This window comes from Protopterus annectens, chromosome 3.part0 (genome assembly GCF_019279795.1).
Source record: "Protopterus annectens isolate FY-2018-M chromosome 3.part0, PAN1.0, whole genome shotgun sequence".
In the NCBI taxonomy this organism is placed as follows: Eukaryota; Metazoa; Chordata; order Ceratodontiformes; family Protopteridae; genus Protopterus; species Protopterus annectens.
The window spans coordinates 1,041,393,567-1,041,537,745 of NC_056731.1; positions in this window are offsets into that span (position 1 = coordinate 1,041,393,567).

The window sequence follows — 144,179 nt, forward strand, 5'->3', positions numbered from 1 at the left end:
GCTATAGATAGTGGGTTTTACTGGTACAGGGGAGAGGAGATGCTGCCCTACAATGTCGCAGCTGGATATAGTTTATATCACAAGTTTTTTTTTCTCTTAGTACTGAAATTAGGGATTGCATATAGTTGTGAATCAAAACAAAACCTAAATAGCCACAGAGGATAAAATCCCAGTTATCACAAATATAGCAAGTCCATAGAACAAAATCATCATCTCAGGAATCTACAGACATGAAAAAGTATTAAAATTACACACAAGTGCAGTGACCTTTGTTACAGCTTCTACTGTTTTGTGTTAAAGTCTTTCCTTGCCTGTGGTTTTATGTGCTGATTTTGTTCCATGGATTGCAAGTGGCTGTAGGCTGGTGTACTGAGTAAAGACCTACCAATGGAAGTGGAGGCAGAGGTGATAGAAAAATATATCTAGTGTGAGGGTCAAACAATTTTTTAATAATAAGCAATCTTGTTAGTTACACCTCCTGCTTCAGCTAGTGGATATCCTGGGTTTCTATAGATAACAGTAGAGGTGTATTGGTGGTTAAGAAGGCTATGATTCGGGATAAACCTTATCACAGAAAAGGAAAACAATGTTGGTTTCTAGCTTGGTTACAGAGCAGGATCTTATGCCCTAACATATTTTACCAGAAAGAGGTGGAAATTAGTAGAAAATGGCATGTATACTTATTGTTATATTCTATATACTACTCAGGTATATTTTATTCTCTCCCTAGAACTGTAGCAGGTTGCTTTCCTGTATTCTCTTCCCAGCCTCTGATCTACAAATGTATTCCATCCATACTTCATGTGTTACACGTAACACTTAGGTGGCAGGCACACTTTACTACCATTTTTATTTATCCCTACCAGCTCCCTTCCTGGTCACTGTATACTTGAAATGGAATTTAGGTGTCATCTTTTTTTATTTTTTTGCCCCATTCTGTCGGATCCTTTCCTCCTGAACTCTGTTTTTCCTCTGAAATAAACTTCCCTCAGCTAGATTGTGCTAGCAGAAAACCTCAGCCTCCATTGTTGTTCACTTCATTTAATAACTCTCTCAGATAGATTTGTGGCCATAGCCCAATCTTGTCTGTCTCCTGAAATGAATTTATGGAATAACTGCATTTCCCTTTGTCGCATTGTATGATATCTCTCTTCTCATAACTAGCCCTATAAAAGGAATTTAGGTGGCAATTATATTTCCCCCTCTCTCTCTTTCTAACCTTACCAACTCACCCTCATTCTTTACCTCTTAAGAAACAGTTTTAATGGCAGGCGAAGTCTCTTTTTTCTCTCACCTTCTTCCCTTTTTTTTCTTCTATTTTCCCTGTGTCAATGCTATACTTATCATCTCATACCAGAACACTATCCTTCCATCCCATCCTCTTAACTAATAAAATTAAACTTACTACACACTTCTACATTGTAGTGAAGTAGCAGTCTAGTCCCTCACCACTCCGCTTTCTCTTCTTTCATCATTCCCTTCACAGACCTCCCCCAGCATATCTCAGCCTTCTTGCTTCCCTGCATAAACTTGTCTAAACAGTTTCCTAATTTCCCCAAGAAAACAAGAATGTCCAAGAAAAAGTCAAGACTTCAGAAATGCCCAAGTTTTATTGTGCAAAGCTTTCGGGTCAATACCCTTCTTCAGTGCATACACAAAATGGCCGTTCAACATACTCGGTTTATAACACAACCGTAAAATCATATGACACAACTCCCCTATCACACAATTCCATCTATTAAATAAGTAGTTAAAACAACCAAGCATTTTCTAAAGAAAAAATATCAGACATTTTAAAAACATTAAAAGCAAAAAAGACTATTTATACCTCATTTGTTTTCTTATCAAAACAGGATTTATTGTGACAGCAGTATTAATTCCAGGAAAATGAATCAGCTTGAAGACATAAAATCTAGTTATATTCCTTTTATCATAGCACATTTTCAGCAATGTGTTTAGCTAAAGCATTGGTAGAAATATTTCGACATATATCTGAGCAATTTTCCAATTTTTTTAAATTATTCTTTTAACATCATTCATCCTTCTAGTAAATGTAGTGACATATCATACATTATTATTTCTAGAACTACTTGTTGTTACAGGGGTGGCCAAACAAGGGCTTACCACTTTACCAGGAAAAAATGGTTTGGCAAAACCATTCCTATTTTCCAAAACTTGCATTGTTTCTGACAACATAGGGTCACCGTAGCCTCTTTCCCTAAACTCTCTAACTGTCTCATCCATTTGTGTTAAATACTTTGCTCAATCAATGTTGAGTCTACTAACTCTTGTAAATTCTCCTTTCACTATGCCTCTGAACACGTGAGGTGCATGCATACTTTGTGTGTATAATGAATAGCATGTACAAAATATACAAAAAATGTACATGCTAATAGTTACACACTCAATGTGTCTTTTATTTTGTTCCTGTTTCATATGTTCATGTGTGGGTGTAAGATATATATATATATGTGTGTGTGTGTGTGTGTGTGTGTGTGTGTGTGTGTGTGTGTGTGTGTGTGTGTGTATATATATATATATATATATATATATATATATATATATATATATATATATATATATATATATATATATATGGTTTCACTTCCGAATCCAGAAATATCACAATCCAGAATTTCAGAAAACTTCATAATCTGGAAGTTTAAAATCCTGAATACTCAAAATCCTGAATCCCAAAAGACTGAAAGCACACAGGATACATATACTGACCAAAGAGAACATAAATCAGATTACATGCCACCAAATATAAGCAGGGGGGCAAGCCTCCCCTGCACTCCCCCCTGCTACTTAAATATATCAACTCCAAGATTGCACTTCACTACACTATCATGAGTTATGTTGTAGAATAGCAAGTTAAAAGGGAATGTTACTAAGGTTGCAACAGGCAGTCATGAACACATGTGATGGTATGTTTGCCATTTTGTTCTGTGGAGTGCAGTCTTTGAATTTATATATTTAATTAGCAGGGGTTGTGGGGGTGCAGCCCCCCACATGGGGTGTGCAGGCTAGCTTGCCTCCCGGTCCATACTTGGTGAAAAGTGCTATCCTTTGTCTTTTATGTGTTTCTCTGTGTCTTTGTACTGGAATATTGTCATTCTTTGTGCCCTGTGTATTTTCAGTATTTTGTGATTCAGGATTTTGAGTTTTCAGGATTTTGAATTTTCAGGATTTTGGGTTCTGGATTATGAAGTTCAGGATTGTGATATTTCAGGATTCTGAAGTGAAACCATATATATATATGCATGTGTGTGTGTGTGTATGTGTGTGTATGTATCTATGTTGTCACTTTAGTTTTTAAAACTTGTGTTTATAGGTTGTGGTATCTCACAGTCCTACTGGGAGCAGGAGGGGTTATGAAATTCATTATGGAAATTTTTTACAAAGTAGCTGTCCATATCTTTGGCCAGATATACCTACTTTTTTATAAGCCTATGTCCAGATTTTCAATGCTTGCATGTTGAGAGGTATGCATCTGCCTTGCCACCCCTCCTTAAATATCTACTAATCTAGGTGGCATTATATAAGAGTTTTAGAAGCATAATATGTTGTCAATATGTATAAATGTGGATTACGAAGGGTTTACTAAACCTATATTTAAAAACAAATATATCTGCTACTCTATTAAAAGCCTTCTTCACTGCATCTACCTTTTTCCCATTAAGTTGAAACTCTTAACTTTTCTAGCACAGCTTTTATAACAGTCTATAGCCAACTTCCTGCCATCACCAGCAACATATTTCGTAACACACACACGCACACACACACACACACACACACACACACACACACACACACACACACACACACACACACACACACACACACACACACAGATCTGCCCACCTTTGGTTCCTTTATTTATTGATGTTGACAAGCTACACATTATAATCTCTCAGCTATTGTTACACACACAACCACATTTTTTAAAGGCTGAATCTCTGTTTTTACCCTGTTTCTTTCATAAAGAATATTGTCATCAGACGTGCATAATGTCAAAAATGGAAAAACTCTCACTATTGTTCCTTTCACTAAAAGTACTACAACTACCTCATACTGACTTTTTCTGTCCTATAAGATATCTAATCTTTTAGTCAAGTTCTCAAAAAAGATTAATAAATGATATTAGAGTACTCTCATCTGTTTCAGGCTCAATCAACCAGAAGGCTTTAAATCACATTTTAATAGCTGCACTGTTTACTGTCTTGCATCTGACCATATTTTTGATTGGTGCGCTAATTGTTGACTTAAGCAAAGCCTTTTGTATGAATATCACTCTCTATTCATGAACATAAAGAAAGCCTTTGATATGGAGAACCACTCCACCTTACTACACAACTTTTGCATGTAGGATTCTCCATTAGCCATCATTAGGTTAAGTCCTACCTATGCATCAAGCCAATTAAAGTATTATGCAGATTAACTAAATCCATTCCTATTACTGTTATTTCTGATGCAGTCAAGGCTCCTTAGTCATATAATTTATTATTTTTCCTTTACATTAACAATGGCCCCTTATACCTGCATCACAGAGAGTTCTGTAAGCTGATGAATTAAGATTTCTTAAATACATTATAAACATCTTTATAATACCATATAAACAGATTATGCATATGGCTTTATAGAAAGACAGTCCCCGGGATTCAGCAAGCTCTGCACGGCATGCAGGAATAGTGCAAGAGCTGCTGGAGGCAATATGGCCACCGTGAGATCCAGGAACAAGCTCCCGGGATGTGCACGAGCGATCCTGCACTATTCCAGAATGGACACAGCTCCTGTATGCTAATTACCCCATTTGCAGGTGAAAATCATGCAAATGAGGTGAATTAGTGATCCAGGAGGCTGGCAGCCATCAGTGTAGGATTAGTGTAACCTGCAGAAATGTACTCGGATAGTAACTGAGTACATTTCTAAAAACTACAAAACGGAGCCATGACAGCTCCAAATAAAGGGTGTATATAATGTGTAAAGCATGCCAATGGCCAATTATATGGCCATTGGCATGGAAAACAGTTGCAAAAAAAGTAAAAATAACTTTTTTTGGCCGATTCTGGCCATTTAAGCGTAGGGCAGCAGCGCACAAATGGGATCAGCCAGAAAATAAAAGTAAAACCCTGAAAAAAGCTTTTTCTGCAAAATCACAATTTTGCCATTATAATCAATGGCAGGCAAAAGACAACAATGTCAGTGAATAGTTGTTGCTAAGGGGGAAAGCTCAGTGTAGGACTTAAACTAGACATTAGCAGGCAATCCTATGCAAATGAGGGGAATGATACTGAATCACAGATTTCCCCTCATGGCTAGCCTGCACCCAACCGTGTAGGTGCAAGAAAACCATGGTGCAAGCCTAAGAGTTAGCTGACATCATAGAGGGGTGTGTCAGGCATGCTGTAAGCTTATTGGAGCTCTATGGCTCAGGTTTGCCCTTAGCTTAGCAGAGCTAAGGAAGGGTGTGTGTCTGAAGCTGCCTAGCACTCTTTACATTGACTAAATGGGTGTGTGTGCCATGCACCAGGGTTTAAACAAAAAAAAAAGTAAACCAGGAAATTGCAGCTGCATTTACATCTGAGCACTGTTTGTGCGGCACAGCCCTGGGCTTAAACAGGCAGGCATTGGGAAGGGAACAACAGTAGGAAGGTAATCAAGGAGAACTAGCATAGGTGGCAGGTGAAATGTATCAGAATCAGCCAATTACACAGGCAGCAGCCCAGCACACTATTATAAACTATGCAAACACCTTTCTCTCTGTTTTTTCCCACAAACACTACACCACCGGTGTACACAAATGGGTAAATTTTACCTAACAAAAGCAACAAAAAGATAGGGGCTGCATTCACTCTCATAAATCAACATGTGGAAGAGGCTGAGGGTGGTGATGATGAGAATGCTGATGACAAACCCACAGTGAGGAGAAGGAGAAGTGTGTACAGACCCAGGGTAACCTACCAGGGGCTACATGAGCTGGAGATAGTGGAGCACTATAGGGTGGACAGGGACATCCTGCAGGAAATTGTTGAGCTGTGCCAGCCACACCTCACACACAGAAGCAACAGAGGAGATCCCATCCCAGTGGATACCAAGACATGTGTAGACTTAAGAATACTAGCCACAGGTACCTTCCAAAGGCCAACTGGGGATATCTTGGAGATCTCACAGGCATCAGCATCCAGGGTACTCTACCAGTTCCTGAATGTCAACTTAGCACATGCCGATGAGTACATATATTTCCTCACCACCCGTGAGGCATTAACCAACAATAGGCTTCTCTTCCACCAAATAGCAGAAGAGTCTGAGGTAGTGGGAGCTATAGACTGCATGCATATACACATCAAAGCACCACCCAGTGAGTGGGGTAGAGTCTACATAAACTGCAAGAGCTTTCCCTCCATCAACTGCCAGGTCATGTGTGATGCCCAGGGCATTATAATGAATATGTGTGCTGGCAGCCCTGGAAGATATCATGACTCCCACATCTGGCATATGACGCAGCTGTACCAGAGATTTGCCAATGGGGACATCCCATATGGCCACCTAGTGGGAGATGCTAGTTACGCATTGGAACCATGGCTGATGACACCAATCAGAAATTCATACACCCCCGAATAAGAACTCCATAATGAGACACACGCACAGGCCAGAATCATAATAGAGCATGTGTTTCAGATGCTCAAGTCATGGTTCCAGTGCCTGTACATATCCGGTGGAGCCTTGCAGTACTCAAAAGCTACATGCACCCAACTTATCATCGTATGTGCCGTGCTGCACAATACGATCCTGCGGAAATAACTGGAGCAGGAACAGCATAGGGAAGGGCCACACAGCCCCCCACCATTGCCAAGGCCTGCACAGGCACAGGCACAGAGTGACTCTGATGAAGAACAGCCTGACTCTTCCCCAGTAGGCAGAAGGAGGTGTGCCCAGTATGCTCAAGCCTTGGCAAAGAGGCTATGCATACCACATACACTGACATGTTAGGAACCCAGGGAATGATACTTCTCTCTGACTCACACTTACAGTAAAAGGGATGCCAAACATGACACTACCTGTGCTTAACCATGTACAGGGAGTGTACTATGTGCATCTGACATAGTCAGCCCTCCAGCAGCATACTCAGTACTGGCACAGCCTCAAGGTAAGTCACTCTACCTATCAATTGCTGAATGAAATAGTATGTTCTGCTACTTGTATCTATGGTATGGATGTGAGCATGCAAGGGAGTCAGGTGGCTGAATGGGATGCCAGCAGATAGTAGACACCTATATCGGCAGCATGAAATCTGTAACAAACACTGGTGTCAACATAGTAGCCCGTACTAGACAAGGTGACAAAACCCACTGCAGGAAATGTGGTGGGCCAAATCTGTGTCCATAGGACACACACATGCAGTTCAGTGAGGCTCACATACCCAACAACAGTCTCAGCCAGCAGAACAGGCATAGACAAACACAAAGAAAGGCTGTGCTAAGGCCTCTGATTGATGGCTATGGAGAACAGCCCCCCTTCAGACCTACACAGACAGACTACAACAGGTCAGGCAGTGGGATGTTAGTTCTGAAGGGTAAGAAGTCTGAAACTGAAATGTAGGTCAATAAAACCTAAGAACTGTAGTACACTGATATGCCTCTACTCTGCATGATAGGTCAGAATACAGAATGAAATGGAGTACCTGCAATACCAGTACAGTCATAGAAAATGTGTACAGTTGTCAGGTGTGCCCCTCCAAAACAATCCTATGTAGAAATGCAGTACCATGTATGTGTAGGTATAATAATAGTTGAGCACAGATTACCTGAGACAGCCAAAGTAACAGGATAGATTTTAGCACATGTACAATATGTAGGGCTGTGTGTGTTAGGGTGTTGTGTGTTGTATAGTGTATGAGAGTGATCAGCATATAGGCATGGTGGGTTGTGTCCTGGTGGCCAATGGCCAGTACTGCCGATGACAGGGCCAAGTTCTCACAACTGCAGTGCCAAACGCAATGCATCCCAGCAAGACACATTCCAGCAGTAAGCCACACTAATTGTTCATACGTAATATGTCATCATCTGAAAGATGGAAATGGCATGAATGTGGGACCAGACGTACAAACAGTACACAGGCAGAAGTACCCTAGACAGAGAGTGTGTAAAATGTTACTGTCAAATGGACACACCTTTGGAATTGTACAAACAGGTTAACAGCACATTAGTTGAGTTTGTAGTATGGAATACTGATGTTGTCTGTCCAAACACTGGCAGACCACAAAAGTCACAGGTATGAAGTACTGAGAAACTGCTGATGTCTCTGCACAAGCCAGCATAAGTGGAATGCCCCACGTATATCTGTGAGTCAGCTGCATGTAGCTTCCATAGCACACATGCACCCAGCTCTCCCCACCATCAGCCATAGATACCTCACAGGTTTTATCCCTGCTGTTGGGAATGAGTACAATATAACCCCCAACTCTGTACAAGAATAGCCACAGAATGCAGCATGCTGAAGAGGTGTCCCATGCAGGTTTGTCCCTAGCTGTAAGCAGCACCCTGCCAGCATCCACACCGCTGGATCAATAAGGACAGACACTATTGACATTATCACCTTGCACACCTACTCTGTCACCCCAGGGCAAAATAGTGGCTTGCAGTCTGGGACTGTAGGAGTGACACAATGCAATGGCCTGCTACAGATGGCTAGGTAGGAGTTCTATTCCCAGACATAGCAACTGTGAGAGTGTGTGTGTGTGTAGGGATCAATGCTTTTGTGGCCCTTCACAGTCACTAGGCACTCCTCAAAATGGAGAACATCAATATCTGTGCAGTAACAAGAGACCCGGTTCAAGGATCCAGAGAGCACCCCTGCAATACAAGGCCTCAACTCTTACCACACCTGTCTGCAACCAAACCAGGACCAAAACACTAAAGGTGGATGAGTGATCATATTCACCAAGGATATTCACACCACCAAGCTAGTTGCCCAACACAATGTGTCTGAAATTCTCCAGGTGCAACAAACACTAGGTAAGACTGCAATCAAAATTATATAGCTTGCTACAGATCCCCCACTATGCCCCAAGATTCTCACTACACCTTTCTAAACATACTGGAAAATATTAAGATACAACCAAACACCCTAATATGGGTGATTTCAGCTACCCTGCCATTAACTGGGAAAACTTCTCATGTACCAACACCTTTTCCCAAAGGTTCTTGGAATTCATAATTCCCAATGCCCTGGATCAGCTAACCCATAGTCCCACCAGAGGCTCCAATATTCTAGACCTGGTCAATACCAACATGGGAAATCAGTGCTCCACACCTATGGTCACCCCCTCGGTGGTCAGGTCTGACCAAAAGCTAATCACCCTTGACATCCACATCCCTCCCCCACCTCCCCAGTAAGGAAACTTCTGGAAGAATATTCTCCAAAGCCAACATCATGCTACACAAGTCAGAAGTGGCAAACTTCATGACACCCATGCAGACGGGAACTCAATGTTTGAATGTTAAATCCTACACTAAGGCACTGTACGAGAACATCCACTCGTGCATGAATTGTGCCATCCTAAATAGAACCAAGATGTTGTCTTCCAAGAAAAGAAAGCCAGTCTGGTGGTCCCCAGCCATAAACAAACTTTACAACAAAAGTAAGAAACTGTTGCAGTAAAGAGGAAATGTCATTAAATATACTGCTCCCAAGGATATTGCCAATATCCTGGCAGATCGATTCAGTGCCAACTGTACCCCCTCTCACCCCCTAAAGGGCCATTCTCAATACCAAAAGATTGCCAGTTTCCAGTAATAATGGCCACACTGGTGAAAACCACACTCTCCAAAGCTAAGAATACAGCATCCATGGGACCAGACAACATACCGGGCTGTGTACTACATGAGCTACAAAATGAACTGGCACCTCACCTAATTGCCATGTTTAATCATAGCCTCACCTCAGGCTTCTTGTCCACTGAGTGGGGCACAGCTACAGTTATCCCATTCCACAAGGGGGGATCCACCTTGGATTCTGGGAACTACTGCCCTATCAGTCTGATGAGCCTGATCTGCAAGGCCATGGAATGTATTATCATGGAACGTATAAACAAAGACAATGGCAACATTCAAACACTGGACCCCACCCAGGTTGGGTTCGTGAAGGGCCAATCTTATCTCCTGAACCTGACTGTCATCTTGGAATCATTCTCTAGGGCTGTGGACAAGGGTAAGGTGGTACACACAACCTATCCAGACCTTGCCAAGGCCTTCGACACCATCCCCCAGTCTGGAATCATAGATAAACATACTAAGCTGGGCATTAATCCCTACATCACTCGATGGGTTGCCAACTGGCTTACTGACAGAACCCACACTGTAAAAGTAGCTGACTCCAAATCCAGCTCGAGACAAGTGACAATTGGAGTACCTCAGGGTTCAGTCCTGGGACCACTCTTATTTGGCATCTACTGCTCTGAAGTACAGGCCAACACAAAGGGACTCTGGCTAACAAAGGTGACAGATGACTGCAAACTGGGAGCCATTATTGAATCCCCAAATGATGTGGATATTCCAAATAGGGCCTTAAAGAAACAGATGCTTGGTGCCTGAGCCATGGGCGCAAGCTCAATGCCAAAAAAATGTATAGTTATGCCCTTTGGGAAGAAACATGTTTCCATGAATTACCGCATAGATGGCCATACACTAAACACAGAAAGTGTGATAAGAGACTTAGGGACATGGATGGACAGTGGTCTCACCTTTGATAACCACATTGCTACAACAGTCAGGAAATTCACCTATGTGGCACACTTCAATCACTAAGGGTTTTTCATCCAGAAAAAAGGAGGTCATTGTCCCACTGTAGTCATCTCTCAGTAGACCCATTATAGAATACAACACCCTGTTTGGTATGTACCTCTCAAGACATCTGCAACAACTAGAAAGGCTGCAAAAATACCTCACTAAAAGAATCACAGGCCTAAAGCAGATGCCCTATGTTGACCATCTAAAAATCATCCAGCTATATGCTGTCACATATCATCTACTCACAGGTGATCTCTGCTTAACACACAAGGCCATGTCAAACCCAGAGCTGTTGGACATGCTGCACTTAAAGAAATCCCAATCCCTCAGAGCCACACACTCCAGGGATATAAACCTTGTCATCACAATGAACAAAACATGCTGGAGGGATGGGTTACTGACCCAGAGACAGAGACTTCCCAGACTTTGGAATAGACTGCCCATACATGTCAAGCAGAGTGCCTCTTTGGTCCTCTTCAAAAGGAACCTTTATGATTTGATTGGAGATAGGAAATTCAGTCTGGGGATCACTTCAGTCGCCCTGATAGCAGGGGTCCAGGGAAGTAAATATTGTGGGAAGAAATAGCCAAGAAATTGTTATGACTAGGCTTGTAATGGCCCTAAGGTCGATAGCCTAGTACCAACCTATGAACCTATGAACTACACTTTCCATTGCCTTACTCTGGCAAGCCTGCTAATGCCATTCACCTTGAAATATACCTTTGGGGAAAAAGTAGCTCTATAATCTCCATGGCACATGCTATAACTGCATAATGCTATAGTATAATTTACTAGTTAGGTAGGAGTTCTAATCCCAGACATGGCAACTGTGAGGATCTGTGTGTGTTTGTCTGTCTGTGTAAGGATCAATGCTTTGTGGCCATCCACCATCACTATACTTTCCATTGCACTACTTTTGCAAGCCTGCTGATGTCATTCACCTTGAAATACACCTTTGGTGAAAGAATACTCCTATAAGCTCCATGGCATGTGCTGTAACTGCATAATGCTGTAATGTGAAGTACTAGTTAGGTAGAAGTTCTAATCCCAGACATGGCACCTGTGAATCTGTGTGTGTACAAGTGTTTGTCTCTGTAGGGATCATTGCTTTTGAGGCCATTCACAGTCAAATCACTTTCCATTGCCCTACTTTGGCAAGCCTGCTGATGTCATTCACTTTGAAATACACCTTTGGGGAAAAAGTAGCCCAGTAAGCTCCATGGCGTGTACAATAACTGCATAATGCTGTAGTGTGATGTACTAGTTGGGTAGGAGTTCTAATCCCAGAAATGGCACTTGTGAATCTCTGTGTGTGTGTGATTGTTTGTCTGTCTAGTGATCAATGCTTTTGAGGCCATTCACAGTCAAAACACTTTCCATTCCCTACTTCGGCAAACCTGCTGATGTCATTCACTTTGAAATACACCTTTGGGGAAGGAGTAGCCCAGTAAGCTCCGTGGCATGTGCTATAATTGTGTAATACTGTAGTGTGATGTACTAATTAGGTAGGAGTTCTAATCTCAGACATGACATCTGTGAAACTTTGCATGTGTGTGTGTGTGTGTGTGTGTGTTTGTTTGTCTGTGTAGGGATCAATGCTTTTGAGGCCATTCACAGTCATTACAATTTCCATTGTCCTACTTTGGCAAGCCTGTGGATATTATTCACCTTGAAATGCACCTTTGGTGAATGAGTATTCCTGTAAATTCCATAGCGCATGCTATAACTGAGTAATGCTGTAGTGTGATGTACTCATTAAGTAGTAATTCTAATCCCAGACATGGCAACTGTAAAACTCTGTGTATGTTTGTTTGCCTATGTAGGAATCAATGCTTTTGAGGCCATTCACAGTCAAATCACTTTCCATTGCCTTACTTTGGCAAGTCTACTGGTGTAATTCACTTTGAAATGCACCTTTCAGGGAGAAATAACCCAGTAATCTCCATGGTGTGTGCTATAACTGTGTACTGCTGTAGTGGGATGTACTAGTCAGGTAGGAGTTCTAATCCCAGACATGGCAACTGTGAAACTCTGTGTGATTGTCTGTGTCGGGATCAATGGTTTTGAGACCATTCACAGTCACTAAAATTTCCATTGCCCTACTTTGGCAAGCACGCTGATGTCAGTCACCTTTTAATACACTTCAAGATTCAAGCCCAAAGGCTAGAAAAAATAACAGGAATACCGGATAAACCACTGATCGCTTTTAGACACACCTTGGTTTAGCGCTTTCATCTAGATAACTAAATACTAAAAAAATCCCACCCCTTTAATCAATTAAACAATTAAATATATTTATCACCATTAAATTTAAAAGAAAAAAGTTTTTTCTCTCTCTAAAAAACAAAATGCAAAAAAAAATTTGTGTTGTGTAACCATATAACTAATTGATATCATTCCTTAAAACTGTATGTTTTTAAAAAACACATAACATGTGCATCTATTTCTATGTGTTAAGTACCATAATATATATATCTCTAAATTATTGACCTACCTAGTCCCTTATTAGGTGTACTGATAATATCACGGACTAATTATTCCTAACACATATATCACACTTTACTTTTACTACTCCCAGCTATTCATTTCTATCTCTATTATTATATAATAAACTTATATATATAATTTTGTATTGGATGTATGACACATTGTATGCTATATTAAATACTATTTCATTATATACATAAATCTATCTACACTTACAAAATTATGTTTTACTATGTTCTTACTAGTGGTTTTGTGGGGATAAAGTCGGGTGTGTTGCTGCATCTAATTTTAACTGCCATTTTATTTCTTTTTCACTAACCATGGATTTGGTGTTACCTCCTCTGGGGTTGGGTATAATCACATCTAGTATTCCAAATTTGAAGCCCACACATACTTTAATACACCTTTTAATACACCTTTGGTAAAAGATTAGCCCTGTAAGCTCCACGGCGTGTGCTAAAACTGTGTACTACTCCCTCAAGAACCAATGCACAGCACAGTCCAACCCCATCCACCACGTACGCATAACACAATAACCAAAAAGAGAGTATACTAGAACTATATGTCTAGAACTCTCCCTAATGATCTTAGTGATCACCTGACAAACTAAAGTTCCTTCCCCCTTGATGAGGCAGACTATACTTGACTCAGATGCCCCCTAAACGCCAAATAAGAATAAACTCAACTAGCACCCTGGCTAACAACAGACACCAAAACCAAAATAACAACTAGAGACAAAGCTGATAATAAATGCGACTACCAACTACCCCTAGATCGTATCAAATTCCAACAACTTAGAACAGGCATAAATAAACTTACAGAAACCATCCAGTCATTAGCTAACCAACTTTCTCCTCCCACACTCTATAAACACTATACCGACTCACCACTCTCTTTAACTTCCAGCCAGTGTCTACATCCTTTATCAGATCCCTTGAAAAACTGAAGCCAACCACCTTTTCAGATTCTCTGCCGGCTGAATACTGCTGCAAAATGGCTGCACAGATGTCGAGCCTACCCTATATCATCCTAATTAACATCACCACTTGCCAAAATTATGGAAAAGTGCATGCACAAACCAACTATGCTTTATCTAACCCAAAATAAACTACTCACAGACTCTCAACATGCACTGCCTCCTCTCTCTTTACTGAAAACATTAATCTTAAATAATAAAAAAATATCTCCATTTCTCTTCCTGACCTATCGAAAGCCTTTGATATAGGCTTACCTTGGGAGACAACAAGCAGTAATGTGGCAAAAACAAGCTCTCCTGCCTAATACCAAATATAGGAGAGTTCCTCTGTTCCATATTAGACTCTCCTCTTTTCAGTCTTCATAAACATCCAAACAGTGTGATCCCTGAAGCCACCTGCATTCAATATGCAGATGACTCATAATATATATGTTCCAATGCCCTCTCAAATCTACTAACTACCCACATATATAGTTTTCACCAAAGTCGAAAACTGGCTAGATCTCCGACTGAAAACTTCACTATAAAAGGCCAGCCACAGCCAGTTTCCACTCCTCACACCTCCCCCTCCCTACCTCCCTTCCCCTCTCCTCACAATCTGATTAACAAATGCTCATCTCTCAATCTCTCATCATAATCACATTGCCACAGGTTCATACTACCTAACACACAGAACACACCACTGTACTAACCTAAAAAAAATGGATGATGATGCTAATTCCTTCACACTTCCCCAGTCCCTCAGACTCCTTCAAAAAACAAAAAAAAACTGAGAATACCCCCCACTAAAAAACTTAATGACTCCCAACTCTCAACCTAGTGGTGGTGCCGCTATTTGCCAACACCACTGGTAAAATATGTAACTCTCTCTCCCAAATAACGCATCGCCAACCTTCTCTAAGCCAACTATGTCATTATTCTGCCTACCGTCCTTGCTAATATGTTATTAATGTTACATTTGTTATTTTGTGTGTTTGTTCTTCTTTCAGCATTACTGTTACCCTATTATCAATGTAACTGTGTTGAGCTTTTCTCCCCGGCCTCCGCTGAAAAAGGACAACTGTAGTATGGTGTACTAGTTAGGTAAGAGTTCTAATCCCAGACATGGCAACTGTTAAACTCTGTGTCTGTGTGCATTTTTTTGTCTGTGTAGGGATCAATGCTTTTGAGGCCATTCACAGTCAAATCCCTTTCCATTGCCCCACTTTGGCAAGTCTGTTGATGTCATTCACTTTACAATACACCTTTGGTTAAGATGTAGCCCAGTAAGCTCCACGGCGTGTGATGTAATTGTGTGATACAATAGTGTGATGTATTAGGTAGGTAGGAGTTCTAATCCCAGACATGGCAACTCTGAGAATCTGTATGTAGGTGTGTGTTTGTGTGTGTTTGTCATCAGTATCCTGGGTGGAGGTAGCTGTGCTTGTGTAATAACAAGAATCATGGTGGAGCGGGTTTTGCAAATTTCTAATATGGTGGGTGTATTATATGTCACAATCTCCACCTTACAAGGACAACAGATGTCAAACAGCAGAGAGGCTGATGTAGACAATCCATACCCCTACATGTGGCATTATGGATTGGGGACAAAATATAGGCAACCCTAGTATTACCCAGAGAACACTGTCCACTCATGTCTCATACACAAACACACTTGGCTAGGCAACAACCACTATGTTGGTAGTTCCCTGCATATTGCCCACAGATAGTAACCATGGTGTGATTGCAGTGGACTACAGAGGACATGGCACCCTATCCCATCCCTACAATAGGCAAATCAATGCATACAGTGGTCCTTAGTTATGTTCCCAACTGGACACCTGCAACAACTGTAGAGTCAGCAAATGTAACCCACAAAGCAAATACCATGCCTTATACACATGTCGTCTATGGGCAGATGCCACTAACACCAGTGAATACATGTATCATGCTGTCAATGTAGGTGCAGGGTCCACCTGAGTTCCATTTCCAGTTCTCACCACATGAGATCAGGAATGCCACATCAGATGATAACAATCTGTCCACACAACATGCCCCAGACACCCCAGGTACACTTCCACATGTCACAGAACATGCATGTGAGACGTGTGCACATCTTAGACACCCTCCATGTTATGGAATATAGAACACATACATGGCAAGCATTGCACAGCACTGGCTGCATACAATAATAACCCAGATGAGTGGATGGTGAATACAATACTCTCTTCTGTGGGCCAATCCAGAGAGTACACCCCTCAACCACACTGTAGACCATTGTCATGTGGCCTAATGCCAAGGTATACCCTTTGCCTAGCCTTGTACAGCCTTCTGGCCCAGTCAACCACTACACACCTCTGAAGCAATTAAGCCATGCATGTCAGTACTGGCAAAACTCTTTGTGTGTGTGTATGTGGGGGGGGACATTAATGATTTGGATGCCATTCACATTCACTACACCTCCCACTGCCCTACTGAAGCATGCCTTCTGATGTCAGTCACCTTGACATACCCTTTATCCATATATCAGCCTGATAACCTCTGTGGTGCATGTGATACCTGTGTAATACTGTAGTGCAGCAAATCAGTTAGTTAGGAATTCTAATCCTGACCCTACCAGCTGTTATAATGTGTGTGAGTCCCTGACAGAGTGTGGCTGTTTCGTGATTGACATCTGTTCTTGTGGACTGGCACATGTACTACACCTACCTTATCCCTCCTTTATCACTGTTGCTGATGTCACTCACCTTCAAATATACCTTTGGACAGCTCTCCAACATGTAAGCTCTGTGGTCCATGCAAGAACAGCATAGAATTGTAATAGCAATACATAGTCAGGCAAGAACTAAGTGTGCGACTCAAGTTTTTATTCTCCTATCCCCTCCCTTTCTTACTTTGTCTCTGTCAGTCTTGCTCACTCCCTCTCTGGTGGATGTGGAGAAGTACACCTGCTTTACTTAGGCAGCAGCTTCTGTTTTGTAAGTGATGCTCATGATCAGCTGATGACCTGTGCATGAATTGCAGTTCCCCACTAGCTGATTGCATGTGGAACAGCTGTGGTAACATTCCCATAGCCAATTGCATGGAAACACACTCTGATACATAGTAACATCATGTGGGTGTTGGCCCTTTTCATTCAATGTGAGCAGGACTTCATGTCGGTGTTTTGCAAACAGCTTCACAGGGGGTAGTGGGATATACCTCTTACAACATATACTAGACTGGCCAACAAACAGGAGGGAGATGTTCCAGACATGACTACAGAATGTAAGTCTTGCTCTTCTGCATTTGAAGTAATGTTGGTTTAACAAGGTTTGTGTGGATATGGCTGGTCTTCATGATTTAATACCTGTTATGACAGTGTTATGTGGTTGAGGAAACTCCCACCTGTAGGTCTATCTGGAGACTGGCCAGTGTTTGGAGTCTTATGTGTGTTGTGTTACTCACAGATTACCTATCTTTATTAATGCAGTAGCATAGTCTGAGGATTGCAGTCAGTACATGGTGACAGCCATGAGAGTTACTAATTTGTATCCATCATAAGACATATGTCACAACAAACTTTGTTACACCAGTAAATGTATGAGATTATCACAGCAACATGTCAATATTGGCCCTGTGTTTGTGCCTCCAGCCACAACTCCATCAACCTTTGTACATATGTCATGCAATAAAAGGTGCATATGTTCAGTACACCATTATTTATTGACATCATACCTGATAACAATCCAGTAAGATATCAGACTGGTAGACACGTTATGCATAGTAGGGATTATATTTGAGAACAAAACCTGGACATTCTGTCGTAGTGTGTACAGTAGTGAGGCCTGTGTACTTATGGTGATTGTCAACAGTGTGTGTATTGTGAATATGTACCTTGGCCTTTTTACAGACGGTGGTAGATGCCATTGTTTTTGGTCTTGTTCAATCTGATGTTGCATGCAGCTCCAGTGTATGGTACCCTATCAGCTTACATGTTTGTAGGGCCAAACACACACATGTCCCATACCACAGCCAGGCACCAGAATACACTGTGTATTGGCCTAGTATATGTAGGTGTGTGAGTGGCACATATTAGGGCAGTGTTGATCAGACAGTCCATATTCTGTAATATTAAGCACGCTTACAATATGTGGCTGTGGCTGTGTTCACATTGGTTGTGGGTATGCACTTTCACACAGGTGTCTGTTATTCTGTGCTGTTACATGCCTGTAGAGCCTGCTATATTTGCAAGTACATGTGTTTTCCCTCTTAAGAAATGTAGGCCAGTGTTGTGGCAGACTGCCTCTAGCTTGGAAAATGCTTTGTGACATGCCTAGCAGCTCAGTGCACTTACCCACCATAACTGTTGTGTATTTCTGACAAAGCAGTTGGATGCTGTACAGACGTATGTCATTAACTAGTGGGTAGTATGTGGGCTTGTTACTTCTGCTCTACTGGTTATTATATGTCAGAACAGACAGGAGTGTGTGAATGCATAAACTGTGTGAGCATATGTAATCCAGTATTTACGAGATATACCAATTTACATGCCTGTTAACATCCTCATTGTCAGGCTTGGTCCACACATCTTGCACTAAGGTGTTCTGTGTATACCTCTGGACTGACCAGAGTGTGTCAGAATGTCCACATTTATTGGTCATTTCTCTGCTGTATTCCACAGGACTATTACTGTGATATCTGTGGTACTGTACTATGATGATCTTAGGATGTCTGTCAGTAACTGATGGCGTACATGTCAATATCAGATATGACCTCCCACACACAATATTTCTGTTAAGAGAACCCCTGTTACAGTAGCAACGGTCTACATTTATACCTGCAATACTTACATGACATCCCCTTACACTATGAGCTTGCGACTATTGGTGCTGAGGTATGACTCCACTTCATGTTCTGGACATATGTTAAACATATATGTATATTTTTTTATATAAATATATATATATATATATATATATATATATATATATATATATATATATATATATATATATATATATATATATATATATATATATATATATATATATATATATATATATATATATACATACATATATATATATACACACACACACACACACACACACACACACACACACACACACACACACACACACACATATATATATATATATATATATATATATATATATATATACACACACACACATATATTTATAGATATCTACATATGTATAGACATAAATATATATATATATATATATATATATATATATATATATATATATATATATATATATATATATATATATATATATATATATATATATATATATATATATATATATATATATATATATATATATATATATATATATATATATATAAATATATATACAGAGAGATGTATATATGTATATATATATAATATATATATATATATATATATATATGAATGTATATGTATATATATATATACACACACATATATATATATATATATATATATATATATATATATATATATATACATACACACACACACACACACACACATATCCTTGTTATGTGTAAACATTACTGTTGTGTATACCTTCCCAGATGTATCACACCATATTTATCTGATATGTGTATATTTAGATATAACAACATACGTGATTCAACAGTATTACCACTAACAAGTACTACGCCATTGTAGAAGTCATAACAGTTGTTCAATACTATTCATTATGTGTACTGACAGATATATTAGAAAAACAACAACTGTATTCACAGCTGTGATGGCTTAATGGTTAACTGCTGTAACTATAGTGTACAGGGTCTTGGGTGTAAGGATTGTTTATTTTGTTGCTGGGCAGAGCAAGGTCTGTTGGATACAGACTGGTTAAGGCAGTTTTCAGCAGCTTTAAGTGGGTTTGCGTGGGTTTGCATGACGGTAAGCGCTGCTAACATATGGTTAAATGTACAGGCGCTTTCACCATGTAGGCCTCGCTTACCAGTGCATAAATCTGCTTAGCATTTATATTGTACCAATGCTGAAACCTACAAAGCATGGCTCAGCCCTGGTAACCAGTCCTCACATTCTTGTCTGATAAAATAGCAGGGTAATGACATCTTTAATAAGTGTATTTAATGCCATGTACATAACATGCTTCGATATGCTGTCATTACAGTAGAAAGGGGTGTGAGTCTACTGTCTGGGACACCTGAGCATATATGGCTTTTACAACACTTTTTTTTCCATTTGAATGTGTTACATACATGGGTAGTATCCCAGATTATATGCACTCAGACTGGCTTGTAGTGTATCATTATGTTACTACTGTTGACAGTGTTTTCCCAAGTAAGAGTAGATTGCAGATTGTAGTACTGGAACCAAACACCCCTGCATGCAAAGATGGAATCTGAGTCCTCACTGTCATGTTCCTGGTGTGTGAGCTGTGTCTCATTAAATATTTCCTAATGGATAATGATCTGACATGTTGAAAATAATTGTAGACTACTGTGTGTAAAGCACATGTTAGTGAGGGCTGCTGTCATATAGTAATGGCATACCTATTGGTATCAAACGTTTATCTGTCAACACATTCATCCTAATGCATAGCTAGCTGATGTTGTCTATCCTCTGTACAAATGTGCAGATGTCAGGTATCCATCTTGGCTACTTACAGACAATCTATGCTTGACTGACACTGACATGTCTGCCCAGCTGTGTTATGAATGCCACAGCTAGGAATCCACACCCTGTATGCACCACATCCCATGGATTCCTCAACTACACTACCACAGTCAACAGAACAGGCTTGGGTACAAGTCTCCAAGACAGACACTGACCATGCTATTTAATACATGTTGTATACATGTCAACTGGAGCACATCACTGGCCCTGTGCAAGAGGCAATCAGATGATTGGCTGATGTGTGTAACTCTCACCCTGAGGATCACCCCTGTGGTATCTGTTGATAGATGGCCTGCTGGCACATAGCAGGTGGCATGATACCACTGTACACACATCCCCTACACTGCCCATCCCTCCATGGACAATAGCTGGGTACACACCTATGAACACCTGCATCTATGGACCCCAGTACTACAAATGTGTACATGTGCATTACTGAGAATATCAGTGTCTATGTTTGTAGACCTGTAGTTGAGAATACCCTGAGGCCATTCACACCCACCACAACCCCATTGCCATAGTTAGATGTGGCTGCTGCTGTACTGGACATTACATGTACCTTGTTACACTCTTCTCCCTAAGGGCTACCTGGGCCTTGCAGTACCAGTACAACACTGTTGTACAAATGGGTTGATAGGCATGGGATACCCACTGAGTTCTGGCAAGTTTATGTATGTGTGCATGGGTGTATATTTGTAGGTACAGCATTCTGAGGCCACATTCTCCTAATACAATACACATTGTCACTCAGTATTAGGGATAGTAATGTTGCTGACCATAGGAGAGGCATGACAATGCATCACCCTACTATGCCTGTGGCATGTGCATTAGATGCATATCCCTGTAGTAGCACTCTTGGGATAGACAAGGGTTGTATTGCAGTCCTGGTCAGTGTGTGATGGTGGGTATGTCAGAGTGTTATCATGGGGTTCAGTGAGTAGAATATCCAGTGTGGGGTGTGGGTGCAGGGTATACTGTCTTTACACCATGGTACCTCCAGTACATTTCCCATGTTCCACTGAATGGCGACAACTGTCATCATCGACCATACAAGTAGATGATAACACTATCCAGCCCAGTTATGCTTGTGCTGTGTGTAACCTATCTGTAACACAGTGGACACACTGACAAAGTAGTTAGCACTGATACGCCCATGTCTCTCAGATGTGTGTTTGACTGTTATGTATTTCTCAATGTGTATATGACAGTATGGCGCACTATGTATTGTCCATAAACAACCAGTACTATCCCCCATTACCATACTGTACAGGCCTGGGGATGTTCTTTACATAACATGTAACCTGGAACACACCTCATCTTAAAAGTTGTGTGGTGTTTGACATTAAGGCGACTACATACCTAGGTAGGGGTCTAGTCCCAGTGTTGCCAAGTAAGAGTGGGTGTGTATGTGAAGGAGTCTACATCTGTTTGCAGAATATACATATCCCTGGAGGTTATCTGTCTGAGAACTGCCTGGCATATGCTAACATTTCACAGGTATCATCCTGTGGAAATATATTCCATCCCAACTAGTGGTAGATGTGTAACTGGCCTCTTTCCCACTGTATAGGTGTGCAGCGATACTGGGGTTGGTATATATAGCTGGGTGTGGCTGTTGTGGATGCAGCCACCATCATTGCAGTTACTGTTGAGTGTATCCCCCTGCTTAGCTGGCCATAATATTTTACAGTTCATGTTAACAGGTTAAGTAGTTGTCTATCAGACTATCTGTAGTTCTACAGCACCTCTCACACCCAAAGGGTAGGGCTGTGCCACCCACACCAGCACAACTATGTTTACCAAGTTGAGGATTGCATTACATTGGGGAAGGGGACATATACCCTGCCAGTACCATCATCAATTACATTATACTAGTGGACTGCTTATTTCCCAATGTGTTGTTGTGCCTATTCTGGCTTGGTAGAATTACATAGGCTACTATGTGTTCCTTGCACAGGTACATAAATCCATGTGTACAGCATTCTCTGTGTATTGCATCAACACTTAAGCCTCTGTGTGTTTTACACAAACATGTGATGTGTACCACCCAGTACACTTACCATTGTCCACTGTAGAAGGGCTGCTGACAGCAGCCACCTTGCACTCACCTGTATACACCATCCCCAGACCTATCAGCCATGTGGCACATGCAGTAACTGTTATACATACCTGTGACATGTGTTAACCTGTACCCAGGATATGGCACAGCCAAGGTGGCACCACTGTGCCATATTGCTTGTAGGATACAACAGCAGACTATCCTCCTGCTGACACATGGACACCTACAACACAAACTGATTACATTATGGAGACCACAATCACTCAGTGTTAATGACAGCTATAATGCATCATGGCTCGACAGCCACACTTCCTGACATGTAAGCATTAAACCTTACTGCTGACAACATGTTACACAGCAGTGCATTGTTACACCATAGTACAGTCACCATGTGCATCAGAGCCATATGTCCTTGCATAGATGTTATGGATGACAGGGATGTGGCACAGGTATCATCATATGCATAGAGTGTGTTGTTGGTTTGCCAGAGACCTAACCTGAGCCATACGTATGACACCATGTGTGTGAATGAGGGGGTATAATTATTGATATGGCCATGGTGATGTGGTGTGTGTAGGTATGGGTTTGCTCTAGCTGTGTTTGTATTGTGTGTGAGTATGCATGCACACAGTTCTGCAAGTGGCTGCCCTATACAGGTGTTTGTTGGACAGCTGTAGACCATACATGGCAGGGTGTGCAGTTCACCGTCTCCAGCCATGGACATGAGAACTGTGCCTGCCAGGGTTTCCACGGGCATGACCAGGTACAAGCCATGATATGGTACTCTCCCCTGATGATGACATATGTCCGCTGGATCCAAGTCCCTCCTGGGACTGACCAGGGCCACATGCACATGGCCTCCCATGGTGTGGTGTGGACAGCATCCCCCCTGTACTGCTGGGGATGGTACTGCCTCTACAGGAGCAGCTTGGTGTTTTTGCATCACCACATTGACCTCCAGCTGTTGGTATTTCTGGCCTACATCCACATGGCCGTTGCACCACTCCCACCACATGCTCGAGCACAGACATTCCATGGTAGATGATTCCCACCATCTCACCCAACCATCTATCCATGACCTCGGAAAAATAATGGAGGGCACCTGCAAGATCACAAATGTTGTCAGTAACAGCTGAATCAGTAGCCCTCTGCAACCTCAGAGCCTGTCTGGTGTACTGTGCCATGAATGCCTGTGCCTCCATGATAGCCTGAAACATGTGTCTGGTGGTACCAGATGTGCACTTCTGCCAGGGGCACGATGACCAGCAGCCCTCCAATGAGCACCCTTGTACATCTGCCTATGTGGTACCCCTCTGGACATACATCTATGGCAGCTGTGTCCAGACACATGTGCCATAGATACCACACTGTCCTGTCCCATGCCAAAAATCACCAACTGTCCCTCTGCTATGGCCACTGGTGATGGGGTATGTATAGGCATTGTTACTATGTGCGGGGATGGATTGGATAACAGCGGGATGTCAAACGATGTTGCAGCTTCAGCCCCTGGCAACCCCGTCTGTGCCTCAACACACTTGTCATCATTTTCAGTGTCTGTATGGACACCAACTTCAGATTGCCTGCAGGAGGGACCCTGCCCCATCTTTCCACTTGTGAGGGGAAAACAAGAAACACACTTTAAGACCTGTACGTCATTGCTTAACAACACACGCACACACACACACACACACACACACACACACACACACACACACACACACACACACACACACACACACACACACACAAAACCTGACATTCTACCATATTACTTACCTTTCCGAGTTTACAGACTGTACCTAATTTATTCTCTTAAGTTCCCTAGCCTGCATCAGTCTTGAATAATTATAGTCAATAATACCAATCATTAACGTATCTTTCTTCTAATTGCCTAGAAAAGTGGTCAGAAAACATGACCTGTTACTCCACTGCCTCTTTGACTTGATTGGAGTTGTTTTTTCAAAGGCTTCCTGATGTCATCCAGTGTTCACCCGGGGTTTGCCAAGACATCTTGAGTATGTCCCCCATATGTTATGGGCTACTACAGTCACTCAATAATGTCACACACTGGAGTGTCATACATAACTATTGTTCAGTAGATGCAAGATCTGTTGCTCTATTAACTTTTTATGTGGACTACAGTAATATTTGGAAACACTCTCTGGTGTTGTCTAGTAATTTCCCAATGCATCTGTAGTGCTGCATATGTGGGTATCCTTTCACCTTTCTGATGATTGCAATTAAAACAGTGCCCCTGGTGTCTAGTTTTCCCTCCCAATGCATATTTCATGCTACAGATGTTATTGTACTATCAGCTGTCCTGAAATTACATGTCAGAATAGTATTCCTGGTGTCTCATGTGTGTCCATGTCCATGTCCTGCACAATTTCAAAGTGAAGTTGAGAGGTATGAACAATCCCACACTCACACGTGCATACATGGAAACAAACACAAACACACACACATGTACACATACACACATCCTATATACATCAACCCCATCCACTCCACCAGATTGCACTGACAGACAAATTACCCCCCCCTACACACACACTTACAGGTGAGGTTGCACAAAGATATTACACACAGACCTCCCATTACCTGTCTGTCAACATGCATGGCATATGGCACTCAACAGCATGCAGTGCAGCTATAGTCAATCCTTGCTAGCAACATTATACATATCTGTGATGCATGAGTTATGTTAGTAGGTGATGCCCCTTCCCCTGGAACACACTACACCCATGTATACAGTATTGCTGTGCTCCTGATCGGCACACTGCATGTACTGTGCACCATACCTCACAGGTGTACACACCATTGCTGAATGTGTATATGTGTGTCAGTTATGTTTGCTCTGCTGCTCACAGCCCTTATGTGTTTGTCTGACACATACCTGGGATGATATGTGGACAGATGTCATTTGTGAATACCTGATGTCTGATTTACAGATCTCATCATCAATGGTGCATGTATGGCCAATAAAATACAATTACACTGACAATCTTCAAACCTTACCATGGCTATGGGAAGTGTACACACCCTTATGATGCCCTCTTCCTTGACATGCCATGGGACCACATTACTGCATATGTTAACATTACATGAACTTGATATGTGACATATGACCTGTGCAATCAAATGCAGCGTCAAACAAATGTGTTAGTTCTGCAGATGCTAACTGAGATGCATACAATTTGTGGGTGCATATGTGTGCATGCTCTTATCATGATGGTTTGTTGCACCTACTGTTATGTGTACTACAGCAGTCACTATTCCTGGCAGGGGTATACTAGCATGGTCCATCTGCATTTGCCAATATTTGGTCAGTCTGCCCTACAAATGTCCCCCAACACTGCATGATTGCAAGGTCAGCTGATGTGCACATTCCTTGGCGGTCACACAATGCCATCACTATTACTGTGGAGTCAGGGTTATGTCTGCCACCGTTCCTGACATTGACTGTGTGCAGATGCAGCCATTCATAGCATCCTTTACATCTCTGCTTCAGTGCACTGTTGTGTCATGATGACAGCCCCACCCCACCCTCAGCCTTTTTGCAGATGCTTGACAACTATGGCCTACACGTGTGTCATTTTGCAGTGTCCCAAACTCTGAACACCATGTGTACCAGCCTAGTCCCTGCTAATGAATGGCAAACATACTGGTGTACACTGTCACTGGCAAGGTATAGATGGGGATGGTGGGCCTGAGGTGGAGTGAGTTGTTGGTTGTCCAGCACATGTATTATAATTGATACTATCTGTAGGTTTTCAACTTGGTTGTGGTACACCAGTACACATCGCAACGCATTCCTTTTGGGGACCTTTGCTGATATGCATATGCTACCTGTAGCAATGCCTGGCTGATGCTTTCTTTGGTAAAACTGTCCCATCTGATTACCCTAACCCATGGGCCACACTTATGCAGAGTCTAGGCAATTGCTGACATGGGTACTGCAGAGCTAGTGCTTACTAGACATTCCAGCAACTCCCACAGTCTTGTGGCATGTTACTAGGCAGCCTGCATGACCTGTTTGCAACATGTGTCATCATCTGTCTTGGATGTCCATCTGTTTATTTTCTACATTAATCCTGTCCCATAATCCTCACCACATACATGACTGTCTGCACTGTTTGCCATGGTATATGCAATGGTGAGGTAAGGCTACTTGTCCAACTCCTGGGTGCTACCTGTTGGGTATGGGATCCATGTCATGGCTTGTAAAATGGGTGCAAGCCACAGCTGCCTCTGTTGCAGGTAAGTGGGCACATTTGAAGGTCAAATGTCTTGGACAGCAGACCATTTATTGGTGTGACATTGAGGACCTGTACTTGCTGGAAGGTCCATACTCATGATGAATGCATGCTGTCAGTACCTCAAAAGCTGCTTCCACATTATGTTATCTGGACTGTATCCACACATATGATTCCAGTGTTTGTGGAGCTATGTATTCCCCATATTTGCTGTCCTAACATAGGATTCCATATTACACATTCATTGCTCATGTTTGGACCACATTGCAGGCTGTAAGGGTTGTGGAATGCAGTATTGTGATATGCTGTAGTGTAGATCTGTAACAATTGCCATTGTAATCATGGCATATACACTGCTGTAGCACTGTATAAGGGTGATGTTTCAGACATGTCCCTACTGTAGGCCATTTGTCCCATCATTATGTTCATTTCTGTGCGCACATCTTGCAATGACAGGTTGCTAGTTATATTGCAGGAGTCTTACGTACCCTTCAGTTACATCATCATGGTGACCACTATGATGCAGTGCAGTTAACAGCAACAATACTTGAACATGTACAGCATGCATAATGGGTAGGTGTGTTAAATGTGGGCATGGAATATATCATGGTCATAACATGACCGATGTATTGGCAAACCTGAACAAATACCATACTCACTAGCTACAGGCTGCTGCCCCGGAGATATACCAGAGGGATCTACATAATTGTGTGAAATATGTGATGTCAGTAGCCATACCTGTGGCATTGGTACAGGGAGGGTGCAGCATTACAGTACATCAACAGTACAAACCCACAATAATACAGACTATGCACATCTTTCCAATGGTTCTTGGAATTCATAAATTCCAATGCCCTGGATCAACTAATCCATTGTCCCACCAGGGGCTCCAGTATCCTATACCTGGTCATTACCAACATGGGAGATAGATGCTCCACACCAGTGGTCAACACCTCATTGGTTAGGTCTGACCATAAGCAAATCACCCTTGACACCCACATCCCACCCCCACCCACCCCCGCCCCCCAATAAGGAAACCTCCTTAAAAAACTTCTCCAAAGCTAATTTCATGCTACTGAAGTCAGAAGTGACAAACTTCACAACACCCATGCAGACGGGATCTGGAAGTTCGACTGCAGAATCCTACACTAAGGCACTGTACGAGCACATCCACTCATGCATGAATCGTGCCATCCCAAATAGAACCAAGATGCCCTTCTCCAAAAAGGAAGCCAATCTGGTGGTCCCCTGCTATAAAGAAACTATACAACAGAAGGAAGAAAGTGTTGCAGAAAAGAGGAAAATCCCAGGATGCAAAAAACTCCCTCACCAGCCTCAGTAAGAAGCTGAGATCCCTCATAAAATCCTCAAAAGCTAGTTACGAAAATAAAATTGCCAAAGATTCCAAAGACAACCACAAGGCATTCTATAGTTATGTCAAGAATCTAAATGGCAATGCTCAGATCTGCTCTGAGCTACAACAGAATGGCATTAAATATACTGATCCCAAGGATATTGCCAATATCCTGGCAGATTGATTTAGTGCCAACTTCACTCCCTCTCACCCCTTAAAGGGCCCATCTCAATACCAAAAGATTGCCAAATTCTGATAATCACAGCCACACAGGTAGAAACAGCACTCTCCAAAGCTAAGAATATAGCATCCATGGGACCAGATGACATCCCAGGCTGTGTACTACATGAACTACAAAATGAATTGGCACCCCACCTAAGTGTCATGTTTAATCATAGCCTCACCTCAGGCTTCGTGCCCACTGAGTGGTGCACAGCTACAGTTATCCCAATCCACAAGGGAGGATCCACCTTGGATCCCGGAAACTACCATCCCATCAGTCTGACAAGCCTGATCTGCAAGGGCATGGAACGCATTATCATGGAACTTATAAACAAAGACATTGGCAACCTCCAGACACTGGATCCCACCCAGTTTGGGTTTGTGAAGGGTTAATCTTGTCTCCTGAATCTGATTGACTTCTTTGAATTGGTCTCCAGAGCTGTGGACGAGGGTAAGGAGGACCACACAGCCTATCTGGACCTCACCAAGGCCTTCAACACCATCCCCCACTCTGGAATCATAGATAAACTTACTAAGCTGGGCATAAATCCCTACATCACTTGATGGGTTGCCAACTGGCTTACTGACAGAACTCAGACTGTAAAAGTAGCCGACTCCAAATCCAGCTCCAGACAAGTGACAAGTGGGGTACCTCTTGTTTAGCATCTAGTTCTCTGAAGTACAGGCCAACACTAAGGGACTCTGGCTAACAAAGTTTGCAGCTGACTGCAAACAGGGAGCCATTATTGAATCACCAAATTATGTGGATATTCTACAAAAGGGCCTTACAGGAACAGATGCCTGGTGCCAGAGCCATGGGCTCAAGCTCAATGCCAAGAAATGTATAGTCATCCCCTTTGGAAAAAAAACATGTACCCATGAACTACCACATAGGTGGCAGGACACTAAACATCGAAAATGTGATGAGAGACTTAGGGACACAAGTGGACAGTGGTCTCACTTTCAATAACCACATCACCACAACATTCAGGAAATCCTTCTATGTGGCACATCTCATAAGTAAGGGCTTTTCATCCAGAAAAAAGGAGGTCATTGTCCCACTGTACTCATCCCTCATTAGACCCATTATAGAGTATAATGGCCCATTTGGTATGTACCTCACAAGACATCTGCAACAGCTGGAAAGGCCACAGAAATACCTCACTAAAAGAATCACAGGCCTAAAGCAGATGCCATATGCTGACCATCTAAAAAAACTCCAGCTATACTCTGTGGCATATCGTCTACTCAGAAGCGATCTTTGCTTAACATACAAGGCCATGTCAAACCCTAAGCTGTTGGACATGCTCCACTTAATGAAATCCCATTCCCTCAGAGTCACACGCTCCAGGGATCTAAACCTTATCATCACAATGAACAAAACATGCTGGAGGGATAGGTTCCTGACCCAGAGACTCCCCATACTCTGGAATAGACTGCCCATACATGTCAAGCAGAGCACCTCACTGGCCCTCTTCAAAAGGAACCTTGATGATTGGATGGGAGATAGGAAATTAACCCCGGGGATCATGTCTGTCACCCTGCTAGACAGGGGCCCAGAGAAGTAAATATTGTGGGAAAAAATTTCCAGGGAATTGTTATGGCTAGGCTTGCATAGGCCTTAGGACCGATAGCCTAGTACCAACCTATGAACCTATGAACCTATCTGTTTATTACTGCAATGCAGCAACAGACTATGTATATTTCATCTCCCATATGCATTATCTAACTCTACAGATGCAGATGGATACATAACAGTGGTCTACTGATGTGTCCTGCGGCCTTACCTGAACGACCCTCTGCCATTGTGTGAGTAGCATCCACCTCCACTATGCTCTCCATCAGGGTTTGTGTTTGCAGTTGGCAGGTGCCCCAAGACCATTGAGGAGCTCTTCAATATGTGTTGGGGGGGGGCTGGATGGCATGACACCCCCCTACATTGCAAAGTGGACCCCCCTAACCGCAGCAACATGTCAATGGGCATGGCAGAATAGAGCAGTGCATTGATGTCGGACCTGCTCATAACTGCAATTATGCAGGCCAACATAGTTTACCCTGTGGATTACATTTCCACAGGGTGGTCCTCTCCTGCAGATCATGGGCTGCATGGCCAAACAGGGTGTTGTACTGCTGCACAAGGTATGTGATGATGACATCATTCTCATCTGCTGTGTACATAGGCAGTCTGTCCAGTGATATATTGCCTGAAAGACATAAAGAGGGAAACAGGTCTGAGGACCTCATACTGCAAGTATATCATAGTTGTTAATACACATCTCTGTCTCCCCCCCACCATATCTGCAACAACAATCTGATCACACAATTCAATGGGTATGTCTACAGAAGACCTACCTTTGGGAAATATATCGTAGTGTACAATAATTTGTGCTATGCTTTTGTAGACAGGTTCCATATTGAAACACTATCATTGGTGGCCTGTTATGAACAATGTCACCTGCATGCCATTGTAAGGGCCACTATGGTTCCATATATGCATGTGTTCTGTTTGCTATGTGACTGCTGCACATCTGTTGTTTTGCTGCCCATCTGTTGTTTTGTGTTAATGGTAATATCTATGCATGCTGATAGACGTAATGCTGGAATGTGTGGACTATTACTACCCACATATGTTCTATAACAGTGACACAATAGCATATTTGGGAAACAATTGCCAGCTGAACCACCTCTCCCACTTCATCTGGTCATGTTACCAGGCCACATCACATGTGGGACCCACCCTGAGATCTCCTCATCTACTGGTCCTGCACTACCTTCAGGTGGAGCCAACTCAGGTGATGGTGTTTGTCCCCCCCTGGGAGCGCACACAGACAGGATCCTGTCACCTGAAGTCAGGTCCAGGATCTGGTGCATAAGAAGCTCCACGGACCCTTGGGGGGTGTGCTACAGCACCTTGAGGCCCTCAGTACACAGTCACAGCGTCCACATGCTCCTTCTGCTCAGCCTCCAGCCCAGGCACTTTCAGGGCCATGAAGATGTTGTGAATGACCATGGGTGGGGACCTTGGTCCCATTGTTTCCATATGGGGGCTCATGGGCTTCCACATCCCAGACAACACTCCCCATCCAAGGTGTTTACCCACCACATGTGTCATACATCACCCCTGTATGCTATCATGTCTGTCTTCCAATCCAACTTACCTCCCCAAATTTACCTACTATCCATTCCCCAAATTACCAATTCCACCTTCACAAACAAGGGCAATGTGTTCCCAACATAGGGTTCACACCTGACATAACTGTCCATTTTGCACCCATTTACTGCTGTATATATATATATATATATATATATATATATATATATATATATATATATATATATATATATATATATATATATATATATATATATATATATATATATATATATATATATACCTGTATTAATATGTGTGATGTTCCCACACACATATTGTGCAGCACTGTCAGTCAACAGTAGGGGACATGTATTTTTATAAATGTGTGTGTGTGTGTGTGTGTGTGTGTGTGTGTGTGTGTGTGTGTGTGTGTGTGTGTGTGTGTGTGTGTGTGTGTGCCTGTATATCTGTAGAAGTACATGTGTGTATATCTATCTATAAATATATATATATATATATATATATATATATATATATATAGATATATATATATATATATTTATTTATTTATTTTATTTTATTTTACATTTGTTGACCGGGAGAGTCCGACTGGATACATGTCCATTTTCAGCGGAGGCCCGGGGAGAAAAGCTCCAACATTAACAAATAGGTATACAATATGTTGATATAATACAGTTTGTTCTCTTAGTTAGTTTACACAAAAAAAGGAGACATTTTAGAATATTTCTACTCATTCCTCCAAGATATATAAAAAGATACAAAAATACAAAAAAAAACACATAGTATAACAGAATTTTTTCTCCTTTTATATAGACCCTTCGTATAGTAATAACGGGTATTAGAATAGTATGCAAAGACTAGAGATTTGCATTGAAAAGGGGATAAGAGGGAAACAGATGTGTGAAGAGGTAGTGGTTACATAGTTAGACCTGTAGGGAGGAGAAAAAAACTTGATTAGGTGGAGTCAGACTGGGCTTATGCATTGGCAGAGCCAGTGTATCTGGAGGTGGTGATGTAGCCTCTTTTTGAAGAGTTTTATGGAGGAAATGATGGTGAGGCTAGGTGGAAGGGAGTTCCATATTTTTCCTATTGCATTGGCAAAGAGAGCATCACCCCTGAGTTGTTGGATTTTACCGTTTGAGCTAGTAGTTTGTTTGAGGAGCGTAAGCTATTGAGATTGTTGTAAGGTTTGATTATGTTTTTCAGCACAGGGGTTTTGTCAGATTGTTTAAGAATTTTAAATGCTGCTATGAGTTGGCTCTGCTGGAGAAGGTTAGGGAATTCGATCCAACCCAGGTTTTGTAGGTTGGTACAATGATGGGTTCTATAGGGCATGCCAGCTGCAAATCTGGCAATATGATTATAACAACATGTAAGTTTGTTTAATTCAGTTATGTTAAGATTAGTAAGAATAGGGGAAGCATATAAGAGGGTAGAGAGGAGATGGGAGCGGGCAGTGGCCATTTTTGCTATTGGGGTAAGAAAGGATTTTATTCGATAGAGCGAACCAAGTTTTTTGTTAATGGTTTTAATAGTTTGATTGATATGGATATCATATTTAAGTTTATTGTCAATGGTAACTCCCAGAAGCTTAGTGTAGGAGTCTGGGGAGATGTTTGTCCCATTTTTGGATTGAATAGTAAAAGGTGTGGGTATGACGTTGTGAGTGGGGTAGAAGATTAACAGTTTGGTTTTGTTTGGATTAAGAATAAGTTGACGTCCCAGTAACCAGTTCTCTACTGCTGTAAAGCATGATTGTGTTTTTGATAATAAATTAACTGGGGATGAGTCGGAACAGACTTATGTCAAATCATCAGCATATTGAATACAGGTGGCATCTGGGATGGCTTTGTAGAGGTCATTTATGAAGACAGAAAAGAGGAGAGGTCCCAATATGGAACCTTGAGGTACCCCTATGGTATTCGATAGGAGGCTAGAGAGCCTGTTCTGCCAGAGTACAGCTTGCTGCCTCTCTGAGAGATAGGCTTGAAACCATTCTAGAGTTTTGTGGTCTAAATGGAGATTTTTTAGGGTATTGTGAAGTAGTTGATGGTTCACCATATCAAAGGCCTTTGATAGGTCCAGAAAGAGAGCTGACGATATTTTTTTGTTATTCCGGTTGTGGTTAATTGTTTCAGTAAATGAGAGAAGAGCAGTGGTTGTACTATGGTGTGGTCTAAAGCCATGTTGAGAACTGGAGAGTAGGTTGTTCTGGGTGAGATAGTAAAGGAGCTGTCTGTGCACACATTTCTCCATGATTTTGGCCAAAGGGGACAATATGGTTATGGGCCTGTAATTTGACAGTTCCCAGTCGCCTCCTTTATGGAGTGGAATTACATAGGATATTTTCCATATTGAGGATTTTGGCTTCAGTCAAGGTCACGATTGATGAGTATCGAGATGGGGTAAGCTATGACATCAGTAGCTTTTGTAAATATTCTGGGAGGAGGTCAGTGGAGAGTAGTATATTATATATACTGCTATATATACTATATATATATATATATATATATATATATATATATATATATATATATATATATATATATACTACTATATATATAGTACTATATATATATATATATATATATATATATATATATATATATATATATTTATGTATATATATACACACACATAGATATAGACACACACACAAACATATATATATATATATATATATATATATAGATATATATATATATATATATATATATATATATACATATATATATATATATATATATATATATATATATATATATACACATATATAGACACACACATATATATAGACACACATATATATACCTATATATATATATATATATATATATATATATATATATATATATATATATATATATATATATATATATATATCTGGGGTGCATTCAAACATCATGTGCACACTTTTTAACTCTTCTTTCTGCACAGCCGCATTGCTCTGCCTTTCTACAACACAGGCAGAAGTCACATGTGGACATAGCCTAACATTAGGGGTGGTATATATAGGGACAGATTGCAGGTAAGCCTATTGCACACCTATAGCATTTGTGCATGCTACATTACACTTTAAACATGACTGTCCTGCAAGTGGTGGGCTCTGAAACTCAAGTGTCCATCATAATGGCATTACTTCCACCACCAGCTATTGGGCACACTAATATGCATGTCTTGCAGTACACAATACACACTATGATGGCCTACATCTTGTCAGACAGTGCTGATATGCACATTTTACAGGTATGACCCACTGCCCACAGAGACAGACACTATTGTCCATAGCAGTTGTTCAGCTGGACATCATTACAACAAAAAAAACTGATGGCACATATAAATAATTCCACATCATCTAGCTCATTATTATGGACCAAGTACTACATTCAATTACATGCATATATGCTTCACATACCTGTTATGGGAATGATGTCTGGATACAGTTTGCTGTGTGGATGGATGGATGTGTGTTTGTTTGTTTTTGTTTTTTTGTTTTTTTTCTTTCTCTCTCTATCTCTATCTCTATCTCTCTCCACTAAATGGATTGAGCTGCTTTGAATAGATTGCAGCATGGATTTTGTAGGTGATGCATATGATCAGGTGATGGCCTCTGCTCCAATCAGTGTTCACCACTTGCTACCTGCATGCAGCCTGCTGTGTAGTACTTCCAATTACCACTGTCATGGCAACCCACAACTATAAAATCCTAAAGCATGTGGGTGAGGTCCCTTTACCTTTCATGTATGGGGGATATCTTTCCTGTGTGTGTGGCCAGCAGAGTTACAGACAGCAGGTAGTAATACCTCTTACAAGAGGAGTTGCAGACACAGGCCAACTATATATTAGTATAAGGTTCCAGACCTACAGACGGTGTGAGTAGTGTTGTTATATGCATTTTATACCACTAGTGTTACAGGGTTTGTGTGTACATGCTAGTTTAGCATGGAATGCAGTCTGTCTACATAGCTCTCAACTGTGGGCCTATCCACATGATGGCCAGCGGATTGCCTGTTATGTTTTGTCTGTCCACCACACAGGTCTTGTCTCAGATATAACACTGGCATTCGGTTGGTTGAGTGCTATCAGTACATGGCTACATCCATTTGTTTTTCTGACTTCATATTCCTGACTAAGGGTATGTTGCAAACAATCCTGTAACACCTGCAAATTTCTCAGTGTATAACAACAATATTGAAAATATGGCACTGTGTTCCAGCCTCTGTCCTCCAACTATATCCAGGCTTTGTCCATATGTCATGCAGTTGTTAAGTAGTGGCGTATGATTATGTCGTGTTGCCATTCCTGCCAACATTCCAGTGATGTTGTGGTCCTCACACATATTGTGGGATAGGGTCAATATATATGTGGGCTACAGCTGGACAAAACATGCATGCCCTTGTGCAGTCCAGAGGTCAGTGTATGTAAATCTGATATATGACCCTGCAAGTCAGTCTATGGGGGAGGGGTATGCATCATATATAACCTAGGCTGTTACAACATGTGAGGGATGTCAGTAGTAAGACACCTTAAGGAATATGGCTGTACATTTTCATACGTTTAACTGTGGGGACATTGGTGGGCTAGTGCTTACTTTCATATAGACTGTTCTGTTTGCCAGTGTGATAGTGCTGTTTAAAGATAAACATTATGTAACAGATACATCTTCACTGTGACAAATTAATTATTTCCCCCCTAGGAGTTGAGTACTGAGTGTAATTGGAGGTAGCTGAACTACATCTGCATTACTTACTGTTGATTGATTGTTATCTTCTGGCCCAGTGTTTCTTTACTGTTGCACTACTTGAAGGCCTTGGCCTGGACAGCAACATATGTTATGCTTTCAGATTACTGTATAAAATGTTTTGCTTGAGAGTTGCATTACTCAGTTAGCATGTATCTCAAACACATAACAGCTATATGACATGACATATACAACTGTAATAGTACACAAATAAACATTTCTTATGTTTGCAAACCTGTGTGTGGTGTCATATCCTTTGACTTCTCTGTGGGTATATGTTTCATGCAATAATTGTGTTTTGTGTGAAAGAATCATATACTGTCCATTTTAAAAGGTGGCAACTGTAGGAATACTGGCTGTTGAATATGCTGTGCACCCTCTAAATATGTATCTTCCTAAACATATCTATACATAGTAATATATGTATATGGGCATGTAAGTGTATATATCTACATCTATATATATATATATATATATATATATATATATATATATATATATATGTGTGTGTGTGTGTGTGTGTGTGTGTGTGTGTGTGTGTGTGTGTGTATGTATCTGCATATATACATGAGTGTGTGTATATGTATCATTAGAAAGTTTATTGTTTCCACATTGTACATTCCCTATGGTAGCCAGACTGTACTGCATGATATGTTATTGATACCATCCTGACATCGTAAAGGTGGGATGGATTACTGTTAAGTTTTTGTGGCTATGTTGTGTAGGGTCCCGGGTATACGACTTGCAAGTGTTGCTACTGTGTTGGAAGGCAGATCTGTTTGGCTGTGGGGGACGGGATGATATCAATAATTACAAGAGGTACTTAGATTGGGCCCCCTCACCCCCATTAACGTTGCCTTTTGTCATATATGTATTTTTTATGTTCTCATATATATATATATATATATATATATATATATATATATATATATATATATAGATAGATAGACATATATATATATATGTAGACATATACATATGTATAGATGTGCACATATATGAATATATATATATATACACACACATGCATCAACATATATAAATATATTTCCTGTACTGTTTAATGACTTTGCTGGATGATGTTTGTGAAAACATCAGAGTTGTGTATATCTGACATTGCTTAGTGGTAAATCACTTTGGCTATGATGTGCAGGGTCCTGGGTTTGAGACTTGCAAAGGCTGATTATGTTGTTGCTGGGCAGAACAAGGGCAGTTGGATACAGAGTGATGAAGGCACTTTTAAGCAGTTGTAACTGGGTTTGCACAACGGTAAGGAATGCTAACTTCTGGTTACAGTTTCTTATACTCAGTTAGCTTCTAAAATGCTTAACCAGTGTAGGCATTGCTTACCCCTGCACAAACAGGCTTAAACCTGCTTACTGCTGCTTAAAAGTGCTTGCACCTGCTTACCCCCACACTAATTTCTTTAAAAGAAAAAGGGTTGATAGAAAAGTGGTGAAAAAGGGGCACAAAGAGGGAAAGTCAGTAGGGAAAATAGCTAGGGATGTGCTGGACGGGTGTAGGGAAGGTTCATAGTTGCCCATTTCTTTTACAGCAACAGCTATGCATATACACTGAATTGGAGGTAGATTTGGGCACTCACACCCCTGAGAGAAGGGTGAAGACAACAATAATAATTTGTGAAGTCAATTAGACCAGATTACATGTGTCCAGTGAACATGTGTGTGAAATGGACAGTTATGTATGGGGTGAGATTTTTTGGGGGGAACAGATTGCCCCTTTTTTTAAGGTGAGAGTGGGATGTTGTGGGGGGATAGTAGGTATACTGGGGGAAGTAGGTTGGGTAGGATGACAGACAAGATGAACAAGACAGCTCACAGGAGTTGTATATGACACATGTAGGGGTAAACACCTTGGATGGGGAGGGGTGTTTAGAAGTTGGAAGCCCAGGAGCCCCCAAATGGAAACAGTGGGACTGAGGTCCTCACCCATGGGCAGTCATTACTGCATCTTCACGGCCCCAAAGGTGGCTGTGGTGGGGGCAGGGTATGAGGTGCAGGCTGACCCTCTAGATGCACCACACGGCCCTCAAGCTGGTGTAGCTAATCTCCAAGCTCCCTGTGGAGCTCGCTATGCAACAGACCCCGGACCTGATGATGGGTGACAGTTTCTTGTCTGCGCCCACCCCCGGGGGGGGCGAGCCCCATTCCCTGAGGCAGTTCCACCTGAAGGTGGTGCAGGACCAGCAGACAAGGAGGTCCCAGGTTTGGCCCCAGACATGCTGGTGCCTGGTGCCACTGCCAGATGAGGTGGAAGATGTGGATCCGCTGGGACAGGCCTTCCCACACATGCTATGGTGTTTCAATTTTAAACATATGTGGGTTAGTAATAGTCAGCACATTCCAGGATTAGGTATAACAGCATGCATAGATATTTCCATTAACTCAAATCACCAGATATGGAACAGTTGCATAGCAAACAGAACACATGCATATATGGAGCCGCAGTGGCCATTACAACAGCATCCAGGTACTTTGCTGACAGCATGCCACCAATGTGGGTGTATTTCAACATGGCACATGCATAGAAACAAATTTCAATATTTATCAAACAATAGGACATATGTCCCAACAATAATTTAATTGTACACATACCCATTGAGTTGCGTATTTAGATAATTGTTGCAGATATGTATAACAACTTGTATATCCCTGTAGTTCTCAATACTTTCTTAGCCAGTGCTGTAATCTGTACCTTAAAGGTATTATTACACTACCCTATAACCTTAGTTTGGACAGTGGTATGTTTGTAGACAACTATATATGTAAACTGTTTTACCTGCAGTATACACCTGTTACCTGGTATACCCGTGGAGGTATTATTTGTTAACACTACCTGACTGTTTCTATGTATTTTCCCAGAATCCAGGTTGATGTTATGCACATACCTCTCAATCTCGTATTGCACACACTCTGGGCAAGTCTTGACATCATGCAGGTGAAACTGGGACATATTTTGACTATTGCCCTCATAAACCTTTGGTGAGTTGCTACAATGACATGTTTGTATATTTTCTGAATATTTACAGGCCTGACAGTCAGTTATATGTCATTAAATGCTGCCTAAATGCCAGAGATCATCATACTGATTTGCCAAGGGGACAGGGTAACAGGCAGTGGATATGGCCCAATTATCTTGACATTCTGGACAAATCTGTACAGTTGAGTGGTATGATTCTGCATACAGCTTACTACCCCTCCCAGGATTCAAACGATAGCTGTGTCTGCTAAAAATAAAACAGTGTACATCACAGTTGAGTTTGTTATATACATATTGCTGTGTATCTCTTCTCTGATTTCTGTCTATACATCTCACATAGTTTTACAATCTGACCTTTTAATTACAACACTCTTATACAGGGTTTCCTAGACAGTTTTATTATGTTGCACAGTGTGGATGACAGTGATGAGTAATACTTTATTATTCAAAAAACTGCAACACTAACAATGCCATACAATAAAAGACTAAACAGTACCAGTCCAGATTTCAATCTTTTATTTCTAGGCACAGTTTTCGTATCTGACAGACCTGTGGAGGGAATGTTTGTTAACACTACCTGAATGTTGCCACACATATTACCAGATTCCACATTATTATTATGCACATATGTCTCACTCTGCTACTGCACACACTGTGGTCATAGCTTCACAACATGTTGTGCAGATGGGGCATACTTTGCATATTACTCTCATAACATCTTGGTGAGTTGCTGGAGTGACAGGCTTGTTCTTATAGATATATTTCTCACAGTTATAATGTCTGACAATCAGTAGTATGTCATTATTTGGTGCCTAAACTTCTGGGATCATCCCACTGATTTGCCGGCAGGACAGGGTGACAGGCAGGAAACTTAAGCCAATTAACTGAACTTTCTGACAAAATATCTGTACTGTTGAGGGGTATGATTCTGCATACAGCTTACTACCACTCCCAGGATTTGAACCATGGCTGTGTGTGCTAAAAATGCAACAGTTTACTTCTCAGTTGAGTGTGCTATTTGGATTATGTTGTGTATATTTTCACTGTTTTCTGTCTAAGTCTCTTTCAGTTGTAAAATGTGACCTTGTGATTACAACAGTCGTATACAGATATTCCTACACATTTTATTTATGTAGCACAGTGTGGGTAACAGTGCTTAATACAACAGTACTATTAAGAGAATGCAACATTACATTACCATATGATACCAGAGTAAACACAAGCAGTCCAGTAGTTAGACCTTTATTACCAAGCTGTTAAACTTTTGTTTACATACAACCTATATGAGACTCTTCCTGCCATATTGTCTTGTTTATTCAGTACATCCCATACACAATACAGGTTTTATACTGGCAATTGCTTTTCTACTACTTTTAGTTTTATTTCTTATGACAGTACATGCAAGATTATTACTAACCTGCCTCGCAACGCTCATCTGCAGCCTACAGGCATGGGCTTCCTGATTCATGGCCCGCTCTGCTGCCACTGTCAAATACATAAGAGGAATATTTAGCCATACCTATCCATAATATACATGAGCTGGCAATTATTAAACAGGAAGTAGGATGATACTTACACACGGCTGGGACATAACCTGTCTGCCTAGATTCTTGGATCCACTGATCCAAGAGCTCTCTCTTCCTCCATTTCAGATCATTATCGTGATGCCTGACCTGCTCACCAGTTCAAGTGATGCCAGTGACACTGGTGAGGTCATGGGTGAGACGGTCCCAGACTTCCATTTTATATTGGAAACCCTGGTACTGGCCCTGCAGCAGTCTCTGGTCATGGTCTTTAACAAGGAATTCTGCCATGACTTTGGACTCCTGGATGCCTCAGTGCTGTGCCCGGAAGTGCGTTCCTTCACCCATACCGGCCTTAGTGCCTACAGGAGGAAGCTGCAACCAGTTATGAGATGTATTCCCACCTGTTGGGTTTAAATAGGGACAATTTCCCACACTTTGCCATGATTGGATGGTTTTGAAAATGCTAAGCTATGGGCAAAACCTGCTTACCTAACATTGGCATTGCTTAAAGGGGCATACCAATGGGCAAATCTATTTAGATGGGCTACGCATTGCTTACACCTAGTAAGCAGAGGTGTGCAATGCTTAGTTTTGCTTATTTTTATATTTGCACACTATTTACTGTTTGGCATTGATTTATCATTCATTACATGTTATATATTTGTTTTGTATCCGAGATTCATGTGTACGTGCACTGTATGGTGTACTTGTGTTTATTGGAGGATTTCACCACTTTATTACAATGACACCTCACATCTGAACTTAATGCAGTACTCCACTTCACATATATATGTTATGTGGTAGGTTATTCAACATAAAACTGTTTATAGATTCCTTTCACATGTAAATTGTCATTTTGCTATAGTGAGGATCTGTTGGGTATACCTCAATTTTATGTACAGCTGTGATGGCTTACTGGTTAACTATAGTGTACAGGGTCCTGGGTTTAAGGCCTGTTTATTTTGTTGCTGGGCAGAACAGGGGCTGTTGGATACAGAGTGATTAAGGGACTTTTAAACTGGCATAAGAAGGTTTGTTTGGGTTTGTGCAATGATAAGCAATGCTAACTTCCGGTTAAATATGCTTACAGAAAATTAGTTTCAAAATTGCTTAACCTGTTTGTGCATTGCTTACCCCCATGCAAACAGGCTTAAACCTGCTTACTACTGCTTAAAAGTGCATACTCCTGCTTACCCCTGCACTAATTTAGAAAGAAATGAAACATGGGTCTTGGGAAAGTGGTAGATTTGGACACTCTATGGATTTATCATTCATTACACATTATAACTTAATTTAGTATCCCTGATTCACGTGCACATATACTGTATGGGGCACTTGTGTTTATCTTTGGATTTTACCACATTATTACAATGACACCTCACATCAGCACTTAATGCAGTACTCCACTTCACAAATATATGTTATTTAGTAGGTTGTGCAGCAAAAAAAAAATGTTCATAAATTGCTTTCACATGGAAAATGGAATTTACTACAGTGAGAATTTAATCAGGATTGACTACTCACAAAGGTAATGTGCTGACCACTACACTCTTGCACTACTTTTTCAACTGCCTGTATCTTGCTGTTTATCTTCTTGTGTTATTTAAGCTACGGTATGCGTAGCTAAGCGATGGGCAATCCCACGCACCTATGGTTAAATTTAATCTGTTTGATAAAAAAAAAAAACATGTTACTGTTATTTTCTCTAGGAAGGGACAGATTACACTTATTGCTGTGGATTCCTGCATGCATCTGCACATTTGGCAGACATCCTAGCAACCCCTCATACCTCTCAACCTCTTCATGCAAATTATCTGGACAAAGCTTGACAACATGAGGTCCAACTACAGACATATTTTAAATATTGCTCTCATAAATTTGGGAAAGGTGCTAGTGTAACATGATTTGTTTTAATATACATTTTCTGATGGATTTGAAGCCTGAAACTGAAATGTATGCCATTATTTACCCACTTCAGTCCTGAGATCATCCCAGTGATTTGCCAGGACAGATGGGGTACAGGCCAACTGTATGGGTAACAAATCTGGACATTCTGTGAAGATTTCTACAGTAGGGAGGTATGCAACCTCCTATGAGCATTCTCGCTCATTGTAATTGCCAAATGGCACTTCCTGAGTGCAGGGGCATGTGTATTGTGAGAGCTCTGCTCCCAGACACCCCCCCTGCACTCATCCATGGTCCATGTCCATTTGGGAGCAGAGGCAGTACACCTTTATTACTATGCATGGTGCGCTGCCTTGCTGCCCTTAAGCCATCATTTCCGTGCAGGAATAAGTTATTCCTGCAGGGAAGATTAGTGAATCCAGGGAGTTAATTTTTAAATGTCTCTAACACCAAAACCATGATATTTGGAAAACTTCAGTGTATCACAACAGATCCAATATTAAATCATACAAAGCCATGGACAAGTTTCTTACTGCCCATAACCTCTTACAGGTATGTTATCGTCACCCCTGACCTCCCTCGCATAACTTCTAGAAACATGTTTATAATTCTACAATCCAATGTCTAACTAAATTGAAACAGAATTGCAAATTTGCCCATCACTTCACTCCTGAAGCAATAAAACAGCACAGTATAGTCTGGCAGTTAGCACAGAGAAATAATGCTATGAGCTTTAAATGAGTTGCTTCCTATACTCACGGTATGGAGTTTTGTCCTTCCACCTGTATTTGCCTACTGTGTGAATCTGAGCAAGTCACATAATCTAAATATATAAAGGGACAATTTGTTCAGTGGGATTATATCGTCAAAAACTAGGTGAAATAAATAAATAAATATCCACATATGTATAACTACACACAAAAACACACACACACATAAAGACACACACACACACACACACACACACACACACACACACACACACCACACACATAGCTAGATATAGATTATAGAGATATACTCTGGGGTTCAATAAAGCTTACATGGGGTATAACAATAGTGCAACCGCTCCTGAATGGAATATGGCCACTGAGTGATCCAGTAAACCAACCTAGGGTCATGCACGAACTTGGCAGCACTATTCCTGCACAAACATGACTGAATAATGCTAATTACCTCATTTGCTGATGAAAACCATGCAAATGAAGTGAATTGGTGATTCAGTGAGCAGGTAGACATCTGTGCAGGAATAGTGTTACCTGCAGAAATGTATTCGGCTACTAGCCGAATACACTGCTGCAAAAATAAAAACGCAGGCATGACAGCACAAATAAAAACATGTATCACAATCTTTAGGCATGTCAATGGCCAAATATATGGCCATTGGCATGGAAATGTTTGCAAAATTACAAAGATAAAAGTTTATTTTTTTGGCTGATCTCAGTCATTTAAGCATAAGGCAGTGGCCCACAAATGGAATCATGCTCAAAATATATAAAAAAAAAAAGTTGAAAAGGCAATTTAAGTGAAATCTGCATTTTGCCATTATAGTCTATAGCATGCAGAATCAAAACAATACCAAGGAACAGTGATTGCTAAGGGGAAAGACTCTGGTGTAGTGCAGTAACTAGGGATTAAGGCAGTGGGTTATGCTAATGAGGGAAATTTACTGAATCACAAAAAGATTCTAAGTGCCAAACTGCACCTAACCATGTAGGTGCTATAAGGCAGTGGTGTAAGCAGGAGGAGCAGCAGACATGAAAAGGGGGTGTGTCATGCTTGGTGTTAAGCACATTGGAGCATCATGGCTCCCAGCTAAGCAGAGCTAAGTAAGCGGGTGTGTCTGAGGCTGTATTGACTTATTCCATGAAATAAAGAGCATGTTCGCATTCAGCGACTGGTGACATCATGGAGGTCTTACAGGCATCCCCATCCAGTGTACTCCACCAGTTCCTGGATGCCATGCTACCACACGCTGGTGAGCATATTTACTTCCCCAAACCCTTGAGGAGAGGACTAGCAACATGAGTCTCATCCACCGTGTAGCAGAATACCCAGAGTTACTGGGTGTGATAGACTACATGCACATCCACATCAAAGCACCACCTGGTGAACAGGGTATGGTTTACATAAACCACAAGGGCTTCCCCTTCATCAACTGTCAGATCATGTGCAATACCCAGGGCATTATCATAAATGTGTGTGCTGGCAGCCCTGGAAGCTATCATGACTCCCACATCTGGCATCCATCACAGCTGTACCATGCATTTGTCATCTGGTGGGGGATGCTGGCTATGCACTGGAGCCTTAGATGATGACACCCATCAGAAATGCACACACACCAACACAAGAATGCCATAATGAGACACATGCACAAACCAGGATCATAACAGAGAGCGTGTTTGGGATGGTCAAGTCACTTGACATATCTGGTGGAGCCTTGCAGTAATCTCCAGCCACATGCGCACACATGTTCACACATGTTCATACTATGTGTCATGCTACACAATATTATTCTATGGAAACAGCTGCAGCAGGAACAGCATGGGGAAGGGCCACACAGCCTCCCACCATTGCTAAGGTCCCCAAAGGCACAGAGGGACTCAGAAGAGGAGGGCCCTGAGCCTGCTCCTGTAAGCAGATGGAGGCATGCCCAGTATTCCCATGCCTTGTCAAAGAGGTAATGCATAGCACACACACTGACATTGTAGGGACCTAGAGGCTAACACCTCTATCTGACTCGCACACACAGTAACATGGATGATACATACATCACATTACCTGTAACTTACCATGTATAGACAGTGTACTGTGTGCATCCAATATAGGCAACCCTCAAGCACCATCCTCACAATTACCACAGGCACAAGATAAGTCAGTCTTCTTAACAACAAATTAATGGATTACTATGTTTTGGTAGTATATGTATGGAAATTCTGCAGGCATGCAAGGGAATGGGGTGACCTACTGGGAGGGCAGCAGACAACTAACAGCTATGTGAGACACTAGGAAATATCTACCCAATACTGGCTTCCTCACACTATGCAGTATCATTTAAGGTGACAAATCCCACTGCAGTATATGTGGGGGCCAACTAAGGGGGGGTCATAGGTCACATGCATGGATGTCACTGTGGGGATCCCTTACTCACTCCCAGACTCACTCAGCAAGTCAGCCATAGAAAACCATAAAGGAATGTCTGGCAAAGGCACACAAATGCTGACAAGGATGGAATACCCCCCTACAGACTTACACAGTGATATCACAGCAGGCATTGCAGTTGCAGTAAGACCCTCTGAAAGATTAGAAGTCTGAAACTCAATTGTCTGGCATTACAATCTAACCTGTGGTCTCTAGTGATATGCCTCTATTCTCCAAGACAGGGCACAATACTATGCTAAATGGAACCAAAATATAAAGCCAAATATCAGCACACCCATATTCACATAGAAATGCAGTAACATTTAAGTTTGTAAGGTAATAACAGCAGAACACACATTGCCAGGGCTGTCCCTATCAGCATGGATAACTTGTTGCATGTCCACAGCATGCAGGGGTCAATGAGCTATGCATATGTGTGAGGAGTACTTGTCAGAATGCGGCCAGCAACTTCTCATGGCTGTTGTGTTGTATTAGCCTAGGTACAGTACTGTGGTAGACAGGGCCATGTACCATGAAATTCATTGCCAACTATATTGCATGCCAGCTACACATATGGTGGGAGTTGTACACACTGTCCAGATGTCAATATCCATTACTGATGGGAAGCTGGATAGGTCATGTACAGGGGACCACACATATGAACAGTACACAGGTTGGAGTAACCTACATAGTACCTACCATACCTCACAACTGTACAGACCTTTTGCAGAATGTACACAGGTTTGCATCATATTTGTGGTGTTTTTATTCTGAAATAGTGGTTGTCTGGCAAATCACTGGCAAACCACGAAAGTCTAAAGTTATAATATATTGATGGATTGTAGTGTCTCAGACTTCATACCCCATAGAAGAATGCATGCTAATGCTAAATCTGTTATTGTATCATACTTCCAGGTTTGTAAGGCTAATAGTTACAATGGTCTGTATATTTAGGCTTTTGTCACCCAATTATTCATGGCTTTGTCCAGATGTCTGGCTCACATATGCAGAGAGGTATGGTGCCTAGTAGCACAGCAGGGTGTTCTGTCACTTACCATTGTCACCCCAGGGGGGTCCACTGCCTGGCATCCTGGGAACATACGAGTGACAAAATGCACTGGCTCACTACAGATAGCTGGCAGCAGTCTCACATGGCCTACAGGCCTCTGCAAAGGCCTATGCCTCACCCATAGTACCTTTGTAGGGAATGTCATGGGGTCCATAATACCAACGTAACACAGTCAACAAAATGCAAATGCAAGGCCATGCTGCTAAATGCTAGTAGCATACCTCTCAAACTTGTAGAGGAAGAAATCTGGGCAAAGCCATACATAATGTTGGTATAAAGGCCCAGCTATAGAGATACATTTAAATATAGCTCTCATAATGTTAGACAGTTGATAGAATAACAGAGGGGGTGTGTAGTAGCATGGATGTCATGAAGGGTGTGAAGTCTGAAACTGTAATGTCCTGTCAACATTCCCTGACTGCAACCTGACTGAGTGATTTGCAACAAATGTGCTAGAAAGCCACAATGTTAAGGGAAACCAACCAGATATATGAGGCATGCAGCTGGATAATCTGTGAGATTCTGTACAGTTGACAGGTATGGACACATCAGGATATGACCTGTCAGATAAGAAGAAAATGACACAACCAGGAGATCCCATGCCAGTATATCACCAAGGTGCTGGACCATTTACACAGCTTCAACAATCGCCAGTAGCCACACCTCCCAACTGGCCAGATTGTGCAAGAATGTCTAGCCTTTACCTCATAATATAGGTCTGTCCATCATCCATCTTGTATTTCACAGGTAAATCACTGTGATGATTTCATTATATCTGTCAGTAGGTGATGACACAATACAGTACAGTGTCAAATATTACATATGTCAGAAAATGTCTGCTAAAACCAACCCTGTTACTTAAGCAACTCATACATCGATAAGAACAATAGTTACTGTACCCCCCTATGTTTGGTCCATTCTTTCCCCATATTGGCAGCCTATCTCCAGATATCTTGCACAAACAGGTTGCAAGGTATGGCTGTAGCATAAAACACCCAGGACTGGAGTACAACTATCCCTGGAGTAAAAGTAAAATAGTCTAGTGGTTATAGTGTTTGCGTAGCATGCAGTCATTCATGGTTTGAACCCCAATGCAGTCCATACATTTTAGCGTGGGAGGTTGACATAATGGTTAAGGTGTTTACCTTAAAACATGAGGTGCAGGGTTTGTTTCTCAGATGGGGTAAATGGCTAGGCTTAAAATGGACCACAAAGGCAGTTAGCCTAGTACTAACCTATGAACTATGAACTATGGAATGGATTCCCACACCTACTATAGAAGGTCATACTGAGCATGCTCCTACACTTAGAGAAGTGAAGCCCATGTCTGAAACCACATTGGACTATATATCTCTGGATTATGCAAATGTCTTTGCGTACACACAGCTATGTAAACCTAACTGTCTCCACACACGCATCAGACAGGATCATCCACAGCCAGCTGTAGGTGACACATGTGGTATATTTGCATCTGTTGTGTGTGATATACACACACATACATATGGGCAACATATTGCAATATGTCAGGCATGCACACACATAGACATGGGAAAGAGAGGGACAGAGATAGAGTGAGACACACAGGGAGACACACACAGACAGTGAGTCATACACAAGGATACCCTGAATGGCATGGAGTGATGTCCTGCTGCAGAGAGTTGCATACCAGTTGTAAACACTGGCTTGTGCCAGGATGAAGATAGATTCATTGTCTGATGGTACTGAGGTGGACGTTGGAATATCACATCATCTACCTTTGTATGTGTGTGTGTGTGTGTGTGTGTGTGTGTGTGTGTGTGTGTGTGTGTGTGTGTGTGTGTGTGTGTGTGTGTGTGCACATGTGCACGCACATGTGAGAACAGTATTCTGTGTGTGTGTGTGGGTGTGTGTTTGTGTGACAACCATATCCATTGGGGGGTGGGTTTTACAATTTTTTGCTGTCACCCACACAGTACTCAACCCAATGCCCACTTTACAAGGCCCACTGATGTCATCCACTATAGAGGTAGATGTAGACACTCTGCAGCCCTATAAGCTCTGTGTCACGTGAAATAATTATGTAACAATAGGGAATAGATAACAAGATGGTTGGTCCTTCTAATCTGTGGATACCATTCCCCACTCAGGAATCATAGACAAACACACTCAGCTAGGCATCAACTCCTATATCACTAGGTGGCTTGCAAACTGGCTCACAGATAGAACCCGCTGTGTGAAAGCAGCAGACTCCATATCAGACTGCCGAACAGGCACAAGTGGAATCCCACAGGGTTTGGTCTTGTGTCCCCTCGTTTTTGGAATCCACACCTCTGAAATTCAACCCAACATGAAGGGAGTCTGGCTGACACTGTCTGCAGATGACTGCAAGGTGGGTGCCATTATTACCTCCCCATTTGATGTTGCCATCCTGTACAAAAGCCTCACTGAGACCTATGACTGGAGTCAGAACCCTGGACTTTATCTCAATGTCAAAAATGTGCCACCATCCCCTTTGGGAACAACATGGTTCCCATGAAGTAATACATTGATGGTAGTCCATCAAAACTAATGTTGCTACAAGGGAACTGGAAACACAGGTTGACAGTGTGTTGTCTGTTGACCAGCACAGTGCCATTGTGTTCAGATAGTCCATCTATGTGTCACATCACCTGACTAAGGGTGTTGCATCCAGGAAGTAAGAGGTCATTGTCTCCCTGTACTCTCCCCCTCATTTGGCCAATCGAGTACAATGGCCCATTTGGCATGTACACCAATGGACACCTGCAACAACTGGAGAGGCTGCAAAATTACCTCAAAAAGAGGATCCTAGGCCTTAAACACTTGCCCTATATGAACAGACTCCAGTAACTCCAACTATTCTCTGTCTCATATTGGCTAATTAGAGGCGATCTCTGCCTGACTTACACAGCCATGTCTGAACCAGCTCTATCAGGAATCCTACATCTGAAGAAACCAGTCCATCCACACCACATGCCCCAGAGACCTCAACTCCATTTCCACAATCAACAGAACATGCTGGTGGGACAGGTTCACAACCCAGGGACTGCCCACGCTATGGAATAAACTTCACATACATGTAAAGCAGAGCACACCATTGGCCCACTTCAAGAGAAATCTGGATTAGTGCATGGGAAATAGATATCCCATCCTGGGGATCACTCCAGTGGTTATACTCATTAGATACACTGGGGACTATTGTCAGGTGGCACAATGCCCAGGGTATTTCCATGGGTTAGGCTTGTAAAGGTGCCATGGCCATTCACCTAGTACACACCTATGAAGCTATGAACCTATGGATCTCAGTACTAGCAAATGTGTGTGTGTGTGTGTGTGTGTGTGTGTGTGTGTGTGTGTGTGTGTGTGTGTGTGTGTGTGTGTGTGTGTGTGTGTGTGTGTGTGTGTGTGTGTGTGTGTGTGTGTGTGCATTAGTGTGTCTAAAAGTGTTTGTGAGTGTATAAACATGAGGGTGAAAGTAGTGTGAGGCCTTTCTCATCCAGTACACCTACCATTGCCATACCTTACAAGGGCTGGTGATGTTATTCACTATATATGTACCTTGGGTCACTCATCACTAGATAAGCTCCATGGTGAATGCAGTAACTGCATGATACTAGACTACCAATGGCTATATAGGTAGGGGTTCTAGTCTGAGTCCTGGCAAATGTGTTTGGTAGTGTGCACATTTGTTGGGTGCATCATTTTGAGGCCTCACTCTCCCAGTACACTGCTCATTGCCATACTTTACAAGGGCCGGTGATGTTATTCACTATATAGGTACCTTGGGACACTTTTCACCTTATAAGCTCTGTGGTGCATGTGGGAACTGCATAATACTGTTGTACCAAGGACTACATAGGTAAGGGTTCTAATCTGAGTCCTGGCAAATGTGTGTGCGATTGTAAGTATGTATATTTGCAGGATACATCATTTTGAGGCCTCACTCTCCCAGTACACTGCCCATTGCCATACTTTACAAGGGCTGCTGATGTTATTCACTAAATAGGTACCTTGGGACACTCTTCACCCTATGAGTTCCATGGTGTATGCGGTGAATGCATAGCACTATAGTACCAATGATTGCATAGGAAGAGGTTCAAATCTGAGTCCTGGCAAATGTGTGTAAGTGTGTATATTTGTAGGATACATCATTTTGAGGCCTAACTCTCCCAGTGCACTGCCCATTTCCATATTTCATTCACAAGGGTTGGTGATGTTGTTCACTTTAGAAGATCTGTGGGACACTCTTAACCCTATAAGCTCCATGACATGTGCGATAAATGCATAACTCTGTATTAGCAATACCTAGATAGGTAAGGGTTTGAATCTCTGTCCTGGCAAATGTGTGTGTGTACAAGAACTGTATGGTGTGTATGTGTTTGAGTGCGAACTATATCAATTGTGGGGGTGGGTTTTACATTTTTAGGCCATAGTACTCCCATTCCACATCCCAAGGTCCTCTTTACAAGGCCTGCTGTCTTCATCAACTATAGACGTATCTGTTGACACTCTTCATCCCAATAAGTCCTGTGCAATGTGCAAGAACTATGTAACAGTATGGACTGACCAACAAGATAGGCAGAGCTGATGATCTCAATATTGGCAAATGTGTGTATGATCATATTTATGTGTGCAAGTATGTATAACTATAGGTCTGAGTATTTTGGGCCCAGACTCACCCAGTAAATCACCCATTCCCATACATTACAAGGCCGGGTGATGTTGTTCACCTTGGATTTACCTTGGGACTCTCTTCACCCTATAAGCTTTGTGGTGCATGCACTAAATCCGTAACACTGTGTTAGCAATAACTAGATAGGTAGGAGTTCTAATCTCCAGCCTGGCAAATTTGTGTTTGTGTTTGAGTGAGAACTATATACATTGGGTGGCTGGGTTTTACAATTTTAGGTCATGGTAGTACCAGTACACATCCCATGGTCCACTTTACAAAGGCCACTGTTCACATCCATCATAGAGATATTTGTGAATATTGTTCAACCCTATAAGCCCTGTGCAACATGCAACAGTTTTGTAACAGTATGGAATGAATAACATGATAGGCAGGGCTGCTAATGTCAGTAATGGCAATTGTGCGTGCATTGGTGTGTATAGCATTGTTTGTGAGTGTGTAGACTCATAGGTGGAAGTCTAATGAGTTCCCCATGAGTTGTATTGCTCAGGCTGTGGATTGTATTTCATTACTGAAACCAAGAGGAAATTCCTTAAGATTCCAAGAGCAGGATAAGTTATTTCTTACACTTATTTTACTGAACTGCGCTTCTAAAATGCTTATAATTGTGCTATACAGTTGATCTACTATGTTTGACACTGTTATAAAGCTTTTTTTATTGTTTCACTGCATTTAGGTACTGTTTTAACTGTATTGTTCATTGCTAGATACTGTTTCATTACTCTAATTGCATGTTTACTGAATTACTTAACTGTAAACTGCTTTTTCATACTGAGAGTTGTATTTTCTGTTTGTGAGTGCTCTATCTGAGCTTTTCTGTGCATTTTTGATTTTTTGAGGTTTCTGTGTTCTACAGTTAGGAACTGCAATAGTGTGCATTACTATAATTGTCTGTTTACAGTTAAAAGTATTCTCAAGAGTCTGTTTGCTCCTTGATCTGTTTAAAACTTTCATTTAGTGGCTACAGCTAAGAACTGTAATAGTGTGCATTACTACAATTGCATTTTTATTTAATTACTAAATTGTAAACTGCTTTTTCATACTGAGACTTGTATTTTCTCTTTGTGGGTGTTCTTTCGATGTTTTTAAAGTGAGGTTTCTGTGTTCTGCTCAGGTGGCATAATCTTGATAGTAGCCTGTTTTCTATGCTGGTAGTTTTGTTTGAGTTTCCTGTGTTTCTGGCAGCCATTTTCTGCTGGTAGTCTGTCTTCATTATTATTGAGAGTAATAAGGCCTCTTGACTTTCTGTAGTAGAAGTGATTGGGTAATAGCAGGGGCTGAGAAGTAATTTGATCTTCTAACTCTTCCATCCTTACTGGTATATATACCCTGTGTCTTGAAAAGGTTGTGTTTGTATTGCTGAGGCTGTGAGGCTGTGGATTGTATTTCAATACTGAAACCAAGTGGATTCTTAACGTTGAATTAACTTCTGTTCCAGCTTTCTCCATTTCCACTTTTACTGAAAAAAAATTCTAAGCTTGCTTCTCCCCTTTCCTGTGGCAGGTCTTGTCCAGATACAGATTTGCTGTGTCCAGGACTGTTTGTGAGCTCCTGAGCCCCCCCTCCACTTAACTAGGGTTAAACTATTCCTGGTGTCATAAAGTCTGCTCTTCAAATTTCCCCTTGCAACTAGCCAGCTTTTTAGTTTTAGCACTCAAATCTGTTTCTTTGAGCTCAGCACTTGTTCAGAACTCATTGTAAGCACTAAATAAGTTACACATTACTACAGCACTCAACTTTCCTCACTTGTCTAGAGGAAAACAGTTTTTAGTACTTAATAAATAAGCACCTATTCAGGCATGTCTAAAGGTCATCCCCCGGTATTTTCTCCTGTCTACCTGATGAATCTGGGCACCTTGGGACAATGCAGCAATTGCCTCATGTACACAGACAACCCTCTCTTCCTACCACCCAACATAACGACCTGTGAGGGATGCACTTATATAGCCAAACTGGAGGCAAAGCTTTCTTCACCGAAGACTAAAATAGACAGTCAAGAGGAGAAGGTAAACACTTGCACTTCACCACACTCATCACATAGTCTTTCAAAACCTACACAACCAAAACACACACACAGAAGCACAAAACACACACCTACATTTGCGGAGGCTCTCAGCAAAAATCTGCCCAAACAACCAAGACCTCCAAAGCAGAAATGCAAGCAACCTCCACCCCCAACACAACCCAAATCTCACATAGCCCACATACTCAGTGTGCCACTCAACTACAGCCCATAAGGCATAACGTACCCAACACTCTAGTCATAGATGACTCTATAGTCAGGCACACTGATGTTCCACTCACCAGGCTAAACAAGGAAAAAGTTACTGTCAGCTGTCTGTTAGGTGCCAAGATCCGCCACATAAGGCATACACTCAGGTCACTACACAACAAGTACAAATATGACTCTGTCATTGTTCATGTTGGTGTGAATGACCTGAGATGTACCTCCCTGGACTGCATGAAAAAAGACATGGAGGAGCTCTCCGACCTTGTAGCCCAGGCAGGTATGACCCTAGCCCTGAGTAGCATCCTGCCATCACCCAGAAAGATACCACAGTACAAGGACAAAATGATTGACTTAAACAATTGGCTAAGCTTCTGGTGTCATTCTAAGGGAATCCAGTATCTGTCTGCCTGGGATGACATGATTGACAGACCACGCTGCTTTGCCAGAGATGGCCTTCACCTGTCACCCTTGGGATTCCGGATACTGGCAAAGGCTCTTGCCACCCCTATAGTGCCTTTTCTAGGCAAGGTTCAAATGACAAATTCACCACCAAAACAGGTACAGGTAAGCAAAATCTGAGGGTAATGCTACTCAATGCTAGAAGTCTAAACCTCAAAATGCACTCACTCGAGGCAATCCTTAAAATGGAGAACATTGACATCTGTGCAGTGACAGAGACCTGGTTCAAAGCTCCAGAGAGCACCCCTGCATTACCATTCATACCACACCTTTCAGCCACCAAACCCGGACCAAAACAGTAAAGGTGGAGGTGTCTCCATTTTCATTAAGATATCCACACTTCCAAGCTAGTTGCTCAGCATAATGCATCCGAGATAATCCAAGTTCAACTAACTCTGGACAAAACTACAATCCAGATTGTAGCTTGCTACAGACCCTCCACCATGCCCCAGAATTCCCACTCCTCTTTTCTTGATACACTGGAAAATATTGAGGTGCAACCAACACTCTAATAATGAGTGCTTTCTACTACCCTACAATTAACTGGGAAAACTACTTGTGTACCAACTCTTTTGCTCAACATTTTCTGGAAATCATCAATTCCAATGCCTTGGATCAACTTATCCACACCCCCACCAGGGGTAGCAATATTCTAAACCTGGTCATCACCAACATGGGTGACCAGTGTTCCACACCAGAGGTCAGCTCCTCATTGGTCAGATCTGACCACAAGCTAATCACCCTAGCCATCCACATCCCGGTCTAACCCCCATTAGGAAAACAACCGTAAAAAATTTCTCCAAAGCCAACTTCACGCTTCTTAAGACAGAAGTGGCAAACTTCACGACACCCATGCAGATGGACAATAGAGGTACAACTGCTGAATCCTACACAAATGCACTTTATAAGCACTTACACAAGTGCATGGATCATGCTATCCCTAACAGAACCAAGATGCTATCCTCCAAAAAAAGGAAGCCAGTCTGGTGGTCTTCTGCAACAAACGAACTCTGCAACAGAAGAAAGAAACTGTTGCAAAAAAGAGTAAAATCCCACGATTGGAGGAACTCTCTGGTCAGCCTCAGTAAGAAGCTGAGATCCCTCATAAAATCCTCCAAAGCTAGTTATGAAAACGAAATTGCCACTGATTCTAAAGACAACCACAAAGCATTCTATAGCTATGTCAAGAATCTCAATGGCAACACTCAGATCTGCTCTGAGTTACAGCACAATGACACTAAATATACAGAACCAACTGATATTGTCAACATCCTGGCAGATAGGTTCAGTGCTAATTTTACCCCCCCTCCTCACCCCCTAAAGGGCCCATCTTTATACCGGAAGAATGCAAAGTTCCTGTAATCACGGCTGCACAGGTAAAAACCACACTCTCCAAAGCCAAGAACACAGCATCCATGGGACTGACAACATCCCAGTCTACCTTCTACACAAATAACAGAATGAACTGGCATCCCGCCTAAGTACCATATTCAATCTTAGCCTCACCTCAGGCTTTGTGCCCATTGAATGGTGCACTGTGACAGTTATCCCACTCCACAAAGGGTGACCACAACAGACCCTGGGAACTACTGCCCCATTAGCCTGACGAGCCTGGTCAACAAGGCCTTGGAACGTATCTTCATGGAACTCATAAACAAAGACAATGGAGATCTCCAAACTCTGGACCCCACACAGTTCAGGTTTGTAAAAGGCAGATTGTGTCTCCTAAACCTGATAGACTTCTTTGCAGTATTCAACAAAGCCATAGAAGAGGGTAAGGTGGTTCACAGAGCATATCTAGATCTTGCCAAGGTGTTTGACACCATCCCCCACTCTGGAATTATAGATAAACTCACTAAACTACATATAAATCCCTATGTCACAAGATGGGTTGCCAACTGGATTACTGACAGAACCCTCACTGTGAAAGTAGCAGACTCCAAATCAGACTTCAGACCAGTGACAAGTGGAGTACCACAGGGTTCAGTCCTGGGTCCTCTCCTGTTTGGTATCTACTTCTCTGAAATACAGGCTAACACAGAAGGACTTTGGCTAACTAAATTCGCAAATGACTGCAAACTAGGAGCCATAATCAAAATTCCTAACAATGTGGACATCCTACAAAAGGGCCTCACTGAGACAGATGCCTGGTGTCAAAGTCATATTCTCAAGCTCAATGCCAAAAAGCGCATTGTAATCCTCTTTTGTAAAAACTCTGTACCCATGAACTAGCACATAGGTGGTAGTATTCTTAACACTGAAAGAGTGATAAGAGACCTTGGGACACAAGTGGACAGTAGTCTCTGCTTTGATAATCACATCACCACAGTGGTCAGGGTATCCTTATACATGGCACACCTCAAAGAGGTATTTGTTCCCCTCTACTCATCACTCATTAGACCCATTATAGAGTACAATGCCCCTTTTGGTATATACCTCACAAGACATCTACAACAACTGGAAAGGTTGCAAAAATACCTCACAAAGAGGATTATTGACCTCAAACAGATGCCTTACACAGACCTACTCAGAGGTGATATCTGCCTAACATACAAAGCTATGTCAAACCCAGAGCTGTTGGACATGCTCCACTTAAAGAAATCCCAATCCTTCCAAGCTACACGCTCTAGGGAACTAAACCTTGTCACCACAATAAACAGACCATGTTGGAGGGATAGATTCCTGTCCCAGAGACTTCCCATACTCTGGAACAGTCTACCTATCTGTGTCAAATAGAGCTCCTCATTAGCACTCTTCAAGAAAAATCTTGATGATTGGATGGGTAATAGGAAATTTACCCCGGGGATCACTTCTGTCATTCTGCTTGACAGGGGCACAGGAAAATAATTTTCTTGGGTGGAAAAAGCCAGGGTACCTTTTTGGCTAGGCCTGTATAGGCCCTAGGGCCAATAGCCTAGTACCTACCAAGGAACCCACAACCAGTACACACCCCATTGCCATACCTCACAAGGGCACGTGATGTTATTCACTTTACAGGTACCTTGGAACAGTCATCACACTATTAGTTCTGTGCCACCTGCGATAGCTGCATAACACTACAGTACCACAAACTAGATGAGTAAGGGTTCCAATCACAATACTGGCAACTGTGACCTCTGTGTGTGTGTGTGTGTGTGTGTGTGTGTGTGTGTGTGTGTGTGTGTGTGTGTGTGTGTGTGTGTGTGTGTGTGTGTGTGTAGGGGAACAGTATTCTCTGTGTGTTTGATCAACACAATATCTTCTGGGGTTGTGGGTTTTACCAATCTGAGGTGTGTTCCACCCACTACACTTACCATTGTCCACTTCACAAGGCCTGCCAACGTCAACCAACATGGACTTAGCTGTATACACCCCTCAGCTTTATAAGCTCTGTGGCGCATGCAATAACTGTTACACAGACCTGGTAAATGTGTACATAAACAGCTGTACCTCAGCTCTGACATAATCGATGTGTTACCACTCTGCCATACCCATCATTGCCAATGTCTGCAGGGCCACATCCTGTTGGCGCACAGACACCTAGAATGCAAACAGAATACAGCATATGAGACTACATCCAGTCAGTGTTACTAACACAAATAATGCATCATTGCTGAAAAAGTACACCCACTCTGAAGTGTACCCATTACAATTGCAATCTGACAGCACCTTACACAGCACTACATAACTAAACTGTATTTAATTCATCCTGTGCATCAGAACCATATTAGCATGTCCCTGCATCAGTGGTATGGATGACAGGGATGTGGCACAGGTATCATTATATGCACAGGGTGGGTTTGCTAGAAGCCTAGGCTGGGTCATACAGTTAACATCATATGTGTGTGTTTGGAAGGGTGTTCTATGAATGGGCTGTGCAGAGTTGGTGTGTGTGTGTGTGTGTGTGTGTGTGTGTGTGTGTGTGTGTGTGTGTGTGTGTGTGTGTGTGTGTGTGTCTGGAGGTGACCTGGCTGTGATGGTGATGTGTGTGTGTATGTATGCACACAGTCACGCCATGTGACTGCCTTACACAGGGGTATGTTGGACAACTGTGGAACATACATGGCAGGGTGTACAGTTCACCATTTACAGACACGGACATGGCAACTGGTCCTGCCAGAGGTCTCACTGGGAACACCAGGCCCAAGGCCAGATGCAGTATTGCTTCCTGATGGTGACTGCTGTCTGCTGTTTCTGTGTCCCTGATGGGCTAGGCCAGGACCATGTGCCAATGGCCTGCTCCATTGTGGTATGGACAGCACACTCCCCTCTGCAGAAGTGCTGGTGGTACTGCCACTACGGAAGTGTGAAGGTGTATGGCCCCATAGACTCTCAGCTGATGTTGGTGCTGACCTACATCCACATGGCCGATGCCCCTCTCCCACCACACGCACTGGCAGAAACATGCCACAGTCAAGGACTGCCAATGTCTCAACCCACCATCTATTCATGATCTCTGTATTTTGACGTGTGGCCTCAACCAGGTTATGTATGTTGCCACATAAGCCAAGAGGAGTTGCATCCAAGACCCTGAGTATTTGTCTGGTGTAGCATTCACTACATGCCTGTGCATCCACAACAGCTTAAAACATGTGTCTGGTGACACCTTCTGTAGCACTTATGACAGCTTCCTGAGAGCCAGCAGTCCTCCCTTGAACACCCCTGTCCATCCACCTGTGTGGGACCTTGCCTGCACTCTGGCTATGGCTAGTGGCTACACTCACACTTGCCATAGTCACCACACTAGCCTGTTCCATGCCACCACCTGCCAACTGTCCATTATATGTGGTTGCTGTGGATGGGGTATGTGCGAGCATTGTGACTGTGTGTGGGGACATTGTGGATGACTGTGGGATGGCAACTGATGGCACAGATTCAGCCACTGACAACCCCACCTGTGCCCCACTATGACCACCATCATTGTCAGAGTCTGCAGAGACACTGACATCAGATTCTGAGTGTGAGGGCCCATGGCCACCATGTCCACCTGTGAGGGGAAGACAACACTTTTAAATTAATACCTGCACTATAAGGTTTGCTGGTACACACACACACACACACACACACACACACACACACACACACACACACACACACACACACACACACACACACACTCCCATGGACACACAAGGGTACACACTCAGACACATACAGATGAGGTTGCACAATGGCATTACACAGACCTCACAATAGTCAACTGGTGACATTCACAACACAGTCAAATCACAACATACACAGTCTGGACCGGCCCTCCAACATCATGCAGTGCAGCCTGTTCCACTTAATGTTACTACTAATGTACACCTCTGGGATATGTGAGTAGTGTCAATAGGTGATGAGCCTTCACCTAGCAGACAATGCAGCCATGTACACATTATTGCTGTTCACCTGTATAGCACACTGCTAACTCCTACAGAACATACCTCTCAACTGTATAGAGTTTCTCTGAATGTCTTGATGTGTGGCTCATATTTTTGGTCTGTTCCTCATAAATCCTGTGTTTGTCTCACACATTACTGGGATGATCTGAGGATTGGTGTCATTAATTAATGACTTGGTTTGGGTTTCATACTTCAACACCTCCAGTACATGTATGTTAAAACAAAACCTGTTACACTAACAAACTTCCAAGCTTACAGTGGATATAATAAGTGTACACCCCCCTTTCAACCTGCCAGGTTTTTCTGATATATAACATGATACCACAGATATCATGCTATAACATTTCCAACCTTTAATGTGACTTAGAACCTGTGCGATACAATTGAAGAAAAACTCATCAGTTAGGGGTAACATATAGAAGGTGAAATACATACAATAGGCTGGTTGCATGAGTGTGCACACCCTTAAATTAAAACTTTGTTAAAGCACCTTTTGATTTAATAACAGCAGCCAGCCCTCTTGGGAAGGTGTCTAGCAGCATGGCACATCTTGACTTAGCAATATTTGCACACTCCCCCTTGTAGAATCCCTTCAACTCTGTCAGAGTGTGAGGGTATCTCTTGTGCACAGCCCTCTTCAGGGCAGCCCACATATTTTCTATTGGATATAAGTGTGAACTGTAACTGGGCCATTCCAAAACATTTATTGTCTTCTGGTGAAGCCATTTTCTTATGAATTGGATGTTTGTTTGGGTCATTGTCATGTGGAAAGGTGTAATTCTTCATCTACAGCTTTCTAGCAGACACATGAAGACTTTGGGCCAAAAGGAATTGGTATTTGGAACCGTTCATAATCCCATCCACCTTGGCTAATGGTCCACTTTCAGCTTATGAACAGCAACCCCAGAGCAGGACACTGCCTTCACCATGCTTCAGCATGGGGATGGTGTTCTTTTGGTGATGCACAGTGTTGTTATTGTGCCAGACAAACCTTTTGGAATTGTGGCCAAAAAGTGCAACCTTGGTCTCATTACACCATAACACATTTTCCCGCATGCTTTTTGATGACCTGATGTATTGTTCTTGAGAATTCCACCAGACCTGGATGTTGTTCTGTGTGAGGAAAGGCTTTCATCTTCCAACCCTACCACATAGACCAGACATGTGGAGAATATGGGATATTGTTGTCACATGTAGTAGACAACCAGTACTTGCCAGAGATTCTTGCAATTCCTTTAGTGTTGATGTAGGTCTCATGGCAGCCTCCTGACCAGTTCAGGTCTCGTCTCTTCAACACTTCTTTGCAATGTCACTGTTGCCACATATTTTCACCACCTTTTGATTACTGTCTGCACTGTGTTCCATGGTATATGCAATGCTGTGGAAATGTTTTTGTACCCTTCTCCAGGCTGATTCCTTTCAAAAATGAGATCCCTTTGTTGCTTCTTAAGATCTATGTGAACCATGGCTGTTGCTGTACCAGGCAACTGAGCAAATGTCAGGAAAGTCCTAGTAGGACAGCTGACCATTATTTGCTGTTAATCAAAGAATCCCTGTAATTAAAGGGAGGTGTGTACCTAAGAACACGCAATGCTGTAACTATATGGAAAGCTGCTTCAACATAGTATTAGCTTAAACCTGTGCACACTTATGCATCTAGCTTCTTGTATATTTTACATTTGTCATGATTGTTCCCCTAACAGATTTGTTTGTTTTACAATTGAATTGCACAGGTTATAGATCACATAAATGGTTGCAAGAGTTTGGCAATGTGTTATTGTGCTCTCATTATTGTATATCACAAATACCTGGCATATTAACAGGTGTGTGTATACCATTTATATGAACTGCTTAACACCAATTTATGAAATATGTCCCTAGTCTTACACCTTTGACCCCCCCCCCCATTTTGTCAGTCTTTGTCCAGATTTCTTGCAATGACAGGTTGTGAGGTATGCTACAGATATGTTACATCTCCTACAAATAGGCCCTGTGATGACCACTGTGATGCAATGCAGTTAACCTCACAAGTGAACATGCAGATATCACAATATGGCTGAGAGTAGCAGTTGTCTGCATAGTAAAAAGAATTACCTTAACATGCCTAGGGTACTGGTGGGCCACAACAGGACAATCCCATACTCACCGGCTTCAGGCTGCTGTCCCACATCCAGACCAGAGGTACCCATTTATCTGTGGGGGAGAGGTATTGTCAGCAGACTCACATTTCGCATTGGTACAAGATGACTGCTACATTTCTGCACATGTATAGTATAAGCTCTGATAGTACACATTTTGCTGTCGTTCACCATAGATGTGCACTTGTGTGCATACTAAACCCCACCCTCAAATGGAGTTTGATCTCACATATACATCTACCTACTCTACAGATGCCAGTATGACTGCTACATTATTCAATTAATGTGCACTGTGGCCTTAACTGGACACTCCTCACATGTTGCCCTGGTGCCAACCACCTCCACGACTTGTGCTTCTTGCATTGGCTGGTGTCTGGGGGCTAACCTAAGGTTGACAAGGAGCTCCTCTGTTGCTGTAAGTGGGCCTGTCTGGCAGGACCTCCACCTGTAGCATTATGGTCCCTGGCCACGGCAACAGCCCTTTGCTGGGCACAATGTATCAGGTCAGTTGCACGATGCCTGACCTGACCATATGTGCAACCATGGTGGCCAATGTTGTTCACCTTGTGGACACGATCATCCCACAGGGCAGTCCACACCTGCAGATCCTGTTGGCTGCAGCCAAACATCACCCCATAGTGCTAGATGATAAGGTTAATAATAGCCTAATTTCCAGCTGCAGAGTACTGGGGCTGATGGACACGTGGCATGTCATCTGGAAAACATAAACAGGGAAACACACTACAGGACCTCAAACATTGTTCAACATCCTTTACAGAACCTAAACATTAACATTGTTTATCGTTAGCCACCACCTATGACCACATCATACCCTTGTCATCTATCAACAGAGTATGAGTTTGCATTGCACTCTTAGTCCTGCTGTGTCATGGTCCCCCTTGTGAGAGCCAGTAAATTGCATAATCCACTATTTATCCTTCACCTTTGTGTAGAGGGATGACAGTGGCAATCTTCCTTGCAGATGGGATGATATTGGTCCTCAGGCTTTGCTTGAGTACAGTGTGTAATAGAGCTAGGAGCTTATGCCTGAGTTCATGTAGGGTGCAGACAGGGATGTTATCAGGTCCCATGGTGACTTATTTTGTTGATTTTGAGTAGGCATTATGTACCTGCTTCCTGATGAGGGGAGGGGTGTGGGTGCTGTGCATATCTACCTATACTGATGGTGGGACAGGGAGGGTGATGTTTTCCCTTAACCTGTCTGCAGTAGGATGGCTATAGCTATGCTGTGTTTGTATGTGGTGTGATTGACTACCAGTACAGGGTGGGTTGGGTTTTTGCCTCTGAGATGGAAGACATATGTGAAAACAGCCTTGTGATGGGTCTTGATGGATGTGTCCAATTTGTACTCATAGTTAGCCCTACAGTGACACACCTGTGACCTCATATGCTTGTTCAGACAAAGGTTGACCTGCTACCAAGTTGATGCCTGTGCCTAATTGTCCTTGTACAGCCAATATAGTGGCCAATTATGTGGTTTGTGTATTGCTGCTGTCCACCACAAAGGATTACTCTACCTTGGTGGAGGCAGGTTTGACAAGTCAGGTATTGCTGAGTCCATACAGCTATGTATGTGCTTATATAGTTGTTTGTAGTAGGCATGGACACGAGGTCTTGACACAGCCGGACACCTCTCCAGTTTCATCCGGATGATCATGCTTATCCTGGTACCCATGTCTGTTACAGGACAATGCAACAATCAGTAGCTGTGGAAATCTATGTCTGTTGGATGCACTGAAAATAAGATTACACGTGTATACAACATGTATACCTTATTTACCTGATGTTTTGCATCTCGTGTCTGTTATTTTGAGGCTTCCAGCTACACCTATTCATACATACATGTGCACAGGTAATACCTGATATACATTACTGTTCTATGTCAGTATGGCACACTGTATTTACACTCTTCCTATTCAGTCATACCTCTCAACCTGTTGGAGCAGGACATCTGGAGGATGGCAAACTCACTTACTCCCCATTACCCCTGCTTACACCCGCACTAATTCCTTTAGTAGAAAAGAAAAAGGGGCTATAGGAAAGTGGTGAAAAGGGGGCACTCAGAAGGAAAAACAATATGAAAGGTAGCTAGGGATGTGAAGGATGGGTGTAGGGAAGGTCCATAGCTCTCCATTTGTAATACAACAACAGTTGTGCATTTGTATGGGATTTGTAGGTGAATCTGGATGCTCAAACCCCAGAGAGAGTGGTGAGGACAACAGAAATGTGTTGTCATGCCAGTTGGACCGGATTACATGTCCATTGGATACCCATGCAAAATGGACAACTATGTATGGGTTGATGATTGTTTTTGGGACAGATTCCCTTTTTCCTTTGTTAAGGTAAGAGTGGGATGCTGGGGAAGGATTGCAGGTACGTCTGGGGAGGTAGGTTGGGTAGGGAAACAGACAAGACAGACAGGACAGCAGACAGAGGCAGTGTTTGCCACATGTGGGGTGAACAACTTGGACGGGGAGGGTGCTGGGAATCAGAAGCCCATGAGCCCCCATATGAATATGGTGGGAATGACATCCCCACCTGCAGTCAGTCATGACTGCACCTTCACAGCCACGATGGTGGCTGTGCTGGGGACTGGACAGGAGGGGCAAGGTGTGCCAGGCAGACCTCCACACAGCTGTCCACCCAACTCGGAGCAGATGACACTGCGCACCATACCCCAGAACTGACGGCGGATGTCAGGCTCATCTCCACAAGTTCCCCCAGGTGGTGCATGGCCTGCAGGAGATGAAGTTCCATGGTGGGTCCCAGACATGCTGGGGTCCGGTGCTACGGCCAGATGGGGTGAGACAGATGGATCTGTTGTGATCAGCCTTCCCAAACGTGCAATGATGTTGAGGTATTCCAAAATATATTCTTATTCATGAGCAAAACATTTCAATATTAGATTTAAAGCCATGCATGGGTGTTCAATTAACCCAAAACAACAGATGTGAAACAGTTGCATAGCAAACAGAACACATGCATAACCGGAATGACAGTAAGCACTGTAACAGCATGCCAGTAACAATGTTGGCAATAGGCCACCAACAATGCTATGTGAACAAGGTATGTTAACATGCAACCAATTAATTAGATGAAGAATAATGTAACACATGTCCTAACATTAGGTTTGGTAACAACATACCCCCAGTATAGGAATAATAATTGGTGATACAGATGAGGGTTGGGGTAGAGAAGAAAAGTCCTTTAACAACTGCATATGCCTCTATTTTTACAACAGTATTGCTCAATACTCTAGAGGTCTGCCTTCACTTTGCAACTACCTATGCCCTACCTATGTCATACCCATATTTGTGAGGTGGGCCATGTAGACGGCCTTCTGTACAATGGTGCCCACACAGTGGCCAACTGACAGGTTGCAAACAACTTTAGTGCACAAGTTGCCTCACACCTGACTGCATGCTCAGCACGTTATTACTGTCATATTTAGTGTTGATGACATCTGCCACAGCAGGGGGAGTGATGGCTCTTCTGGCATTCCATTTGTGGTATGCTTCTTGTACCGGTCAGCAATCAGGTAACTGCCTCTTTGGGATGGCCACATCAGTAGAGAGATGTCTGACAGTGGGCATCTTGCAAACATCCATACACATGGTCAGCCACAAACCACTGCTATTGTTCAATATGTCAGATACATATATCTCAAACAGTAGAGGCCCGACAGACCGATCCTTGGTTACACTGTCGTGGATGAATCTACTATTAGGGGTGGGTTCTACTACTTTGACTGAGTGCCTACTATCATTGGGCCAGTTAGCTACCCATCTGGTAACCTACAGGTTGGTGTCTAGCTGTGTAGGCTTAAGTATCCTGTCTACCTGGGGAATAGTGTGAGAGGATAGGGCTAGGAGAAGGTAGGTAATGTTCACCATCTTCCCCTCATCCCTGTGTTTGTTGACCACTGCAGAGAGGTCAATCAGGTTTCATAGGCCTGATCTCCCTTTGACAATAGCATGGTGTGTGGGCCCAGGCATTTTGATGTTGCCGATGTCCATGTTCATAATGTCCTTGATTTTGCCTCCCATTCCCTTGGAGAGCAGACTAGTTAGGCCAATGTGCATCATATTGGCTGGGTTGGTGTCTTGGTCCACCTCTGTGTATAGGGATGACTGTGGCTGTCCTCCATGCAGATGGGATGACACTGGTGCTTAGGCTGTGGATGACTACAGTGTGGAATGGTTCAGAGAGCCCATGCCTGTGTACATGTAGGATGCAGCCAGGGATGTTATCATGACTATGGAGACCTCTGTGTGTTGCCTTTGAGAGGGCATTACAAACCTTCTTCCTGATGATGAGGGGAGAGGGGCAGGTGCTGCACATGCACATGTGTACCAATGGGGGAACAGGGGGTGGTGTTTACCTGTCTGCAGCCAGTTGCCTATATCTATGCCATATGTGTATGTGGTGTTATTGACCACCACTACAGAGCAGATGTGTGTATGTGTGTTGCCTCTGGAATTGCAGATGCATGTGTGGAAGGCCTATTTATCTGCCTTGGTGGAGATATCCAATTTGCACTCAAAGACAGCCTTGGGGTACATCACCTGTACCCTTATTTGATTGTACATACCAAGGTGACATTGCTTACAATGAGGCACCTGTTCATGCTTGGCCCGTCCAGCACTTGTCTCTACCTATTATGGTATTTGTGTATTGCAGCTGTTTACCACAGGTGTTTACTCTATCTTGAGGGAGATTATGTTGCCCTGTCAGGTACTGCTGACTCCATACAGCTATGTGGGGGGTCTATAGTATGATATGCTCAGAAGAGCAAACAACACATAATCGACCCCATGTAAGTGAAAGCTTGCAATGATGAAATCCCAGAACAGCGATTTTTTTTCCAAGGGAAAAAAATCGCTGTTCCGAAAAAAAAAAAAAACTGTAAAACATTACATAATGTGGGAGGCTTTGCCCCCACACCCTCACACACCCCTACTTAAATATACCAACTTTGAGATCACTCTACAGTGCCAAGAATGGCAAAGTGAAAAGCCACTTCGCTATTTTGCCTTTTCGCCCTTTTCAGTACGACAAAGACGCATTCGACAACCTGTGTCTATGACAGCATAATAGGGAGACTATATGGGTGCCCACATAGTATTGTGGTATGGACCTTGACACTACTGCTAGTTCCAACAAATGGGACATTGGCTGTACAGCTACCTTTACCTGCTCTGACAGGATTTATAGTCATTTGTGTACAGTTCATTCTGTTTGACACTGTAAAGGGGGGGCTGGGGACAGGGTAGATGGTGACCTTAGCAGTGATGGCTATGTGGGCAGATATTAACAAGGGGAATGTCACTGTAGGAGTGCTACAGTGCCTACTCATGTTGATTAGGTTCAGGTACATGAGATTCCCACCTGCCATAGAGATGTTGATCAGCTGCTCCACTGCATTACCATTGACAAAGCTGAGGAATCTATGTGCATTCATTTTCAGGTGGCATAGGTCAGGCACACTATGTTTGCATATTTGAAGTCACCCAGTAGCAGGGTAGACAATTGAATCCTGACAGATTCCATCAGGTCCCAATAGGTGTGGTGGGTGTCCATAGTCATGTTTGGAGGCCTGTAGCTAGCTATGATTTGAGATGGTATTTTGTCAACTGTTAACTGCACTCAGGATGCCACATGTGCAGCACACTGTTTGGCCAGCCTGGACATGTATATGTGTATGCTAATGTTCAACACACTACCTCCTGTGGCTTTGCGGTCCTCCATTTTGGGTCTACATGTATGATGGGATGGGTGACCTGGCAGGGTTGGTGTGCTCTCCACAGCTAAACAGCAGGTGTCAGAGATTGCACAGATTTCAGCATCCTACAGGACAAGGTACACTTGTAATGACATGGGTTTCATGGTACGACACCTATATCCTGTTAGAGCATGACATCTGCACAAAGGCACAGATCAGTGGTGGGCAAAGGCCAGCAAATAGTGTCACTTAATGAATCTAGCTGAAACACATTTATTTGCCAGCAAAGACAGTGTCACATTCACAGGTGTACTCTGCAAGGTATGACATCAGACAATGACATGTATGCTAATTTGTTATAACTTCAATCTTTAATTGGTTGCTAGTGAGGTGCTGGACAATTCACAACTGTGTGAGGCATTGACTCCAAATATGAGGCAGATATGTGGTCAGTCTGCAACACTCTGGATGGTTGGCAGGTATGGGGTCCGTATATCACATGCAGTTCATCACACACATCTGCACCTGTCATGTAGTATGCACATACCATATGTAGATCAGTTACATTTGTAAGACAAGCATATGCATCAGTGTAGCATTCACAGGTGACATATGACTAATTACAACATCCCAGGTAGCTGGCCTACCAGTGACACACTCAGTATTGGACAACAGAGACTCCATTAGTTGTCATACATGAGCTGACATTTGCTGGGATGAGTCAGGGGCCAGACATGTCCTCCATGTCAATGAAGGCTGCGCAAGCAGAAATGGCCATAACTGCTGGACAGCAGCATGTGAGCCCATCAGGTGTTTGCGGCCTAGTGTTTAATGTCCCATTTGACAGCATTGCATCCCCCTTCTGCATTCCATTACATGCTTACATAACTGACATACCTGTTATAGTGCTCAGAAGTTACCTCACAACAATGCAATTGGTTAGGTTTTTGTAGTCACAGTCTGTCTTTGTGTAGATGGGTTGAGATCTGTGTTGCATAGGTACTGGTCATGGACAGGTGATGGCCTGTGCACCAATCGGTGTGTCCCACTTGCTACTTGCATCCAGAGCAGCTATGTTGTCTTTCCATTTATCAATGCCATAGCAACACAGTGCTATAATGACAGCCTTCATGTGGGTCTTGCTCCTTTCCCTTGCCTGTGTAGAGGACATTTAGGAGGTGTGGGGGCTACAGCTTCATAGACAGTAGGTGGGAATACCTCTCAGGGGAGACATTTGGAGACAGCCCAGCAACATGGAGAAAAAAGCTCCAGAACTGGGTATAGATTGTACGTCAGTAGTGCTGTTATGCACATAGAGGGTTGCTTGTTTAACAGAGTTAATATGGACATGCATTTTCTGCGTGGCTTGATGTATGAGAGTGATATGTCTCTGATATACCTCTCAACTCTCCTGATGTCCACAGACTGCTCAGGGGTTCACCTGTTATGTTTGGTCTATTCCTCAGACAACGTCTGCTTTAGTGAGAGCAGTAGGATAATGTGAGGATTGTAGTCAGTAACTGTCGACATCCATTGCTGTTTCAGACATCATATCCTTCAGGGATGTTATGCTACAACAAAGCCTGTGCCACTGTCAACTGTTTCAGTTTGTAACACCATTATGTGAGATATGTCCCTCTTTCCAGCCCCCTGTCCCCCAAGTATGTCATGCTTTGTCTAGATGTCTTACAGTAAGAGGGTCAGAGGTATGTGATATCATTATTTATTGACTGCACTCAAGGTATCATCCCATTGACTTAGCAGACTCCTGGGAGAGGTATGCAGCAGTGGCCATGAATATGGTCTCACACCCTGGACATTCTGTGAAAATCTGTACATATGAGAGTTATGTATGTCTGGCCATTGTGATGTGACTGTCATGACTGTGTAGCAGTGTTGTGTGTAGATGTTTGGCTGAGTAGAGAGAGAAGCAGATGCAAGTGTCACAGATCCTTTGTCTATCTGACTGTGCATGCTGCTACAGTTGCTGGTAGTCTATCAGGTATGTATGCTTGTAGGGGCAGACTGAGAAATGTCCTTTAAAACCTCAGGATTCCCAGTACACTGTGAGTTGGGCCATTATCTGTTAGTGTATTGTGTGACTGGGAATCAGGATATGTTAGTTCAAACAGGCATTCTACTCTAGAGTACATTTGGGGTACTGGCATGTTGCTGTGACTGTGGAGCAAATGGTTGTGGGTGGACATTTATGTACCACTATCTGCTTTTCCATGCAGTTCCATCCCTGTAGTGCATGATATCTTAGGATATACATGGGTAATTGCCCAGAGCTGATTTGGGTTAGTGTCATGTTGGTCTTACTGTATTTCAGAAGGTGCTGGGTGACATGGTTGATGATTGTCATGGGTTTTTTCCATTCTGTTACATGACTGTGTTCATACCTCACCACTGTCCAGATGTCTAGACACTGTCCTGATGTGTGGCTCATATGTTTTGTCTGTTGGCCACAACAGGTGTGGGTTTCTGAGAAATAACTGGGATGATGTAAGCATTGACATCAGTAAATAATGCCATTCATGTGTGTTTCAGACCTAGAATCTATCTGGCATTGTATGTAAAAGCAAACCATGCCACTCTAGCAGACTTTTATGTATATGACAGCCATATTTCACAGATATCACTATTGTTTGCCCTTTATCCCCCATTTGCCGGTCTGTTTGTAGATGTGTTGCAGTAAGAGATTGGTTATCTGCATGTATATATATATATATATATATATATATATATATATATATATATATGTGTGTGTGTGTGTGTGTGTGTGTGTGTGTGTGTGTATATATATATATATATATATATATATATATATATATATATATATATATATATATAAATATGGGAGATATTTATATATTATCTATATCTACATATATATGTATATGACAGTATTATGGATATATAATTCCCCCTTATGTTGAATGACTGTTGTGCATGATATGTTTGTAAAAACATTGTGGATTCATATAGCTTGGTTGGTGTAGTGTTATGTTGCTGTGTTGTTGTTCCCAGGGTTTTGGGTTCTTGTGTAGGAGGTGATTACTTTTTTACATTAATGTTAAATGACCAGAATGAATGATATGCTTGCAAAAGCATTACCAATTCCTGCAGCTCAAATGTTGTAGTGGTAAGTTGTGGGGGTTGTAGTGCACAGCATTCAGGGTTCAAGATTAGGCAGTGCTGATTATTCTTTTGCCGAACAGAACAAGGGCTGATGGAGAGAGAGTGATTAAGGCACTTTTAAGCAGTTGTTAAGTGGGTTTGCATGATTTTGCACAGTGCTAAGTGATGCTAACACACAATTAAGACCTGTTAGCTTTGCTTAGCACTGCTTACACCCACACTAATTTTCTTTAAAGAAAAGAAAAAAGGGCAATAGGAAAGTGGTGAAATAGGGGCAAGCAGAGGGTAAAACATTATGAAAAACAGCTAGGGATGTGCAGGAGCGGTGTAGGAAGAGACCATAGCTCTACATTTCTTTGGCAGCAACAGCTGTGAATTACATGTATAGAATTTGGAATTTACAGCCTCACACCCTACAGAGAGGAGTACTAATGACAGACATTTGCAGAGTAATGTGTGGGTTGATTGACTACTTTCACTGTACATTGGGGAGAAATGTAGAGCTATGTATGTGGCAATGTTTTTTTGTGGGACAGATGCCCTTTTTTTTAAAGGTGAGAGTGGGGTGTTGGGTAAGTGCAGTAGGTATGTTTGGTGAGGTAGGTTAAGTGGGATAGGTTGCATTTGCAGACAGAAAATTCAGACAAGACAGCAGACAGGGGTGGTATATGAGACATGAGGGGGATAAACACCTTTGATGGGGAGGGTGGTTCGGAATCTGAAGCCCATGATCCCCCAAATGGATACAGTGGGGCTGAGGCCCTCACCATGGGCAGTCACCACTGCTCCTTCACAGCCCAGAAGGTGGCTGTGCTGGGGGCTGGACAGGAGGTGTGCCAGGTGGTCCAATCTGGCATAGCTGCCCACCAAACTCTGATGGCACTGCGCACCAAACCCCAGACCTGACTACGGGTGAAAGGCTCCTGTCCGCTCCTGCTCACAAGGGGGAGATGAGCCCCATCCCCTGAGGTGGTTCCACCTGAAGGTTGTGCAGGACCAGCAGATAAGGGAGGCTCAGGTTGGGTCCCAGACATGCTGGGGCCCGGTGCTACAGCCAGATGAGGTGGGACAGGTGGATCAGCTGGGATCTGCCTTCCCAAACACGCTATGGTGTTGAGGTTTTAAAGAATATGTTGGTTAGTCATGAACAACAAATTTCCAGAATAGTTATAACAGCATGCATGGGTGTTCCAGTTATCCCTATAAAACAGTTGCATAGCAAAATGAACATGTGCATAAATGTAACAACAGTATGCATTGTAACAGCATGCCAATAACATTGACGGCAGCAGGCCACCAACAATGGTATTTGAACAAGGTATGTTAACATGCAACCAATCAAATATAAGAACAATAATATAGCACAAGTCCCACCATAATGTTTGTAGTAAAATATACCCATAGTATATGGATTGTTGTATTGATCCAGATGAGGGGTGGGGGGAGAGACAAAAAGTCCATTGACAACTGTTTATGCTTCTATTTTCCACAACAGTACTGTTCAATACTCTGTGGGTCTGCCCTCACTTTACATCTGCCTATGGTCCATAGCTTCTGAATCACAAACATACCTCTCAAACTGTCAGCCTGAAATAGTATGGGGCAAACTGTGACAACTCTAGGTGCATGCCTAGAGGGTACTCATACATGTCAGGGTTAAATATCTGGCACAGGAGGGGTACCCTAAAGTGCTGTTATGTGAGTGTGCTACTGGCATACTTCCACTGGTTTCCTATCTGTGTCTGGGGTTATTGGCAGCAGTGACCACTAGCTGTGACAGTGTGACACTTCAGAGACATGTATCGGGAAGAGTACATGCTGTATGTACCTATCCGGCTGTAATTTGCAGGCATGTGGTGGGACAGTTGAACAGTTGTACACAGTTTATTAGTAATCCTTCATACATCTACTACCAAAATTTCCTTATCTGTACAACCTGTGGAGAAAATATCTGTTAACACTACCTGACTGTTTTTACATTTATTCCAGATTCCTTGTGTGTAGATATGCACACACCTTAGTAACACTCCCAGGATTTGAACCATGTCTGTGTATGCAAAATTAGCAACTAAGCTAATGCTCATCACAATGAGCTACTGACAAACTGCTGTTTCATGCTTTACTGGTTTCTGCCTAATAGTCTCTTGTTTAGACAGTCTGATCTTGTAATCCTGTGATGCATGCATGACAGCTAGTTATTGTACTGTGCATTAATCCTTTGGATTACTACAATCTGGAAAGCTAAGGTTAACACAAGGCAATGCTGGATGGAACACAATTTGAAAATTCGCACATTACTATTCAGGGTTCAGAGCTTAGTGCAGTATATATTTCACATTTCCATTATATGTTGTTTTACAGCTGCACTTTTTCCAGCTTCTTCTATTTCTTCCAGCTGGTTCACAGAGGAAGCTCAGTTAATGTATGCTGTCACAGCCACATTTACTGAGTAAAATCTGTATATTTTCTAAATGTCTGTAACAACATACCAGAATAAAATAAAAACGTTGTAGGACACTGCTAGACTGTAATGTTTTTATTGCGTAAAACAAAGGTAAAACACAAGATGAGCGCTTTCGGGATATTCCCTTCATCAGATACTTTTCTCATAAAACAAACACTTTTTAAAAATAATGAAAGGGTGGGTTTTACAGGAATCACATCATTAAGCCCTGGCTTCCTACTGGCCAGCAACTCAATTATCCACCTACATTCAACTAACTCTGTTAAATGCTTCAGGTTACCTCCTCTATTGTTCAGTTTAACATTCACAACGGCCCTAAAGGTAAAACTATGGGTGGGATAATCCATCACATGTCTACTTAAAGCATTATTTATATCATTGTTCCTTATACAGGACAAGTGTTGCAAAATCCTTGCCTTAAACATTTGATTGGTCTTACCCACATAAAAACTGGGGCATTGGACACACTCTGCCAAGTAAACAATATCTGTAGTACGACATGTAGCTCTACCTTGAAATATAAACTTCCTACGTGTAACTGGATGTTCAAAATCAGATAATCTCTTTATATATGGACAAGCTTTGCAACCTCTACATGGGGCTGTCCCCCTCTGTAGTAAGCACCCCTTTAACTTGGACAGTTCTGACTCATAAACATCTTCATCCAGGCATACTCTTGAAATCCTGCTGGCTTGCCCTTGTATTATATTGGTGTATGTATATCATGGGTGCATACTATCATAGGCTAATAGCATGTTTCTCCAACAATCTTTTCTAAAAAGCCTAGATGCAAAACCTTCATCATTCTGTTCTACATGGACATCTAAAAAATCTATGGAATTGAAGGAGGATTCCACCTTAAACTTGAAAAGGTAGTTGTAGAGTGTAAAAATTCTACAAACTGATGTAAAGAATCCACATCACCATGCCACAAGATGAAGATGTCATCCACAAAACGTACATACATCTTAATGTACACCTTCCATACTTCATTGCCCAGCACATATGTCTGTTCCCATTGCGATAATACAAGGTTAGCATACGTATTGGCACAGGGGGTGCCCATAGCTACCCCCTGTGCCTGTTTATAAACTAAATCTGCTCCTATGAAAATGTTATTTTCAAGGACTAACATTAGCAGTTCCTTAACTAAGTAAATCTTGTCTTCTGTATCGGCTGATAAAGGTGGGGCTATTGTTGTGCTAGATACATCATGGTACACTGAAAAGTTAAGAAAAATGCTATCAGATGAAAGCACATATGCTAGTATTAATCCCTTGGGTGTAAAGTGTGCTATAGACAAGGTACATCAGGGTTTGCATAGGTTATTAACAGAGATGAAGATCACTGAGTCAACTTTTGAATTTTTATGGGTAGAAAAGCCTGTAACGCCTATTTTTAAGGCACTCCCTAAAATTCACAAGTCTTTAATTAACCCACCCCTTAGACCCATTGTCTCTGGGAGGGGGTGGGTTACTGAGAATATATCCATATGGCTTGAACATCGTTTGAAACCCTTCGTAGATGGGTTGGATAATGTATTAAAAGATACAGGGGATTTTTTGATGAAATTGGGTAAAGTGAAGTGTACAACTAAATTGTTAATGGTCACCATGGATGTTAACAACTTATTCACTGTGATTAATAATGACTATGGTGTTACCATGATAAGTAAATTTTTAAGGAACTCAAAGGCAACAGAAGACAAGATTTACTTAGTTAAGGAACTGCTAATGTTAGTCCTTGAAAATAACATTTTCATAGGAGCAGATTTAGTTTATAAACAGGCACAGGGGGTAGCTATGGGCACCCCCTGTGCCAATACGTATGCTAACCTTGTATTATCACAATGGGAACAGACATATGTGCTGGGCAATGAAGTATGGAAGGTGTACATTAAGATGTATGTACGTTTTGTGGATGACGTCTTCATCTTGTGGGATGGTGATGTGGATTCTTTACATCAGTTTGTAGAATTTTTACACTCTGCAACTACCTTTTTCAAGTTTAAGGTGGAATCCTCCTTCAATTCCATAGATTTTTTAGATGTCCATGTAGAACAGAATGATGAAGGTTTTGCATCTAGGCTTTTTAGAAAAGATTGTTGGAGAAACACGCTATTAGCCTATGATAGTATGCACCCACGATATACATACACCAATATAATACAAGGGCAAGCCAGCAGGATTTCAAGAGTATGCCTGGATGAAGATGTTTATGAATCAGAACTGTCCAAGTTAAAGGGGTGCTTACTACAGAGGGGGACAGCCCCATGTAGAGGTTGCAAAGCTTGTCCATATATAAAGAGATTATCTGATTTTGAACATCCAGTTACACGTAGGAAGTTTATATTTCAAGGTAGAGCTACATGTCGTACTACAGATATTGTTTACTTGGCAGAGTGTGTCCAATGCCCCAGTTTTTATGTGGGTAAGACCAATCAAATGTTTAAGGCAAGGATTTTGCAACACTTGTCCTGTATAAGGAACAATTATATAAATAATGCTTTAAGTAGACATGTGATGGATTATCCCACCCATAGTTTTACCTTTAGGGCCATTGTGAATGTTAAACTGAACAATAGAGGAGGTAACCTGAAGCATTTAACAGAGTTAGCTGAATGTAGGTGGATAATTGAGTTGCTGGCCAGTAGGAAGCCAGGGCTTAATGATGTGATTCCTGTAAATCCCACCCTTCAAAACAGGCGGGTATTTCACTGACTGCTATTGGCTATTCATTATTTTAAAAAGTGTTTGTTTTATGAGAAAAGTATCTGATGAAGGGAATATCCCGAAAGTGCTCATCTTGTGTTTTACCTTTGTTTTACACAATAAAAACATTACAGTCTAGCAGTGTCCTACAACGTTTTTATTTTATTTCGTTGGCTGGTTCGTGTGGTAGGACTTTGGTGCAGTATATGATTTTTTACCTCTAACATACCAGAATAAACACAACAGTTTTCTTTAGGTGGTTTTATTACACATCAAAATTAGACTGTCAAAAGTTTTTATCTGTTCAGTTCACACAGTAACTGTATACCTACTAGAAGTAAACAATGTACTCCTTGTTATCTATTTGAATAATATACTGCTAGATAGATTTGTACTCACCAGCCTGTTGGCATTGCCAGCCTTAGGCATAGGCCAAATAGGTGGCTGCCTAGGGATCCAGTCTACCAGGGGCACTTTTTCAGTATTTATTTGGTGTAGGTAGACCAGGATGACGGCACCAAGTAGTGTGGAGGGGGCGCGAGGAGCCCTTTTGGCTAGGGAACCAGTTGACCTAAGGCCACTCCTGCCTGTTGGCACAGCCTCAGTAGTCTGTCACCATGGGCTTTGATGTTCATAGCCCTCTCTGCTGCAGCTGTAGGGAAGAGAAACAAACATTATGCATACCTGTCTATCACATACTCAAGCTAGTATTTGCTACGAACTACTTGATAGTGATACTTACTCACTATTGGAGCATTCTGTACCCATGCATCTTGGATCCACTGGGCCAACAGTGCCCCCTTCCTCGGCTTTAGGTCAGCATAGTGGTGCCATACCTGCTCATCTGTCCAGGGGATGCCAGTAGCACTGGTGAGATCATGTGTGAGATGGTTAAAGGCCTCTGTTTTGTACTGCGATCCCTAGCACTGGCCCTGCAGCAGTCTCTCATCATGGTTTTTGACAAGACCCTGGACTCCTGAATGCTCCAACATTGTGCCCAAAAGCGGGCTCTGTCTCTAATGCCAGACATGTTCCTGCAGAGATCAAACTAAACAGGTTATGGCTGTATTCCTGCCTGCATGGTTTAAATAAGGCCATATTCCTACCCTTTGCCATCATTGGACCATTTCCAAAATGTTGAGCATAGCTTAGCAATGTGCAAACCCAGTAAGCTGGGTTGAACAGTGCTTAAAGGGGTAATTTTTGAGCACTGCTTAACAGTGCGCAAATCCGCTTAGCTGAACTATCTGCTGTTTAGCATTCTTGTCTAAGCAATGCTTAAACCTGGTGGGTATTGCTGACCATGGCTCACTTTTAATTTTAAAAAAATATCAGGATACTGGCTTCATTTAGTAGGTGTATATGATTCACTTGACATGACAACCGACCATGGCTCACTTTTAATTTAAAAAAAATATCAGGATACTGACTTCATTTAGTAGGTGTATATGATTTACTTGACATGACATCCGTCTATGTGCTTTCATTACATTAGTAAGGGGTGTGACTATACTGTATGTGACACTTGTCTATACATGGTGATTTCACATGTTACATGCACCCACAACTCAATTTTAAGAATCTGGATTTGATCTAAAAAATCCTGAAAATCAGACACCATTCTTGCCAGTCTTACCCCCTGCCCCTTTACTAGTGATTTTTTCTGGTGTAGGGGGTGAAAGCTGGTGAAATGCAAAAGTGTGTTAGAATATGTAGGTTTTCTGAAAATAGTGGTCTCAAAACAGTTATTCCATCCATTTTTACTGATCGTAATGTCTAAATAGTCTATTTTGTCATAAGAGATGGTGTATGTAAAATCCAAAAAATCTGTGGTTCCTTTAATAAATGCAAATCCACATTCTTAAGGGAATGTTGGTAAATAGGGGTTATCCCCTAGAGTTTGTTAATAATATACTACAGGAAGTTGTTAAGAGGGAACATGGTTTATTTTTTCCGTTATTAGGAAAAGGACTTGATAGTTTAAGTGGAACATAGAACTGAGAACAAAACGTTTAACAGAGCTGCTATTTTTAAATACAACTTGCAGTTCACAAGTATTAGCAATATAATTCAACACAATTGGAATTTATTTAACACCAGTAAGGAATATTTGGACATAGTAGGAGTAGGGCCTAATATAGTTTATAAAAAGGACACTACCATCAAAAATATGTTAGAGAGAGCACAGGAAGTGTGTTCTGGAACTAGGGTCATGTACAAGTGTGGGTATTGTTTACCATGTAAACATATTTTGGAAGGAACTGAAATTTGTATCCCAAATTTTGGGAAATTTATTTATAAAAAGAAATACACTTGTAGCAGTAAGGCTGTAGTTTATATAGGGATGTGCACCCAGTGTCCCTGTTTCTATATTGGTAAAACGATCAACGCCTTTAGGAGTAGAATGTACCAACATTTCTATGATATTAAGAAACAAGATACAAAGAATGTCTTGGCTGTTCATATCATAAACAATGTAGGGCACACTTTTAGGTTCTCAGTCTTTGAACAAGTTATACTGGGAGACAGAGGTGGACCTCTTAATGATTTTTTGGGAAAATAGAGAACTCAGATGGCAGCTGAGAACTAATGCCACACAATACCCTGGTTTAAATACTCATATATCTATCAGCTCTGTTCTTAGATTAAAAAACGAAGGTTATATATAAATAATTGGGCACAATGACACATTTTATGATATTATTTATTTTTCATTTTTTGTTTTGGTTTTGTTTTGGTCTTATGCGAGGTTGGATGTGTACTAGTTTTATCACAACTAGTTATTCTAGTTTAGGTGACTACAATTTATTCTATGAGACTATAATGAGTTTTACTAATTGATTGTGATGTCACTAATTGATCATGTGGAATGGGAGTGCATATATAAAAAGGGTCAGTTTTGTTATGTTTGTTATTCTGAAGAAGATTTTATTAAAAAACGAAAGCGTTAAAATACATCGATAGTATGGATCCTTGTATTTCTTTCCTGCTGATTATTAGTTTTTTCTCTATTTTGTTTTTTGTGGTGGAGTATTTTCATTTTCTTCAAAAATACCATAGTGTTATTATTATCCTAGTCTTTAGTTACATAATAATATTTTGTTTATTTATGGCACTTAGTCTCTGTTAAGTTAGTTGTGGTTAATTCATGGATTAACCCCGGATTCAGGAAAGTTAAAACTCTGTGCAGGAACAGTGTAGCAGCTCCTGCATGGAGTTCGGCCACCGAGCGAGTCAGCAAACAGCTGATCTGATGTGCAAGAGCCTGGCTACACTGTTCCTGTAAGGAAGAACATGTGGCATGCTAATCACTTCATTTTCTGGTTTAAACCATGCAAATGTGGTGAATTAGCAATTCAGGAATCTGCCAGCTCACCGTGCAGGAACAGTGTCAGTGCAGAAATTTGTTCAGTTACTAACTGTTCACATTTCTGCAAAAATTAATATGGAGGCATGACAGCACAAATAAAAGCATGTATTCACATCTGTAGGCATGCCAATAAACAAATATATGGCCATTGGCATGAATAAATGTTTAATTTTAATAAAAAATAATCTTTTTTTTTTTTGGAGCAGATCTCGGCCATTTAAGCATAGTGCAGCAGCATGCAAACACAATAGTGCCAAAAATTTAAAAAAGAAATGTGAAAAAAACATGTTTAAAGAATATCTGCATTTACCCATTATAGTCTATGGCATGTAGAAACAAAACAATACCAAGGGACAGTGGTTGTCAAGGGGAAAGGCTCTGTGTCAGTGTAGTATCTATGGGCTAGGGTAGTGGGGTATGAAAATGAGGGGAAATTTACTGAATTACAAAATATTCTAAGTCCAAAACCTGTACCTAACCGTGTAGGTGCTAGAGCAGGATCGTGTAGGCAGGAGGACAACTAACATGAAAAGGGTGTGTGTCATGCTTGCTGTAAGCACATTGGAGCTCTGTTGCCTGAGTTTGCACTTAGATAAGCACAGCTAAGAGTGGGAGTGTGTGCTTGAGGTTGTAATGTCTTACACCATGAAATGAAGAGCATGTTCACATCCAGGGAGGGGCATTTCTGCTAAAATGTGTTTAACTTAGCTAAATGGGTTTACACAGTCCATACTGGGACTTAAACAGCAACAATAACAACAAAAACACAGGAAATGTCAATACTGTGTATATGTAAGCAAGGGTGTGTGTCTGAGGCTGTATAGCATTGCTCTCCTTGCCTAAACAGGTTTTTGCGGCATTAAACAGCAAAAATAAAAAAAATACAGGAAATGGCAAGGGGAACAAGAAAAAAAAGGAAATAGCAGAATAGAGACACTCATACAAGCAATAGAGTTGGCAGGTGGAATGTATCATACTCAGCCAATCACACAGGCAGCATCTGCAGCACACCACTATAAATAATGCAAACACATTTCAGTCTGTTTTTTCCCACAAACTCTAAATCACCGGTATACACAGACGGGGAAATTTTACATGACAAAACTAACAAAATGTTAGGGGCTGCTGTCACCCTCATACAATCAGTATGTGCAAGTGGCTGAGGGTGGAGAAGAGGAAAATGCTGACAACCACCCCAGACTTATGAGGAGGAGGAGAAGAGTGTTCAGGTCCATGGTAACCTACCATGTTACATAATCTGGATATAGTAGAAGACTACAGGGTGCACAGGAGCATACTGCAGCAAACTGTGGAGCTGTGTCGACCTCACCTCACATCCAGAACAAACAGAGGGGAACCCATCCCAGTGGATACCAAGGTATGTGTATCTCTAAGAATACTACCTACAGGTACTTTCAAAAGACCAACTGGGGATATCATGGGGGTCTCATAGGCATCTGCGTCCAGGATACTACACCAGTTCCTGGATGCCATGCAACCATATGCCGAGGAGCACATTAAATTCCCCACCACCCATGAGGAGAGGACCTGCAATATGCATCTCTTCTACCATGTAGCAACCTATCCAGAGGTACTGGGTGCCATAGGCTGCATGCACATCCACATCAAAGCACCACCTGGTGACTGGGATAGGGTCTACATAAATCACAAGGGGTTCCACTCCAACTGCCAGGTCATGTGTGATTCCCAGGGCATTATCATGAATGTGTGTGCTGGCTGCCCTGGAAGCTATCACAACTCCCACATCTGGCATTCTTCACAACTGTATCAGTGGTTGGCCAGGGGAAACATCCCGTATGGCCATTTAGTAGGGGATGCTGGCTACGCACTGGAGCCGTGGATGATGACACCCATAAGAAATGCACACACACCCACACAAGAATGCCATAATGAGGCACTTGCACAAAACAGCATCACTATAGAATGTGTGTTTGGGATGCTCAAGTCACAGTTCTGCTGCCTTGACATATCCGGTAGAGCCTTGCAGTACACTCCAGTCACATGTGCACACATGGTCATAGTATGTGCCATGCTACACAATATGATCCAGCGGAAACAGCTGCAGCAGGAATAAAATGGGAAAGGGCCACATAGTCCCCCACCATTGCCAAGGTCTCCACAGGCACAAAGGGACTTGAAGGAGGAACATCCTGAGCCTGCCCTTGTAGGCAGATGGAGCTCTGCCCAGTAAGTCCTGACTTTGGCAAAGGGTAAATGCATAGCACATACACTGACACTGTAGGGCCCCAGGGATTGATCTCTCTCTCTCTATCTGACTCGCACACACAATAAAAATGGATGCCAAACATCACACCACCTATACCCAACCATGAATAGGCAGTGTATTGTGTGCATCTGACATAGCGAGCCTTCAAGCACCACCCTCACAACAGCTGCAGGCAAAAGGTAAGCCAGTCTCTGTAACAAATTAAACTAATGGATTTGAATTTTCTGATAGCATATCTATGGTATTGATCAAGCATGTAAGGGAATGGTGAGGCTAACTGGGATAGCACCAGACAACTGACAGCTCTGTGGGACAGCAGGATGTGTATCCCCAGTACTGCCCTACCCACACCATGCAGTACCACCCTAGTTGACAAATACCTCTGCAGTATATGTGGTGAGCCAAATAACTGGGGGGGGGGTCATTGGACACATGCATGAATGTCAAAGTGGGGGTCCCATACCCACCACCAACCCCACACAATAGAGCAGCTGTACACAACCATACAGAAATGCCTGGCAAAGGCCCTGCAGATGACAACATCCATGAAATCCCCACCCACAGACTTTTACACAGTGATATCAGGGCAGGTCTGGCAGTGGCAGTATGGCTCTGAAAGGTAAGAAGTCTGAAACTACAAATGTCTATGGCAGAACAATCTGACCTGTGGTTGATACTGCTATGCCTGTAGTCTGAAAGATAGGGAACACCACTATGCTACATGGGACCAAAATGTTAAGCAAATATCAACACATTCTTTGCAGATGTGTAATGTGTACAATCATGTCACCCACCCCCCCATAGTCCCATAGAAATATAGTAACATGTTCCTAGATTTAAGCAGCATCCAGATGTCCCTCAGAGTGATGGCACAATAGTAACAAAAAGCAATTGTCAGTAACACCCACAGTCAGCTTACTGGTGCCATACCAGGGGTGTCTCCTGCTGGCAGTCTGGGAACATATGATCATCAGAATGCACTGCCCTGCCACAGATGGCCTGCATCTCTCACACCTGGCCTACAGGCCTCTGGCAATACCTATGCCTCACCCACAATGTCCTTTAGGGAGTGTCATGAGGTCCATAACATCGACATAACACACTCCACAAAATGCAAAGAAAGGCCATGCTGACAATTGCTAGGAGCAAACCTGCCAGCCTCAAGGAGCCAGAAATTGGGACAAAGCCATGAATAAATGGAGTGATGAAGCTCTGAAGAGAAGGACACCTGTGAAATACTGCTCTAATAATGTTATAAAGTTGATGGAATGATTAGTAGTAGCATGGAATGTCTGATGGGTACGAAGTCTGAAACTGCAATTTCAACTGTCAGTAATATCTGACTTCAACCCTGAGTGATATGCAAAACACTTTTGCTGGAAAACCGCACTTCTATGGGTAACCAACAAGATATATTAGTCACGGATGTGGACATTCTGTGATACTCTGTACAGGAGACAGGCAGGGCTAGGAGTTTAAACATGGGAATGCACTCACTGCAGGCAAGCCGAACCCTGGAAGATGGTGATATGTCTGCACCCACAGAACCCTGGGCCATAGCCATGGGGAGTAACACACTACTCCCTGATCACTCATCCTATGCAACATCCTGACCCCAACATGTGGCCATGCAAGCAAAATGAGGTGGGCCATACATATATGTGTGAGAAACACACACCTCCAGGCTGGTCAAATAGTCTGACACACACAAGACCCTCCAAGTGCAGTCAACCATTGAGGAGAGCCCAATGCAAAGTACTGGTAGCTATAGGCCAACATATCTGTACAGAACACCCTCCACACACATATCTATCCCCTACAAATCTATCTGGAGTCTGCCTGTCATCCTGATCCTGTCTACCTTATATTACCCAACTCTGGACTAGAAATCAGACCAGGCCAGAACATAAATGCACAGAGATTCCACCATTGTAATATATCACCAAGGTGCTAGCCTATTTGCACAACACCAATAGACAATTGCTTGTAGGCACACCCCCCAACAGGCTGGATTGTGCAAAAATGTGTAGCATTTGGCCCATAAACCTTGTGTGTGCATCATCCATTCTGTATTCCTCTGGTAAATCACTGTGATGATCTGAGGAGGTATGTCGCCAGGTACTGAAACAATACATGACAGTGTCAAATGGGATATATGACAGATGCCTTCTAAAACAAGTCCTGTAACCCTAGGAACCCAAACATTACTGAGAGAAATTGTCACAATCATTGTATGGCCCATTGTCCCCACAATTGGATAGGCTATCTCCAGATATCCTGCACCAACAGGTTGAGAGGTATGGCTGTAGCACAAAACAAACCAGACTGGAGTACAATAATCCCTGGAATGGAGCCCCACATGTACTATAGAAGGACACACTGGGCATGCTCATACACTTAGAGAAATGTCAGTAGGATCTAGAAATGAACAGGCCTTCCCCACCCAGTGCACTTTCCATTGCCCCATCTTAGCAGTCCTGAAGATGTCTGTCACCATAGAAGTCACTTTTGTTAGGCCTAGCCCCATAATCTCTATGGCATGTGCAATAACTACATAACACAATAGTACAAACAACTAGTTAGGTAGGAGTTCTAATCACATTCCTGGCAAATTTAAGTGTGTGTGTGTGTGTGTGTGTGTGTGTGTGTGTGTGTGTGTGTGTGTGTGTGTGTGTGTGTGTGTGTGTGTGTGTGTGTGTGTGTGTGTGTGTGTGGTCCAACCCAGTACACTTCCCCTTTCCCTATTTTAGCAGTCCTGCAGATATCAGTCTTCCTAGAAGTGCCTTCAATCAGGCCTTAGCCCCATAAGCTCTGCGGTGTGTGTGTGATAACTGCATAACATGATAGTATAGATAACTAGTGAGGTTGGAGTTCTAATCTCAATTCTGGAAAATGCAGACGTGTGTGTGACAGTTATGTGTGCAAGACTGAGGGAGTTGTGATTTTATTTGCTTGTTTATAGGTGAAACAGTTTTATGCCATTCCCACCCACGACACTTCACAGTAGCTCACGTTATCAGTCCAGATGATGCCAGTCCTTTATCAGCAACCTTGGCCAGTTGTCAGCCCTATAAGCTCAGTAGTGCATGTGATAAATGCTTAACCCTATAGTACAAATGACTAGTGTAGCAGGGGTTCTATTATTGTATCCGACAAATATGTGTGTAGGTATGTATGTTTATAAGTAGAAGTATTTTGATATGTTTTCCACTGACTGCCTTACTTTATCAGTCCTGCTGATGTCAATCCCCATATCAGCACCTTTGGCCAACTCTCAGCCCAGTAAGCTCTGTAATGCATGTGGTAACTGTGTAACACTATAGTACAAATCACTAGTTAGGTAGGGGTTCTACTTTCACATCTGGCAAGTGTGTGCCTGTTTGTAGGATAAAGTATTTTGTAAGTTTAACACCCACTGCACTACTTTATCACTCCTGCTGATGCCATTCCCTTTATAGGTTCACAAGTGTGTAGTAGGTAATGGCCCAGGAGCCTTAACAAGCCTAGCACATAGAAGGGCCCTGCCATTGTGCCACCCGATGTTACGTCCCAGTGCCTGTATCAAGTATAGCCACTGCAGTGATCCTTGGGTTGAACTGTCTATTGCCCATCCACTCATCAAGATTTCTCTGGAACAGGATCATGACATGTATGGAAAGAGTATTCCAGGGCATGTGCAGTCTCTTGGTGAGGGACCTGTCCCACCAGCATGTTGCAGTGATTGTGGTACTCAGGTAGAGGTCTCTCCATGTGTGGTGTGGATGGATTTATATGTAGCATTTCTAAACCAGCTGGGTTAGACATGGCTTTGTAAGTCAAGCACAGATAGCTGCTAAATAGGTGCTATGACACAGAGAATAGCTTGGATCTGCTGAGTCCGTCTGTGTAGGATGTGTGTTTAATGCCTAGGAACCCCTTTGTGAGGTGCTTCTGTTGCTTCTCCAGCTGTAGCAGGTGTTTAGTGAGGTACATGGCAAATGGACCATAATACTTGGGGAGTGGTCTAATGAGGGAATAGTAGACATAGATCATTACCTCTGTCTTCCTGGATGCAAAACACTTGGTAATGCAATATGCCATATAGAATGACTTCCTGACCACAGTGGCAATGTGGTACTTGAAGGAGAAGTTGCTGTCAATCTGTGTCCCCAGATTTCTTATAATGACTGCAGTGTGCATTGGCCTCCCGTTGATGTGGAACTTACTTGGAACTGAATGTTTTACCAAAGGGGATGACAATGCATTTTGTGGTGTTAAGCTTCTGGCCATGGTTTCCACACCACTCATTGGTCTCACTTTGGCCTTTCTGTAGGATGCCTGCATCACTTGTGGAGTTCATGATAGCTCCCAACATGCAGTCCTCTGTGAACTTGGTCAGCAAGAGTTCCTCTGTGTTAGGCTGGACTCCTGAGTAGTAGATGCTGGATAGGACTCTGTTCAGTACTGATCCCTGTGGGCTCCACTCATGGCTGCTTGCCAGTCTGACTTGGAGTTTGCCACTGTCACGCTGTGTGTTCTGTGAACCAGTTTGCAAACCACCCACTGATATAGGTGTCAATGCCTAGTTTGTTGAGCTTACCAATAATCCTTGACTGAGGAATGGTATCAGAAGCCTTGGCCAGATTGAGGTAGACAGCATACAATGCCTTACTGTCATACACAGCCCTGGTGACTCACTGAAAGACGTCAATCAGGTTGAGCAGGCAAGATATGCCATTCACAAAGCCAAACTGTGTGGGGTCAAGAGTTAGGAGATCACCCATATCTTTGTTGATCTGGTCCTTGATGATGTGCCCATACCCATGCATAGTAGACTTGCCAGGCTAAGGGCTCAATAATCCCCAGGGTCTGTAGATGCTACCCCTTCCTGAAGAGGGATGACTGTAGCAGTGTGCCATTTTGGAAGGACAAAGCCTAAGGTGAGGCTGTGACTAACCAGGACACACAGATGTGGTTCCAGGCCTCTTTGTATGTCATGTAAAACACAGCCATGGATATGTTGTTTTCCTATGCAAGCTGTATCCTTGCCTGTGGACAATGCAGGTCTAACCTGGCCTGCTGTAATGCTGGGTGCCTGGCATTCATCTGTTATTGTGACCATCCCCTGGGGGGAGAGCAAAGCTGGTACTGAATGTGTTGGCAAGACTGTTGCCAATACCTGTTGTGTCAGGATAGGAATCAGCATTGTGCAGTAACTCACAGCACTTGTGGTTATTGCTGTGGATGTTGTTGATATAACTATCAATGGCTTTTGTGATTGTCATCAGTGTCTGCTGCAAATCTGCTTTCATAACTGCCTGTATGTGATTCCATGAGGGATCCCATGTTGTGTTTGAGGCTAATAAGGGGGTTCACCAGTCTTTGGACACCACCATTTTCTGCAACAGTGTCCTCCTTCTGTTGTATGCATTAGTAATGGCAGGGGACCATCACAATGACTTCTAGTGTTTGGAGGGCAGTGTCTGTGTTCTGCTGGCTATGGCTAGTACCATGCATCCATGTACATGTTAGTGCAGTGCATATGTGTATGATGCAACAGTCATGCACCTATTTCCCATTGGCATGGGTGCAGTGAAGTCATCCCCCCCTGTTTTATGACTGCAATGTCAGCATTGAAGAGGATTTGCAAGGTGGTTACCTTTGGGGGGTATGGTGTGAGATGCTGAGCTCATGTTGATTACATCATGTTTGGATCTGACCTGGTAGGAATTGACAACTGTGGTCAAGCAACAGTCCCATATGTAAGTAGTCAACACAGGTCAAGGTTGTTGCATCCTCTACTGGGGGTCAGTATGAGCCAGGGCATTGGAACTAATGAATTCCATGAAGTGTTGGGCCAGTGTACTGGTGCTTGACTACTTTCCCCAGGTGATGGAAGGGTAGTTGAAGTCTCCTACTATGTCATGGTTGGGTTGGACCTTCATAAATGCCAGGGTGTTGAAGAATGTACATTGACAGTCTAGGGACATAGCTGGGGACTGATAGCAGGCTATGGTGTGGATTGCGCTATTCCCCAAAGTCAGTTTTACTGGAAGTACCTCCAATGCATTATGTTGGGATATTAGTCTGTAGGTGAGCATATCCATTATGGATATGGAGACAACACCACCTGTGGAGATGTGGTCCATGTTTTGACACTGACAGGTGTGGCATGTGTCATAGCCTGTTAGTGCAGGGCTGCTGTCTGCTGCTGTGAACCACCTCTCCATTACAGCACACACGTCACTGTCCTCTAATCTGAGGAGTGCTTTGAGTGACTGCACCTTGACAGTTGGATTTCTGCTGTTGAGCAGCATGTCCCTCGGATTGCATACATGTCTAGCTGTTATGGTGGTAATTTGATTTGGGACACTGCCTAATAAGGCACTATAGGGGTGGCAAGACACTTACCTTGTACCTGGAAACCCAGAGCTGACAGATTTAGGACATCTCTGGCAAGGCATTGAGGTCTGTCAATCATGTTATCCCAAGCAGAGAGGTACTGGATTCCATGAGGATGACACACAACATGTAAGCCAATATTGCAGTCAATTATCTGTTGATAGTACTGCAGCATCATTCTGGGTGACAGCAGTATACTCAGGGCTACTGTCACACCTGCCTGGACCACATAGTCCAAGTGTTCAACCATGTCTCTTGTCATGTAACCCAGGGAGCTGTGTCTCAGGTCATTCATACCTAGATGATGACAGGGCGATACTTGTAGCTGTTGTGGAGTGGCCTGACTGGGTGTGTCATGTGTTGGATGCTGGCACATAATAGAACATTGGCTGTTACCTCCGCTATAATCAACATTGTGAGTGGGATATCTGTGTGCTGCAGTACTGAGTCACCCATGATCACTGTATTGTGCAAGGTGGTCAGCCTTAGGAGCTTAGGTTGAGGGGCACACTGTGTAGCTGACATATGTGTCCTTTGGCATGTGCTATGTCATACTGTCTGAGTGGGTGTCTGTCTTGCTGGTCTAAGCTGTTTGTGTAAATGTCCATTGAGTGCCTCTGTGAAGGTGGGTGTGTGGCTTTTCAGTGTATGTCAGGGTTCTCACAGTGGGTACTGTGGTGAGCTATGTGGTCCACATGGAGTGGTGCATGTGTTGATCTCATTCTCTTGACCAGCTAGTCCAGTCTTTTCTGGAAAGTGGATATCTCCACATTTAGTGATATAGGATTAACTCTCACTGGTCTTAGTGTTTGGAGTTTAGAGGAGAGGGTTGTCTGTGTACATGAGGCAGTTACAACAGTGCCTCAGAATGGACAAGTGCACCATGTTAATGGGTGAAAGCACATAAAACTGCACTTCAATCATGCCAGGAGGGGTGATCATAAGTTGTAAGTACTGGGGCTAATTCCATGATGAGCAAGTACTGCTGATGGCTCCCAGGTGTGATAGACCTATTGATACAATAATCTGTTGAAGTGCAAAGCTATAATGCTATTTGAACTACAAGACAGAAAGAACTAGCAGGATGCATAGGAGAAACTGAAGGCAGACTTCCTATGACCTGTAATGCTTTACCTCAACTGTGCAGTTATCAGCACCTTTGGCCAGCTGCAAGTACAGTAAGGTCTGTAGAGCGTGCAGTAACTGCATAACACTATAGGACAAATAACTGGATAGGCAGGAGTTCTAATCTCAATACTGGCAAGTCTGTGTGTGAGAATGATGTACTGTGTGGGTTATACCATTTTGACATGTATACCACCCTTTACACTTCCCCTCACTCCAATTTAGTAGTCCTGTTGATGTTATTCACCTTAGAAGTACCTTTGGAGTAGGTGAAATCGCATAAGCTCTGTGGTGCATCTAACTGTGTAACACTATAGCGGATATGAATAGTTAGGAGTTTTAATCTCAATACTAGTGTGTGTGTGTGTGTGTGTGTGTGTGTGTGTGTGTGTGTGTGTGTGTGTGTGTGTGTGTGTGTGTGTGTGTATCATATCTTGTGTGACTAATATCAGTTTGATGTGTGTACCATACATGGCAGGTGACCACCTCCTGATGCCATTACTTTATGTAGTGTGGTACTGGCATCTGCTTTACATGCAGCATATCAAACCATTGTACAGGCCATACCAGTCATCTGTACAGATGTGTCTGGAACATCCAGATGTTTGGAACTTATTAGTGCTCTGTTTGTTTTAACAATGCCTGTGCATGTGATATAGTTGCCAAATAGGCCACAGTGAGTGTACTGACACATATGACAACATCAGGTATAACATCTGACTGAAACAGTATACTGATACAATGTCTGCTACCCTCACACTTTTCCAGGCTTGTAGGTGCAATACATGAGTCCAGATCCTTGGTTTTACAAGTGAACTGTTCATATCATGGGTCACATTAAAGGTTGGGAAAGGTGTGGACTAACATATTGTGGTCTAAGTCAGTATATATCAGAAACAAATGGCATCTTAACAGGTGTGTGTATACATTTTATATCAACTGTATAGCAGTAATGTTTCACACATGTCCCTACCTTAGTCAGTTTGTCCAATACATTTTGCTGTTGTCTGTCCAGATGTCTTGCACTGACAGGTTGTGAGGTATGCTACATAAATGTTATATTCTCTTCAGATAGGCCCCTGTGGTGACCACTGTGATGAAATACAATTAACCCCACCACAAGTGAACATGCACATAAGCAAATATGGCTATTAGTCACAGTTGTGTGCATGGTAACTTGCATGCCCTCCACATGCCTGGGATACTGCCAAAGCACAACTAAACAATTCCATATTAACCAGCTTCAGGCTGCTATTCCTTATGCAGACCAGAGTGACCTATGTAGTTGTGGGAGAGATGTATTGTCAGCAGACTCATACGTGCCCTTGGAAAAGGATGGTTACAGCATGTCTGCACATTTACAGTACAACACCCAATACTACACTTGCTGTCCTTCACCATAGATTTGCACATCTACGCATTAGAAATCATTATCCACAACTGCAATCATACCTGGCACATGCATGTTGATACTGTACAGATACAAGTATGTCTCATACAGTAGTCTACTAATCCCCACTGGGACCTTACCTGGACACTCCTTGTCCATTGTGAGAGTGCCACTCACCTCCAGCAAGAGGGACTTTGTACCCTGGTGTTGTACTGTGATGGGTGGCCCAAGCTTGGCAAGGAGCTCTTCATTTTATGTCAGTGGGGGCTGCATGGCTGGTCTCCCACCTGTGGTTGTGGGGTCCCTGGCCATGACAACAGCCCTTTGCCAGGTGGTTCGGTGGCATGATGCCACACTTGCTCATATGTATGTGTGTGCAGGCCCACCTAATTTTCCCTGTGGACAGGGTCATCCCACAGGGTGGTCATCTCAGATGTTGCTGGCTTTGGCCTAACAGTACTGTGTGGTTCTGTATTATGGTTTCCATTATCAGGTTGCATTCCACTTGTGAAAAGGTCTCCCACCAGTGATTTGACATTGCACTGGGTGACACTAACAGGGAAACACATCTCAGGACCCCATACATTTGGCAACGATATGTCCAGTACCTGCATATGCACCTTGAATACCAGTAGCCAACACTCACAACCATACCAGTAGCCAACACTCACAACCACACCATACCCCTGTAATCTATCAGCACATTATCAGCGTGCATTGCACTCCTGGTCCTGATGAGTCATATTGCCCGCAGTGAGGGCAAGTTGTTTGCATAATCCATCATTCCTCATTCAGGTCTGTGTAAATGGATGACATTAGCCATCTTTCATGGGGATGCTATGTGGATGGTGCTGTCGCTTGGTGTGACTACAGTGTGTAATGCAGCTGGGAGCACATGCCTGAGTTCATGTTGGATGCAGACAGGGATGATATGACATGCCATGAATACTTACATTTGTTGGCTTTCAGTAGGCAATATAGGTTCATAGGTTCATAGGTTCATACGAGGCTATCTGCCCTAGGGCATTTATAAGCCTAGCCAGGGTGTGTTTGGCTTTCGCCACCCATTTTAAATTCATTTTGCTATGCCCATTTTCGAGGTTAGTATACTGTGCTTCTGTCTAACAGTGACACAGAAGTGATACCCGGGGTAAACCTACGATCCCCCATCCACTTATCAAGATTCCTCTTGAAGAGAGTCAATGAGGAACTCTGCCTAACCTGGACTGGGATTTTATTCCAGAGTGAAGGGAGCCTCTGGGTTATGAATCTGTCCCTCCAGCATGTCCTATTTATTTCAGTGCTGAGGTTCAAGTCTCTCGAGCGCATAGCCCAATGGGATTTGGATTTTTTGAGGTGTAGCATGTCCATTAATTCCGGGTTGGACATGGCTTTATACGTCAGGCACAGATTGCCTCTGAGCAGGCAGTATGCCACTGAGTAGAGCTGGAGTTTCTTTAACCGGGCAGCATATGGCATCTGTTTGAGCCCTTTGATCCTCTTGGTGAGGTACTTTTGGGGTCTTTCCAGTTGCTGCAGGCATCTGGTAAGGTACATCCCAAAAGGGGCATTGTACTCAATTATGGGCCTGATGAGGGATGTGTAAAGAGGCACGATGACCTCCCCTGATCTAGATGTGAATCCCTTCATGATTAGGTGGGCTATATAAAATGTTTTTCTAACCACTTTGGCCATGTGGTTGTCAAATGAGAGATTGCTATCAGCTTGGGTCCCCAGGTCCCTAATTACTTTTTCTGTACTTAATGGATTACCACCTATGTGGTAATTTGTGGGCACTTTGTTTTTGCTAAAGGGGATGACTATACACTTTTTGGCATTTAGCTTGAGGCCATGGCTCTGGCACCAGTTGTCTGTTACTATGAGGCCATTTTGGAGGATGCTTGTGTCGGCTGGAGAGTTGATTATAGCTCCCAGTTTGCAGTCATCTGCGAAATTGGTCAGCCACACTCCTTCTGTGTTGGCCTGTACCTCCGAGAAATATATACCGAACAGGAGAGGTCCCAGGACTCAGCCTTGTGGGATGCCACTTGTAACTGGTTTGGAGTCTGACATGGCTCCAGCAATTCTAACCATGTGGGTTCTGTCCTTGAGCCAGTTTGCAACCCATTTAGTGACACAGGGGGTTATATTTAAGCTGGTGAGCTTATCTATAATGCCCAAGTGAGGTATTGTATCGAAGGCTTTTGCGAGGTCCAGGTAGGCTGTGTGGACTACCTTCCCCTCGTCAATGGCCTTGGTGACTGTTTCAAAGAAATCAACCAGGTTTAAGAGGCAGGATCTGCCCTTAACAAAGCCGAACTGGGTAGGATCCAGTGTCTGTTGGTCCACAATATATTTTTTTATGAGGTCCATGATGATCCTTTCCATAGCTTTGCAGACCAAGCTAGTCAGGCTTATGGGGCGATAGTTTCCAGGATCCGTTGAGGCACCACCTTTGTGGAGAGGGACCACTGTTGCTGTACGCCACTCTTTGGGTACATATCCTGTGGTAAGGCTGAGATTGAACAGTAGTTTTATGTTTGAGTTTAGCTCTTCTTGGAGTTTATGTAGGACGCAGCCCGGGACACCATCTGGTCCCATTGATGCTGTGTTTTTTGTTTTGGAGAGAGCGGCTCTTACCTGAGCATCTGAGATGTCAGGGGGGCAGCACTCTGCTGGGATAGATATTTGCACTTTTGGTGGGGAGTGGGGGGAGAAGTTTGTGCTGAACCTGTCAGCTAGGATGTTGGCAATGTCTGTGGGTTCGGTGTATTTTTTGTCATTTTGGACTAATTTTGAACATATCTGGGAATTCCCACCCAGGTTCCTAACATAATTAAAGAAGGCCTTGTGATTATCCTTAGTGTCTTGTGCAATTTTTCTCTCGAAGCTGGCCTTAGACGATTTTATGAGTGCCCATAGTTTTTTGCTAACACTGATCAGAAATGCCTTCCCTTTTTGGGATTTTGCTCTATCATGTAGTAGCTTCCTCCTTCTATTGTATAGTTTGTTTATGGCTGGGGTCCACCAGACAGGACGTCTGCCTTTGGAGGATTGGGTCTTGGTTTTATTTGGGATTGCATGATCCATGCATTCCTGAAAGTGTTCATAGAATGCATTTATAAAGGATTCTGCAGTCTGGGCCGTATTTTCCACAGGCCCCGGGGCTTTTGAAGGATTCCACCTCAGTTTTGAGGAGTGTGAAGTTTGCTTTAGAGAAGTTTTTCACTGTGGTTTTCTGGGCAGGGGTTGGGGTCGTGATGTGAATATCCAGTGAGATTAGTTTATGGTCTGATCTTACCAATGAGGGATACACTTCTGGTCTGGTGCATAGAATCCCCATGTTGGTGATGATCAGGTCCAGTATGTTTTCCCCTCTTGTGGGAGTGGTAACAAGTTGTTCCATAGCATTTGAGTTTATAAATTCTAGGAACCTTTGAGCTAGGGTGTTGGAGCTAGAGTAATGCTCCCAGTCTATGTTTGGCTAGTTGAAGTCGCCCAATATAATGGTGTTTGGAGAGACCTTCATATTTTCCAGTGTTCTCAGGAAGGCCGAGTGGGGTTCCTGGGTCTGTAGCAGGCTATAAACTGGAAGGCAGTTTTACCCACTGTTAGTTGCACATGGATAGTCTCTGATGTGCTGCCACCAACCTGAGGAGGTGTGTGTAATTTATCTCCTGAATTTTACCTCTCTTTTCCAAGTTTGGGTAATTTCTTTATGGTATGAGGTATAATTGAGAATAAAAGGGTAGTGCTGGGGTGCCTTGAACCAGGTTGAACCAGGTTCTGTTACTGCACAGATATCAATGTTCTCCATGCTAGGGAGAGTTTTGAGTGCATGCAGTTTAGACTTCTTGATTAGCATTGAGTAGCATTATGTATCTTTGTATTCACTCATGTATGATGAAGGGAGGGATGTGTACATAGTACATATTCAATTAAAGTATTCAGCCAGGATGTTTGTTTTAAACCCCTATCTGCATCCATCTGTTTGCCTGTTATGTTTGTGTATGTGTGTGTGATCACTAGCCCCCCATACACAGGTTGGTTGGTAATGTTGCCTCCAACTACTTTGCCCTGTACAGCCACTATAGGGACCAAGTCTGTTGTTTGTGTAATGCTGCTGTCCAGCAAAGGGGATTACTGTACATTGGTGGAGGCAGGTATGACAAGTAAGGTATTACTGAGTCCATACAGCCATGTATGTGTTCAATCTGTTGTTTGTAGTGGGCATGGCCCTAAAGTCATAACACAGTTGGACACCTCTCCAAATTAGTAATGACAATCATGCTTACTGTACTAACCATGGCTGTGCCAGGGCAATGCAACAACCAGTAGCTCTAGAAATGTCACTCTTTTGGGTGCACAGTAACTAAGATTACACACATATGCAACATGTACAGCTCTTTTAACTGACATTTTGCATCCCGTGTCTGTTTTCATGAGGTGGACGCACACATCTACTCATACTGACATGTGCATAACTAATATCTCACATACATGTCTGTTCTGTGTCAGTATGGCACACTAAATTCCCACTCCTGCTGTGCAGTCATCCCTTTCAACCTGTTGCAGCAGGACATCTGTAGGATGCCATACATACATGGGTGCAATGGGGCAAAATCAGTGACAGCATCTCAATATTGCTGTAATATACTTGAGTCATTCAATAGCACAGAATCCTTTACACTGACAGATATCCCCTGGAGGATGTCCAACAGGCATATGGCAGAAAAAGAGGGGAAAGGCTAGAAGGGTGGCATTGTGGGTAGGAATTTTTTAAAATTGGCAGTATGAGTAGTACAGGGACCAGGCTAGCTGATATGATGGCCATGGGATGGTTGGCATCTTGTGTGTTTGCAAGAGACCACATGGAAGGGGATTATGGCTGGGTGTGTGGTAGTCAGGTCACAATTGTGCTATCAAGGTGTGGACTGGAGGTGGAAGGGGGTAGGGCTTCTACTGAAGGAACAGTATGCCAAGAGTGATTTTTGGAGGATGACATAAGTGTCTGATAGAGTGATGTTTCTGAAGCTGTAAGCTGATGGTGTAATGATGACTGTTATTTGTGCATATGCTATGCAAGTTTGTTGTGCAATGGATGAGAAAGAGAAATGTGACGTCAGTTGGATGATGTGCTGATGACTGTACCCAAGGGTTACAGACTGGTCATTGCAGCAGATGTCAATGGGCATGTTGGTGAAGGGAACAGAGGGGATGGGGAGTTGATGGGTATGCATGGTGTTAAAAGGAGTGAAGACGGTGAGATGGTGGCGGATTTTGCAAAAAGGATGGACATGGCTATGGTGAATAAACACTATAACATCAGGGAGGAGCATAGGGTGACATACAAGAGTGCACACAGGTGGAATATATTCAATGCAGGAGGGCCAGTTTGAACAAGATTGAAGTCTGTAAAGTGGTGACAGGGGAAAGTGTATTTAGGCAGCAGGGAATGTTGGTATGTGAGATGATGTTGGTGATCAAGATGATGAGGAGTGTGGGGGCAGCACCAAGGATCAAATGGTGTGACTTGGAAAAGTGAGTTTGTGAGGTGGAGTTCAGGGAAGAGTTGACACAGGCACTGGGTGGCAGTGACAATCTAACAAATATATGGTTAAGTACAGCAGAGCTGGTAAGGGAGACAGCTAGACTGGTGTTTGGGGTGACGTGGATGGAGGAAGGAGTACAAGAACACCTGTTGGTGGACTGAGGAAGTGCTAGACAGTAGACGGAGACAGAGGTTGGGTAAGAAGGAGTGGGATTGTCATAGAGATGAGATAAGTAGGCAAAAGTATGAGGAGATGATGTGCATGGCAAATAGAGAGGTGGCAAAGGCTGAGGATGGGCATATGAAGAGTTTAATGATAGGGTGGACACTAAAGAGGGATGAAAGGAATTGTGCCAATTGGCTGGACAGATGCACTGAGCTAGGAAAGATGTGGAGCAGATAAGGATGATAAAGGATGATGAGGTATATGTACACACAAGCAAGGAGAGTGTGTTGAGCACATGGGCAGTGTACTTTGAGAGGATGATGAATTAAGAGAATGAGGCAGAGAAGGTTGGATGATGTGGGTATGCTAAATAAGGAAGTGCAGTAGCTTAACAAGGAGGATGGAAGGATAGCTATGAAGAAGATGAATACTGGCAAGCCTATTGGTCCACATTACACCCCTGTGGAAGCATGAGGTTGTTTAGGGGAAATGACAGTGGTGTGTTAGCTAGACTGTTTACTGATATCTTGGGCAGAGTGAGTTTGCATGGGGAGTAGAGAGAAAGTGCTTGGGTATGGTGTTAAGAATGAGGCTGATGTTCAGAGCTGTGATAACTACAGAGGGATAACACTGACCAGTCACAGCATTTAGTTATGGGTAAGAGTAGTGGAAGTTATGTTACGCAGGGAGGTGAGGATTACTGGTCAGCAGTATGCCATCATGCATGGAAAGGGCACTACCAATGTGATGTTTTCTATGAGACTGTTACTGGTGGAATATAGACAAGGTCAGGAGTTTCTCTGTGTCTCTCTGGATGTACAGAAAGCATTTGACAAGGTGCCTAGACAGGAGTTGTGGTATTGTATGATGAAGTCATGAGTGGGAGATATATGTAAGAGTGGTACAGGATATGTACAAGGGTGGTGTGACAGCACTGAGGTCTGCATTGGGATTGGCAGATGTGTTTAAGGTGGATGTGGAATGACATCAGGGATCAGCTGTGAGCCCTTTCTGATTTGCAATGGTGATTGACAGGTTGACAAACAAGATCATATGGGAGTCCCCGTTGACTATGTTGTTTGTAGATGACATTGCAATATGTATTGAGAGTAGGGAACAGCTTTTGGAGACCCTGGAGAGGTGGACGTATACTCTAGGGAGGAGAGAAATGAGGGTCAGCAGCACTAGGACAGAATATACGTGTGTGAATGAAAGGGAGGATAGCGGAATGTTGAGGATGCATGGGGTACAGTTGGCAAAGGTGGATGTGTTCAGATGATCGAGATCAACATTTAAAACTAATGAGACTATGGAGGATAGGTGTAGAAGAAAGTACAGGCAGGATGGAGAGGGTGGAGAAGTGTCAGGTGTGATATGTGACAGGCGAGCACCAGTAAATGTGATATGTAAGGTCTACAAGAGGTAGTGAGTCCACTTATGTTATATGGGTTTGAGACAGTGGCATTGACAAAAAGGCAGGGATCAGAGCTGCACATGGCAAAGTTACAGATGTTATGTTTTGCACTGGGTGTGACACGGCTGTAAAGGTTTAGCAATGTGTATATGACAGGCTCAGGCCATGTTGAATGGATATGAGACAGTGTTGAAAAAGCAGCATTACATCAGTTTGGACATGTGCTGAGGAGGGGTGCTAAGTATATTGTGAAAAGGATGGTAAGGATGTTGCTACCAGGTAAGAGGAAGAGAGGAAGGCCTCAGATACGGTTTCTGGATGTGGTGAGAGAGGACATGGAGGTGGTTGGTGTGAGAGAGCAAGATTTGGAGGACAGGCAGAAATGGCAACAGATGATCCACTGTTGCAATCCTGAATGAGAAAAGTCAGTGGACAATTAAGGGAGATGGTGTAATGTCAGTCTTCATAGATCTGGCAAGGATTTGACTGACACAACACAACTCTATGGGTAAATGACTACAAATATGAGGCACACATATGGTCAGTGTGCAGAGCACTGGACAGTTGAGTGGTGTGATCTCAGTATATAACATGCAGTTCAACACACATCTGTAGCAGTACTTTACTTGGCACATGCTCTGTATAGTTGTCTTATATTTACAAGACAAAATGTGTATCATAGCTATATGCACAGGTAACATATGCATATGTGCAACATCCCAGCAGCTGGCCTAGTCACTACAGACAGAACCACATGCTATGGCCATCAGTGCTGTTCAGCAGTACATCAGTATAGCAAGTCTTGTTGAGGCATATGCTTTCAAACCCCTATTTTCTATTATTACAGACAGCCTACTGCATTCAGTTACAGGCTTACTTGTTTCACATACCTCTTTTTCTGGATATGTCACAGATATATCCTTTCTTATTCTTTTTTCTCACAATACTTCAACTTTGCACTGATGGGCTGTCTAAGACAGAGGTGGTATGAATAGATGACAGCTTGTCTTTTTTAGGTAATGCTCTTGCCCATGTGGTGGCCTGAGCACCAATTGGTGTTCTCCAGTTGCTGATTGCATGCAGAGCAGCTGTGTAGTTATTCCAATAGCCAATGTCATGGTAACACACTCCTATAAATGAGTACTCTGTGTCGGTGTTGGCACTTTCCCTTGCTTGTGAGGAAGAGATCATGGAGGTGTGTGTGCTAATACTTCTTAGAACAAGACCTGTGGAGACAAGCCAACCAAATGGTGGAGAAGATTCAATACCTAGGGGCAGAATGTGAGTAATGCTGTTATATGTTTTGAATACTACTTGTTTAACCAGGGTTTATCTGAACATGCTACTTCTGCATGGGTTTCAGTCTGACAAAGTTCTGTGTTTGCATAGTTGTCAACTGTAGAGCTAGCCACATAATGGCCAGAGGTTTTCCTGTTATGTTTGGTCTGTTCCCCAGACAGGTGTTGTCCTTGCCAAATCAGTAGCATACTCTGGTGATTGCGATCAGTACATGCCTACGTCCATTTGTGTTTCAGACTTTATATCCCTCAGAAAAGTTATGTCATGATAAACCCTGTAACACCAGCAATTTTTGTACAGTATAACAGCAATATTTCAGGCGTGGCCATGTTTTTGGGCTTCAGTCCCAAATTATGTCAGGCTTGGTACAGATGCCATACAGTAGGAGGTTGATAGGTAGGGTCTACCATTATTATGTTCTGTCATTCCTGCTGAGGGGAAAGGGTGGACAATATGTGGGGCTCTCTACATTCAAGAAGTTGGTGTATGTAGAAAGCTCTTAGATGCCCTTGTACCATATTTTATGTGGGTCAGAGTAAGAAGTGTTTTAAAACTAGGCTTTTAGAACATGTGACAGATATTACTGATGAGGAAGAAGGCAGTTCTACAGCTGCACATTTCAATAATTCCCACAATGGGGGTAGTAGTCCTGAAAGAAGAATTGTTATGTACAGAATCAGTTTAAATTCTTAAATGTGATACTTTATCCCCTAGGGATTGAATGAGTAGTGTAATTGGAGGCTGTGTATATACATGTAATTAAATGTAGTGGGTTACAATGTACTGCTTTGGAAAAAGTCTTTTTCTCAGTTTGGTCAAGCAGTCATTAAAGAACAATTGTTATGTACAGAATCAATGTATGTTTTTAAATGTGATACTTTATCCCCTAGAGGATTGACTGAGGAGTGTAATTGGAGGCTGTGTATTTAAATGTACTTACATGTTAATTGCTTCTTCTAATTAAGACAAGTATTTCTTGTAATGTGTTACTCCTTGAAGGCTTTGGCAAAGACACCAGAGTAAAATGAAGTGTGAATTACTGGGTGTTTGTATTTTTGTTTACTATCTTAACTCGTAGTTGTGTTGCTAAGTGGTCACTGTATATGTCTGGCCATTGTGGGGGGGGGCAGATGTGAGAGTCATGGGGCCTTTCGTATCAAACTGTGCATGCTGCCCCAGTTATGGGTGGTCTATTAGAGACATGTATGCATATATCTATCTATCTATCTATATATATATATATATATATATATATATATATATTTATGTCTAATGTATATATTTGAAAACTCACTTTGAATATAAACAGTAGACCTGCGGTTACGCAAAAGTGCACTTCAGCAAAAGTGCACTTCCACAAACATTGATTCAAGAACAGATAAAGAACACAGTAACATTGTTTCTGCAGGGGGGCAAGCCCCCCTGCACCCCCCATGTGCAGGGCTGTGGTACCTACACCCCCCTACTTATATATAACAACTCTGAGATCACACTACAGTGGGGAAACACATAAATTCTCTTTCCCCACTGTAGTGTGCTTCGGCACCTGTGTTCCTTAACGATTCGTTGAACTGTTCTTTGTGGAAGTGCACTTTTGCTTAAGTGCACTTTCGCGTAACCGAGAATCCACTGTTCATTTTCAAACAAGTGGAATTTCGTTTTTTTTCAGTAGACCCAAGTTTTAAAACATCTAATGTTCTAATATCGACACAAAAACAGCTAACGTTGAAAATAACAAAGCTGCAGAATACTGAATCTTTTCCTAGGGAAAGAATTTGGTTGGCCATTTCTGTGGCTTCAGTATTTTCAGCACTGCGGTGGAAAGTTATGGGTCGGGTTCAGGTAAGTGTTCAATTGTGCGGACATTAGGGTTAAGGTACGGGTTAGGTGTGTTAGGGTTAGGGTGTGGGTGAAGTGAGTGTGCGATAGTGACAAACCTTAGCGATAGGGTTTGGGTTAAGGTAAGTGGATAGATAGTAGTGTATGTACAGTTTAGTGCAGGGTTAGATGTAGGATTTCAAGTGTATGTGTGTGGATTGCTGTTTTTTTTGGTGTGCTTGTGTTGTGTGCGTGTTTCTTGAAACAGTGATTTTTTTCCCAGGGAAAAAATTTGCTGTTCTGAGCTTTCATTGATATCATATTTCGAGATTCCAAGGTCGAACTTATGGTGTTCAATGTTTTGGAATTTTGATAATATGATATATATATATATATATATATATATATATATATATATATATATATATATATAAATATATATATATATATATATATATATATATATATATATATATATATATATATATATATATATATATATATATATATATATATATATATATATACACACACACACACACACAGACACACACACACACACACACACACACACACACACACGTGTCAGTATTTCTTGTTAATTTATCTGTATATTGTTATACTTATATAAGTATCTCCACACATATCTATCTCTCTATATATGTAAATATTTTTTTTCATGTATATATTTATAGATAATCATTCTTAATTGCACAGTGTGTCTTCCCAGTTGTAAACTGACTGTACTGCATGATATGTTGCAAAAAACATCCAAAGGTTTCATTGCTAAGATGACCTAGTGGTAAATTGCTGTTACTATGATGTATAGTATCCCGGGCTCAAGACTGAGCATGGTTGATTATTTTTTTGCTGGCCAGAAGAGGGGTTGCTGGATATAGAGTGATTGAGGCACTTTTAAACAGTTGCAAATGGGTTTACATGGCAGTAAGCGGCTCTAAAACACGGTTAAACCAATAGGTGCTTAAACTGTGTAGGCTTCGCTTACCGATGTTTACCAGTGTGCAAATACGCTTATCAAGGCTTAAACCAGCTAAGAAAAGCTTACAGTTGCAAAGGATTTCTTATATTTTCATGCATAAGCAATCCTTAACTAGTTTCAGCAGAGCTGCAGCAGGCTTAGCTGGCCACAAATAATTATTTAAAAAAAAAATGGAAATATTTTTTTACATTTCCATATGGCATTTTCTCACCCCTACACTACCTTACGTGAGGCATATGACTTACAAATATTATTCGAATTCATAAAAATTAATTTACAACTGCTTCCACATGTAAAATACATCAGCCAAAGCTGGGATTCAAACCATGCAGGTTTTGCATGCAAAATCAGAGCTTTAACTAATACACTACATCAACAATGAGGGTTATGCCTTCACAATTCTATTTGACTCTCAAACAGCATTTAATCTGGGCTGAGCAAAGTGCCACGGCACACAAACCTGCTGCACTCTGCTTAAACTTTCTTTTTTATTATAAAATAAATAAAAAGAAATATTAAATTATTATATATATTCATCAGCAGGTTGCAGGCATGTGGGCAGGGAACTGGTCATGGCGGAGACAGTCATGTACTGTGCGGGCTACTTCTTTGAGATTGTGTGCTTTTCTTTTTTTTTCTCTTATTTCAGTGTCCACAGATACTGACATGCTCAGTTTTACATTTCAGTGTCTGCAGACACTGAAATAATGCATAATATTAGAGCCAGGTTCTAATATTATGCTACTTCCTTGTTTGAAAGTGCGGTACAGCACTTTCTGAGTCCAGTGGGCATGTTTAAGTGTCCGTGCAGGACTTATACATGCCCGCTGCACTCATACACAGATCATGCAGGTGTAGGAATACAGCACCGCATCCTCATTAATATGTAGGTCGTGCTGCTGCTGTATTCCTACATGGAACAGTCTGTGCAAGAATAGAATATTCTTGCATTGACTGTTCATGAATCTGGGGGTAAGAAATTCAAAAACATAATTATGTTTGACTAATTTCACCATATTTTTCATATTTTTATGGTCTTTGTTCATGTGATAATGTTTGCCTTATGGGCAGGATTGTGGCTGAAACAAATGTTGAATGATTGGACTACATGAAAAGAGACATAGAGGAGCTCTCTGATTATGTAGCCCAAGCAGGTATGACCCTGACCTTGAGCAGTATCCTACCTTCACCAAGAATGATGCCACAATACAGAGATAAGATGATCAGCTTTAACAATTGGCTTAAACTCTGGTGTCATTCAAAGGGGATCCAATGTCTGTCTGCCTGGGATGACATGCTGGACAAGCCACGCTGCTTTGCAAGGGATGGCTTGCACTTGTCACCCCTGGGATTCCGGATTTTGGCAAAGGCTCTTGCCACCCCCATAGTGCCTTTTTTAGGCACGGCCCAAATTCTAAACCTACCACCCTAGAACAGAACAAACGAAAAAAAACTAAGGGTAATCCTGCTCAATGCCAGAAGTCTCAACCTCAAGATGCACGCACTCGAGGCCCTTCTCTGTATGGAGAACATCGATGTCTGTGCTGTGACAGAAACCTGGTTCAAGGCTCCTGAGAGCACCCCAGCACTATCAGGTTTTACCTCATATCATGCGTTCCGGCCCCAAAACCTGGACAATACCAAGAAAGGAGGAGGGGTATCCATATTCATCAAGGACACCCACACCTCAAGATTGGTGGCATTGCACAATGCATCGGAAACCATCCAGGTGCAATTAACCATAGGCAAGACTGCTCTGCAATTTGTAGCATGTTACAGGCCACCCTCGCAAACTCAGGAACCTCATATGGCCTTCCTGAAAACACTGGAGGGGATAAATGTATCTCCGAACACCATCATACTAGGTGACTTCAACTACCCTAATATAGACTGGGAACACTACTCAAGCCCAAACACTCTAGCCCAAAAGTTCCTGGAATTCATAAACTCAAATGCCATGGAACAACTAGTCACCATCCCCACAAGAGGAGAAAACATAGTTGATCTCATCATCACGAACATGGGAGCACAATGTTCAATGCCGGAAGTATACCCCTCACTGGTGAGATCTGATCACAAACTAATCTTGCTGGAGGTCCTCATCCCGCCCCCACCCGAAATGAAATAGACCACAGTAAAGAACTTCTCGAAAGCCGACTTCACACTTCTAAAGACTAGTGTGGTCTCCTTTAAGGCCCCTGAGCTGGCGGTTAACATTACTCAAACCGCTGAATCACTTACAAATGCCTTCTACCAGCACCTGCAGGGCTGCATGGATCAGGCAATCCCAAGCAAAACAAAGACTCTTTGTACCAAAGGCAAGCATCCAGTCTGGTGGACCCCAGCCATAAACAAACTCTACAACAAAAGGAGAAAGCTACTACAAGATAGAGCAAAATCCTTAAAAGGTAAGACACCACTGATCACTATAAGTAAAAAGCTAAGAGCTCTCATAAAATCATCCAAAGCTAATTTTGAGAAAAAAAATAGCTAAGGACTCTAAAGACAACCATAAGGCATTCTTTAGCTATGTCAGAAACCTAGGAGGAAACTCCCAGATATGCTCAGAATTAGTTCAAAATGATGTGAAGATTACTGATCCTACAGACATTGCCAACATACTGGCTGAAAGGTTCAGTGCAAACACCACCCCAAAGGAGAGATATCTATACCAAATGATTGTAGCCCCCCAAACATCTCTAACGCCCAGGTGAGAATTGCTCTCTCCAAGGCAAAGAACACAGCATCCATGGGACCTGATGGTGTCCCGGCTGTGTGCTCCATGAACTCAACGAGGAATTAAACCCACAGTCAGGACAGCTGTCTAATCTTAGTCTCACCTCCGGATACATGCCAGGAGTGGCGCAGCAACTGTGGTCCCACTCCACAAAGGCGGTGCCTCCACCGACCCTGGAAATTACCGTCCCATTAGCTTGACAAGCCTTATCTGCAAAGCCATGGAGAGGATCATAATGGATCTCATAAATAAAGACATAGGGAACTTGCAGACTTTGGATCCAACCCAGTTTGGCTTTGTCAAAGGCAGATCATGCCTTCTAAACTTGGTTGACTTTTTGAAACAGTCACCAAGGCCATTGACGAGGAAAGGCAGTCCATACAGCCTACCTAGACCTGGCGAAGGCTTTTGATACAATACCTCACTCGGGTATCATTGAAAAACTCATCAACTTAAATGTAAACCCATACATTACAAGATGGGTTGCAAACTGGCTGAGTGACAGAACCCACAGGGTCAGAGTTGCTGGCGCCATGTCAGACTCAAAGCCTGTCACAAGTGGTGTCCCACAGGGCTCAGTCCTGGGCCCACTCTTGTTTGGCATCTACTTTTCTGAAGTACAAGCAAACACAGGAGGGTTATGGCTGACAAAGTTTGCAGATGACTGCAAACTGGGGGCCGTAGTTGAAAACACATCCGACACAGATATCCTTCAGAAGGGTCTCACAGAAATGGATAACTGGTGCCAGAGCCATGGCCTAAAGTTAAATGCCAAGAAATGCATAGTCATACCCTTCGGGAAAAATAAGGTTACCCCTAGCTACCATATAGGTGGCAATCCCTGAACACAGAAGAAGTTATTAGGGACCTGGGAACCCAGGTTGACAGTAGCCTTTCATTCGACACTCATATTGCTAAAGTAGTTAGGAAGACCTTCTACATTGCCCACCTTATCATGAAGGGATTCACATCTAGATCAAGGGAAGTCATAGTCTCCCTATACTCATCACTCATCAGACCAATGATCGAGTACAATGTCCCATTCGGAATGTATCTGACCTGACACTTGCAGCAGCTGGAGAGGCCACAAAAGTTCCTCACCAAAAGGATAAAGGGTCTCAAAAATCTGTCTTATGCTGCCCGACTGAAAGAACTCCAGTTATATTCAGTTGCTTACCGCTTGCTCAGAGGTGACCTATGCCTGACATACAATGCCATGTCAAACCCAGATTTGATGAACATGCTTCATCTCAAAAAATCTAGATCCCTCAGAGCCACAAGGGCAGGAGACTTAAACCTCGACACGGTTATTAATAGGACATGCTGGAGGGATAGATTCATCACCCAAAGACTCCCTATGCTGTGGAACAAAATCCCGGTTTATGTGAGGCAGAGCACCTCGCTGGCCTTGTTCAAGAGGAATCTTGACCAATGGATGGGAGATCGCAGATACACCCCAGGGGTTACCTCAGTGTCACTGCTCGACAGAGGCACAGCAAAATAATGGGCATAGTTTCTCCAAACTAAAGGGGTGGCGTAAGCCACAAAACTACGGGCTAGGCTTATAAATGCCCTCGGGCAGATAGCCTAGTATGAACCTATGAACCTATGAACCTATGAGTGAATAATGAATGAATACATAAATAATACTTTCTATGATAAGCACCCTTTGTGTTGTCACTTTTACATACTTTCAATATTTGTATACTACTGGAGCTTTCAATGGTACCAGTAAAAGAATTTCACTAATTCACTTAAGCAAAAAAGATAATGCTAGATACATACTTAGGCCTAACATTGTGTCTACAAACTACATCCAAACTTGTGTACATATAAAGCTGATGTGTACGCTTTTTTTCTGAAATAATTAGTTTTTTAACAGCCATCACTCTGCATTATTTCTAGCATTTTTCAGGTTCTGTAGTGTCAGTGCTTTAATAACTTTTTCTATAAATAATTACAGTTATCATAAAATGTTTTTCTACCTTCTCTTTTTCTAGTTTTGTCTTTTAGTCTCTCTTTTCACTCTCTGTGAATCTGATGTTAATGTTTTTTTTTCTAATTCTTTGCTGCTAAGCATTTATGATAGTCTTTCCTTATATATCCTGCTTTTTTTCTGAACAGTAATGGCATTCCTTTCATTTTTTGTTGGCCCTTTTTTAAGATCCACAGTGAAATGTCTTTTTCTGTCATTCTAATTTCTTGTCAGGCATAAATGCTTCTTGCTTGCAGAAAGTGCTGTTCAGATAAATAGGACATCCACATCTTTGTTACTCAACACAATACAAGAGAGCAAATGCTACCCTAATGTCTGAGCATCAATTCAGTCATTGTTTCAGCACCACTTGTTACTTGCCTGCAGGAAGCCATATGGTTTGCAAGGACACAGCATTTGTTAAGTTAGTGTCATATGCAAAAATAGAATCTGCCATCACATCAGAACTAGAATACAGTGAACCAGAACTTATACCTGATTTGTTGTGACAGCGTGCAGATAATGCTATGGTGCACAATGTCCTTTAAATGTAAATTTTAAAAATATTCCTTTTGTTGGCAGTTACAAAATATGTAGCCATTTGAGTTGAGACTGTACTCTTCTGCAAGCCATGCAATATTTGTCTATGCAGAAAAGTAACTTGCAAGTAACACGTTTTATCTGTTCTGTCTTAATGTTAAACATAGTCATTACAGATGCCAAAAGTGTTAGATGTGGCTTTTCATTTTTTCTGAATGTGTTATTAATTATTGTTAAATAGTATTTTGTTATTTAATTTTAATATTTGAGTAACACACATATATATATATATATATATATATATATATATATATATATATATATATAATATATATATATATATATATATAGAGAGAGAGAGAGTGTGCTCCTTTTAAAACAGTATTAAAAGAGCGTGACTACTGTTTTTGTGGACATAGTGAACATTCACCTGACCTCTAAAAATATGAAAGGATAGATATCAATAGTTTTAGAGTCAAAGAACAAGGTAAATATTTTTTTCAAGTAAACCTTTGAAAATAAAGAAAAATTAAAAAAAGCCTTACGCTATTTTTTTTCTCTGCATAAAATTACCAACTAAGGTGATATGTAATTGGTACCTTGGATGAATGATCAGAGTTTAATGTTATTACATTACAAAACAAATGGGTTTTAAATACTTGTTGTTAGTAGCAACTTAGAAAAAAGAATTAAATATCCATGCAAATATATGATGCCTACATGTATATGTGATCATGCGCACGCGCACACACGTGTGTGCTTGTGTGTGTGTGTGTGTGTGTGTGTGTGTGTGTGTGTGTGTGTGTGTGTGTGTGTGTGTGTGTGTGTGTGTGTGTGTGAGTGTGTGTATATGTGTGTTTGAGTGTATTTGTGTATGTGTGTTCATGCTATCTGACTACTGGAGAAAGGAAAATGATATTGCCGGGGAAAGATACTATGAGTCTGAGAATACCAGCAAATGCAACAAATTAACATTCATAGAGCTAGAAGACAAGAATATGTATTCACTCAGAAGCCAAAATAAAGCAAACAAAAATAAAAGAAGGTAAGACAAGGAACAGCATGAAAAAGTAATTATGTGAGGGAACGTAGTTTAGATTTTAAGAGGTTTCTTAAGACAAAGACGTCTGTTAAGACCACAGGGATCACAGGGATGCTGGGTGCCAAAATGAATAATATATTTGGCTGAACTGTTTCGTCTGTGGTCAGAATCATGAAATCCTTGCTGAAGAACACAGGCAGTCATTCAATGACAAAATATAACACTGGTGGCAAAAAGGGATAGAACAGGTTTTTCACGGCCAGTAGTCCTGACCACTGCTGTGCACTGTTTCGAGAATCAGTCAGCCATATTTCCAAAGTTGCTTTAACATAAATAATTAACATTGCATGCATATAATGCATTACATTTTATCACCAGGTATGCAGGACAAAAATACATCACTTGATTTCTGAATTGGTGTAATAGTGGAAGTATATTTATAGCTTTTATGGCAAGTTCAGTTGCAGGGTTTGGTACCATATTAGGTGTGGGGGGATATGTGGTCATTTTTTTAACAAGAAAATTCCACAGTCTAAGTACAGGGGAATAGGAATACATTTCTGACTATGTGACGTATACATTGATATCAGCGATGACATTTAAATCAGTAAAGCTAGTCATTATGGGCATAAGTTGTATTATTTAACTGTAGTACAAATGAGCATTATTGTTGTGGCACTCAAGATTCTGGGGCATTTTTCTGAGTTAGTAAAATGGTCTTTCCACTGTGCTTTCATTGTGGTTAAAATATTCCTTCAAGAATTGTGTGTACCCATCAAAGTGATCATCTTCACTACATAACTACAAGAGTCATTGAAAAACTGAGTGTGACAAATTCTCCTTTACATGTTTGGCTAATTACAGCTGTGATAAAGAAAGCTGTATGAATCAATGGATTTAAGTTAAAAGTATAGCAGAAACTATAATCAGATAGTTTAATATTCTGAAAAAAAGTGCTGCAGAGAAGGATATTTTGGAAATATACCAGACAACAGGAATTACAATCAGATAATTTAATTTCCTGAAAAATGTGCTGCAGAAAATGATATTTTGGAAATATACTGGATAGTAAAATAAACATCGACAAATGTATTCATTTACATAAAACTTTCAAAGCTTTGACACCGTATCTGGAAGTGAAAAAAAAAATTATACCCACAAAAAGGCATGAAAAACTACGACTCTTCTTCTACCGAAGGTGACTCCTGCGATATGTTAAAAATGGAACTGAAGGAAAAATCAAATATTCTGTTAAGAACTGTTACATGGAATTGTGTGTAAGCACAGGGATTACTCTGTCTCAAAAATAATGCTCTGCCATTAATCCTTCATTCTGGCGGAATTACCATATACAGTGATTTGATATGAATACAGAAGATGTAGCATGACACTATGTCTTTTTTGTTTAAGCATAGATAGAGTAGCAGTTATGTTAAACTATAGTTTGTTGTACTGCAATAAAGAAGTGCTGCACCGGAAGGAACTGCAAAGTAAATTCTGTCAAATATGGCAGAAGTGAAGTCAAATAAAAATGCAAGCTTTGCAAAATGTATTCTAAACATGTCATGTCTGAGAGCATATACTACCTTTCAGTGGCAGCTGTATCAACTAACTATGTCAAGGGCCAGTTAAAGAAGATAAAGGGCTAGATTTAACAAAACCTACATTGCTCGCTAAAAATGTGTGCTCATTTTGGCACTTGGCATACACGATGGAGTGCCAATTTGTATTCAGTAAGCTATTCTTGTATTCAGAAAGCTAATCTGCACAATGTGTAGAGCGTCACAAGCATGGAAACTTCATGGCATGCTAATTGCAGAATAAGCAGCTGAATTGTATGCTAAACAACCAATCCGAGATGGCGGAGAAATTCAGCAAACAATTGTGTACAGCCATGGAAACTACACTAAACAGGAAAAATGTTTGGGGCTGCTGCTGCTTTTCTTCATGTGTATGTGCAACTGGCTCAAGTCTTTGCTGCTGTTGCTGCTGATAGAACTCAGTCAAGGAGGAGAAGGGTGTTTATAAACCATTTAACTTTTCATGGTCTGCATGAGGTAGAAATAGCAGAGTGCTACAGGGTGGATAGATACACACTCCAGAAATTCTGCAATCTCTGTCATCCATAATGGAGACCAAGGGCATACCAAAGGAAACCAATACCTGTGTGACCAAAGTATATGCAGCACTTAGAATTTTAGCTTCAGCAACCTTCCGCAAACCGACAAGGGACATGCTGGAGGTGTCACAGAAATCAGCATCCAGGATCCTACATCAGTTCCTGAATGCTGTGCTACAGCATTCCAGTGACTATATTTATTTTCCCAATATACCCCACTGCGGATAGAGCCACAACTATGTAGGATTTCTACCCCACTGCACACGTCCCTGAAGTCTTGTATGACATAGAATGCATGCACATTGAGATCAAAGCACCATCTCGGGAACAAGAAACAGACTAGATAAACAGAAAGGGCTTCCACTCCATTAACTGCCAGGGAATCACCCTGAATGTGTGATCTGGCAACCCTGGCAGTTACCATGACTGCCATATCTGGCACAACTCACAGTTCTACCAGAGGTTTTCCAGGGGGGGATATCCCACAAGGCCATTTACTGGGGGATACAGGGTATGCACTCAAACTATAGCTGACAATGACCATCAGAAATCAATGCACACCCATAGAGAAATGCTATAATGAGGAATACCATCTCTCATGAAATATCATAGAGCTTGTGCTTGGGCTGATGAAGTCATGTTTTCAGTACCTAGATACATCTGGGATGCCCTGCAATATGATCACAATACATTTGCTGAAATTATCACTGTCTGTGCTATCCTACACAATATTATCCTGAGAAAACAGCTGCAACAGGAACACCAAGGGAAAAAGGCACACATTTCACCAGCACTTGGAACAGCCACATACAGGTTTGAGGTCTGACTGGAGAACCACCAGCTGCTGTGGATGTAGGTAGAAGTTGGCATGCACAATATGCCCTTACCCTAGCCAAGAGGAAATGGATAGTGTATATGCTGACCACATAAGTGGTACAACTTTCATCCCATGCACATAGATATATTAAAGTTGATGCCAGGCAATGCATACAACCTTTACTTACCCATGTAATGGATGTGTACTGCTAGCATCAGACAGAGTCAGACCTGAAGTACAACAATTTTAACTGCAGGAATATCAAGGTAAGTGTTGAACCTGGTACAGGAAAATAAACGGGGAAGAGCACAAATGAATGGCATATACTTGCATACTGTTGTTTGTACATAAGTAGAATGTGTGTGAGTTGTCCAGCAATGATATCATATGTGATAGGATGCATTTCTACCTCATGCATCGAAAATACACAAAATAGAAAAAGCCGTCCAAAGTCTAATTATCCCTACATTCTCACAAGTGAAGCAATAAGCCTCAGTGATGTATCAACAGTTTCAGGGTAGTAATCATAACATTTAAAAGGCTGTAAGAAATCAGTTAGTTTCAAAATAACATTACCAATATATACACTAGGCACTCAGTTAGCTATGCTCCCTGTGCATTAGAAAAAATACATATGTGTCTCTGAATCCAAAAGATAAATCAGGGTGATGGCACAGTTATCATCATTTGCACAGGGTGAAGTTTGGGGGGGGGGGGTAGGAGAAGAAGGCTGACACAAAGGTAGTGAGTTTGTGTGTGTAAGAAAGACAGGCAGGCAGAAATTTAGATAATTATCAAATGGTCGCTGAGACAGGATGGCCTGAAACCTCATGATTGCCTCATGTGCCTGTTACGTGCATTGCCTATATGGCCACTTGATGTGAAATGTATGTGTGAGTGTCTGCATGAACATAACAAAGCTCTGTGCCAGCTCTACATCCAAGCATGTTGGACAGATGTGAGCTGTGCATGGGAGAGATATCTGCTCATCATCATTGCCCCTGACCAGGAGTTGCATTGGCACATCCATGCCCATGGCCAGATGTGCTGGTGCTACCTGAACATAAGTGATGTCTGCTGGATAAGCTCTCCTCTCGACTACACCCAGATTAATGACACTATGGCCTACCATGTCTGGGTGTTGACACCTTAACCACTGATGAAGCAGTGGAAGTTGTGCCACTAAGGAACTGTGGTCATACATGGCCACATTGGCTAACAGCAGATAATGTTGCAGATTTACAGTCACATGTATGCTGTCCCCTTGCCAGCAGATGATCCACCACAGATAATGCCCATTCCATCATGTCATTCATCAGATCACTTGAAATGGCCCCACAGTTGATGCAGTCATGCCTGTCAGCCTATGCCACATCTAGAACCCTAAGCATGTCCTCGGTGGCCGTAGTGGAATGTGTCTGTTTCTCCATGATGGCCCTAAGCTTATGTACAGTGGCACATAATGACACACCAGGATCAGGTATAGGGTGACAACAGGCCTCCTCTGAGCACCCCTTCCAACTCTCCTGAATGGCACCTCACCCAAGCTTTGGCTATGGCCTGAGTCAACCAGCACGTGAAGCCTCAGAAATGACACTACCTTGATCAAGTGTGTCATCCTCAACCTGTTCAATATCTGAGGGCTCAGTGGAATGGGCATTTGTATGCAAGCTGACTGTTTCTGAGGGAAATCCAGTGGATGTGTGAGTCACAACATCAGTATCAGATTCAAATTCTGCACCCCCGACTATGCCTCCATTTGGCCACCATTATCATCAGACCCTACCAATACTCTGACATCAGGTGGTAGGAGTCCTGAAGTTCCACTGCCAGGACCACCTTTGAGAATAAGCAACAGGCACAGGAAAGAAATAACTCCTACACTAAATAACCAAAACAGATGATGAAAAGGAATGATCAAACATTTGCAAATTGTAAAGTAGTACAGACACTCATTACAACAGCCTCACACATACAGATAATTATATATCTAAATAAGGCTTAGTAATAAGAAAATAAACATTTGCTTACCATATACAATCACATATATATCCTGTAAGAAATAGCTGAAACTGAAACTTGGCTGAGATGTCCAGCCATAGCCATGTATGCTGTGCAACTCTCTTGTATAACTCAATTAATAATAGGTACAGATACAAAAAAAAATTCACAGAAAGTTGTCAAATTATATATTTTATTCTAGAACTAAATGTAAAGGTTGCCTTATGTAAGCTTACCTGGAATCTGCTCCTGGCATTTGTCCTCTGCGTCACATCAGCACCAACATCAAGCACATGGTGCGCAGTCTCCACTGAGTTGTTTGGATCTCTGACAGTGGACAGAAACTCCTCATTAGATGTCAGTGGTGGCTTGGTAGCAGGACCACCCCACAATCACCAGCTGTTTTTGAGCAACTGCAGCTGCCCTCCTCCTGGCTCATGAATTCATATGAGTGGCCTGATGACACACCTGATCATAATTGCAGCTGTAACAACAGACTGTGTTTATATCATTGATTAACTGTTTCCAAATCTCCTTTCTGGCAGCCATATCCCCATGTCGTCTCTCAAGCAGAAAGGCTCCATGGTACCGCAAAGCCTATATTATCACCTCATTTCCAACATCACTGAAAGGGGTTTTTTGTGCATTTGTAGGCTTGGGTGCCATAATATTATGTGACATAAAACAAAGAAGGATAAAACAGAAAAATTTCACATAACTAATATATTACTTACTGAAAATAATCAGTCTGTGTACCCTTTTGTCAATATTAAGCACTTGAAACACACTCTTCATTTGGCAAACTGAAATGTAGGTGATTGTCCCGCCTCTCTCCTTACACATAAACAAAGGAATACATAAGTAATGTATATATGTCTTCCACAGAAATATCAGAATGTCTACACATTTTCAACAAAAAAGCACTTGAAACACACATTTGTTCTTGGACCACAGAATGGTAGGTGGAGCCTACACCCCCAAAACACCACAGAAACAATAAATATATGCTTTCTACATAGTTATCAGGATGCGTACACATTTTAAACAGAAAAGTCAATTTATGAATACCAGTCACTTCACATTGTGCCCACCATTCACATGGAGGTCATTCTGGACCATCTCAGAAGCACAACACCAGTGAGTGTTTTATGTTCTTCTCCAATAACATAGAATATTGAAAAAAATCAAAATTTAAAAAATAGTAGTCATGCTGAAAGTATAACTCATCTCTGAAATGTATATGCCTACTTAAAATGCCTGTGCTAACAGTGAAGTATAAGAAGTGCATACAGATAAAAGTTCAATTTTATAGGTTCATAGGTGTTTTCTAGGCTGATGACCACAAGGGTCTTTTTAAGCCTAGTCATGCATCCCAAATTTCAGGAAGTTCTGATACCCTTGATAAGTGTAAGTAGGGTTTGGGAGATGAGTCATTTGCAGGTTACCTGTATCCATTAGAGACATAGGTGCCAAACCACGGATGAATTTCTTGTTTCCCATCCAATTTTCCAAATTGCACTTAAATTGGGTTAAGAAGGAACTCTGCTTTACATGGATGGGAGCCTGTTCCATAGACGTGGTAGTCTCTGGAATATATACCCATCTTTCCAGCAGGACCTATTTATATTACAAGCAAAATTTAAGTCTTTAAACAGGTAATTCTGGTGCTGTTTGTTTTGTTGATATGCAGGAGGCCATCAGAATGGGGTCTGTCAATGTCCTGTATACCAGGCATAGATCTCCTCTCAAAAGCTTGTAGGAGACAGAATACAGGGATAGAACCTTGAGGTGGTCTGCATAGGGCATTTTACTTATCCTCTTGTATTTTTTTAGTGAGGAACCTCTGTGGGCATTTCAATTGTTGGATATGCCTGGTTAGGTGGATACCAAAGGGGGTACTGTACTCAATGACAGGTCTGATGAATGCCGAATACAGTGGAACAATGACTTCCTTGAACTTAGATGCCATACCTTTGCTTATAAGTTGATGGGCAAAGGTTAGATTACTAACAATGTGTGTCCGTAAGTCCATGACTACAGGGTCAACTCTAAGGGGTGTGTTGTCAATATGATAGTTACCAGGGATGGATGACTTCTCAAAGGATACTATTATGCATTTCTTGGCATTTAGTTTTAGCCCATGGCTCTGACACCAATTGTTAGTCTGTGTCAGCCCCCTCCTGGAAAACATTTGTGTCAGTGTGAGATTCAATGACAGCTCCTAATTTGCTGTCATCTGCAAATTTAGTCAGCTGGAGACCACTGACATTGGCCTTGACTTCTGTGAAGTAAATATCAAAAAGGAACGGTCCAAGGACTGACTCCTGAGGGACTCCACTTGTGACTAGTCTCTTTGTTGAGGTGGACCCCTCAGTTCTAAATTCCTGGGTCCTGTCTGTGAGCCAGTTGGCTATCCACCAGGTGACATACTGGTTTATACCTAACCTCTTGAGTTTGTCAACAATACCTGTGTGGGGTATTGTGTCAAAAGCCTTTGCCAGGTTAAGGTAGGCAGTGTGAACAAATTTTGCCCTCACCCATTGCAAAATTACATTCAAGAGCTGAGAGGATGATTCATCAGAGAAAAAGCAAACAGATGAAAGGTAAAAAGGACAATGTAGTATATTAGGAATTTTTAGATTTTTAGAGGTTTCTTAAGACTAAAGGCGTCTGTTAAGACCACAGGGATCACAAGGGATGCTGGGAGCCAAAATTAATAATATATTTGTAGCTGAACTGTTTGCGTCTGTGGTCAGAATCATGAAATCTTGCTGAAGAACACAGGCAGTCACTCAATGACAAAATATAACACTGGTGGCAAAAGGGATAGAACAGGTTTTTCACGGCCCAGTAGTCCTGACCACTGCTGTGCACTGTTTCGAGAATCAGTCAGCCATATTTCCAAAGTTGCTTTAACATAAATAATTAACATTGCATGCATATAATGCATTACATTTTATCACCAGGTATGCAGGACAAAAATACATCACTTGATTTCTGAATTGGTGTAATAGTGGAAGTATATTTATAGCTTTTATGGCAAGTTCAGTTGCAGGGTTTGGTACCATATTAGGTGTGGGGGGATATGTGGTCATTTTTTTAACATGAAAATTCCACAGTCTAAGTACAGGGGAATAGGAATACATTTCTGACTATGTGACGTATACATTGATATCAGCGATGACATTTAAATCAGTAAAGCTAGTCATTATGGGCATAAGTTGTATTATTTAACTGTAGTACAAATGAGCATTATTGTTGTGGCACTCAAGATTCTGGGGCATTTTTCTGAGTTAGTAAAATGGTCTTTCCACTGTGCTTTCATTGTGGTTAAAATATTCCTTCAAGAATTGTGTGTACCCATCAAAGTGATCATCTTCACTACATAACTACAAGAGTCATTGAAAAACTGAGTGTGACAAATTCTCCTTTACATGTTTGGCTAATTACAGCTGTGATAAAGAAAGCTGTATGAATCAATGGATTTAAGTTAAAAGTATAGCTGTAAGCAGGAACTATAATCAGATAGTTTAATATTCTGAAAAAAAGTGCTGCAGAGAAGGATATTTTGGAAATATACCAGACAACAGGAATTACAATCAGAAATGCTATAATGAGGAATACCATCTCTCATGAAATATCATAGAGCTTGTGCTTGGGCTGATGAAGTCATGTTTTCAGTACCTAGATACATCTGGGATGCCCTGCAATATGATCACAGTACATTTGCTGAAATTATCACTGTCTGTGCTATCCTACACAATATTATCCTGAGAAAACAGCTGCAACAGGAACACCAAGGGAAAAAAGCTGGAGTTCTAATCCAACTCATTCCACTTTTTATTATTGGTGTTCCACTGCAATTTTTAACAAAAATGGTAATATAAAGATAATCATGCATAACAATAACTATGTATAGTATATTGACTGAGCATATAAATGGTGTGATATGTATTATATGTGTAACTGGCGTGGCATGACAATTATGGATCTGTTATTATAAATGTATTTTCAAACCTGGGATGGATTTCATAGTTTACAGACAGTCATCTAAACACCTCCCATAACACAAGTATAGCTGTAAAACAGAATGTATTGTGTGGTCTGAATCAGAACTCAAAAACCTACTCTGAAATTAATACAAGTGTATACATTTCCAGTATATTGTCACACATTACTTTTGCATCACACCTTAGAATGCATAAGCTAGGACATTGTCATGTCACACACATACACGGTTAATCAAAGTATAGCACCACTCACTCTTTAAGGTATGCATTATTAATGACGGAATTTGGCAAATATGCCGTACATTAATGCCAACTGTCACATTTTCCTTCCTGTTTCATAAACTGGCTTCCTCTCTGTCAATGTTGCTCTCCACGCACCATTATGCAAACGTGTTTGGCTTTGTTGTGTGTACACTGGCTGTAAAATATGATGTTATGAATTGGTGGGAAACACTTTTACTGTTGTTGGAGGACCTATGTAGACATGGCAGGAGGTGGGAAGGATGGTGCCAAATTCAGGCCAAAAAGGTGGGGTGTGGAAGAGTCAAAAATATTTATTGCACTCCTGATAAAGTACTACAGCTGTAGGCTGCCGCAGGGGGACTATACTTGGTCTCAGTATGAGGCTGAGGCTTGGAACAGTCTAGACAAGGCTGTCTCCAGTGTGACTGGCATACCATGCACTGGGGAGCAATGCAGGCACCATTATAATGACCTGAAAAGGCACAAGTAGTGACAACTCAACCAATGGCTGGATGAGTTTAGGACTGCTGACATCCCACAGTTGTATACATGCACAGATAAAGCAACTTTAAATGTATGGAAAGCTGTAGATAGGCCAGACTGGTATGCATAATGCTGTCATGTCTCTTTTTCTCTCCTCCTTTGTTTTACAGCTGCTTAGGAAATTTCATTGAACAGGGAGGCACATGCTGAACGATTAGAATGGCTCAGGGAAAGGGTATATATGCAGCACAAATGAACATGACTGAATTAAAGTTATTGCTCTTTCATACATTACTAACAACTTAAGCATGCAGGTCTAACTGTAAGAACAACCATTCATGCTTTCTTCTGTAGCTCTTGGTAATTGTAGTAGGCAAATGTAATAATGCATTCAGATTTGTTGGGTTCCATTCCCATAAGTAGCAAATATGTTCAAATAACAAAAAAAAAAAAAAAATATATATATATATATATATATATATATATATATATATTTTTTTTTAATTCCAGCAAAATTGGCTTTAATTTCATGTTGCTAACTTATTCTGTGTTATTTAAAAGCATATATGCAATATCTTCATATCGCATGGATTTCTTGTTCCAATTCACAATGCTGTTTTGAATTTGGAAAGCTGTATAGCTAATATAATAACAAAAATATATTTATTATAAAGAATGTAGGTGACATATAAGGGATCTAATCATCTGTTTACTTTTTGTATCTCACCCCCACCCCTTATCGCTCCCTCTTTTTTATTTAATATATGTGAACACACTGTTTGGATGTCATACTTTTCTGTCAACAAATAAAATGATTGTAAGCACAGGGAGGTAGGCTAATCCCCGTGTCTCAGCCTACCAACCCTCCACCGGCTGCTGTACCAACACCCAGCACATCTGGGATGCAACCTAGCAGTACTGCCTCTGCTGCCCCTGCATTACCTGGCCCATCCATATCAGGTAGCACTGCCCCAGCTGCTAGTACATTGGTTCCCTCTCGGAGTATTGGTGGAGGTGGGGATTACATCACCCACTAGGAGCTGCCTGGGATGGTGCATGAGGTATTAGAAACTAGAATTAGTGTCTGCTTCAGCCATATGGAGAAGTGACTCCTTAGGATGTAAAAAGGACCCCCCAAGTCAAGCAATCTCACAGGGAGCCAAGGAAAGCAGCAGTGATGACAGATTTGAGGGTGAGGACTAGCTTCTGACTGTACCTATGCTTGACAGGCATGTGCCTCTGATGTCCCCTACCTTTCTCAATTCATGGTGCCCCCCCCAAACCTTTGTGTCTGTCTCCATCCCTATGTCTATCTTTTTTGTCCTATTTGTCTGCACCTGCTTCCTCACCTACACTAACTACTTGACCCTCACATTCCTATGTCCCTTCCCCAGCATTGCTCTCGTCTTGATATCCAGTAAAGTTGTCCCATACGTAGTTCTCCACTTTGCTTTGGCTATAAAACTTGATTGCCTTGTTGTCACCCATCTGTGTTGTGGTGACCGTCCAAATTCATCCAAATTTCTGTACATGTTCACATTACAGTGTTAAAGAAGCTGATAGCTATGGTTCTTTCCTAATTCTATCCTATAAATTCCTTTATTGTTTCCCCTTTGTTCTTCCCACTGCTTGCACCCCATTTCACCACTTTCCTATCTACCCCATTTTCAAACCTTTAATCTGGTCCATAAAATAGAATCACATACCACACATTTATTTATTTTTTTAATTTACATTTGTTGACTGGGATAGTCTGACTGGATACATGTCCATTTTCAGCGGAGGCCCAGGGAGAAAAGCTCCAAACATACAGACAAAAACATACATACATGCCAAGGGTATTACAAAGTCAGAAAGTTTTGGCATTCAAGAGGAATGCACAATTTTAATAGGGGAGAAATGCACCAATTGCGCAGATAAAAAAATACATACATGCCAAGTAAATATTACAAAGTAAGGTGTGTCCCACAAGAAGGATTCACAATTTTGCCAGTGTGTAGTAGAATATAAAATATTAATCAGATGGATTACAGCAACAATTATTATTTACAAATTAATGTTCAGGACAAGAATGTCACTTTAAGCATTTGTGGGCAAGAAGCTAATACAGTACTGTTAAGTTAGAGAGTTGTTATGGAGATTAATTGGGGTTGGTACATGGATAGAGCCAGTACATTTTTGTAATACTGTTTAAGGCCTTTTTTAAAGAGGCTTAGAGAGGGTTCCAGGGTAATGTCTGCTGGAAGTAAGTTCCAAGCTTTGCCAACAGAGTTGGCAAACAGAAAGTCACCAGCTGTTATTAGCTTTGAGTGTTTGGACTAACAGCTTGTTGGATAAGCATAATGGCCTGGAGTTACTATATGATTTTATGATAATTTTAAGTGTGGGGGTGTTTTCGGGTTGGTTGAGAATATTATGTGCTACTTTTTGCTGTCTGAACTGAAGTAAGCTTGGCAGTTCAAGCCACCCCAGGAGATTGAGGTTTTGGCAGTGATGTGTCCTATATGTGGATCCGATGGTGAATCTGGAAATATGGTGGTAACAGTGAAAGAGTTTGGTAAGCTCTGATTTGTTTAGGTTACAGAGTATAAGGGAAACATATAGAAGGGTGGAGAGAAGATGAGAGTGGGTGATTGCAATCCTAGCTGTTGGGGTTAGAAAAGGTTTATTTCTATATAATGAGCCAAGCTTCTTATTGTCGGTTTTGAAAGTCTTGTTGACAAGCAGATCGAATTTGAGATTATTATCAACTATTACCCCAAAGAGCTTAGTGTGGCTATCTGGAGAAATAGAGGTACTATTGTTTGATGTTGTAGTAAAGGAAAGTAGGGTGGACCTACACATGGGGGTAAAGAGTAACAGTTTGGTCTTGTTGGGATTCAACAGAAGACAGTGATTAGAGAGCCAATTTTCAACTGTGTTAAATGTATTCTGGTTAAGGTTTGCAGGGCTGCTGGGGAGGAGGCTGAGCAGATCAGAGTAGATTCATCTGAGTATTGAATGCAGATTGCATCTGGGATGGCAGCGTGGATGTTATTGATAAAGATAGAAAGGAGTAGAGGACTTAAAATAGAGCCCTGAGGAACTCCAAGGGTGAGAGGTGACAGAGTGCATAGCTTGCCCTGCCATAGTACTGCTTGTTGTCTACCACTCAGATAGGATTGGATCCACTGTATAGTATGGTTGTCCAGGGAAATAGATTTCAGAGAGTGAATGAGTAATTGGTGGTTGACCATATTAAAGGCCTTTGAGAGGTCTAAGAAGAGGGCTGATGATAGCTTATTATTATTTCTGTTTAGGTATATGGCATTGGTGAAGGCAAGGAATGCAGATGTGGTGCTATGATATGGCCTAAAGCCATGCTATAAGACAGCCAGTATTTGGTTCTGAATGAGATGGTGCATAGTTTGTTTGTGGATGCACTTTTCCATTATTTTGGCTAGTGGTGAAAGAATGGTGATGGGTCTATAACTGGATAATTCTGTAGAACTTCCACCTTTGTGGAGTGGGATAACATGGGATATTTTCCAGAGGGGAATAGTACCAACTGTTAAGGACCTATTGATCAGGATAGATATGACCCGAAATGACCACTAATAAAACCTTCACTTCTTGTCCTCTACATTTGTGTGGCATTTGGCATCAAGCACCAATGCCGAATGGAGGTGAATGGCTCTTCATGTCCTGTGGCAAAACCTGGTTAGTTTTTGCCATCATCTACATTAGTCCAGTTACCTCTGTACAATTCTGCTTAAACTCGCTGTGCTAAAGGAACACATAGTTAAACCAGAGTAAAGACAGTACTTTGAAACATTTACTATGGCAGTTATTTAGACTACTGAATGCAATAAAATGCAAAGTATACTGTGGAATATTGACATCAATGACTGCGCTGAAGATTTGTTTGACAATAACTTCAAGTGTTCAATTCCAGATACATCTCTCATCATTTCTTTGTGTGATGATATGGGTCCCCTTCACATGGTCGACAGTTCATTTGATCGACTTTTATTTGGTTGACAATTCATATGGTCGACAGGCATATTTGCCCCCCTCCCCAATCTTGTGCAACCCTGGAGTTGATATATATAGTTGGGGGGGTGTGGGGGGCACAGCACCCCACATCGGGGGGTGTGGGGGCAAAGCCCCCCACATAAAACTGCTTGACGATCAAATGAATTGTCGACCAAATAAAAGTCGATCAAATGAACTGTCGACCATGTGAAGTAGACCCGATGATATATATGTATGATATATTTAACCACCCACGTATTAAAAATTGCAAATGTTATGATTTTCCATGGAGGTATATTGATTATTGCCCAAAAATTAGTATCAGAATTGACATCCAAACCCCCCTGCTATCACATTTTTAGCTAACCTTGGTCTCCTTGTCATAAGCCTGTTGTCCCTTTCCTAAGTCTTGTCTAGCCTTATGTAACTCACTTCATACTTCACAGCATGTAATGTTAATAATGAAAACAGACCAAAAACATAATCATTAATGAGTCATTAAAAACACTGCTAGGCGAATGTTAATTTCTCCATGTAGTCATCCCATCACTCCAACTCTTTTGTATGTGTGTGTATCTATTAGATTGGTGGATGATGTCTGTAGACTGACTTGACTGTGGTGATGGTTAATGCTAACATGTTACCTTAGTTCAACAGTTTGTCATTTCGCATGTACTGAGGAACATTTTAAAATCATCTGTAGGATACTGTTTTTCTCATGTTCAGGTGATGATAGATGAAATATTCATCTAATGTGACATACAAACTGTCCTTACTATGACAAAGCATACTGCACTCACCTTTCAGGATATATGGCTATACACAAATAGTTATCATATCTGCTGGATCAGAAATAATAATTTCAAAACACATACCACCTGTTGTCATGTTTAGAAAGCTATACACTCAATTAAACTGTGATTTGCAGTGAGGTCTGCAAAGCAGCTAATAGTTGTACAACTATATAGAGGTAGACATTAATGATAAAAATTGTGAAAGACACAGGGCCGGATTCATGAAGGCTTGCATGGAGTCTAAGAGTAGAGTAAGACTCCAGCAAGCCAACATGTCTGCCGAGCGATCCAGGAACAGCCGGCAGGGACGTGCAAGAGAGCTCCTGAAATGACTCTTGCATGGACAGGATTAGTTTATGCAAATTACCTCATTTGCTGCTGAAAGCTATGCAAATGAGGTAAATTTGCGATCCGGGAAACACTAACCTGTCCAAGTAAGAGTAGTGTTATTTGCAGAAATGTACTCGGTTGGCAACTGAGTACCATTCTGCAAATAGCAAAACGGAGCCATGACAGCTCCAAATAAAGGATGCATCCAGTTGAGGAAGCATGCCAATGGCCAAATATATGGCCATTGGCATTTCTATCTGCTGCAAAATAATACATTTTTTTTTTCCACGATCTCCGGTGTTTAAGCATAGTGCAGCACCGCGCAAACATGCGGCGCTCTATAAACCAGAAAAACAAAAAATAAAAGCCACAAATAGGGATTATATTCAAAATATTCATCTGCCATGCAGGTGAATGGCAGGCTGAAGACAACATGGCTACTGAGTAGTGGTTGCTAAGGGGGGAAGCTCAGTCTGAGAGATGTAACCAAGCATTAGTAGGCAATCCTATGCAAATGAGTATAAGGATAGTGAATCCCAAATTCCCCTGCAATGTGAACCATGTCCGTAGAGTGTAAGAGTAGGATTAGGGGCGTAACAGAGTAGAAGATAGGTGACATCATGAGGGGGTATGTATCAAAAAGACTGTAAGCTTATTGGAGCAGAGTGGCATGTATTTGCTCTGAGTTACTCAGGACTGGAAGAGGCATGTCTACAGTTGTCTAAACTGAAACCCAGAAACCAAAGATGTACGCCATGGCTATCACTAAAGTTTCTTGCAAAGCTACTTACACTGTGTGCGTGCGTGTGCGTGCCCCTGTATACCGGTCTAAGCCTGTGTGCATGTGTGTGCACCCATGTAAGCCTGTGTAAGGCTGTCTAAGCGTGTATGCATGAATGTGCACACACCTAAGCCTGTGTAAGGCTGTGCGTGTGCGTGTGCGCTCGTGTGCGCGAGTTTAAGTGGCGCTACCCCCTGTGGAAATAGAAATAGGAAAAGGAAGGAAAGGAAGTAGGAAGTAAAACAAGGAGAACTAGCAGAGCTGCCAGGTGAAATCAATCAGAATCAGCCAATTACACGGGCAGTACACTAGCCTAGCCCAGCCCAGCACTTAAAACTCTGCAAACAACATTCCCCATGTTTTTCTCAGAAACCCTGCAACACTGCAGTCTACAAAGAGAAGTGAAAACTTAAAAAGCTTAACTGAGACAAAAGAATGTTAGGGGCTGCCATTGCTATTGTAAGGCAACATGTGCAAGATGCTGAGGGTGGTGCCATTGTGTATGCTGCTGAGCAACCCACAGTGAGGAGACAGAGAAGAGTGTACAGAGCCAGGGTAACCTACCAGGGGCTACATGAGCTGGAGATAGTGGAGTGCTATAAAGTGGACAGAGACCTCCTGCAGCAAATTGTTGAGCTGTGCAGGCCACACCTCACACACAGAACCAACAGAGGGGAACCCATCCCAGTGGGAACCAAGGTATGTGTTGGCCTAAGAATACTATCAACAGGTACCTTCCAGAGACAAACTGGTGATATGAAGGGGATTTCACAGGCATCAGCATTCAGGGTACTGCACCAGTTCCTGAATGCCATGTCAGCACATGTCAGGGATCATGTATATTTCCCCAATTCCCATGAGGTATTGGCCAGCAACATGCGTCTCTTCCATCAAATAGTGGACTACCCTGAGGTAGTGGGTGCAATTGACTGCATGCACATACACATCAAAGCACCAGATGGTGAGCAGGGTAGGGCCTACATCAACCGCAAGGGCTTCCACTCCATCAACTTCCAGGTTATATGTGATGCCCAGAGCATAATACTGAATGTGTGTGCTGGCTGCCCAGGAAGCTACCATGATTCCCATATCTGGCATCTGTCACAGCTGTACCAGACATTTGTCAATGGGGACATCCCTGACGGTCACTTAGTGGGGGATGCTGAATACGCACTGGAGCCGTGGCTGATGACACCCATCAGAAATACACACACACCTGAACAAGAACACCATAATGAGGTACACGCATAAACATGAAATGTAATAGAGCATGTGTTTGGGACGCTCAAGTCATGGTTCCATTGCCTGGACACATCTGCTGGAGCCTTGCAGTACTCACCAACTACATGTACCCAAATTGTCATGGTATGTGCCATGCTACACAATATGATCCTGCGAAAACAGCTGCAGCAGGAACAGCATGGGGCAGGGCCAAACAGCCCCCCAACAATGCCAAGGCCTGCACAGGCAAAGCATGATTCAGAGGAGGAACAACCTAAGCCTGCCACAGTAGGCAGAAGGAGGTGTGCCTTGGCCTTGGCAAAGAGGCAATGCATAGCACATACACTGGCTCAGTAGGAACCCTGGAAATGATACCTCTCTCTGCCTCACACATAAAATAAAAGGGATGCCTTTCAAACATGTATAGGGAGTGTACTATGTGCATCCAACATAGGCAGCCCTGCAGCACCACCTGAGGCATGATTGCCATGTTTTAAGCAATATAAAGCAGTGCTAAGCAGCCTTTACCAATATCTAGTATATGTCTACAAAATTACTTTTGCCACCTAACGCAACGTCGGGCAACGTTGGGCAAGGTTGGCCAAAGTTGAGCAAAGTCAGTTAAACATGCTCATATCTGCTGTACTGTTCCTTAAGCAGTCTGGTCTGCCCAGCATGACAATAAAAAGCAATGACAGGGCTCGAACCCAGGATACTGTGCACTGTAGTCACAATACTGAACCACTAAGCCATGATAGCATTTCAGTGGCACAGACACAGCAGGACAATTGTACACTAATGTAAACACAAAGAAATGCAGTATCATGCCCCTAAAGAGGCAAATGGGTAACCTCCCCCACACGCCTATGCAGACCGAGAACATCAGGCTAGGCGGTGTGATGTGGGTTGTGTAGGCTATGAAGTTGCAGTGTAATATACGTGACATTGGATAACAACATCCGTAGTACAGTAGTATGCCTCAAGCCACTACGATAGGCAACAGTACAGACTGAAATGGTGTCCAGTACATAGCAGTGCAGGCATAGCAAATGTGTATAAGTGTCAGGTAAAACCCACATCCTATGTACACCCACAGTAACAATCAGGTGTGCCCCCGGGTAGAAATGTGCAAAGAATAGCTGTTCCCCCTGTATGTAGAAATGTTGGTAAGTCTAGGCAAAGTGTTGCATGGAAGCCCTGCAGGCACAGCATGATCCCTGTTGATCTATGACACAAAGGTGAGCCCTGCTGTAAAAATACAACTTGATTTTCCATACACATATAGTATAAATGTCTATACTGGGCATGGTCACACACTCCAACAAATGTAGTGGATTCCATTCAGCATCACACTGAAAGGCCATACTGGGCATGCTCACACACTTAAAGAAACAAACCAAATGTCAGGCAGCAACATATCGAAAGGTCATACTGGGCATGCTCACACACTTAGGCTAAATACGGATGCGATAATCAGGGATCTATGGACAAATGTGGATAGTCATCGCTACTTCCAGAAACACATTGACAAAATGGTTGGAAAATCATGCTATGTGTTCACACAAACTGCCAAGGTCTGTGCATGTAGGTCAAAGGAAGTTCCCACTACTCAGCAGTCATCAGACCTGTCAGAGAGTACCACAACACAATTGCGATGAATCTGACTAGGCACATTCAGCAGCTAGAAAGACCAAATGAAGTACCTTAACAACAGGATTACTGGCCTCAAACTGTCGCCCCATACAACAAGATTGAATGTAACCCAATCTGTACTCTGTGGCATACTGTCTACTCAGGAGATCTCTGCCAAAAGACAGGTTCATGTCATGGTTACACTCAGATCTGTTCAGAGTTACAGCTCAATGGCAGTAAATGTACAGAGCCAACTGATATTGCCAACATCCTGGCAGATCGGATCACTGTTAACTGTACCCCCCTCTCACCCATGAAAGACCACATCTCTATAATGGAAGACTGCAAAGTTGCTGTCATCATGGCTGTACAGGTAATAAACACTCTTCAAAGCCAGTATCAGAGCAGCCATGGGACTAGATACCTTCCCAGGCTGTTGTAGTATCTACTTCCCTAAAGTAAACATTAACATGGCAGGTCTGTGGCAGCTGAAATTTCCAGAGGAATGCAAACCAGGAGCCAGAATGGTAAACACAAAAGATGTGGACATCCTACAAAAGGGCCTCACTGGGACAGATGGCTGTTGTCAAAGCCATGGGCTCTAGCTCAATGCCAAAAGGTGCATTGTCATCCCCTATGTTAAAAACTCTGTAGCCAAGAACTACAAAAGAGGTGGTAGTATACTTCACACTGAAAGTGTGACAAGAGACCTTGGGTCACAGGTGGACAGTCAATATAACTGTGATAATCACATTCCCACAGTAGTCAGGAAACCCTCCCATGTGGCACACCTCATCACAAAATGTGTCTCATGCAGAATGGAATAGGACAATGTTCCCCTCCACTCATCACTCACTAGAACTATAATAGAGTATAATGCGACTGTTGCTATGTACCTCACAAGACAACTACAACAACTGGAAAGCCATCAGCAATACCACACAAAGAGCATTAGTGGCCTGAGTTACATGCCATACACAGACCATCTCAAAATGCTCCATATGTACTCCCTTGCATATCGCCTACTCAGAGGTGTTCACTGCCTAACATATAAAGCTATGTTAAACACAGAGCTGTTGGATATGGTTCACGTAAAACACTCACAATCCCTCTGACCTGTGGTCCCAAAACCACAAGTGAAATACAAAAGGAAGGGGTGTACCCATTCACCCTATGGATGCCCACACCTTCAAGTTTGTGGCACAGCATGAGGCCTTGAAGACCATGCAAGTGCAGCTAACATTGGCCAAAGCTGGCCATCAGATTGTAGCCTGCTACAGATCACATACATTGTCTCAGGAACCTTACTCAGTATTCCGGAGGACAGTGGAAATTATAAAGGTCTTATCAAACACCATTATATGAGGAGATTACAACTACCCAAACAGTGAGTGGTGGAATTACTTGTGTACAACGTCCTTCGTCCAATGTTTCCTAGAGTTAAAAATCCCTAACACCCTGGAACAGCTGGTCACCATGCCCACTAGAGGTGACAACATACTGGACATGATCATCACCAACATGGGGTACCAGTGTTCCACTACAGAGATAACCCCCACGCTGGTAATATCAGATAATGAAGTAATCACACTGGACATCCACATCCAGCCCCCCAACTCAGTCAATGAAACCACTGTGAAGACATTTGCAAAAGCAAACTGCACACTACCCAAGACCAAAGCAAAGCGTTCCAAAGCCCTATTGCTATAGGATAATGGTATACAATCTGCAGAATCATTTACAAGTGCATCCTATGAGCATCTACAGGGATGCATGGAATGAGACATCACAAATAAAACCAAGATGCACACCTTCAAAAATAGGACAACAATCAGGTGGTTGTTGCCCATAAATAAGCTAGACAACAGAAGGAGGAAATGAACACATGATAGAGCCAACTTCACTGAAGGAAACGCATCACTGATCATTATCAGGATGAAACAATGATCGCTCATAAAATAATCCAAGGACAGTTTCTAAAGACAAATTGCCAAGGAAGAATAACAACCACAATGCCTTTGGTAGCTATACCAGACATGTAGGTGTCAACCTCCAAATATGCTGTCAGCTACTGAAAAAAGGAAAGAAATACACCAAACCAACTTTCATTGCCCACATCCAGGGGGACAGGTTCAGTATAAACACGCCCATCACCCCTAAAGGGCCAGTGCCCATCACAGACGGATGCAGAGCCCCAGATGTCATGGACATGCAGGTAAAGACAGCCCTCACCAAAGCTGAGAACACAGCATCAATGTGACTGGATGGTGTCCCAGGCTGCGTCATACACTAGGCCCATGAGGAACTGGTCCCTCACTCACATTCACTGTCCAGACACAAGCGCACCACAGGTTATGTACACAAAGAATGGCATTCACAAACAGTCATCCAGTTCCAGAAAGGGGGTGTCACAACAGAACACGGACACTATTGCCGAATATGTCTACTCAGCCTGGTCTACAGAGCTATTGAGCAAATTGTCATGGAACCCATAAACAGAGACATTGGAGACCTCCAGACACTGGACTCTCCACATCTTCACCTTGTGAATGTCAGATTCTGGTGCCTAAACCTAGTTGACTCATTTCAAACAGTTACCAAGGACATAGATGGAGGTAAAAGTAGTCCACACAGTCCAGCCGAACCTCACAAAGGACTTTCCACACCATTCCCCACTCTGTCATCATGGGCAAGCATACCAGCTGGAACATTAATAGCTATGTCACGGGATGGGTGGCCAGGTGGCTCACAGATCAAACACACATGTTCAGAGTTGCTGGTGCCATGTTCAACTCTAAGCCAGTCACAAATGGCATCCCATAGGTCTTGTTCCTGGGACCCCACCTGTTCAGTAGATACTGCTGAGAGGTACAGGCAAGCATGGGAGGTGTATGGCTGAACAGGTCTGCAGATGAATGGTAACTGTGGTCCATAATCGACTGCATGGCTAACACAGACATCCTCCACAAGTGTCTTACAGAGACAGATACCTGGTGCCACATCAATGCCCTCAAGTTGAATGCCAAAGAATGCATAGTCATCCCCTTTGGGTACAACAAAGTGCACACAAATGACCACATAGGTGGTAATCCAGTATGTACAGAAAAAGTCATTATGGCCCTGGGGACACAGGTCGATAGTACACACCCCTTTGATGATGACATGGTCAAAGTGTGTAGGCATTCCTTCAATGTAACCCACCTTGTATAGTCTGATGATGTCACCATCCTACAACTAAGCCTGTGTTAAGGATAACTCTCATGTAAATGTGTACCTTTGTAGTATCATAAAGTAGTTAGGTAGTGGTATGAATCCTGCACTTGACCAGTTTGTGTGTGGTCTCCTTGGGAAGGAGCAAATGTTTTGGAGAGTAGTAAAACATCTTAAAAGTGGTAAACTAATCTCTGTCAAGTCTGATTATGTCCCCATCCTACAAATATACCTGTGGAAAAGGGAACCCTCAGTGATGTGTATAGCGTGTTGTGTTAATGTGCACTCCTCTAGTTTCATGAAGTAGTTAGGCAGGGGTTTGAATCCTGCACTTGACGTGTGTGTGTTTGTGTGTGGCCCCCTTGGGAAAGAACAACTTTTAGGAGGGTCATAAAACACCTTAAAAGTGGTGAACCAATCTTTGTCAAGTCTGATGATGTCACCATCCTACAAATATACCTGTGGAAAAAAGAACCCTAGTAATGTGTATAGCGTTGTGCTAATGGGTATTTCTAGTATCATGAAGTAGTTAGGTAAGGGTTTGAATCCTGCACTTGACAACTGTGTGTATGTGTTCATGTGTGATCTCCTTGGAGAGGAACGACCTTCTTGAGAGTAGTAAAACACCTTAAAAGTGGTATACACATCTTTGTCATGTCTGCTGATGTCACCATCCTACAAATATACCTATGGAAAAAACAACCCCCAGTAATGTGTATAGCACATTGTGTCAATGCATACTCCTCTAGTATCATTATGTAGTTAGGTAGGGGTTTGAATTCTGCACTTGACCAGTGTTTGTGTGTGGTCTGCTTGGGAAGGAGCAACCTTTCAGGGAGTAGCGAAACACCTTAAAAGTGGTAAACTATCCTTTGTCAAGTCTGATTATGTCACCATCCTACAAATATACCTGTGAAAAAGATACTTCCAGTAATGTGTACAGCACAATGTGTTGATGCATACTCCTCTAGTATCATGAATTAATTAGGTAGGGGTTTGAATAGTGCACTTGGTGAGTGTGTGACAGTGTTTGGGGTTTTGCTTTTACTGCCGTGTGACATATCAGTAGGCATTGCACATGTGAGGCTGCTATGAGGCAAATACATATACATACATGCTACCCAAGTATTGCATGTGTGAGAAACCTGCTTTATCCAAGTACACAGTTGGCATCTTTGCCAAACTGTGCTGCTGCTTCACAGACCTTAGTTCACATCTGTATGCCTGTGACAAGGCCAGCCACTGCAGTGATGCCTCACCTAGGCCATCTGTGTCACACACACTATTGAATTGTGTGTGTGAGGGTTTATGGCTGAGGTATGTGTCAGACCTGTTCAAATGCAGCAGGGTCTGTCAATGGCGACTATGCATTATAGGGGTGCAACACCTTTGTGGACATGCATGCAGACCCCTGATTGCTTATGTGATCCACTGAGGGATTCAAAAATACCTTAGAAAATGTGATTATCAAAGGAGGGATGACATAACACTAGGTTGCATGTACACATCGGTACTTGTTCATGATGTTGGTGGCTACTACCTATGTGATACTGTGGGGATACTATGTTCCATAAAGGTGGATGACTACGCTTAGTTTCACCTATAGCTTTACAGCATGGGTTTGACAACAGGTATCTGTCTGTATGATACCCTTGTGGAGGATGTGTGTGTCCCTGGAGAATGCAGTATAGGCCACAGTATGCATGAGCACACGTGGACAGACATAACTCTACTGTGATTGCTTGTACCTAAGAGAGCCATATGCCGAACAGGAGTGGTCACAGTAATGGTGCAGCAGCTGAATACCACTGGTTACTGGCATTGTATAGTACCTGAAGGATCCAAATGTTGCTGTGTGTTCTACATCTGTGTGTCTGTTGTCAGGACATCTGCTAACGGTTGTTTATGGTCAGGCTGTTGCAGTCATGTATACTACCAGAATGCAAAACAATGACAGATAGTAACAGTATCACCCACAGCACAGTGTCAAACCATGTCATACACACGTGTAGTCAGGTTCCAAAATGTGTGTAGTACAATGCATACTGGCCACCAATAGAAACTATGGAGTGTTACTGTGTAATACAGAACATGTCACCCTGCTCATGTGTCCACTATGCATTACATGCAGACAGTGCACCTCCACCATTTCCACAACTGTACACTACAAATACATGCTACACACATCCCACACATACTGTCCACTCTCTAACACATGCTGCCAATACTGCACATATCAGCCAAGTGGCACGTGGGTGGACAATATACAATTGGAACTAACACTGCTGTAAACAACACTACAATGACAATCATAGCTTTAATGCATCATGCCTGCTCAGCTACACCTTCAAGCATATCATTACACTCTACTGCTGGCAACATGCTAACACTGCTATACTGCTATAAAGACACCCTGTGCATCAGCACCATGGTAGCCTGTTCCTGCATCGATGTTACAGATGACAGGAGGTGGCACAGCTTTCATCATATGCACAGGGTGTGTTGTTGGTCTGCCAGAGGCCTACAGTGAGCCATCCAATCGACATGTATGTGTGTGTGTGTGTGTGTGTGTGTGTGTGTGTGTGTGTGTGTGTGTGTGTGTGTGTGTGTGTGGCAAGAATAATGGTATGGGCCAATGTTGATGTAATGTGTGTGGGTATGTGTTAGCCTTAGGTGTCTGGATTATGTGTGTGTGTGCCTGCATGCACACAGTTCCACCATGTGGCTGCCACATACAGGTACTTGTGGGACAGCCACAGACTGTACGTGAGAGGCTTCACAGATCACCGTATCTGGCCACGGATATGGCACCTGTGCCTGGCAGGGGTGCTATTGACACTATCAGGTACCAAGCCAGACTGGGTACTATCCCCAGAGGCAGATGGATGTACACTGGACCCAGGTCCCTGCTGGGACTGTCCAGAGCTACGTGCATGTGGTCTTCTAGGACATTCTATGGACAGCCCACACCCAACATTGCTGGGGCTGGTACTGGCACTATGTGAGCGGCTGTTGCTTGAGGGACGTCCGCAGCGACTGCCAGCTGCTGATGTTGCTGGCATACGTCCACATCGACGACTCAACTGTCACGCACTGTCCTGACACATGGACATGACATTGTGGAGGACATCTAGTGCCTCTCCCCAACGTCTATCAGTGACCTCAGTGTAATTTCGGATGGCACCAGCTAGGTCACAGATACTGTCTATTACAGCAGTGTTATGTGCCCTCTGTGCCCTCAGTCCCTGTCTGGTGTACCATTCCATACATGCCTGTGCCTCCATGACAGCCTGGAACATGTGTGAGGTACTGAGACCTGTGGCACATCTGCCAGTGGCATGATGGGAAGCAGTGCTCCGACGAGAACCCCTGGACATCTGCCTATGTGGTACCCTTCCAGACATCTGGGTATGGCTGCTGTGTTGGGATGCATGTGCCATGGATACCACACTGTCTTGGCCAGTGCCGGCTGTATGCTGTCCCTCTGCTAAGGGCATTGGTGACGGATGTATTGGCAGTATGACTGTGTGCATGGATGGGGTGGACACTTGTGTAGTGTTGATTGGTGGCCCAACTATAGACCCTGGCAAACATGCCTGTGCCTCAACACACCTATCATCATTGTCACTATCATGCTCAGTGACATCAGTTTCCCTGCTGCATTGCACCAGCCCAGTATCAGCACCTGTGAGAGAGAGACAGGAAACACACTTTACGACCTGTACATGATGTCATCACACATGCACCTCACAAGACAACTACTTGTCCAAAACATTACAGAGTATTCAGGAACAGTGGAGGCCAAGGCTTATCAAACACCATTATGAGGATTACCTTCCAACAGTGAGTGGTGGAATTATATGTGTACAACTACCCACAGTCAATGTTTCCCTGAGTTAAAATCTACCCCCTGGAACAGCTGGTCACTGCCCACTAGAGGTGACAACATACTGGACATGATCATCACCAACATGGGGTACCAGTGTTCCACTACAGAGATAACCGCTGGTAATATCAGATAATGAAGTAATCACACTGGACATCCACATCCCCCAACTCAGTCAATGAAACCACTGTGAAGAACAACTGGAAAGCCAGCAGCAATACCTCACAAAGAGCATTAGTGGCCTGAAATACATGCCATACACAGACCATCTGAAAATGCTCCATATGTACTCCCTTGCATATCACCTACTCAGAGGTGTTCACTGCCTAACATATAAAGCTATGTTAAACACAGAGCTGTTGGATATGGTTCACGTAAAACACTCACAATCCCTCTGACCTGTGGTCCCAAAACCACAAGTGAAATACAAAAGGAAGGGGTGTACCCATTCACCTATGGATGCCCACACCTTCAAGTTTGTGGCACAGCATGAGGCCTTGAAGACCATGCAAGTGCAGCTAACATTGGCCAAAGCTGGCCATCAGATTGTAGCCTGCTACAGATCACATACATTGTCTCAGGAACCTTACTCAGTATTCCGGAGGACAGTGGAAATTATAAAGGTCTTATGAAACACCATTATATGAGGAGATTACAACTACCCAAACAGTGAGTGGTGGAATTACTTGTGTACAACGTCCTTCGACCAATGTTTCCTAGAGTTAAAAACTAACACCCTGGAACAGCTGGTCACCATGCCCACTAGAGTTGACAACATACTGGACATGATCATCAGCAACATGGGGTACCAGTGTTCCACAACAGAGATAAACCCCCCCGCCGGTAATATCAGATCATTAAGCAAACACACTGGACATCCACATCCAGCCCCCAACCCAGTCAATGAAACCACTGTGAAGACATTTGCAAAAGCAAACTGCACACTCCCAAGACCAAAGCAAAGCGTTCCAAAGCCCTCTTGCTATAGGATAATGGTATACAATCCAGAATCATTTACAAGTGCATCCTATGAGCATCTACAGGGATGCATGGAATGAGACATCACAAATAAAACCAAGATGCACACCTTCAAAAATAGGACAACAATCAGGTGGTTGTTGCCCAAATAAACTAGACAACAGAAGGAGGAAATAACACATGATAGAGCCAACTTCACTAGGAAAGGCATCACTGATCATTATCAGGATGAAACAATGATCGCTCATAAAATAATCCAAGGACAGTTTCTAAAGACAAATTGCCAAGGAAGAATAACAACCACAATGCCTTTGGTAGCTATACCAGCCATGTAGGTGTCAACTTCCACATATGCTGTCAGCTACTGAAAAAGGAACGAAATACACCAAACCAACTTTCATTGCCCACATCCAGGGGACAGGTTCAGTGTAAACACCCCCATCACCCCCAAGAGCATTAGTGGCCTGAAATACATGCCATACACAGACCATCTCAAAATGCTCCATATGTACTCCATTGCATATCGCCTACTCAGAGGTGTTCACTGCCTAACATATAAAGCTATGTTAAACACAGAGCTGTTGGATATGCTCACGTAAAACACTCACAATCCCTCTGACCTGTGGACCCAAAACCACAAGTGAAATACAAAAAGGAAGGGGTGTACCCATTTACCTTATGGATGCCCACACCTTCAGTTTGTGGCACAGCATGAGGCCTTGGAGACCATGCAAGTGCAACATTGGCAAAGCTGCTCATCAGATTGTAGCCTGCTACAGATCACATACCTTGTCTCAGGAACCTCACTCAGTATTCCGGAGGACAGTGGAAATTATAAAGGTCTTATCAAACACCATTATATGAGGAGATTACAACTACCCAAACAGTGAGTGGTGGAATTACTTGTACAATGTCCTTTGCCCAATGTTTCCTAGAGTTAAAAAACTCTAACACCCTGGAACAGCTGGTCACCATGCCCACTAGAGGTGACAACATACTGGACATGATCATCACCAACACGGGGTACCAGTGTTCCACAACAGAGATAAACCCCTCGCTGGTAATATCAGATCAAGTAATCACACTGGACATCCACATCCCGCCCCTCAACCCAGTCAATGAAACAACTGTGAAGACATTTGCAAAAGCAAACTGTACACATCCCAAGACCAAAGTGGAATGTTCCGAAGACCTCTTGCTATAGGATAATGGTATACAATCTGCAGGGTCATTTACAAGTGCATCCTATGATCATCTACAGGGATGCATGGAATGAGACATCACAAATAAAACCAAGATGCACTCCTCCAAAATAGGACAACAATCTGGTGGTCATCGCCCATAAATAAGCTAGACAACATAAGGAGGAAATGAACACATGATAGAGCCAACTTCACTAAAGGAAACGCATCACTGATCATTATCAGGATGAAACAATGATCGCTCATAAAATAATCCAAGGACAGTTTCTAAAGACAAATTGCCAAGGAAGAATAACAACCACAATGCCTTTGGTAGCTATACCAGACATGTAGGTGTCAACCTCCAAATATGCTGTCAGCTACTGAAAAAAGGAAAGAAATACACCAAACCAACTTTCATTGCCCACATCCAGGGGGACAGGTTCAGTGTAAACACCCCCCATCACCCCCAAAAGGGCCAGTGCCCATCACAGACGGATGCAGAGCCCCAGATGTCATGGACATGCAAGTAAAGACAGCCCTCACCAAAGCTGAGAACACAGCATCAATGTGACTGGATGGTGTCCCAGGCTGCGTCATACACTAGGCCCATGAGGAACTGGTCCCTCACTCACATTCACTGTCCAGACACAAGCGTACCACAGGTTATGTACACAAAGAATGGCATTCACAAACAGTCATCCAGTTCCAGAAAGGGGGTGTCACAACAGAACACGGACACTATTGCCGAATATGTCTACTCAGCCTGGTCTACAGAGCTATTGAGCAAATTGTCATGGAACCCATAAACAGAGACATTGGAGACCTCCAGACACTGGACTCTCCACATCTTCACCTTGTGAATGTCAGATTCTGGTGCCTAAACCTAGTTGACTCATTTCAAACAGTTACCAAGGACATAGATGGAGGTAAAAGTAGTCCACACAGTCCACCTGGACCTCACAGGACTTTCCACACCATTCCCCACTCTGTCATCATGGGCAAGCATACCAGCTGGAACATTAATAGCTATGTCACGGGATGGGTGGCCAGGTGGCTCACAGATCAAACACACATGTTCAGAGTTGCTGGTGCCATGTTCAACTCTAAGCCAGTCACAAATGGCATCCCATAGGTCTTGTTCCTGGGACCCCACCTGTTCAGTAGATACTGCTGAGAGGTACAGGCAAGCATGGGAGGTGTATGGCTGAACAGGTCTGCAGATGAATGGTAACTGTGGTCCATAATCGACTGCATGGCTAACACAGACATCCTCCACAAGTGTCTTACAGAGACAGATACCTGGTGCCACATCATTGCCCTCAAGTTGAATGCCAAAGAATGCATAGTCATCCCCTTTGGGTACAACAAAGTGCACACAAATGACCACATAGGTGGTAATCCAGTATGTACAGAAAAAGTCATTATGGCCCTGGGGACACAGGTCGATAGTACACACCCCTTTGATGATGACATGGTCAAAGTGTGTAGACATTCCTTCAATGTAACCCACCTTGTATAGTCTGATGATGTCACCATCCTACAACTAAGCCTGTGTTAAGGATAACTCTCATGTAAATGTGTACTTTTGTAGTATCATAAAGTAGTTAGGTAATGGTATGAATCCTGCACTTGACCAGTTTGTGTGTGGTCTCCTTGGGAAGGAGCAAATGTTTTGGAGAGTAGTAAAACATCTTAAAAGTGGTAAACTAATCTCTGTCAAGTCTGATTATGTCCCCATCCTACAAATATACCTGTGGAAAAGGGAACCCTCAGTGATGCAGGTGTTGTGTTAATGTGCACTCCTCTAGTTTCATGAAGTAGTTAGGCAGGGGGTTTGAATCCTGCACTTGACAAGTGTGTTTGTGTGTGGTCTCCTTGGGAAAGAACAACTTTTTAGGAGGGTCATAAAACACCTTAAAAGTGGTGAACCAATCTTTGTCAAGTCTGATGATGTCACCATCCTACAAATATACCTGTCGAAAAAGAACCCTAGTAATGTGTATAGTGGTTAATGCGTATTTCTCTAGTATCATGAAGTAGTTAGGTAAGGGTTTGAATCCTGCACTTGACAACTGTGTGTATGTGTTCATGTGTGATCTCCTAGGAAAGGAGCAACCTTTTTGGAGAGTAGTAAAACACCTTAAAAGTGGTATACACATCCTTGTCATGTCTGATGATGTCATCATCCTACAAATCTATATGTGGAAAAAAGAACCCACAGTAATGTGTGTAGCACGTTGTGTTAATGTGTACTCCTCTGGTATCAAGATGTAGTTAGGGAGGGGTTTGATTCCTGCACTTGACAACTGTGTGTGTGGTCTGCTTGGGAAGGAGCAACCTTCAGGGAGTAGTAAACACCTTAAAAGTGGTAAACTACTCTTTGTCAAGTCTGATTATGTCACTATCCTACAAATATACCTGTGGAAAACATACTTCCCAGTAATGTGTACAGCACAATGTGTTGATGCATACTCCTCTAGTATCATGAATTAGTTAGGTAGGGGTTTGAATCCTGCACTTGGTGAGTGTGTGTGACAGTGTTGATCAAGGCATTGGGGGTTTTGCTTTTACTACCGTATGACATATCAGTAGGCATTGCACATGTGAGGTAGCTATGAGACAAATACATATACGTACATGTACCTCAATTATTGCATGTGTGGGAACCTGCTTTCTCACACAGCTGTCATCTTTGCCAAACTGTGCTGCTGCTTCACAGACCTTAGGTCACATCTGTATGCCTGTGACAAGGCCAGCCACTGCAGTGATGCCTGGCCTAGGTATCCTGTGTCACACACACGGTTTCTGAATTGTGTGTGAGGGTTTATGGCTGAGGTATGTGTCAGACCTGTTCAAATGCAGCAGGGTCTGTCAATGGCGACTATGCATTATAGGGGTGCAACACCTTTGTGGACATGCATGCAGACCCCTGATTGCTTATGTGATCCACTGAGGGATTCAAAAATACCTTAGAAAATTTGATTATCAAAGGAGGGATGACATAACACTAGGTTGCATGTACACATCGGTACTTGTTCATGATGTTGGTGGCTACTACCTATGTGATACTGTGGGGATACTATGTTCCATAAAGGTGGATGACTACGCTTAGTTTCGCCTATAGCTTTACAGCATGGGTTTGACAACAGGTATCTGTCTGTATGATACCCTTGTGAAGGATGTATGTGTCACCTGGAGAATGCAGTATAGGCCACAGTATGCATTAGCACACGTGGACAGACATATCCCTACTGTGATTGCTTGTACCTAAGAGAGCCATATGCCAAACAGGAGTGGTCTTAGTAATGGGTGCAGGTGAATACCACTGGTTACCGGCATAGTATAGTACCTGAAGGATCCAAATGTTGCTGTGTGTCCTACATCTGTGTGTCAGTTGTCAAGACATCATCTAACGATTGGTTATGGTCAGGCTGTTGAAGTCATGTATACTACCAGAATGCAAAACAATGACAGATAGTAACAGTATCACCCACAGCACAGTGTCAAACCATGTCATACACACATGTGTAGTCAGGTTCCGAAATGTGTGTAGTACAATGCATACTGGCCACCAATAGAAACTATGGAGTGTAATACTGAACATGTCACCCTGCCCATGTGTCCACTATGCACCAAAAGCTCCAAAGCCCTCTTGCTATAGGATAATGGTATACAATCCAGAATCATTTACAAGTGCATCCTATGAGCATCTACAGGGATGCATGGAATGAGACATCACAAATAAAACCAAGATGCACTCCAAAAATAGGACAATCAGGTGGTTGTTGCCCATAAATAAGCTAGACAACAGGAGGAGGAAATGAACACATGATAGAGCCAACTTCACTGAAGGAAACGCATCACTGATCATTATCAGGATGAAACAATGATCGCTCATAAAATAATCCAAGGACAGTTTCTAAAGACAAATTGCCAAGGAAGAATAACAACCACAATGCCTTTGGTAGCTATACCAGACATGTAGGTGTCAACCTCCAAATATGCTGTCAGCTACTGAAAAAAGGAAAGAAATACACCAAACCAACTTTCATTGCCCACATCCAGGGGGACAGGTTCAGTGTAAACACCCCCCATCACCCCCTAAAGGGCCAGTGCCCATCACAGACGGATGCAGAGCCCCAGATGTCATGGACATGCAGGTAAAGACAGCCCTCACCAAAGCTGAGAACACAGCATCAATGTGACTGGATGGTGTCCCAGGCTGCGTCATACACTAGGCCCATGAGGAACTGGTCCCTCACTCACATTCACTGTCCAGACACAAGCGTACCACAGGTTATGTACACAAAGAATGGCATTCACAAACAGTCATCCAGCTCCAGAAAGGGGGTGTCACAACAGAACACGGACACTATTGCCCAATATGTCTACTCAGCCTGGTCTACAGAGCTATTGAGCAAATTGTCATGGAACCCATAAACAGAGACATTGGAGACCTCCAGACACTGGACTCTCCACCTCTTCACCTTGTGAATGTCAGATTCTGGTGCCTAAACCTAGTTGACTCATTTCAAACAGTTACCAAGGACATAGATGGAGGTAAAAGTAGTCCACACAGTCCAGCCGAACCTCACAAAGGACTTTCCACACCATTCCCCACTCTGTCATCATGGACAAGCATACCAGCTGGAACATTAATAGCTATGTCACAGGATGGGTGGCCAGGTGGCTCACAGATCAAACACACATGTTCAGAGTTGCTGGTGCCATGTTCAACTCTAAGCCAGTCACAAATGGCATCCCATAGGTCTTGTTCCTGGGACCCCACCTGTTCAGTAGATACTGCTCAGAGGTACAGGGCATGGGAGGTGTATGGCTGAACAGGTCTGCAGATGAATGGTAACTGTGGTCCATAATCGACTGCATAACAACACAGAAGGATGCACCTCCAGATGTCATGGACATGCAGGTAAAGACAGCCCTCACCAAAGCTGAGAACACAGCATCAATGTGACTGGATGGTGTCCCAGGCTGCGTCATACACTAGGCCCAGGAACTGGTCCTCACTCACATTCACTGTCCAGACTGCCACAGGCTATGTACACAAAGAATGGCATTCACAGTCATCCAGCTCCAGAAAGGGGGTGTCACAACAGAACACGGACACTATTGCCCAATATGTCTACTCAGCCTGGTCTACAAAGCTATTGAGCAAATTCTCATGGTACCCATAAACAGAGACATTGGGGACCTCCAGACACTCGACTCTCCACCTTCACCTTTGTGAACTCCCTAAACCTAGTTGACTCATTTCAAACAGTTACCAAGGACATAGATGGAGGTAAAAAGTCCACAGTCCAGCCGACCTCAAGGACTTTCACACCATTCCCCACTCTGTCATCATGGACAAGGATACCAGCTTGAACATTAATAGCAATGACACAGGAGGGGTGGACAAGTGGGTCACAGATCAAACCCACATGTACTGAGATGCTGGTGCCATGTCCAACTCTAAGCCAGTCACAAATGGCATCCCATAGGTCTTGTTCCTGGGACCCTACCTGTTCATTAGATACTGCTCAGAGGTACAGGCAAGCATGGGGGGTATGGCTGAACAGGTCTGCAGATGAATGGTAACTGTGGTCCATAATCGACTGCATGGCTAACACAGACATCCTCCACAAGTGTCTTACAGAGACAGATACCTGGTGTCAAATCAATGCCCTCAAGCTGAATGCCAAAGAATGCAGAGTCATCCCCTTTGGGTACAACAAAGTCCACACAAATTACCACATAGGTGGTAATCCAGTATGTACAAAAAGTCATTATGGCCCTGGGGACACAGGTAGATAGTAAACACACCTTTGATGACATGGCCAAAGTGTGGACATTCCTTCAATGTAACCCACCTAATGTCTGATGATGTCACCATCCTACAAATAAGCCTGTTAAGGATAACTCTCATGTAAATGTGTACTTTTGTAGTATCATAAAGTAGTTAGGTAATGGTATGAATCCTGCACTTGACCAGTTTGTGTGTGGTCTCCTTGGGAAGGAGCAAATGTTTTGGAGAGTAGTAAAACATCTTAAAAGTGGTAAACTAATCTCTGTCAAGTCTGATGATGTCACCATCCTACAAATATACCTGTGGAAAAGAACCCCAGTAATGTGTGTATAGCGTGTTGTGTTAATGTGCACTCTTCTAGTATCATGAAGTAGTTAGGTAGGGGTTTGAATCCTGCACTTGACAAGTGTGTTTGTGTGTGGTCCCTTTGGGAAAAGAACCTTTTAGGAGGGTCATAAAACACCTTAAAAGTGGTGAACCAATCTTTGTCAAGTCTGATGATGTCACCATCCTACAAATATACCTGTGGAAAAAAAAGAACTCCCAGTAATGTGTATAGCGCGTTGTGCTGCATTTCTCTAGTATCATGAAGTAGTTAGGTAGGGTTTGAATCCTGCACTGTGTGTATGTGTTCATGATCTCCTTGGAAGGTTTGGAGAGTAGTAAAACACCTTAAAAGTGGTATACACATCTTTGTCATGTCTGATGATGTCACTATCCTACAAATATACCTGTGGAATAAGAACCCCAGTAATGTGTATAGCATGTGTTAATGTGTACTCCTCTAGTATTCATGAAGTAGTTAGGTAGGGTTTGAATCTGCACTTGACCAGTGTTTGTGTCTGCTTGGGAAGGAGCAACCTTTCAGGGAGTACACCTTAAAAGTGGTAAACTATCCTTTGTCAAGTCTGATTATGTCACCATCCTACAAATATACCTGTGGAAAAGATACAGTAATGTACAGCACAATGTGTTGATGCATACTCTCTAGTATCATGAATTAATTAGGTAGGGTTTGAATCCTGCACTTGGTGAGTGTGTGACAGTGTTTGGGGTTTTGCTTTTACTGTGTGACATATCAGTAGGCATTGCACATGAGGCTGCTATGAGGCAAATACATACATACATGCTACCCAAATTATTGCATGTGTGGGAAACCTGCTTTATCCAAGAACACAGTTGGCATCTTTGCCAAACTGTGCTGCTGCTTCAGACCTTAGGTCACATCTGTATGCCTGTGACAAGGCCAGCCACTGCAGTGATGCCTGGCCTAGGCCATCTGTGTCCATGTTCAAGTGTCTTACAGAGACAGATACCTGGTGCCACATCAATGCCCTCAAGTTGAATGCCAAAGAATGCATAGTCATCCCTTTGGGTACAACAAAGTGCACACAAATAACCACATAGGTGGTAATCCAGTATGTACAGACAAAGTCATTATGGCCCTGGGGCCACAGGTAGATAGTAAACCCCTTTGATGATGACATGGTCAAATGTAGGCATTCCTTCAATGTAACCCACCTTGTATAGTCTGATGATGTCACCATCCTACAACTAAGCCTGTGTTAAGGATAACTCTCATGTAAATGTGTACCTTTGTAGTATCATAAAGTAGTTAGGTAGTGGTATGAATCCTGCACTTGACCAGTTTGTGTGTGGTCTCCTTGGGAAGGAGCAAATGTTTTGGAGAGTAGTAAAACATCTTAAAAGTGGTAAACTAATCTCTGTCAAGTCTGATTATGTCCCCATCCTACAAATATACCTGTGGAAAAGGGAACCCTCAGTGATGTGTATAGCGTGTTGTGTTAATGTGCACTCTTCTAGTTTCATGAAGTAGTTAGGCAGGGGGTTTGAATCCTGCACTTGACAAGTGTGTTTGTGTGTGGTCTCCTTGGGAAAGAACAACTTTTTAGGAGGGTCATAAAACACCTTAAAAGTGGTGAACCAATCTTTGTCAAGTCTGATGATGTCACCATCCTACAAATATACCTGTGGAAAAAAGAACCCCTAGTAATGTGTATAGCGCGTTGTGCTAATGGGTATTTCTCTAGTATCATGAAGTAGTTAGGTAAGGGTTTGAATCCTGCACTTGACAACTGTGTGTATGTGTTCATGTGTGATCTCCTTGGAGAGGAACGACCTTCTTGGAGAGTAGTAAAACACCTTAAAAGTGGTATACACATCTTTGTCATGTCTGCTGATGTCACTATCCTACAAATATACCTGTGGAAATAAGAACCCCCAGTAATGTGTATAGCACGTTGTGTTAATGTGTACTCCTCTAGTATTATGAAGTAGTTAGGTAGGGGTTTGAATTCTGCACTTGACCAGTGTTTGTGTGTGGTCTGCTTGGGAAGGAGCAACCTTTCAGGGGAGTAGCGAAACACCTTAAAAGTGGTAAACTATCCTTTG